General features: G+C 43.4%; 1 protein-coding gene across 4 annotated transcripts; it reads left to right on the top strand.

The window, feature by feature from the left end:
• The first annotated feature begins 13,364 nt into the window (after nucleotides 1-13,364).
• On the top strand, nucleotides 13,365-74,863 carry FAM107B (family with sequence similarity 107 member B). Of its 4 annotated transcripts, none has more exons than XM_063323584.1 (5): nucleotides 13,416-13,547; nucleotides 15,474-15,595; nucleotides 65,122-65,305; nucleotides 69,382-69,535; nucleotides 71,676-74,863. In XM_063323584.1, the coding sequence occupies exons 3-5, from the start codon at nucleotides 65,178-65,180 to the stop codon at nucleotides 71,790-71,792; spliced, it is 399 nt and encodes a 132-aa protein (XP_063179654.1). In that variant the 5' UTR covers nucleotides 13,416-13,547; nucleotides 15,474-15,595; nucleotides 65,122-65,177; the 3' UTR covers nucleotides 71,793-74,863. The 4 variants fall into 4 exon arrangements, with proteins under 4 accessions (XP_063179655.1, XP_063179654.1, XP_063179653.1 ...); XM_063323583.1 differs by lacking the exon at nucleotides 15,474-15,595 and adding an exon at nucleotides 17,195-17,349; XM_063323582.1 differs by lacking the exon at nucleotides 13,416-13,547 and adding an exon at nucleotides 17,195-17,349 and having other exon boundaries at nucleotides 15,501-15,595.
• Nucleotides 74,864-144,179: the final 69,316 nt, after the last annotated feature.

Genomic DNA, 144,179 nt, shown 5'->3' on the forward strand with positions numbered 1-144,179 from the left:
CTCCCACACCTGTGCAAGTTTATACAACTGGGACTTATTTTGTTCACAGGTTAGTTATCCGGCGTGAAAGGATACATCATATCCCTTCTCAGCTGCCTTTTCTCCAAACTGGAGTCACAGCTTTTCCCATCTCTCCTTGTAAGGCAAATGCTCCGTGTCTTTGACTACCGCTGCCTTTCTCTGTCCCTTCTCCAGCTCCGCCAAGTCCTCTGCTGTCTTTGACACATCAAAGCTGCTGAGATGAATTGTGCTGATTTTAAGTCCTGCAGAGCCATCTGACTCCTGTGACAAAGTTACGCTGTGCAGATTACGACAGTCACACAATCCTGGCTGATACAATTTGGAGACCAAGAATTATCTCTAACTCTTAACATATTGTATATCAATTATTCCAATAATGAATAAATGTTTTCTCATTTGTTTGCATGTTTTAATTTTGCAATCTGTTCATGAACAGTTTGTGAACTTAAATGGTACAAAATCCATGGAAGAAATTACACGCTTGGAGATACTTGCTGAGCTCTATGTTTTACGTGAGTTCCCTGCCCTTGCTTTAGTTAAGTTCTTTCTTACATTAATTTCTTCAGCATTCCTTGTTTTTAATCACAACCTTGTGAGATTTCCCTGGAAAGATCTTGTTTGTCGGTTCCTAGCAAAGAGATCAGCTTGCGGCTGGGTTTAAGTAGAGTTGATGAGAAACGCATTTCATTGTTTCAGTCTAACTACCCCCTTCTCCTTGTTTCCTTCCACCGTGAACTCTCTAGTTAGCAGATTATTTCCTACAGCAAAACAGAGCCATCAGGCCTTTGGTAAGGCTCCAGCTCTGCTAGAAATGCCGTTGTGCTGATGGACCGAACACTTCCAACTCCACCCTCTTCCTCTGTCCTTTCTTGCCGTCGCTTCATCACATTCCCATGATCCCAGGGACCCAAGTGGATTTACAGACCTAAGTCCTGTATCCTGTAGTCTGACACAGAGCTGTACCAGGGGATTTCAGTATCCAGTAATTTCTTTAGGTGCTGGTTTATTAAGGAAATCGGCTGGAATGATTGCATCGTATATGAAATATAACAACCTCCTAACGTGTATGTGCAATTTATTAATGATGGTTGAGATGAAAGAAGATAAAGTGACAATATAGATATTCATGCTCTGGAGGTCTGAACCATCTAAAATGTCAGAAGCACTGAAATTTAGTCTGCTTCTCTAAATCTAAATAGCTCAGGATTGTTTTAATTGGGTTACGTATTTAGTTTAAATGAGCATGGTATGGCTCTAAGCAGTCATTGAATAATAAGATTAACAGAGGAGATGGATTGAAACCAGAACCATTTATCTAACCCTTTCCAGTCAGGGACTTTTGATTACGTCCCAGTGGTTCCCACTTTGGATTTTGCAAAGCAAAACTCATCTGGCATATGTTGGCATATGCAAACAGGGCTTCAGACTTTGTACTCGGACTGGTAAAATCATGTTTGTATGCAAGACGTGGCAGGTCCTAGGAGAACTGGTGACACGTGGTAAGCTTCAGCTTTCTCTCTCTGATCCCTTGATCTTAAGGTCTGTGAAATTAAATGTGCCATGGGCCAAGCTTTTGCCAGCTTTTTTCCATTCACTTAATTACTAACAAAATGTGTGTCTGGACTCTGGGTGCTGTGAGAACAGGACAAAGAAGTCAGTCGACAAAACCAAAGGGCCATGACTAACACTACTGAGCTTCCCTCTCCAAAACTCATCCTGTAACACAAACACAAACAAAAAAACCCCAGCCCATTGCTTTTCCATTCTGTCTCTTTCTGGGAAGGGACATATGGAAAAACACCACTCATCGTAGGAGATGAATGAAATATCCCTCCGCTGCCCATTAAATCCAGGGAACAGAGACAATGAGATACATACAGGGGAGGACTTGGTGTTAAAGGCAGTGGATATGCCACTTGTCCAGGGCTCAATGGGTAGGAGGACCCCGTACGCTGCCCACAAGGAAGAACAAACTGAGAATGACCTATGCTACAAGGTCTGCCCAGGGGTGCCAGCAGTCTAACATCTAAAGCTGATGTTAGAAGAATTGGCATCTCCAAAAGAAGCTTATTTTCCAGAAATGGGTTTTTAGACTAAATGGAAATTTTTGTCAAAAGTTTTAAGAGGGCATGTGGGGGGGGTTTTTGGTTAATACCTGAACAAACCCTGAAAAAATGGCTGATTTTAAATGGAAACAAAATAATTTTCAAGTTTTCATTTAAATATTTCGCAAGAAAACCAGAAATTATGTCCAAATAGCTCCTTTTATCAGATCAGAGTTAGTTTGAGTATTGTATGTGCATCAGTAAAGACATAAACTTGCAAGTCAGTAAAGCAGGGCAGAGGAGTTTACATAAACTACTGCCAAAAACCCACCCACCATCCAAGTGGTGCGCTTTCCCCTTGTGATTTCCACGGCACAAGGACATTTAGTCTGAGTAAACATTAAGTGCTTTCTGCTGGGCCGTGATGGTGAGCAAATACACTGGGAAAACTCCACTCCTCTCTTCAGACAAGATGTTTACTATTTCACTCCTAGGATGCTATTTTTGTAAAGGTTCATTTCTGATGTTTTCTAATCACCCTTTATTTCCACAGGATGTTAAAGAGAATTATTTCACTTCTATGCTTCCAGGAAAAGCTAGCAGGAAGCTTTTTGTTTCCTTTTCTTCCTCTTTTGTGCTTATGGGGATTTATTTAATACAGCTGGGAGGCCAGGGCCCCCTGAGGTCTATTTGTACGTAACTCTACAACTGACTTGCATTATAAAAGAATGCAAATGCAACACATATTGACTATATGGGTCATGGTGGCACGTCTAGTTCAGGGAAATATTGAAGTTATCTATAAATACATAAATAAGGGAGTCCTCTTCATTGAAGCGTATTTACAGGGTACCTCTGCCTTCATTAATAGCACAGTAGAAAACAGCTGATCAAAACCAGAATACAACTGGTATAAATTTGAGGGAATTACAAGGAGATCATCCGGATTTAAATCCTTTGATAAAAGGGGCCACAATTTAGCTAGATGAGCACTGCAGCCATGTAAATGAGAACAGAGCTTTTTATTGGACCTGTTTGTTTCCCTAATTGTTTGTAGTGGGGCAGCGCCATTCACCATTCATTAGCATTCATCCTTTCATCTTTCCTTAAGAAACACGCTGTAGCTTTTTTTTGCAGTGAAATCAATGTTTTGATGCATCCTGCTAGAATCCAACGCAGTATTACAAAGCCAGAACTGCATGAAAGGATACTGGCTACTTAAGAGAGGTTAAAACTCACTTTGACTAAGTCGTAATTTTGAATTTTTTTTTTTCTGGTAGCCAGGACTTACCTAAATTGCAGACCTAACTAAAAATCTCTTGCTGATTTTGAGGGGGCTTGGGTTAGACCATATTGCTGAGATCCAGCACCTGTAGAAGTTTGTCTCCATTGATTGTAGGATCATGTTTCCTATAAGAAAAATTGTACTAAGTGATAGTGATTAACATTTACAAAACAGTGGTAGCCCAGTATCCTCTCCCATGAGAAGACTATTGAGCTTTGCAATTTCTTGCCAAAAGATATTGCCAAAATCTTACACGAATTTAAGGGGCGGATGGACAGGTTCAAGGCAAAAAGGTGTACTTCTAGAAATCTTCATCTATTTGTAGAAATTAGTAGAACTCTACATCCAGCTCAGGAAGCTGGGGGTGGCTGGAGGCTGTGTTTGGGGTATCATGCATGTTTTGGCCTTTTCTTGTAGCATTCCCTGGGCATCTGCTTTTGTTCACTGACAGAGATGTGTCTGGACAGATGTGTAATCTGAACACTGTGGCCATTCTTACAGTCTTTTTATGTCTTTGAACTATCACCGATGAGAAGGAAGCTTAAGAAAAGAGGTTTACAAGAGGATCATATGAGGCCTGTCCACAGGACAGACAGCGCTTTCTTTGGCTGGTAACACGGGTTGAGGAAGGATGATCTGTGTGTGGTCCCACCATGTCCTCAGATGGGTTCTCCTCCTTCTATCACCTGACAACCCAATCTCTCTAGCCTTCCTTGGCACAAATTAATGATTGATCTAACGAACAGCACACATAGATGACAGCAGCAATGAGACAGCTTGTTCTTTTCCCATTCTGTACTTGGAGCCCGGTGAGTAATCAACTTCCCTTAGACAAAAAGAAATGCTGTGGAATAAACATAATCTGGGGTTTTAATACACAATTAGAATAACTCATTAACATTACATTAAGTCAAATTGCCATATAGCCTTGGCTTGGGTTCACAGATTCCATTAATTTAGTTGCTAGATGCACACTTGCCCCTGAACGAAATAAATCCTTCTGTTTTTTCCTATTTATCCAGATGAAAATACAAAGCTGTATGCAAAAGTCAGCTATCTACTAGTGCTGAAACATACTTGTTAGATTTGTGGAAAGATAACGTGTAGCTTAACGCTATCTCCAGTGAAAGGTGAGATTCAAAAGATGAGGTTCAAGAAAGGCCAGAGCTCAGGCGGAACCCGCAAAGCTGGACATGGGTGTTATGATGTGTGTGGAAGGTCACAGAAAGTGATGGCCATTGTCTCAATTGCTGGAAATTGCAGCAGGTACTGACCCAACAGAAGCCCGAACAGGCTCCTTTATTCACCCTTTATTCAGTACAGCAGGATACTTCCACATCATGAGATGTTTTTGTTCACAAAGCTATAAACTGGACTAACTCATCTCCATCAGCACTGATGTGTTGAACTCATGCTGCAATCCAGGACATAATTTATCTGCCTAACACTCAAAAATGTTAAGATAAGCTTGTTCCTTTTCCATTTGCTCTCTGACATTCATTGATCTCATAAATTAAATGTCTTTCCTATATCTTGGCATGGAGATGAAGCATCTCCTAAGGCTTTCAGTGGTAGACTGAGAAGCCTGAAGCAAGTGACTTACCCAGTACCTTTCCTAGGGTTGTCACCTGAGTTGTCACACTTGGGGTTCTCGCAGACAGAAATACTTACAAGTAGTTCTACTGACAGGTGTATGGACATCCAATTTTTAACTCAGTTTTGTGGTTAAACAACAGTCAATACTAACAGGAGTGGTGATACATTATTTGGTTGGAAACCACATGGAAATCAGAAGAAGATTGGCCTGGAAATGTTTAGCTTCACTCTTGAGTATTCGTGTTTACCCTAGTTAGGAATAGTTTATCTCATTTCATGTTCACTGGGGAAGCCACTTCTTGAATTGTACTCTCCAATAATTGAAGAGACATGCAGGATTAGATCAGGTTTTATAATGAGGGGAGAGCAGCCCTGAGGCAGATGCTCTTAAGCAGAGCTATAATTTACTGGCAACCTTATCTAAGATATGGTCAGTCAATAAGAAAGCCTCAGAGGACTTCAGGGTAGCCACAGCCTCAATCAACCTGCTGATTTCTTTATAAGGAATGCCAGCTGGTTACTAAACCGCAGGGGGTAGACAATAAAAATGAAGAGTTAGGGACAGAATAATGATTTATTTCAAGTGGGAAACCAGGAAGAAAGTTGAAAACCTATTTCTGTAAATGGCTCGTGTTGCTGTCATTACTCTTTGTTATTATTTGTATTAGAATTGGTGACTAGAGACTCGGCTGAGATCATAAACTGATTAAACTGAAATGGATCTATTGTGCTCACCCTGTGCCTTCGACACCCACTGTTGAAGGCTCTGCTACATGAAAATATGTTCCTTATATTTTCTTTTTTGGTCATACACAATACACTGTCACCTGGCTTTGAAGCCATGGATGGAAGTGCAGGCTATGGCTCTGCTCTCCCCTGGGATGCCAACCCCTTTACTTTGTCTCTTCAGTTTCTTCCCACAGTTTTCCCCATGTGCCTAGAAGACCAAGACAAGCACTCCCATGACAAATGACTCACTGAGAAAGAAACAGAGAGACTTTGAACTTATTTTAGCACAACTTCCCCAGGAAGAATGACCCCAGAAGTCCTTGTAGCACGCAGGGACAGAGATAATGGAGGCAACATTTCACCATGCGACGGTCTAAGATGTGCCTGAGCCAGCCAGAGATGTCACAGGGTGATCACGCACCTGAACCGGTTCTGGGGTGGGTCTCTGTCAACTCCACCACTTCTCTAGGTCATCTGCCATCCTGTGTTGATTTTTTTTTTCTATTCTTCTAGAAATTTATGGAAAACCAGAGCAGCTTGGCTAATATTAAGGGTTTCTAGGTGCTCAGCAACTGTTATTGTACGATAAGCAGGGCTAATCTGCCCATGCAAGAGAACTTTGACACACTTAAAACTATTTGGGCATGCAGTGCATCTACCCACTGGTTTGTCAGAGCTTACACAGAAGGTCTGAGATTTTGAGCTTGCACAAGACGCAGTGCTCTGCACAGTACGACTCATGTTCATAGGAAATCCCACATAGAAACGTAGGGAACTCAACAACCAGAGATTAAACTTTCTGCTTTTAGATGTCAAACGCCAGCGGGTATGATGTGGTGTTGTTTTGGGTTTTTTTCTATTTTCACTCTATTTTCGGTTGTGGTGGTCTCTAAGGCTCCCATTGACTTCAACTAGGGTTGGCAGTTCTTGGAAAATGAGACTCTGTAGGTTTTTGTCTCTAAATTAGACATCCTTACATATTCTGGTGACAGGCATGCTGGAAACGGCACGGCTATCGATTTCTTACAGGTGTTAGGTTTAACCAGCACTTTGAGATCCTGTGATGGGAGATGCTGTAGAGGCTCGATCCATGTGCATGTTCCTTTCCAAGTGTGTATGTGGCCCAACAGAAAGTCTTTGGAGTGTAATCATTACAACATGAAAGACAGAAAAAAGCTACTTGCAATTTCTGTGTATTTTATGGCTCAGACCACGAAGGATATCTGTCTGTCTGTCCTTTCATGGGGGAAAGAGCACTTTATTATTTGCTTTAGTGGGAAACGATACAAGATTGTTTGCTTCAATTGCTGTAAGGCCACCCCAAGCACAGTCTGCTAAAACCCTGTCATCTTTGGTAAATAAACCAGCTTGGAAATGGAAAAATTTGCCCAGCCTGTGCAAGAGTCCAGATGTGTCCTGGCTGGAGGTAGGGACAGACCTCCTCAGAGGCCTTGTCTCACGTTTTTCTGTGTTTCCAGCTATTACTGCTGTATTTTTATACACTTCTCTGTGTCATCCCTGGGAAGACAGCTGGGCATGTCTTTATAGACCCAGTCCAAGCAAAATTCCCTGTGATCTCCATGGGAGCAGGAGCAGTTTCCAAGCCTTCATCAGGCTTTGCTGCTTCATCTCATCTAGGAGGAAGGCAGAAATGAGGGCTCAGTCTAAACTCACTTCAGGGCTGTGGCAATTTCAGCTGTGGCTTTAATTAGCTAAGCATGAGGCTTTCTGTGTCAGACACGACTCTAGAGAAGTCAAATGGGGAGGAATTCTGGTATTTATTATTAATCTCAGCACCTCAAGGCACTAAACCTATAGCAGATGCCAGTGACATGTTGTTTGAGTCTGTTAAAATGTTCTGTGTTACACCTCTGAGCCCACCTATGACCATATGTTTGAAGATCTGATTTCCCCAGAAAAGTGCCGTGGAGTGCTAGGCACTGTCTGTTTGTAATAAAAGGGATGCGTGTGTCCGCAGATCCTGTGTCCTTCAGGATCAAACTGGTACCTAGGCTTGGAAATCTTGATGCCTGCTTCTCTGTGCTGGGGGCAGTGGTACAGTTTATGGTATTAGAATGATGTCAGATTACTACAATGGCATGAGAAAGCAAAACACAATCTATGGCATGTAAGAACTGCAAGATTAGGGGAGAAGGTGGACAGAAAACCATGATCCAAGTGCAGCTATGATTTTCTGACCTAATCTTGTGGGACCTCTAGATTCTAGAGGTCGATGACGCAATTTTGCCTGAAGATGAACCTTGTTTAGTGTCTTCTATCTGCAGATTTCAAACAGTGTCAGCAAGGAAGTCACAGTTACTTTTGCTGTTCTACTTACAGCAGAAACTGAGGTGAAATTAATTATTTCAGGTTGTCCAGACAGCCAGTAGCAGAGACAACACAAGAAGTTGGCTCTTTAGAGTCCTAGTTCAGAAAGCTCAGAACAGCTCTTCAGAGACCAACCTACAGGCAGGGATAAAATCAGTCTCCAAAAGAGTGATCAAATGAAATTTTGCTGTTGGAAGGTAAATTAAATCCCCCCTTTTTTTTTCTGCAGCCTGGGGAATGAGCATGTTTTGGATCCAACTGTGCAACATTAATCACAATATGGAATATTTGAGCCAAAGGTCAGCCACAGGGGGCCAACTATTAACATATGGGATTTATCTGTCTCCTTCTTCCATAAAGATTGCAGCCTGCTGGATAATTAAACCTCTGAGTGCCAGCGTGGAGCGTAGCCTGTTTTTTTTCCACTGCTCTTTGTGATTCGATCCAGAACCATTTCCTTTCACTGTATGCTCAGAAGGGGAGGAAGCAAAGGTGGCATCCTGATCTTCATTATTAATACACAGGAAAACTTGGAGGAAATCCCTTTTATGCCCCTGGCTTTGTGTAAAGAAAACCCTGCAAACTCAAAAGTCATATTGTTCAGCTCCTATATATATTTATACATCTATGTGCACAGCAGATGTTTCTTCAGATACTTAACTGATGTTTCTGCAGAATTACGGTATGGAAAAATCTTCATAGCAACCTGCATTCCAGTTGATTTACTATGATTAAATTAAAAGTCTAGAAAAAAGTATTTTAAGTGGATACTTTGGAACAAAGAAAACCACATTCTCCTATGATATAAGTCAGTGCTTCTCCATGTTATGCAGAACAAAAATACTGGTCTACAGGCAGCACTCATCTCCTGTTTACAAATGGGAGCAGCAAATACAAACAGGTAATACCCATTTTGGGTAAAGGAATTTCTGAGGAAGGCAACTAGCTGAAGCTTGTCAGGCTGCTGCCTTATTTAACCAGCAGAAGCACTTCCAGAAGCAATTAATCCAATTCTAATACAGACACCTAAGGTAGGAGGCATGAATCTCCCTCTGGAGCTACCTCCTCTCCCCCAGCCTACATGACCTGCTTAGACGAGACGTCTGCTTTCAGACAGCTAAAATTAAGCAAGGGGAATCCCACAGCAGCTGACTCCGTACTCCACTTTGTTTCTGCCACAGTAAAATTATTATTATTATTATTTAAAGTTATATTATGGTAACACTTAAAGGCTAGCTATGGTGCGGGCATGGAATAAAATGCAATTCCCTACCCCACAAAGAGGACAACTCAAGTAATTAAAGGATGATTTTGCTTTTAATTCTGCAGTTTGGCTGAAAAGAAATACAAACACCAACAGGCAATTAAAATACATAATAGTTGATTCATAAGATACCAAAATGCCAAACTACATACTACATATGTCCCATGACACTTATACAATAGAATGACTATATACTTTTGGCTAAAATGTTAATAAAAAGGGGATTTATCTTGTTAAGTATTTCCAGTGCATCATTCTGCCTCAGAGTTGTTCTAAAGTGCAGCCAGTTTATTCATGGTTTGGATTCCAATACCCTGCTTTTCATTTAAAATAAAATGGTCATGTCTTACATTTATATCTTTCATCTAGAAAGATCCCTGAGGCCTTCTCGAGTGCTTTCTGGAGTGTCGGTACCCACAGCGCTGGAGGAAGGCGGCTTGTCATGAGTAAGATGCAGCTGTGGCCAAATTTCTGTATTGCATGAACCACGCACTGTAATTTTCATGTGGTCAGGAGGCATGAGGCACGACTGATGTGCCTTAAAGAAGGAAGGGGAACACCAGGAACCGAGGTGGCTCACAGATGGGAGACAATACTGATGCCTCACGTGTCCCCCTTCCTCACTTATGGGCTGGAGCTGAGCTGGACTGACTCTCCCCAACCAAGGGCTTGGGGTACCTTGCAGCTCTGGCACCAAAACCAGGCAACCCAATGACACAGGCTATCCCTTAAATTATTTGTGAGATGTTTGACTCAGAGCTATCATTTGACCACTGTCTTGTATGAAGCAGTGAGTAAGGAAGCACTGTGGCCAGCAGGGTGAGGGAGGTGATTCTGACCCTCTACTCCGCTCTGGTGAAACCCCACCTGGAGTATTGCATCCAGCTTTGGAGCCCTCAGCATAGGAAAGACATGGACCTGTTGGAACAGGTCCAGAGGAGGCCACAAAGATGATCAGAGGGCTGGAGCCCCTCTGCTGTGAGGACAGGCTGAGGGAGTTGGGGTTGTTCGGCCTGGAGAAGAGAAGGCTCTGGAGAAACCTTATTGTGGCCTTGCACTACCTAAAGGGGGCCTACAGGAAAGATGGGGAGGGACTCTTTATCAGGGAGTGGAGCAATAGGATGAGGGGTAATGGTTTTAAACTGAAAGAGGGGAAATTTAGATGAGATATTAGGAAGAAATTCCTTACTGTGAGGGTGGTGAGGCACTGGCACAGGTTACCCAGAGAAGCTGTGGCTGCCCCATCCCTGGAGGTGTTCAAGGCCAGGCTGGATGGGGCTTTGAGCAGCCTGGTCTAGTGGGAGGTGTCCCTGCCCATGGCAGGGGGATGGAACTAGGTGATCTTTAAGGTCCCTTCCAACCCAAACCAGTCCATGATTCTATGAAACAGGACTCTAGGATAACAGGTTGATCTCAAACATTGCTGGTCCTCAGCTGTGTTCTTGGTGAGTCCTTTCAACTTTCAGCCTCTCCCAACTCTTCGTCTTTCTCGCTTATGTCCAGCAATGGTTTTTAAGTCCGGATACAACCATGGTAGCTTAGGGGTTACACAGCATTCCAGTCATTTAATGGAGCACAAGCTGATAGTATGTGTGGGGAGGACTTTGCTAAATGTGCTCCTGGTGTGGCCAAAGATACCACATCACCACACACTTGGACTGAATGTAACACTGGAACAAAGTAGCAATCACCATAAAAACGCCTGTGCTCCTTTGACAAGCCCTGGCAAGATACCCAGAAAATTTTGGTGGCTTCAGCAGTGTTACATTCCATTTAAAGGTGTGGATGTGCAGGATCTGCTGGGGAGACGGCAGATATCGCAGCAAAATAGCTGTCTGAGCTGAGAAAAGGTTGGGAAACACTGATGTAAAGTGTCAGATTTCAGAGCAAGGACATCTGCCTGGGCAGTCTTTAAGGAAAGGGGAGATAAAAACTTGATCAGGAGTACAAAGTGTCTTCAGAATACAAATGGTTAATGCTTACATACAGAAATGATACGGAAAGGTCCGTAAGGTCAAGAATGCAAAAGATAGGGAAATCCAGCATTCCAGCTGGCCTTGCAGTTCACTTTCTTCGCTGTTTGCAAATCCCTGGTCATACACCATTTCCCCCTCCCATGCTTCAGATGGAGGGATGCTCACAGAACAGGGAATTATTCAATATTTATACTCCCTCATCCATCTAGGCACATCATTTTACTGCATTTAATAAAAAAAAACCCCAATTTTTACGAGTTTTTTTCCTCCATACATGGGCTCCACATACAGAACAACTATATCTCACAACACTCCTGTGAAGGAAAAGGCACCTGGGGAATCACAGACTCATAGAATGGTTAGAGTTGGGACCGTAAAGATCATCAAGTTCCAACGCCCCTGCCATGGGCAGGGACACCTCCCACTAGACCAGGTTGCTCCAAGCCCCATCCAGCCTGGCCTTGAACACCTCCAGGGATGGGGCAGCCACAGCTTCTCTGGGCAACCTGTGCCAGTGCCTCACCACCCTCAGAGTAAGGAATTTCTTCCTAATATCTCATCTAAATTTTCCCTCTTTCAGTTTAAAACTGTTACCCCTCATCCTATCACTCCACTCCCTGATAAAGAGTCCTTCCCCATCTTTCCTGTAGCCCCTTTAGGTACTGGAAGGAGCTCTAAGGTCTCCCTGGAGCCTTCTCTTCTCCAGGCTGAACAACCCCAGCTCTCAGCTTGTGCTCACAGCAGAGGTGCTCCAGCCCTCTGAGCATCTTTGTGGCCTTCTCTGAGGCTGCCCATAACCAGAGATGACACTGAATATGGACAACGCAAAGGGGTGTCTGACTTGCCACGCCACAAGTAACCTTTTGAGAAACACGTGCTATTTTAATAACATTTCATTTTTTTCACAGCATAGCTCTGATTGCATATGTTACTGCCCAGTGACAGACTCGAATTGAACCAGAACTGTCAGTGGCCACCCATGCTCTGGATGTCATCCATTTGCTGGGTTTCACCCAGGCTGCCTTGTTTTCCTACTGAAAGAACGGCCGCACACAAAGACCTCAGCAACCTTTTAGTACGTACCTGCACACAGGATTTCAGCCTTGCCCGACACAAAGCATATTTCTCCTTACCCACTCGCTCCCCTTATCATGCTGGGGCAATGGATTATTTAGGACAAATTCGGTGGAAATAGCACCATCTACTGAGCACCCAACATCCTTCCTGCAGGCACCTTTTGGGCTTGGGGGTTTTTGGAGGGGAAGGATCTGTCTCCAAGAGATGTTGAATGCTCAGTTCCTCATGTTTCTGAGCTCCTCAAATCCTTCTGAACTTTCCATCCCTGGGATGACTCAAGCTGGTTCTGTCACCTTGCTGTGATCCAAGTCATCCGCTCTGGAGAAACGCAAAATAATCTTAGTGATAAATATATAAAAGAAATCGATTCAACCCAAGTACGTGTACCAATGTATAAATACATGTTTGGTCCTCAAAGGTCTTTCTTTTTTGGCAGTTCATTCCCAAAGGCCATGTTGTGTTGCAGACCCTCTGTCATGTCTCCATCACTATGAGACAGATTTTGGGCACGCTGAGGCACGTTTTGGTTGTCTGCACCTGACTTCTTGGCCTTTTACTTGGATGGGTCCACTCATTGAGTGGGGACCTTAATTCCTACGGAGGGGTGGGTGGAAATACCCACAGGGGACATGTCTCCAGGCCAGGGATGGGGAGGAGAAACCATGCGGGGAAAGGCACAGCTGGGGGATTCCTCCTCTATAGAGGGAGGGGTGGCTCCTGTGGGTGAGTGGGGACCCTCAGGAGGACCAAAGCCCTCGGGCAGGGGTTTGAAATCCACCCGTGGTTGCCCCACGCGTGTTGTCCTGCCCGGGATGGGCCCCCTGGGCCCGATGGCCGCCCCCCGCCGGCTCCACGGCGCTCACCCCCCGCCTCCCTACACCCCCCCTTCCCTTTTATTCCCGACCCCTTTTCTTTCGGGATTTCCACCCAGCCGGGCTCTCCCACCCCGGATTTTTCCACGCCTGACAACAAAGGAGGCGGCCGGGTGGTGACTCAGCGGCGGGGCCCGCCCCCGGCCCGCCCCGCCGCTCCCCTCAGGCGAGGCCGGGCCGGCTCCGCGCGTGTGGCGGGCGGGCAGTCCCTTAGTCAGTCAGTCAGTCAGTCAGTCAGCCAGCCACCGAGCGGGCGATTGCCGCCGGCCTCCCTCCCTCCTTCCCTCCCTCCTCCTCGGGGTCTCGCTGCCCTCGTCCCCCGCGCTGCCGGGCGGGGAGAGCCGCCCCGGCGAGGTAGGTTTTTTTTGTGTCTCCTCACACAAAGGCGCGGTTGCCGGCGGGGTGGGACGGGAAGAGCTTGGGGGGGGGGCGGGGGGATGGCTGAGGGATGGCGGCTGCCTGTGAGGGTCCGCGGGGTGAGGAGGGGGGTTCCCCTCCCCGGGTTGTAGGGGGCGGCGGCAACCCCGGGCCCTGGGGCGCCGGCGGGAGCGCCTCATCTCTGTCCCTTCGTTCCTGAAGGGAAATTTGGGGAGTTAATCACAGTTTTGCTAAAGAAAAAAAGAGGGGAGCGAGGTAGAAGGGTGCCCGGGGGGGCGCCGCTGACCCCCGCGGCCGAGCCGGTGGCTGCTCGGCGGGTTTCCTCCCGGCTGGCCGGGGCTGTGGAGCCGGTGGGGGTTTCGGCTTGTCGATGGGGCAACTTTTATTCTCTGGTGACTTCTTTTGCCGGGGCCGGGGCACCCCAGCGGCCCGGCGGGGTCCGGGCGTTGGGGGCTGGTGGGGCCGGGGGCGTGTGGTGCGTTGGGTAGGAAGAGGAGGTGGAAAAGGAAAACAGAATAAAAAAAAAAAAAACCCACATATTTTATTTCCCCTATGCCCTGCCCTGTTAAGTGGGAGTTGGGAGCAACTGAACTTCAGATGTGCAAAGTGTGGAGGGTGGCTGTTTCCTTACAGATCTTTAAAAAAAGTAAAAGCTGGGAGAGCTGCAAGCCCTGAGGACTCGCGCTGTCTCCCTGTGCTTCCATCCGACTGTCCGTCCGTCTGTCCATCCATCCCAGTGCGGTTCTGTCACAGTTTCCCTGAAGGGCCCCAAGAGCCCAAATGTCCAGATTTTCCTACGTGTTGGGTTGAACGGCAGAGCAGCTGGCCAGGGGAACGGCGTGGATACGTGTATTTTGGGGGCTTGCAAGGGGAAAGGGTGCAGTGCAGGAGCTCTGTGTAACTTCACTACTTTGCTTCTCCTGTTAGATTTTATTTTTTTTTTCATAGCTTAATGAGTTCTGGCATATATTGATACTGTGCGAATGCCGTGGCTGGCATTGGAGCAGAGTCTGGTCCTGTAAGTTCAAGGCGATGCTTGTAGCAAACTCGAGAGAAGCAGGAACATGTGAACTTTTTGGGATATCGTTGAGAATTTGCAGAGTCAAACAAAATGAGGAAAAGATGCTTCTGTGTGAGCATAATGTGGTCTCTGTGTATAGTTTGTGGTGGGAGTATTGTTGAATAACTCTGGCAGTGGTGCTGTTCTGCGTTGTGGTACGTACATGTATGTGCTAAATGCTGTAGCATCAATGAGGATATTTAACTTCCATTGACTTGGCAGAGAAGTAGGAGCGTAGAAGAACATTATTAAAAATGGGAATAATTGCTTGCGTATCTTGTAGGCAATTTGAGAGGCATTTAAACTGTCTTTAATCTCCCTGTGATATGAACAGGACACTGAGAATCTCATGCTTTATTGATGATCGTTTTCCTAGCACTAGATGGACAGACAGTGCGTACTATGAATGTGATAGCTGCTTGCTTATTGTCAGGGTTATTTGCTTGGGGACAATAAACAATTGTTTGCTGGTCTTTATTAAAAAGGACCACAAATGCCTCATATCTCCTAAAACAAAGCCTTTATTGTCTTAAAGCAACTGTGGACCAATTTCATGCTTGGTATAGTTCCACTGATGTCAGGGGAGTTTTGCCAGGGATGTTTTTGGCAGGTGAAGTGTCACTTGTGTTTTCCAGAGTCCAAAATACTCAAGAGTAATGTCGCTATTTTGCCTCCAGCACTGACGTATTGTTAATTAAAATGGTATGCTGATGCTTCCCAAAAGTAAGGGACGAGAGGTGGGAGAGTCATCTCATCAGGTCCTCAAAATACTTTGCTGCTTACTTCCTCCTTTCTGCTTCAGAGCTTATATCCTTTAATTTACTCTTTTCTTTCTCTTTCAGTCTTGGCATCTTTTTTTTCCTCTCTCCAAAATTAAGAAGTTTCTGTGAACTCCAGCTCACCCTTGAGCATTTTAAAAGTTTTGTGACTACTGAACTGCCCTACACCACCCGTGCACAACAAGGTGAGTGAGGAGCTGTGTGGCAGCTGCCGTTGGGAGATCTTTCTCGCACATGCACAGGCCTTTTCTTTACAAGCTGATTTGTGTGGTGGCTATGGCCAGTGCATTTGCTGAAGTGGCAGATTGTTTGACAGAGTCACACAGTGGAACAGCCAGGCTTGAGAGAGACTGAGTGAGTAGACAGGGGTGGGGGAGTTGCTGGGTTTTTACATAGTGCCGACCTTGTAACATTGATAGAAACAACTAATTTTGAGTATACCCCTTCAAAACATCAGTAAGGACAGGAAAATCGTCTGTAAATTGGAGCAGAAGAAAAACCGGGAAAGATAGAAGCAAAACCTCTTGTTTACTAGCTGTGGGAAGAAGAGTGGAATTGTTTAACCAGTAATTGGCTTTAACAGAACTTTGGCTCCGTCAAAGTTTCAAAAAAGCAGATTTTATTGAATAAAACTATGTTATTTTTGTATGCAATTAACAGTATTAAATACACGTGGCCAGCTCTAAGGTTGTTGTGGCACTGTAGTAGTTTTAAAAAAAAGCAAGTTTCAATGCTCAGCTTCGCAGAGTCTCTGCTGAGCCATTTTTGTATCTGACATCTTTGTGCTGTACAGCTTTGGAGCCATTTGCATCTCATAAATACACAAAAAGAGCATGTCAGACACCACTCACAGCTGATACCGTTCTGACGCTTTTGGAAAAAGTAAGCATCAAAGAGCAAGATCCATGTGCTGTCTAACTTTGGAGGCGAAAAAATGTGCTTAATGCTTCATCAGTGCAGGGACTAGACTAAAGTTTATTCTGGTTTGGCCAGACCTGATGCGTTCTTGAGTATCAGTAGAAGTATGGTTCGCACTCAACATAGATGCTGCAAAGAGCCTGCAACTCTTCTGTATTTTTGGTTTTGATGTTAAAATTAAACATAAGCCAATGGAAGGATTCAGCTGTGGAAAGGGAATTGTTCACATGCTAACCTGAACATAAAGGTACAAATTTGATAGGAAAAACACTTTTTAGGAGGAGGATAAATTACCTGATTAGAACTGCATATCTCAGTGATACTTCCTCTTTCCAAATCTTGCATGTTCTTGTCAGGCTGATTTCTGCACGTGCTTCATTTATATTAATCCTCTCAAAACCACGCTGATGCGGAAAGGTGCTGCATGTTCCCGTGGTGGGGAAGACACCTTCCCTTTGCAGATAGGAAATAAAAGCAGAAGAAAGTAAATGGGTTGTCCATGACGACACAGGAATTGTATAGTGGTGCAAGTGGTGTAGTGGTGCAAGAGCTTGAACTTGTGTCTCCTGAACTATTGGCCTAGCGTTGAAACCAAAGAATTTCCCCCTGCGTGAAGGAGCCGGAGAAGAGAAGAGGCACGGTATGAAAATCAGTTTGGTTACCTGGCTGTGATGCAATTAGTAGTTGACTGCCCTTCTACCAATGTGTATGTTAGTCTTTGTTAGACTATGAAAATCATGAGGGTTTTGTAACAGTAAGTCCTTAAACAAAGACATTCGGCATACATAGGAGAGGGAAAAAACAGTAAGGGGTACTTTCTTCTCCTTTCTACACCTGCCTTTAAATAGTGGGTGCTGTTTTTACAGATGGGTCTCTGGATGGATCTTCTGGGAGGTCCTTCATCTGTGCCGTTGTACAGTTGCATGTGAGCAGGTGCCAGCAGAAGGGAAAAGAAGACTTTGCAGAGCCAGGAGGGTTGTGGCAAGACCAGGACTTGCCTGTCAGTCACCCCAGCAGCTGGGTGAGTTGATGCAAGTGCAGATCCCCACCCTGAGAGACCAGGCTTGTGCTACTTTTTAAAGGTGGTTACTAAAGGGGTGGCTGCTCTTCTGCTGTGCACAGACATCCTCTTCTGCTTCAGGGTGTTGGTGTGAAGGGCTGTGTGCATTGCAGAGCAACAAGGAGCTGCGTGTGGCAATTCTCTTGTGACAGAAATCTTATAGGGGTTGTATGAGCAGGGAGCATGGGCATCTGCAAGAAAAGGAAGGATGTGGTCAAACAGAACCTTTTCTTCCCCTTTCTATATAACTCGAAAACACCAGAGGATACCTTCTACCTCTGTGTTTCATCACACTGGGAAAACTGAAGTTTGAAGTAACACTGCCTTACACCACTGTGTGTGGTGGTTGACTGTTATAATTGCAAGTTCTGTCATAGTTTTAACTTCAGTTTCAAAAAATGTTTCAAGCTGGCAGCCTACTTCTTGCGTTTAGACTGATGCTGTAAGTTTTGTGCAATGAAGGGTGGGAAACTCACAGGTGGGAGAGCACCATTTCCAAGTTGTGTCTATAAAAGAATAAGCCACAAAGATTTTGGAGCAGTTGTGTGCAGCACTCTGTCCACTGGTCTGTATCACATTTAAAAATAACATTTGAAATCGGTAGTTACTCTGATTTTTTTTTTAGCCTGGGTCTAAGCTGAAAGAGCAGGGTTTGTGGTAGCTTGGTGTATTTTGCTTTCTAGTATAGATGTAGCCTGGCATGGAGTTAATTGAATATTCAGCAGGGCATCAGCTTGCTTAGATGGGACAAAGATCCTGGTTTCATGATGACAGCAGGGAGCACAAATGCAATAACCTTTGCCTTATGTAGCTTTATTTATCCTAGAAGCAAAATTCCTAGATTTGCTTACATTTTTTAAATTTTCTGGCATCGTGAAGCCCGAAGATTGCCTTTTTTGCAAATACATGTTCTTCAAAGAGAGGAATAGTGCAGTCCTTTAGGGACAGCAAGACAATTTCCTTTCTTTTAGATGAGATCAATTTCTTTATTTTTACATTTATACTGCAGTTTCAGGCAGTGTAAGTGCCTGTAGGATGAACTGTAAAACCTCTGTTTCTGTCCTTTAGCAAATCGCAGCGTCTTACACTTACTGCCTCTCTGTTAAGAGCTACGTTAGAGTCCTGTAGAGAGCTATCTTTACGATGATGAAGCATGAAACGTGCTCTTGCTATAGTGAGTGCTTTAATGTCCTGGACAGCAAGCAACCTTGCTGCTTGTTGTAGTGGGATGGGTCTTATTTTTTCACCTTGTACTCAGGAATTGCTCACTTTCCTGTAAGCTGAAGAGCTAAAATCCACAAATGCTTCTGAAGGAGAAACTGCTTTTGTGATTGACTGTGGTTGAAGGCATCTCCCTGCTTTACTGTATAGTATACTTTTTTGGGGGGGAACCGAGTCTTGAAGCTGCTATTGTGTAAAAGGAAACCCACATTAAGCTGCTTTTGCTTACTTGAATATTTAGAGTTCTTCTGTGCCTCTTGGAAGGACGTTCAGTTCACCATGCCTGTGCCCACTGGTGCTAGCTAAGTCACCAGGTCCTGTGGCATCTCCTCTGAATGGGAGCCAAACACTGCCAGTCAAAGGTATTTCTATAGTGATGGCATCCAGTGAGTCTTTTGGGCTGGCGAGAGGATGATGATGATGGGAAATAATAGAATGATTCTTTTCCTTCCTTGGCTGTACAGTGAATGGGCATTCATAAGACCTCATGTATATACACAGCCTTTTGTTCTGGTGCTAATAATAAAACAGAGTTTGCAGCTCTGAGTAGTGAAGACGATGTGACGAGAAGTGGGTCAAGACCATTCGTGTGTGCATAACTGCACTCCTAATCTAGGCCAGTGCCTGTGCTGGATGCTTCTAAACAAGATGAAAAAGATTTCAGGGGAGCTGGAGTTCATGCTGTCAGTTGGGTGAAATGCACCTCTAGCTGAGCAGAGCACTTACGGATGGTCTTGAGTCACTTTGTGTGTTAATATAACTGTTAGAGAGGAAAAGCTTTACTGTTTAGTACCTCTGGAGAGCAAGGAGTTTAGTTTGAGCCAGAGGAAATTTTCTCCTTCCTCGCAGGATGAGCTGCTGAGCAGCCCTTCAAATATGTGCACTGCTCTGCTGTTTCAACTGAAATACGTCTCTGCTACCTCAGTTTCCTCTGAAGTGTCATCAGGAAAAGAGGTGACTTGCTGAGTGTCCCACTGCATTGCTGCTATGTCCTTCAGATTTGCTGCTGTAGCTGAGCTCCTCAGTGCCCTTCAAGGAAGAGTGGGTGCCTGGGCTCACCCTGAGATGCAGTTTGGGGCTTGGCTGTTAGTAGAGGAAGAAAGCAAATTTTTATCTGAAGCAGCTGTGATTTGTGTGGTTTCTTTTTGGAGAGAACGGGGAGGAGTTTGATTGGGTTATGATAGCTTTTGCATTATATTATTATTTTTTTTTTTCATCCTAGAGCTTTCCCAAGTAACTTGTCGTTGAAGATGAGCTATGTCATATAATGCAAGCCATTATACATGAGTTTAACTCACGTAATACCTGGTACGTCACTGCTGCCCCCTGGAAAGTCTGGCAGAAATTTGTAGCCAAATTTGAGTGTCTTAAGAGAATGGAGGAAAGGAAGGGGAAAGAGTTGTAGTCGTTTTGGGATTTTCCTTGGATGGAAGGTGCCTTTTTGATATTTCTAAAAGTAAACCAACTTTTTCTTCCAAGAAGTACCGTTAACACTATCCTTCTGAGTAACATGCAGCAGAAAACCAGAGCGCTGTGTACTGTAAACCAACTTTGCAGTTGAGTTGTGCTGGCAGTAGGTTTTGATAGGTGAAGACATGACCTTTCACAGGTGGCTGCCAGGGTAAGGGCAAGCAGTAAGCACAGCTTGCCTTGCCGCTCTCCTGCCTTTCCCCTGTGTCCTTGGTCGTAGGGAGCTGCACAAGGCACCAACTGCTCAGAACTGCTCAGGAGCAGGGAGTCTTGTGTATTCTGGAAGGAAGCCCTGGCTGTGCATGAGGTTGTCCTGTGCGTGCTATTTGTTAACCACAGATAGCAGCTGCGGGGAGCAGGGTGGCTCTCCAAAGACAGTCTAAGCATGCCCATTGCTCTTCATTTACCTGTTTTTCTTTCAAGTACAAAAAAACTGAATGAGGCATAAACTTCTTATGCAAAATATGAGAAAACATATTCTTCCTTTTTCAGAAAATACCTTAAAACCTAGCATTAGAATTCAAGAAATGTAATGTCTCTGAAAAGCAGAAAACATGTGTCTCTTGGGGTGATGCCATATCCCATTGAAAAGATTTATAAAAATATTTTTCTGAAGTTCCAGCAACTAAAGTTGGAGCTTGTTATGAAGGCTGTAGTTTGTGAATGTCCGTGGTAGTCAGTCTCAGGTGGAGGATTTAGTTTAAAAGGCTGAAGGACGTGATGTCATTGTATCAAAACACTCACTCTTTTGGGAAAGCTCAAATCTGAGTTCTTGGGCCTATATTGCCTTCTCTGTAGTTAGAGACTGATGAAACTGAGCAAAAGAGGGAGAGGTGCTTTGTCACTCATGTTTATTGCATTACAGAACAAATTTCAAACCTGTCAGCTGGCCTATAGGGATTTATACACTTTCCAGCTAGTTAAGGTCTACTTTTTCTCTGTAGAAGCACTAAAAAGGCATCTCCTCAACCTTGCTACCTGCTTCCAGGTAACTAATGGGATTAACAGATCCAAGACAACATGTTACTTTAGCTAAATGTGATCCATTTGCCAGCTTCAGCCAAAAATTATTGCAGGGAGGAGAAGCATAGGTCTATATGGGAAGTCGCACAGAAAACAGGACTTCAAAAAGTTACGCCAGTACTTTTTGCTCAAAAACTTCTGCAACTCATGTCACTTTTATTCTGAAATTTTATAGCAGACAACTCTAAAAATGGGTACCAGCTCAAAATGCAGAGTAGCTTTTTAAAGGAGCTGGGTGAAGAACTTCAAAAGAGGGGAAGGTATTTAAATCCTGGGAGACTTGGATGTGGTAGCATGTTGGATACCAAAATAGCTAAATTTTCTGCTCAATTTGTAATTCAGGTATCTTTGTTTTCTTCCTAATCCACTGCCATGATTTCCTATGGGTAAGTAGTTCTTCCTCTCCTCAAAGCTGTCACAGTGTTGCTGGCATGGGATGACTACAGCCAGCCTCTGCCAGGGTAAGGCTCTCATTTCTGTGGTGCTGAGGCTGTGGTTGGCTCAATCTGTGATGCACTTAGATTGCACCCAGAAGGATGCCCAGGTTTTATAATGCTATGCTAATTAAGGTCTTGGTGTCTGCCGTGTACAAAAATTCTCAATTGCTGAAGTATCCCCATATCAGCTTTCAGGAAAACTGTTCTTTGGAGCCTTTTTTTTTTTTTTCTTCCTTAGAATTATGCAAGAAAAAAAGACTAGCTGCTGAAGCACACTGCTGTCACTTGTTTTACTTCTCTGTGTTTCTCTGTGTCGAAGAAAGGCTTTGTTTCAGTGCTTAATTCTTTTGACTGCCATCATCCGTTAGCGTACAGGGGGAGGGCTGCATTTGTAATGCCTGTTTAGTGCACTGAAAAGCAAGAGTTTAATAATGAAATTTAAGGTAGAGGAGTGTGAGATTTCAGGGAGTTTATTCCTTCCAACATTGACTGAAACTGAATTGATGAAGAGCCCTATCAAATTGGGCATAGCATGCATTGATAAAATGGTGCTTCATTAAATGACTGCTCTAAGGGATCATTTTGACCCCTTTCTCCCATTTTAGTATTGGATCTTAATCTCTTTATTACAAGTAACATCAGACTAGTAGAATTAAGTAGTAAAGTTTGAACCAGTGGTGAGTTCATTTATTCTTTTTTTTTATCTTTAATGATGATGAAGCCTCAGCTGATTTTCTGTTCAGGTTTGATGCTTCACAAAGACTTGAGATTCATCTTAATTTTATCTCCAGAATCACACTTTGGCTTAGGGTATTTTTTCTTTCTAATAGGAAGCCGATTAATTGACTGCTAAAAAAGCCACAGTTGTAGTTAATTTAGTTTCTAAGTGCAGATGTTTAGAGTGCTATGAAGTTAGGCAAAGAATGGATTTAGAAAGCACCAGATTACACATACCAGTCAACAACACACTGAATAGCAAAGATAATTCATTACTGTAAAAGCAATGAAATAAGGAGCTCCCATTCCTACTGGCTATTTTCCCCCAGGAAAGGGACTAGAAAAAAAAATTCTGTACTCTAAAATACAACCATTCAGATTCTTAAGATTCAATGTCTCTGTAATTAGTGTACTGTTTGCCTTTTTTTTTTTTTTCTTTTTAAATTGCCATATTTAAGATGCTATGAAGTCAGCTTAGGGTATCACAGTTTGCTAAATGGGAGGCCTAGAACTGTACTGTAGGAAACTCAGGAAAGAAAGGATATGAAAGCTCAACAAGCCATTTATAAAAATTGCAATCATTCCTATTAACGTGGTTAGACTCGGTAATTTCTGCTTGGAAATTTATAGACTCATGTGTTTGAAAACCAAACTGAGTCAGGATAAACAAATCCTTCCAATATCTATTTAAAGTAGATAAATATTTATTATTGTCTTTTTGCAGATTGAGAAACAAAGGCTGAATTGACTTGCCTACAGCCATAACTAATTAGTGTGAGGATAGAATTTGAACTTGGGACTTTAAACCAAAGCAAAACAAACAGGATGAAACATTGCAAATGGAAACATAATGAAAAGATAACATAAACTTTATATTTCAAGCATAAACTCTCAACCCCAATATAGAAAGCATCTTCTCATCTCATAAAGCCCTTTAGGCAAGTAGGCAACCTAAAAAGCTGCTTCTTACTGAAAACAGGATCTGGTTAGACCATGTTCGTTACCTTACTTGCCAATTTCGTGCGTCTTACATTACCCTCGTTAATCTTGTTGCTTCTGAGAAAATTCCTAAAGACAAACTGGAGTTCAAGTTGAATGTTCAAATAATTGAAGCTCAAATGAGGAGCACCAGGAAAATTACAGCTTGAAAAGCTGCAACAAAACCATGCTAGAGATTTATCTCCCAGATAGATTATTGGTGTGAGTCACCCGAAGCACTTGTGCTAAATGTGGAAATGTAGCTGACTCAAAGGCAAGTGATTGGCATCGTTTTATGGGATGTCACTAACTGCGGTTTCATTAAATTGCAGTTTTTCCTCTGTCCTGGTTAAATGTTAAGTTTCATTACAATTTGGGCTGAGCGTAGAATAAACATTTCTTTTGTGCTTTTGGTAAGTCCTCTGGATCACAAGAGCCTGACCTTTGTTTTTTTTAATGTAAAGGATGATGCACCTTAAAGCCCAATGCTCACTTGTGTCTCTAAATTGCACGCAGGAAGGGCAGTAGCACTCGCACGGTTACTTACTGCACCACTTTAGTATTTTTGCGTTTTGGGAGAACAGTGTAGTCCTATAACAGGGTCTGGGATTCCCCCTGCCCTTTCCTGGACATGCATTTGGAAAGAATTTAATTAATTGCAGTACCTCGTGTTTTCAGTCAATGCCTCTGTGTCAGCGATGAAAATTAAGAGATAAGGAGTTTTTAGTAGCGTTTCTGTGTAAGTTTAAGCAATTTCAGACTTTCCTAATGATCACTTTTTGTTTCTAAACATGCTAAGTTAAAAAGCAAAGTAAATGTCTCTTAGTTTTCTTGACTTTTAAATGTCTTCTGCACTGGATGTTGTTTGAATTGGATTCCTTTGCCTTAACTGTCTTGTTTGCTCTGGTGCTTGTGATTCATTTGAATATGAACCAGCCAGCACTTGACTAATGGAAAACCTAAAGTAAATAAGTGATAGTGCATGCTGGAGAATCAAAAGGTCCTACAGTGAGCCGCAGCACTCTTTTAAAACAATTTAAATATCTTTCTGTAAACCAATTGTTGAATGAAGAGCAGATGAATAGAAGTTTAAAGGCTTGAATCATTAAAGTTTGGGATATTGAAAGCTGAGACTACATTTAGGTGTTATTACTCTGAAGTACTTAATGGAAGGGGAGTAGAAAAGCATTTTTAAAAGGACTTGCCTAGGGTTTATAATTCAGTCTGGCACTTGAAGTTTACAGGATTGGTTTGGCATTGGAGCAGAAGCATCAACATACTATTAAAATGTAGGGTGGCCGGCTTAAATGATCAGCTTTTTTTGTTGTCTTCCTCTCAACTCTCAAACAATTTAGTCTGTACGATGATGGCGTGTTTTTTGCTAATAGAAGAGATCTTTGTACTTAAAGGTGGAATAGTTTGGGCTTTTGGGGCTTTTTCTGTTTGTTTTTGGTTTATTACTGTTTCTTAAATGTGGCACAGAAGCCAGAGGTATCCTACAAGACACGTACTTTCCGAAGGAATGCAGGCGGGTAGGTACATTAGAGTTGACCTTTTCATCATCATCGTGTTTGATAAATTTCGACCTGATCTCTGGGTTGGGGAAGAAAATGGGTCAGACTGCAATATTAGACTGGAAAGAAAATGAGATATTGGGTAACTAAAAAAAAAAATAAATTTGTAGTTTATCTGTTTGTACCATATGTATTTCTGCTGCAAACTGAAGCTGTAAACTTTCTAGCTGATCTGCATGAGATAAGCCTGCATGAATCTTTCCCACCAGCATCACTAGCTTGAACTTTTCGTGCTGCATAACTAAAACCCTGTTGTCATGCAGTTCACATGTAGTCAATGTGGGGATCCTCCGGTTTTGTCTTCCATAAGCCTTGGTTTTGTTTTCCTGACACTTCATTTCCTGTTGATCCAAATTCTTAGGGTTGTTTGTTTGTTGTTAATGTGCTTCCAAGGACTGTTACTTGTAACTGTTGTCTGGCAGCACTGGAATGAGAGCTGCCAGAGCCTGGACTCCTGGCTTTCATTACTCAGCCACCACTTTACGTGAAATTTAGGGGAGCATCATATCTTGTAGGCTTCAAACCTTTTAAAAATTTGGCTGCAATCAGCCAAAACTTATGAGGAGGCGTGCGAGCGCACACTTAAATGACTTTCTTAGATTTCTTATGTGATAATTTAGCTTAAATACCTGACCTGGTCCTGTATTGCTTCTTGGTTATGAAGCAGTCTCTCTGGGTATGTTTTTGCAGCTTAGCTTTGCACCAAGGGAACTCCCTGTGGTGGCTCGTGTAGCCCAGCTCTTGCAGTCTGGTTTTGCTAGAGCTCTGCTGATTTAACAAAGATGTGGGCATCAGAATAGTGTCCTAGATTCACTAGTCCTACTCCACGTCTAAATGATTTACAACATGGTTGCTACCTTTTTTAGGAAGCCTGTTGTGCAAGCAAACCACACTGACTTCCTTCAGCTCTATTTAACGGTCATTTGGTGGGTAGCCGAGATGGGGAGTAGTAGATACGCTTTCATTTTTGCTAACTTTCTGACCAACAAACCACATGAAAATTTTGTAAAGCTGAACATAGGAAAAAAACCCCTATGTATTTTTGTCCCCTCATTTGGTTACAACTATAAATGTGTAATGTTAATTTATCACTTCCTTCTAGAAGCTTTCTGTAAATGAATGAGCTGTTCCTGTAACTGAATGACATGTGCATCACAAAGTTTTGAAAATTAGAACGGATAGGAAATTCTTGTTATTTCAAATTGTTATGTATTTGTAAACTGGCTTCAGGCCTTGGAGTTGAAAGACTAACTATTGAATTAAACATACTGCTGGGTTGTATCACAGAAAGATAAAAGCTGGTTTTACATGAAGTGGGAACTTAGACATAGTAGTATGAAACTCATAAGCCCACAGCATATGTGTGTTGGCTGTTGCTTATGTTTTTCATTTTTTTTTTTAAACAGTCAAAGATTATATCGTAAAGCAATTTCTTTGCTTTATGATAGTCTTTTCTATCAGTGGCCTATAACATCATATAGGATCAATCTTTGCTTAAATAAGAAATGCTTATTAAGGACAGCTGCTGCAGACCTGAGCTTGTGTTCTAGCTGTATTATCTCTGCAGGCAAATAACCACATGTTTTATCTGGTATTCTTCCCAGTGCACAAACATGCCTAGCGCGTAACACATGACAAACAAATATAACAAGGGTTGGTACATTTGGCCAACTTGCAGAGTATAAGGATCTCATTATTTTTTTCTACTTCCTGCCTTTGCTTTTTTTATTCCAAACTTAAATTGGTAATACAGCATTTCCCCTTAACAGCCTAGGCAATGTTCTTTCCCATTTCATCTGCATGCAAGTCTTTCTAGGGGATGGCTATGTAGAATGATGAATTTGGTTTTTATTTTATTTATTTATTTTAGCAGTAGCTTTTTATTTGGATCTTTCAGGAAGCTACATAGTTATTTTTCTTTTTTTGTTGCTGTTGTACATAAAAGGAAAGCTAAGGACCATGTCCTACTGAGAGTAAAAAAATGAAGGATGTCAGAAATGTACTACTTACCACTATCAATAAAACTTTAATTAACTAAATGCTCTGTCTGGCCTCTTGCCCATATAATAAAGAAAAATCAGACAGGCTCTCCTAAGGCATCATTACCTGTTATCAAAAATACTTATGGTTCCATTTACATTTGCATTCCGCAGAGAAGCAAAAAAAAAAATAAATTGGCTAGCAGGTCCCTATATGCAAAGAAATCTTGGTTATTCAGGTTCCCTACATTTGCGTGTTTGCATTGGTGTCCTAAACCGTCACCTTTTGGGTCCATATTTAAAATTGCCTTTGTATATACAAAGTATGAAACCCCCAGCAGGACTCTGTTGACTTCGCTTGTAAGGTCTGCCCAGGGTTGTCTGGATTTACCACAATACATGGGATGCCACCTGCAGAGTTCTTGGAGAGGAAAATTCTTGTTCAGCAAAGCATGTGCCGTTTCTCCTCGTCTACCATTAACCCGGTTCCCGTTGGTGCGAGGTCTTTCTGCAAGTGCTGCTCAACCTACTAAGTCAGGATTTAAACCGTCTGAGCGGGTATTGGGCAGCTGGGCTGCCAACACAGATGGTGGCTTGTCTTGCCTTCCCCAGGAGGAATGAACCTCCCTGGTCCAAACCTGTGCCAGGGTTTTGGTAGTTTTCAACTACTTCTGCTGGAGACCAGTAACAGCCTGCCCACCTCTCCAGAAGGGAGTGAACTGGTGTCAGTGCTGCCTGGAAGTGGGTGTCCTTTGGGTGCAGTTACAGCAATGAGTTATGAGGAGGGAAAGAACAACTCTAACTGCCTTGCTTTACTTCTTGTAAAAAAAACCCTCACGTTTATCTCTAATCTTCAGGCTCAGCCAGTGAGGTTTAACTGCGGATCCTAGCACTGAGCTGATTACGTGCAGATCTGCGGGTGAAACGTTAAGCTGTCAGAAGGGAGACTTGGCTGAGATGAAGTGGTGTCTCGTTAGATCCCCATCAGGTAGACCACACCTTACTGTGTATTTCCAGAGCCCAGCTGTCAGAGCCGGAGTCACAGGGGTCTCCAGGCGCCATCCTGTACTGCATGACGGGAGAGCGCAGGGGCAGCATCTGCACCGGGCTTTAAGTGTGGCCCTGACGCTGGCATGAGCTGGGACTCCTGTTGGCTGCAGGTTTGGCGTGACTCTCCCTGGGCCATCCTCCTGATGACCCTTTCTCCAAAGGGTCACCCATACCACCTGCTGCAGGAACCGATGTGACTGTGCTCGGGTTGTCCTTGCACAGTGTGGGTACTGGCAGCCAGGGGTGAACTCCAGGCAGCATTACCCACCACTGAGCCTGGCCTGAGCTTGCTTCGTGGTTGGCCTTTTCCCATAAATTGCAGATGCTGTCAGATTTGTCACAGCTGATAGCAGCCTCTCGTGATAGCCAGCAAAAGATGGGGGAAAAGAATCATCATCCTGAAATCCCACTTCTACAGATAGACAGCCCTGGTGACCGTGAAGTGGGATTCTCTGTTGAGAGCCAGGACTTCCCAGGGCAGCTCCTTGGGCACAGGAAAATCCGTCATTTTCTTCCAGCTCATCTTTTTCGTTTCCTGGTTCACCACTCAAGTTAAATTTCCTTTTAAGTGCTGTTTACGTTTGCAGCTTTAAAAATGTGGGAAAGGCGCTCTCATGGCAGGCTGTAATATAGTGCTAGTAATTATTTCAGAGATTGCCCCTGCATTGCCTCTTGCCCTCTCATCTGTCATCAGCTCCCTCCTGTGTTTTTTGAAGTTTTTGCTTCGCTGCTGACTGTGGCACAGCAAAAAGTGAGCTCATATGGAGCTCAAATTACTGTTGAACCAGTTCAGATCTCTTTAATAGAAACCTTCCTTCTCCAAACCCTTTTGCACTCATTTTAGTTAAGTCATAAACCGTCTTCTGTTTGAACTTTATGAAAACAAACCAAAACCCTCTTCTGTGTCAGTTACAAAACACTTGGGTTTCTTTCCCTGTTTTTGTTCTGTGTTATTTACTTAACTGCTGCTGGAGTAGCATCTTGGGGTAAAAAGACACTGCTTCTTAGCCAGACAATTTAAATTTTTCATAAAGGGAGATATATAACCAAACTCTTTGTGAAATGAGTTAAACATCCATTCCAGCTCAAGCTTTAAATAGGAATTGTGGATCACTTCAAAATCCTGTCCAAAGGAAAATTTGGACATGATAGAGTATGGATGCGATAATACTTTTCAGCAGCTGTGGAAATAAAGGAAAACGTCTGACTGGCTTTGGCAAAAGCTTTCATAAATTTATAACTTAGGGTGTATGCATGTGATCTCATGAGACAGAGTGAATTTTTGCAACTGCATGTAACGCTGGGCGGTATGCGAGCATCAACCCATATTTGCAAAATCCTGTGGTAAGTGTCTTTTCAGTTTTTTTCTTGAGTCAGAGATGTGCCAGGATCTATTGTAGACCGTTTAAAGTAAATTCTGTCTCTCCTTTGGTATTCTGGTTTTGCTTTTTGCCTTTCTGTGCTGCTGGCTAATCTGCTACTGATGCTTAAGTTTGAAGGGACCTCAGTTGCACAGTCATTCATGTGAAGAAAAAAATAATAATTTATATGCTTCTGAGTTTTTTCTCTGAACTCCTTATGTTACCTCTGTTTTTTGAGATGGTGTGGTATTGTTTTAAGTTATTTTGGCAGGTTGTGAAAAGCTTTTTAAAATAGTCAGCCTTGCATTTATGCAGGAAAAGCTTTGGTATCTTCTGCTTCCAGAATTTCAGCGAAATTTCACGATCACTGCAGAATCATTTGAGTGTGGGCTCTCTCCAGTTGCTGTGTTTGACTACTTTTACAAGGAACCATACAGGTTTAAAAAAATTTAATGAGAAATAATATGATATTTTAGCCCCACAGACTCTGTTCTCTATACACATTCAGTAAATGACTCTTACTGAGATCAGTGGTTTCCTGTATTTTACTAGCGTGGCGGTTTCAGCTGGTTCTGTAATCTCACATTTCTTTCTATAACTATTTTATAAGGAGAAGGACCCAATTAAACTGGTTCAGGTTTCTCTGTTACAGTGCTGTTATCCTTGCTCTCATTGCTATACGCCTGTCTTGGCCATCCATCTGCTGTGCTTCACAAGCCTCTGGCATGTCCACCGGCTCTCCTGCATTTGCGCCAAAACCTCCTACAGTCACTTATGCAGCCGTATCTTTTTGACCATCTCTGCCCCCTTTTATTCTGATGTGTACACAAAAGCACACAATCTTTCTAGTTTTTTAGCCAACAGAGGCCGAGATTACAAGGTGGTTCCACGTCTCTGTGCAGGACTGTTCTAGACACAGAAACCTCCCAAGCTTGGAGCTGCGTAACTCTTGCATCCCCTGTGCTATCACTGACTGCTGTGCCAACCCCCCAGAGCAGAGCTGATGTAGGGAGGTGGGAAAAGCAGGTGGCAGCTGCTGCAGGGCAATTAGGAGAGCTTCTGCTATCTGATCTAGTGATCTAGCAGCCAGGTGTCTTCTGTTGTTGCCAGTAAAGGTGAGGATAGAAGGTAGGCAGGAGAGAGCGGCCATCCTATACCTGCAGCAACCATCGCCCAAACGCAGGTAGCTGGGCTGTAGCAGGAAGAAAAGGAAGAATTTAGCTCTTAGGGCAGTTTGCCTCTCGAAGAATTGTTTTCTGATTCTCCAGGGAAGAATAACGCAGGTGAGCAGAACCTTAATACTTTCTACCGAACATAAATCTGACATGAATCTGATCCTGCTCTGGGTGCCTGGTATGTGGTAAAGCAGCACTGCTGAGGTCTTCGCTTCTCTGCTTTTTAACTGGTAGCTCAGTGAGGTATGGAAACATCCACTACACTTCTGCCTTTGTCTTATTGTACAAGCATCCTGCTAGTGTTGTGATACAAGAATGAGTCTTGTTCAGGATGAGGTGAGAGGAGTGTACTTTAGATTCTCTACTGGGGATAAAGAATTAAACACTAACTGTAAATCCAAGATTGGCAAAGACGTGTTTCAAGATGGAATGCCCCACGATTTCAGTTTTACCACTTTGAGATCTTCTTCGAGTATTTTATTGAATGTGGATGTAAGTCTTTAGGATTGTTTAGATCGAAACATTAATTTACACTGTATTAGAAATACATAAAAGTAATGGGGGAAACTTACAAATAAGTTCAAAATAAATGTGTAGTTTAGCCATAATGAAGTATTTAGTCTAACTTAACCTCCCCTGCCTGCCTGATCTAAGTACCTTATGGCTTCCCCCCCGCCCTGAACATTGGCAACCTGTTGAAATTTATTGGTGAAGAGGTTGGAACCAGGTTCTTTTTGAGAAACAAGCAAAGCTGGCAGTAGTCTTTCTTGTCAAATTCAGAGATATTTTCTTGATTTATTTTTTTTTAATTTTATTCAGTGAATTCTATAACTAGTTATTTCAATTCAATAAGTAGTTATTCCAAAGCTGAGAAAGTGATGAAGAGTCAGGAATATGATTTAGATAGAAAAGGATAACTCTACTAGTTCTAAAGTTTGGAATCAGGACCAAAAATAATCAAATTGCTAACTTTAGATAATAATTAATTTTATAAATTTGAATTATAAACAAAATGACTGTTCCACTTTGTGCTCAGCTTGCTTCAGGTGATTTTATCTAAGTAAATAAAATCAGTTTTGCTTTGATGGTTTTGTGAACTTACTCTGCCTTCACTTATGTCTCTCAATGCAACCTTGATAGGAAAAACAGCTGAAAATGTGTTCACTTAGAACATTAGAACTGAGTCATTTTCCATCTGTAATAAAGAATTTGAATAAGTGTGTGTTGTATGTGACTAATTAGTGGTGTAATTTATCAGCCTCTTAGCAAACAAAGTGTTCCTGTTACAGCAACCCTTCTACAGAGAATAACTGAAACACAGAAAATGCTACAGATATTTTTAACAATCAAGATTTCTGCTTAAATAATCTTAGTTTTTAGCATCTTTTCATTTCTAGAGTACAAATCAACACCAGTGTTTTCTCCTCTGATGTGTCTTGACTCCTTTTTAGCCAAAATGAAAAATGGAAGCATGGGATTATTTTGAGCCTGTGTGTACTTTGCTCTTGATGTAAAACATTGAAACCCACAGACTGCAAGCTTTGAATATGTAGAAGTTGCCCCTAGCTATGCAAGAAGATATTTAGATGTGCAGATCATGAAGAACCTTTGTGGTCTTTCAAGGAAGGACTACCTTAGTTAAAAACAAGTTTCAGAATTGAAGCTTGGTATGATTTCTTTCTTAAATCTAGCAGATGCCTGGATAAAGGGAGTTAGTCATAAAAAGGAAGTCTTAAAACTGGTTCGAATTAGATTTCAAAGGTGAGGGTTATGCTGATAACTTAAAATCTTGGATTTCTCACCACCAGTCAATAAATGGCAATCTAACATGAGGTTCTGGCAAGGCACAGTCTGGTCTGTAAAGGGCCTTATGCAAGTTAAAACAGATGTGGTTTGGGATCGTATTTAGCATCTGTGGCTGGTGATGGAGTAGTATATGAGAGGAGATGACTTGTTCTCACTTGCACAGGATGCTTGTAGATTCAGTTGATATGGAGCCATTATTTATGCATGTTTTGGCCAGTCCTTCAACGCTGGCTTGGAGAATGTAGGTCAGCCGCACCAGTGTGGCTCTGGTTTCTGAAAGAAGGTTGCCCATCCTATCCCAGTGACTCTTTGCAGCGCCCTTTGGGCTTTTGGAGTCCCAGTTGGAAGGCTTCATTAACAGCCTGCTTCCTGGCTCCCTGCTGCCCAGAAGACTATTAGTCGTCTGATACTCGTTTGCCCTAGGGCAGCCATGCAAAAGTTAACTAAAGGATGACACCCCTGAGGGGAACAGAAGGGCTGTTTCTTTGAGTCTGTGCTTCCCTGTGTCATCTCCAGCCAGCATCCTGCAGCGCACATATGGATGGATGCATGAGCAGGAGACGGACCTGCACGCTCTCCTCTTTCGGTCACTCTGACCCTCTCACGTGCCTTTTTGGATTGCTGGGGGAAACCAGACCGTTCTTTGCATGTTTGCTCAGTAAATAAAGGAAATAAGTATCAGGTACGTTACATCCTTCCAAAGCTGCAGCAATTCCCCCCCCCCCCCCGCCCTTTCCTATTAATCTGCATATTTGATATCAACAAAATCACAGTAGATTAAATACCGTTTTCAGTTCCAACTGGATGTGATTGCTCTAATTGTTGCCAGGCGGTATCTGAAGACATTTCTATCAAAATACAAAACCTAACTGATGTGAGAGGGAAGAAGACGCTGCTAATAAGATTATGAAGTAAAATTATTGACAAACAACGTTCTCTATTATGGAGACTGGGGAAGGAGGAGAGCAATTTATGCAAAAGGAATAAAAAGAGACCTTGGTTTGTAAAACATAAATATTTAAATGAGAAGCCGGAAGAGGAAGGGAGAGAAGTAGGAAGCAACTGGGCTCGCTCCATCTAAGGCTCTTGAGACTGGGACTTGTGTATCCAACTGAGGGTTTTGTTTTGTGTTTTTTTTCCAGTCACGTTGATTATTGAATATTGATTTTTCTTTTAAAGAAGAAAGAAACCTATGCATGTTTTTCTGGGAATAACAGAAAACAGCAACATATTATTCTGTACATAGTTTAGGTTATCATTCTGCTTCTCATGTCTCACATGTATAAGAAAGTACCATTGTAAATGCAAACCAAAGTTTAATTAAGAAATAGAAACTTCTGATCAAAATCTGATGTTTATTTAATACGGTTGATCAGAGGGGGCAAGCTGGAAATTAAATATAGCAGTATAAAGTGTTTCAAAGGCAAGTGTCTTAGGGTAAATCCAGTGAATCCCTGTGATTTTTCTGGCATGTTAGGTGATTAGAGACACAACAGAGATGTTTATTGTATTAGAGCTATACCCAAAATAGAAAACTTGGGCTGGAAAAAAAGAATTAAAAAAAAAAATATATTACTTTAAGGTGTGGGAGAAGAGGCCTTATTGTGTACTAGAACTTCAAGGACACAGAGGGCTGCTGTCAGGCTACCAGCACAGGTCAGCTGGCTGTCCTGCTGTTGACTGGTCCTTCTATAAACTTTGTAGTGAATGGATAGAAGAGCAAATGGAGCGGAGGAAGAGGGAGAATCACACATTTATGAACAAAGCATCATCTTTTAACTGTCAAAAGTTTTAACGTGCTGTTTTCAATATTGTGTCATGTCAGTGCTATAAGCATCTGGTGGTTTAAGAGTTTATAGAGACCTGTGTTTATCTTGTCTAGCACTACCTGTCCAACTGAACTGTCTCTGTCTTCCTTTGTGGTCGTCGAGAAAGATGTTTTTAGAGTGAAGCCGAGCCAGAGCTGCACCTCCAGAGGGTGGCAGCTCTTCAGCAACTGCAGTGAACTGGGGTGATGGGTCTAGACCAGGCGGGAAGAATCCATGTGTATACCATCTGCTGTTCAGTGAAGTTCACAGAATGGCTTTGGATAAAGCTCTCAATTGCTGTTTCAGGACACAGAATGCATCTTTTTTTTTTCTTTTTTTTCTTTTGAAGCCCTTTGAAAGGTGGTTAGTAATACACATGCCTTCTCTGAGAAGTCGGGCATCGCTGACAGACAAATTAACCAGAGTTACCAAATGAAAATGTATTTTAATTTGCTTTGTAATTTAAAACAATGGAACATTTCAACATCTATAGCACCCACCTTCTATTAAATTGCTTCAACAACAAAGGGATTTTAACTGAGTATAAGTTTTCATTTGTTTCACATGGTCCACACTTCATTTTGGTTCTTGAATACTGCATATGGCTATTTCCTATGATGACATTTTTGTAAAGCAATTGTGCATATTCATGCTGTTTCTCACATATGCCCTTCTATGCAGGCTTTGGGTGGGGGAATGAAGCCATTTAATGCCTTATTAAAGTTTTTTTTTCTGTACTTAAGAATAAATTGGTCTTTATTTTAGGAAACATTTGCACAGTGATGGCACCTATTAAGCATAAAATGCTTTGATGATATCCATTGGAAAGAATATCCATGAATAAAAAATGAGCTACTTGAGTCGATACTATTACTTTTTATTCTCTGCTTTCTTAGTCTTGCCTGTTGCTTTTATTTTCTTTATTAGCTTTCCATGATGGTAGAGTTTTGCTTTCAAAAGAGGCAACATGGTCCTGTTATTCTCCATTGCGTTGTTTCATCTGCAGTGCACAGTAATGTGATAGGGAAGTTGGAAGTTATAATTTCAGAACTGTGCATATGCAGATGATAGTTTGTCTTTAAAACATCTTTTTTCTTTTTTTTTTTTTTCCAGTTCTGTTCCACCCCTCTACCCCCCTTCCTTCTTTGCTACGGCTTGAGTCTTTTGCCACATCAGCTCTTTCCTTTTACCTCCTTTTATTATTTATTTTTATGGTATGGGGTACATAGTCTGTGAACACAAAGTAAATTGATGGCCTCTGAATCAGAGGCTATTACAGCATATTCCTGATTAGATGAGGTCTCCTGGCTCCCACTTATACAAATCTTAAATAATCCAGAGCACTTGAGGTGTAAGTATAGTTTTAATGATAAAATTTACCCTGTGTTAAATTCCTGGAGATCTTTGTTATTGTAACAGCAGTCCTTGTCAGGGTTATTAACCTAGAGTTATTAACTTTCAGATGTTCACTAAGGGCAAGACTTGTTCACGTCTCTTCAGTGTTCTTTTACTGATTTAATAAAATAGTATCATTATATCTATGCCACATCTGGACTTGTCTCTTATGTGCAGAGGATAGTGATGATTTACTGTCTTAATTTCAAAATTTCCAAATTTTAGGCCAAGTACAGTGGCCAGTGTTTATTGCAGCTGATAAACCTTCCCCAGAGGAAGGCTGGTTTGATAACAACAAAGGAATAAAGGTGATAATGAGAGTCCCTGGTTTGGAGAAATGGGTAGGTGTTAATGCTACGCAAAGAATAACTAGTGTACAATGGCCAGGTAGTGAGAGTAACCCGCCAGTGCTGGCTTCTATTCAAACTGATTTTGTTCCCTTTTTCTTTTTGTGATCACAAAACTAGGTTCTAATTTAGTGCAGATTTTTATCTTCCCCCTTCCTTGTTAACCTGGAGATGGTCACAGCTGGTGGTAGTAATGAGCCCACGTACTGTACAAAGTCAGGGGAGACTGCAGTTCATTGCTGCTGTGCCCAGCTCCATTTAATGAAGTTTTTTGAGAGCATGCAGCAGTAGTGCCTGCATTTTATGATGATGATAGAGCCTGTTAGGCTTTAAAAGCAGTTTCTTTCCAGAAGCATGACAGGGTTTTCATGCAGTTTGGTGCTGCGTTTAAGGTTACATCACCGTTTCCAATATAAAACCCCTGTTTCCAGTAATGGTGCTGTGCAGCAGCCCTGTTACAAGTACTTAGTGGAAAAAGGCTTTGTCGAGATTGAGAAAGGAAAGTTTTTCAGCCTTTTCTAATGTTATGTTCACTAAAAATATTGGAAGGGAAGAAAGCCTCCATGTGCGTGATTAAAATGGGCTTAGATGGAGTTCTTGGAACAAGAGGCGTGTCCTTAATACTGTGGGAACGTGCGGAAGGTTAAAGGTAGAGCAGGGTGGTACTTTCCAGTAGGGAAGGACTGTGAAGTTATTGGCATTGATCTACAGTAGTAAATACAAATGTTAGCAAGTCTCCTGCAGTGAGTAGGGGGTACGAGCAACTGTAACATCGTTCTGCTGGAGTTAATTGCCCCAATGGACCGGGAGCTGGGCCAACCGCAGGCTTTGGCTGCAGAGCTGTCTCTCTGTATTGTCATTTCTATTAAATGGGATTGCTGATGAAGACCTCTGGCTCACTTCGTTCGGCTTGGTGCTGGAGTGGTGGCTTCTGTTTTGTTGTTAATTGTCCCTAGCTTGGAAGTGAAACTCTTGGATCTCTACTGGTGGCATATTTGTGACTTGTGGTAGAATTTTCTGTGACCTTGGACCATGTGCTTCACAAAAATGTAAGAGGAAATTAATAAAACATCTGACCTTACTTTTTAAGGGTCACACTTTCATTTTTACTTTCTTGACTAAAGTTTCATGAATTCTAAGTTAATCTGAGTTGCAGTGACTTTTTGACTGGGTGAAGCACTATCTTGCCTTTTTTTTTCTTTTCCCAATTTAAAAAAAAGTTTAATTTCCGGATCTGTGAAATTGTAATTCTAGATGGTGCTTAAGATAGTCATTCCTTGCTCGTACGCTCAGATCTAAACTCAACATACTTGGAGGCAGTTTGTGCTGTTCAATTAGTGGAAAAGGAAGCCTTCAGTTAATCAACTCTTAGTAAATGAAATCTTAATGGTTATATCGACAGACTTCTAGTGCTGGCCTTGTGGACTGTTGTAGCAATTCAGCAGCATGCAGTAATACTCACTTCCAAACCTAAAATCTGTTAAAAAAACAAGTGCTGTCTTTGCATGACTTCAGTTCTAAATAACTTATATTAATTTCTAATTTCCTATTTTTAATGTAAATTAAATGAATAGTTGATTTAGAGCTGATAAAGTAAATGATATGTCAGATTTTCAGAGCGAGAGGGAATCTTCTGGCATTAATGCTAAACGGGCTTATGTCTTATTCAGCCTACAACTTTAGTCTGCCAATCAGACTTTGTTTTTTCACATAGTTTCTTAATAGTTTGAGCATTTGGGGATTGCTTTTTACCAGAGTCACTGTAAAAAAATCAAATAGAGGTGAATCATCAAGATGTGTTCTGATTATTAACAAAGGATCTATGTATGTGTGTTTATATATGTGTATGTACATTTCTATCTGTATGTTTGCGTGTATATTTTAAAACAGCAAGCTTCAGGCTTTATCCACATGCAGAATGTAATCACATTGTTTTTTCTTGGCCACATTTGTGGCCAAAAAATGGACTTGGCCAAGAAATGGACTATTTATTCTCCTTTTAAGTCCACAAATGGACTTAAAAGGAAAATAAATAGATGGAAGCAAGACAGACACTTGGGATTATATGGAAGCCTAATATTCTCTGCCAGGGCTAGAACTGTCTTTTTCAAGTGATGGAAAATTCAAGAGTCTTCTGTTAGAGTTTAAGTAGGCAGGATTTGAAATTACTCCACGTCTGGAAGTGTAATAGATGGTCAAATGCAGAAGGACTGATCTTACAGAGCTCAACTGGGATTTGCATGATCCACCTTTAGTTGCTAGTTCTATCTAAATTCTCATATAGCTTTGGGCAAGTAGCTTGGTTTCTGTTTGTTTTGGTTTTTTAATTTTTTTTTTAATGTTCCCCATCTTGCAAAATAAGGAAGTTTGATCTCAGCTCTACAGAGTGCCCTGAAGGTAAACTGGGAAGTGTTCAGTGTATGAACACAGACCTCTGCTCCTTACTTTAGCCCTGGGCTAACGTGATAACCAGTCAGGGGAGAAACATCTCCAGAAAGTGACTCAGGATGTATGTGCTTCAGAGCATAAATGAGGAAGTGACTGTGAGTAGCCCAGAAGCTGTGGTGTATTCTTTCTTTCTTTTCTACTGTTACGGCCTCTCTCTGTTCTGGGTGCTTCCTTCCAAGCAGTCGGGGAGCTGCTGACCCAGGTTTGCTCCAGCACTTCATCAGAGTGGGTGCAGTGCTCTGCTCTTCAGTCGTTGGCTCTATTTCAGCTGTTTGTTCCTGCAAGTCACTTGCAATACTGATCTTTTGATATGAAGCGCATCTTTTGTATATATATTTCTGTAGTGCTACCTACAGAAATAGGTACAAATATTATATAATAATATATTTGTCTATAATAAATAAAGTATTTTAAATTCCATTTTTGAACCCATGGGGTGTGTATGTAGGTTTGTCAGGAGGAACCACCCTGCAAGCTGACTACCTGCATAAGTGCATGCTGCTAAGTACGCAGTGCAAAGCAATTCAAAAAAGCTCTTAAAACCGGAAAAAATGCTGGTGTCTAATGAGAAATCTTGTGCTGATTTAAACATATATTTCATTTGAATTTATTTAAATACCTATGAGAACATGTGCTACCAAAGCCACTTTTCTCAAGACCTAATTGCTTTTAAGTCTTGAAAAACTCATCTTGTGCATGCATGTCTACAGTTCTAAACATCTGTAAGATAAATGTAGATTAATGAAGTGTCTTGAGAGTGCTTGCCTATACATGCACTTAACCTAAATGGATGATGAACTGAATATATGAATGCTTCATTACAGAGAGACAGAGGTGAGTCTAAAGTTTTTAATTTGAATGAAGAAACCTAGGACTGACTTTCATACGTGTCGAAATTGCGCTCGCATGTCTCCTTGCTAGGAGTCTGCCGTGCATTTGCAGTCTGATCTCATTCCTCTCCAGCGGGAGCAGATGGGGATTCTTGAACTTGGCCCAAATTCCTAGAAAGTCACTGCACTGACATTTTGTAAAGGTGTGAGAGGGAGTGGGAATTTGGATGGCAGAGGGTGCCATAGCAGAGAATGATACAAGGAAGAAGCAGCAACACTTCACTTTACTCAACACTGCGACGACGACGAGGAATATAAAATATTTCAGTGTGGTAGAATAAATCCTTCTCTCTCTTGCCATCTAGGTGCCATATAAAACGGATCCTCTTTGCTTGATTTTAACCGCTCCCCCCAATGTAATTAGCTCAGAATTAAAATTCTTAATGACGCTTTCAAATTGGAACATCCTAATACTTGAGTCTTTCCCTCCTCCCTTCCCAGTTTGGATTTGTATAGGAATTTTGTTTACCTTGTGGATATTTTGAGGCCTATGAAGAAGATGGGTCTGAGAGCCACATGCAGGTATTTCCTGTTCCTCTCCCACCTGGCACACACCTGCCTGTTTTCCTGTGGTCTCAGCGCTGCTGCTTCCCTCTCTGGGGGAACCTGAGAGACTCAAATCCCAAGCAACGTTGAACAAGAATGTGACTTTGGCTCTGCTACCTGTTGTTATCTAATGGAACAAGCAGAGATGAATGTATGTGTATTATTGTAAATGAAATATGGGGGAAAAATCTGAGATGTTGTATTTAGTAATAATAATTTCAGATTTTTCCACATGGAAATGTGGTTCTGCCTTTCTTAACAGGCTATTCTCACTTGGAAACCAGACTGGTGATCCCGTTTGCCCACAGCTTTTCTGATTGCGTTCTTCTTGCTTTGCTTGAGGGTTTGGAGATTTTGTGAGCAATCTTAGAAGCTGTTACCCCTAATTTAAAACAGTGTTTAAGAGAACAGTGTGTGCTTCTGATGGAGTTAACTTCTAAACTCAAAATTCTCTCGCTTGCCTCAAACGTTAAATATTCACACCAGGAAAAGTCTGGTAGCTTTCCTTAAAAATGTGTGGCTTCAGCCTCAGTGCCAGCGAGATTTTGTGTTAGATAGAAATTGCCATATTATATCAGACTACAGTTGTCTCTTAGTTTGTTAGATACCTACTTGAGTGATGGGCTTTTCAAAGGAAAGCTGAGCACATCTTTTGTTCTAATATCTGGAAAACCTGTGTCTCTGTGTGTGTGTAAAATCACACACTAAGCTGAATCATTGCTTTGGAAATTATTTTCAGTTGGTGAACTTCAATTTTTTGCATTCTCATTGTTTGGGGATTTTTTAAGTTTCAATTTATCAGTTATTTTGCTCCCCTGTTGCAGCAAAAAATCAGGTATTATTAATTTATATATTTTAAGTCTCTTGGACCAGAGGAAACTGTAACAGAAGATTGAAGCAGGAAATGGAATTACTGCTGGTCAGTGATTAGATGTATGCTTTTTTTCAGTATCTAGCAAGAAAACTGGCAGATGTGTAGGCTGCAGACCTGGTATCTGTATAATGCAGGCCGTTGGAGTTGTTATCCATAATACCCAGCTCTGACTAGCATGGACTAGTCTGGCGTGCATCTCTACAGTCTGTGAGTCATTTGCTGCTCTCCTGACTGCACGGGTTTCTGTCTCTTGCTGACTGCTTCCTTCTTTGTCTTTCTTTACGACAGAATAGCCACCACTGAAAATGGCTCGTGTACAACCACCCTGCTGATGCGAACGTGCTGAGCTGTGGCCTCAAAAATTACATGGCAGCTTCCAGGCACCTCTGGCATCAGTACAGGGCTGTGGTCTGCCGTTCTCTGTGCCGTATAAACCATGCGCAGTTTTTGCCAGGCACTCGTTCAGCCCGAAGGCACTCCGGTCCCCTATGAAACACGTTGTTGGTTGGCACTGCTGCTGTGTCAGCAGAGCGGTTTAGCAGTACAGCTAAAAGACACACAAGGAATAGTCCGCCTTTCAAGCTAAATATTCCAGCAGCTGCTTTGGAGCAGCAAGCCTGCCAGTTCCTATAAAACCGGTTCTCTGGATACAATGGATATTAGTATCCTTTGCTGTTGAATCTCCTTCCTTGTAAGGAGCAGACCTCAGCTGACATTTCTCATGCTTTTTACCCCTGCTTTCAGGCCTGCACATGTGTTTGTAGTGTGGTCTTCTTTTAAACCGTATGATTCCATTCCTGTAGTGAGTCTTAATTTAATTCTTGTCTGACAAAGGCCCTCTTGTCTGTTTTACACGAAGCATATGCTGACATCCACTCAATTCTTTTCATCAAGTATTTGGCAGCGTAATTATGTATGAAGAGTTGTTCAGAGCATGCTGACTTATACCTGCTGAAAGATCTGGCCCACAGTGTGTATTTCTGTCAGGGTTTTGATCTACTGAGCATTTGGAAGATACATGCAAATATTGGGGGGAGTAGGGAAATAACCATCACTATTCAAAATTTGCAATTGTTTCTTTATTTCACTCCTAACTGTCAGGGTTATATTTACTTTGCTGTATGAAAATAAAAACAGTAATCTGTACTTGCTGATACACAGATTGTGTAAAGGTTTTAGAAAGGTATGAAAAAATCTCATGTGCTAAATGAAACTAGGTTTTTGGCGACTGCAAGGTTAATGGTTTTTGCCACTGAAAGCTTTATAATTACTTTCCCTGTTGGAGAGGCTGGGCCTCAAGGAATCGCTTGAATAAAGGAGACTCCTTGGATCCTGCCTGTCTTGTTACCTTGTTCAATGTCAAGTCAGGACCTAGTAAGAGATTCTGTTACTTTCTTAGCCTTTTGTTGAACACAGATTTCAGTAGCAGCTGGTGAGCTGTTAGACTTTCCTAAGTCTGCCTTGGAAATCCCTGGGATGGCTGGACACAGGCATTTTGTCCAAGATTCAGGTAATGTACAAGCTAGCAGCTGTGCAATTCTTGCACCCCCACTCCTGTATATGCTGTATGGGATTCAACTTATATGTGTTTGTATACGAATGTCCTGGATCCCTCACTGTGTCACTCGCTTTTTGTGAGACACTTTTGCAATAGGCATTACTGTCCGTCTGTCTTGCTGCCTTGTGAGGAAATGAAACTATGCCATCTTTCACAGTGAATACACCCTGAGAGTTTATCTGACCAGTGACCTGGTTTATTGTTGTCTGAGCTTCACACATCTGCAAGACTCGTATTTTTTTCTCCCCGTTAACACAGATGCAGAACAGGCGGATGTTTTTATGAAATGGATGTGACATCTGAGTAGATGGTTGAGAGCTGAGTCTGAATCACCAAAGTTTTGGTACTCTGTGTCCAACTTTGCTCTGATCGCAGTCTGTATTTCACAGCTGGAGGGTGACTGAGTGACAGTCAGCTCTGGGAATTGAAACTGGGGCGGCCCTCTGACTTCTGAGGTGGTAAGCCAACATACTCTGGATGCGATAACAGCCACTTCCAGAGGTAAAGATACAGAAGCCACAGTTACAGAAGAGCTCAGCATTATTCCAGTTTCTACATCCTTTTTTCCCCTGTTTGAACTTTTGAAGAAAGAAGTGGCTGATGCATCAAGTGAACAAACCTGATAAGCAGGGACGAGCTTCCAAGTGAAACTGAAGGCAAGACTTCTTTAACCAACATGAAGAAACGTTGCTGTTTCCCACTTCCATCCGCTGGGGCAGAGCTGGCTCTTGCAGCAACTGGTTGCTCTTTGCCGAAGCGGAGCAGTTGTTTTCATTGCAGCTGCCAATGTGAGACCAGTTGGGTCTTCGGGAGAGCATGAACGGGTGCAAGACGCTTCCTGCTTAACTGGGACAACTGTGCTTGTCGCCTCTTGGAAAATAAGGGTGAGTGTGTTGGAGGAGAGCAGGAAAGTCCCATGAGTGGGGCAGCTGTGAGAATTTGAGCCCCGCGATGGAAAGCTGCCAGCACAGCTCCCTGACCACCAGGGGTACAACATCTCTAACGTGGGCCATGGGGAGACTCACACGTTTGTCACCCGAGAGATGGCCTGCCTGTCACTCATACAGAAAGGAACAGAGCCACTACAGCTCTTGTTCTTGGTTATTATGTGATTTACTGAGGATTTTTAACCCCGAGGACCAAATTGTTCAATTTCAGTTTTTATGTTTTATGGCTTCTAAGACAATGCTTTGCAGGTCTCCGTCTCATTAATGCCTTTATTCAGAGTGATGATCCAAGCAGGAGGACTAATAATAAAATTTAACATTGTAGCTTTTGATTTGAGAACCTCATGAAGAATGGTGTCAAATTAAAATACTTAGTGTTTTGTGTGTTTCTTTGTAGTCTGAACTCCTTTTGTGACAAGCAACATTAATTTTCATACAATTCTGGAAGAAAGAAATCGGGTATCTATTTCTAATTGCTACTGGTTAGGAATATGATACGTATGTAATGCAGGATAGATTGATTAGACTCATTATGACATGAAATGAAAATGTCAGACCACAAAAATAAGCAATAGAGTTGTTGCATTTTTTATTACACTTTTGCCTTGGGTTTTGCATAATTGAAAGAGGATCATACACACAAAAAATAACCTTGCCCTGAAAAACAGAACATCAGAGATGAAAAAAGCCCTCTCAATTACTGGAATAAACTGAGTCTCAGGAGATTGAGGAGTAAGATTTGTCTGAATAATTGCATGCAAAGAAATATATGGGGAAAAAATAGAAGAAATATGTATTCTGGGTTAGAATCTCAATGAGGAGACTGGGTTGCATTTCTTCACAAGCACAAGATTGTTTTCAGGACTGTGGCAGAAGCAATGGAAACATTTCCAAACAGATCCCAGTGATGCCATGCCTGGAAGATGCGTAAGGAAAAACATGTTTTATTGGCGCGTTGTTTTCTTTATATAAGCTGCAGCACCTTGTTACAAGAACTGATGCCTTGCTTTAATAATGTAAAACTTTTCTAAGACTAAAATCTGATGTCCAGACCCTTCTCCCTTTACCTTACCGCAGAAGCACCATCGGTAGCACTGTTAGTTCTGAATCCTGGTGCTGGTAAGAACCATCCAAGTACAATTTTTGCAAAATGGCATATTTAATGACTTTTCCTGCCAGCCTCCGTTTTTGTCCCCCACCAGACTCCATCTCTGGATTTGTGCCCTGGGGAATTTGTGAGGCAGGGGAGCCGGGAGCTCTCTGCTCCGTGGGACTCTCTTCCGAGCCTGTGACTTTCTGGTGGGAAAACAGAAGGGGAGGAGAAGTACATGCTGCTGTGCCATTGCAAGGGGACTTTGTCACAAGCTTGTAAAAGCTGGGGGATGGAAAACAAGGCTTGGTCAGAGCAACGCTGGAGAGAATAGTGGGAACAGAGTTGCCTCTTCTGTATGGCAGCGGGAGGGCACGTACACCCGCTGCCTCTCAGTGCCTGTCAGGGAGAGGATGGCCTCTGTGAGAGCATTGCAGATTTTCTCATGACCTCTGTGGTCTCCTCCAGATGTGCTAAAAATATCTCCTGCAATGGAGATGTGTTGAACAGATTTTTTATTTCTGCTATGTGTGACTCTTGCTCTAAAATAATCATTAATCCTACCTTTTTATATCTTCTGCTATCCCCATGTTAGCAAAGGCTCGGCTCTGTATTCACATAAGAACTAGCCAGCTGGTTTGATGTTCTCTGTATTTATTAGAATTACAGGCCAAAACCTTAAAACAAGATAACAACTGGATTTAAAACACATCTTATTTTGGACTGAGATCAAGAATGAAAGATTTTGGCTCAAAAACTTCTGAGGAAGGAGGAGATGTCAGGGGTGCGTAGGTGTGCTACAGCTCACCCTGCGGCAGGGAAAGGATGAATGGCCTCTTGAAGTTCCTTCCAGCCCAATTTTCTCTGATTCTGCAAAAATGTGATTACAATGGTTGTTAGCTGTGCAAATTGCTGGAGATAAATCGCTTTCAGCAACTTTTGTGTGTTTTATGGCTGTTCTCATCATTTTAGTTGATGCACTCTTTTGTGGGAGAAATGTTACGGGTGCATTCAAGGAGGTCTCCAGCATCACACTACTGCCGATGAAGGTTAACCGAGGCCATTGCCTTTGCCAGCACTTCTGCATAAGCAACTCTGTGGTAAACTGTAATATTAATATTGTGCACATTCCCTGAGTGAGTCAGATAAGCTGTGGAAGATTAATTGATTTTAGTAGACTGGCTCCAGCTCATGCCAGCGGAGAGTTTAACCTGATGCTATTTATAGCAGTATTTCATCTGGTTGTGTAATCTCAGTGTAAAAATTTGAAATTTCTTGAATGCACAGGTCTGATTCTCCAAGTACACCTGTACTTTCTGAGCTTCTCAATTCTTGATACCCAAATGAGCTGCATATAAAGTGGTCTTTATTTAAACCTGCAGATACATAGGGTTTTTTAAAAAAAAACAAAACAAAACAACCCACAATCCCTCCACACCCACAAGAAAACCCAGAAAACAAAAGAAAAAGAAACAACACCAAAACCGCCCCCCACAAATCCAGACTGTAAGAATATCAGAGTATTCTAAAACACTATCTTCAAATTTTCCACCTATTTAATACCGGGAACGATCTGTTCCAATATATTTTTAAACAAGTGCTCTCGGAACACCAGTGAAAATGTTTCAAGTATTTCCACGCAGACCTATTTTGGTAGAATTTATTCTGAAACTCATCTTTGTTGAAAAACATCTCTGGGCCAGATCTATCCCTGGAGTAATTTCCCTTGATTTTTAATAGCATTGCAGGAAGGGTGAATTTGGCTTGTGTTTTAATTTATAACACAGGAGATATGTACAGCTACAGCACATCTTTGCCGAGGGTATGGTACACAAGGGGAAAACATGCATGATTCTATCAGTACATTGTTAATTTAATTATAACAACAGATGCAACATTTAACCTATTTGACTTTGTTATTGAGTTATTAAATCCTATTTGAAGAATATTATTTTCCCCAGCTATAGCACTGAGTGAAAAGCCTCACAGCTTCTTGAAATGTTAAGTAGCTTTACAACTTCCTCTCTCTCTGTATCGATAATCTAATATTTTTGCTGATAGCACTTTGTTTTGAAACTGGGAGATGTAAATCTGTCTTCCTTTCTGCTTGTACCAACACCTATTTCCTCCTGTGTTCGCAGAAAGAAAAATATCACAAAAGAGACTGTCTTCCTCTTCTCTTTTTTTTTTTAAATATATTTTCTTCCCTCCCCTCCTCCCTTTTTAGGTTAGAACATGCTCAAAGTTAATTTAAAAACAGAGCTCTCTTGGAGATGCAGTTTAGGCACATTTATGTTCAGTGGCATTTGGTATGTGTTCAAGAAAGCATTTCCATTAAAGGCATTTCTCAAATTGGAAACCAAAGTAGTAAACTAATAAGTGCTGCTTGTGTTTGGTGGCCTGGAAATAACAGAAATATTTCTATTGGTATTTCCAGTGGTGCAAATTTATATTGCTGTCAAACAGAAATCCGTGCCTCTTGCTTAATCAGGACACGCAGAAATGAGACGTTTCCAGTTGTGCAAGCTGAGCCTGGTGGTGGTACATGGCCACATCTGCGGTTAGGGAGAGCACTAGCTCTGCTCGAGGGCTTCTGTCACTCATGTGGGTGTCCTGGGTCCAGGAGGACTGTCACCGTGGGTGCAGTATCTCTCTCAACATTGGACTGCTTTTGTCGATCAGTACAAGCACCCTCAAAAACATGTTTATCCCATCCTAATACAAACGTGATCATTCATAGAATCACAGAAGGGTTTGAGCTTGAAGGGACCTTTAAAGTTCATCTAGTCCAGCCCCCCTGCAGTGGGCAGGGACATCTTTCACTAGTTAAGGTTGCTCAAAGCTGTGTTCAACATGGTCTTGAACACTTCCAATGATGGGGCATCCACAGCTTCTCTGGGCAACCTGTTCCTGTGTCCCACTACCCTCAGCATAAAAAATTTCTTCCTTATATCCAATCTAAACCTATCCTCTTTCAGTCTAAAACCATTACCCTTTGTGCTGTCCCTACAGACCCTGTTAAAAAGTCTGTCCCCATCTTTCTTATAAGCCCCTTTTATATATTGAAAGGCTGCAATAAGGTATCCTTGGAGCCTTCCCTTCTCCAGGCTGAACAACCCCAACTCTCTCAGCCTTTCTTCATGGAAGAGGTGTTCCAGCCTCTGACCATTTTCATGGTCCTCCTCTGGACCTGCTCTACCAGGTCATTTCCCGGAGGTGTTATTCTCTTTTTTTCTCTACAGGAAAAGTCTAGATTGGCTTAGACCAGAAGGGACTGTCTTAGCCTGGGTACATAGCTTTTAGATGTCACTGGAAGATGAAGTGGATTGTCCCACTTGGTGACTGTGGTTTTGTTCCACCTATGCCTTGCTCCCAGTGTTTAGCTGGCCAGCATTTCTGGCCAAGTTTGGGTACTGGGGGAGAGGCCGGGCGTGTGCATCCCCTTAGCAGTCAGTACTCTGCAGTGAGTTCAGCCATTGGTGGTGTTGCACTGCTCTTTGGGATTCTACATACAGGACTGAAAAAACAGTTTTCACGGTATAGCATTTACTACATAGTAAGTTCATGTAGTGATTGATAAGTTCTGGCTCCTCGTTGGATTTCAGATGAAGACTCAGATGTGTTAGACTTCGTGACCCTTTTCTCCATTCTTTTGAACAGTTGGGCTTCCAGGTGTGAAAGCCCTTTCCTCTCTTCAATTTTCCCGATCATCGGGACTTTCCACAGTTGCATAATGTTTTCTTCACCTTCCTGCGTGGGGAGGAAGGGATTTTTTTCACCTGCAGGTAGGAGGGGTTCTTCTTCAGTTCAGCTTCCCTCATGCCATAGATTGCAGGAGCACATTGCTCTGGTTCTTCAGATGACTACTTCAGACCGACAACATGAATGGCACTTGCAGTCATTTTGTTATCTAGATAATTAATCCACAAGGTATTGCACACAATGCAATGAATAATACAGGAAATGATTAAAACTGAGTAATTTCCATGGGTCTGTGTTGTACAGTATGTGAAGCTGGAAGTAACTGGCATACTGGAGATGCTGTAGAAAGCAGTGTCAGGTTTGATTTGTTCAGTATTACTGTAGTTTATGAAACTTGAGCTGGAATTTCTAACTATTTTGATTTTTTTGAGTGGACATTTCCCACTGCTGTTACAAAGCCGTTTGGGAGTCCCTGGACTTCTCATAACCTCAGTGGAGGAAGGCAAGTGTCTCTGGAAGCTGCTTGGAAGCAATGATATTTGACATGAGTGCTCAGCATAGCTGCTTTGATTTGCCCTCTGGATATCCATGCTAATGCTATAAGGCGCTCGCTTTCCCATTTTAGCTACAGCAGTTAAAGGCCTAAAGGTAGGTGACATGAATGCTCCTATAAATACGTATGTTTTAATCAAGCCATTGTTTATAATTAGATAATAATCATAATTATATAAACAAGGGTTAGAGTGGGATATATAAAAGGTCTTAAGTGAGACAGAGACAAGTGGTTGATCTCCCCAGTTTTTAGCTGAGGTCTTGGGTAAGATTAATAGAAGGTGTTTATGGCTGAGCTACGCTGATTTATCTGATGTAAAGAAGGGGAGACGAGACATGAGAATTTGGATGAAATTCTTGTTGCCTTGGCCTTCAGTGTGTCTGCCTTACTCATGTAACACACTGTCTGCTCCTGCCTCTCAAGTCACTCGAAGTAATGCAGCTGTCCCATGGGAGTTTTTTGGGAAGGGATATTTAAAAGAAACATTCATAGGTTTTCTCTAAAATGGATGTCAGCACCCTCTAGCAATGGAAATAGCCCCCGGAGGAGATTAAAGAGCTCTGACTTTGTGCATAAATCTCTTTTCCCTGATAAAAGCCTGTGCTATAGCCTCTACAGACTTTTCCATTGTGACTCTACTGGAAACAACTAACAAATTTGTTCATCTCCCTCCTGGTGGGACTGGTACTTCTGATGGGGGATAGGCACACTTGCTGGCATGCGCTCTAGTAAGCTCACTGCTGCTGACTTGAAAAGTTCATCCATTGACTTCAAACTTTTAATGGTCTTACTGTCATTTTTTTATCACTGTGTGAATGTAACTAAACATTGTCTTCCTGGAAGCACTGAGTTTTCAATGGTAGCAAATGTTTATGTTGAATAGAAGCCATAGGAAAACACTGAGTACAGTAGGATGCAGATCAAAATTATTGTGCAGACGTATGCTTCCTGAATCAAAATCTGCACCCCTGTAAAACCACAAAGACTTATTGTTTGTTCCACCAGGCCCTGAGGTGTATGTTTAATTAGGTGTGTCTGTGAGAGGCTCTTGGAGGAGGGTGTTTATCTTAAAATGGTGGAATTGTTAGCTTAGCTACGTACCAGATGATGCCATGTTGGTGGACTCTCCTGGAGGTGACTGTCAGCCTGCTCAAAGACACATAATATTGCATCTTGTGCAGTCCGACTTTGCAGCAAATGGGTTAGTGGTGCTGGCAAGGTGAAGTTTGGGGATGAAGGTAGCAACCAACATCTTTTTTATCTGGAAAATCTAAAATAAAGAGTTACCTAAAACGTGAACGGGATGTTACCTTTGTGTGAAAGACAAGCTGAGGGTTGTGTCTCTCTGGAGGGATGCAACATTGAGTGAGGGAAGTCCAAAGTAAAATTTCCAAAAGTTCTCTTATTTTGTAAGCCCCAAAGGCCACTGCCTTCCAAGAAGATACAGGATATAAAATGGAAATAATGATTTGTACTCTGCGTAGACTGCAAGCTTGTGGAGCATAATGACTCTCTCAAGTGTGTGTGGACAGTGAGGTTGCTCTAATTTTGGTTCTAATTGCTGTTGGTAGAATAAATGTATAACACATGTTCTAATGAAACTCAAATAATAATGATTGAACTCTTGTCATTTCAGCCTTTTGTAACTCCTTCCTCATTGCCTGCATGTATCATGAAATATGAAGAATCTGGGACAATGTCCTTAATAGAGATATTTCACTTTTCCACCCGCACTTTTTAGTTTGATCTTAAATGTTACTGCGATTCTGACTTCTTCATAAAAGTTGTACTGCTTTGTCTGTAGGGTTGAAGTGGTACGATTCTCCACTCTAGCTGATTGTGTTTATGCTGGCACAGCTGTTCCCAGTCTGGAATAACTTTGCTTGATACTGATAGAGATATACCCATGTGCTGATTTTCGCTAGTATGTTGCACAGGCAGAAGTTACATGACCCCAGCTGACTCTGTCTGTCTCTTCTGGGGGTTTTGCTTCCTCGCAGGGCCTGTTTGCTCATGTGTGTGCAGCACGAGCTGATCACTGCTACGGAATTTCTCAAATAAGGCTGATTTGGGACTGGCTGGAGCAAGCTGTCATCTGTTGGAAAGATCCTTGAGATGCACATCTGGTTGAGCTAACACCGTGTTCCAACCATGTTCGCCATGTTCAAACATTCGCCAGTTGTAGTTTGGTGCCATTGGTACCTGTGATGTTGCTGCTCTCAGCAGTGCTGGAAAGGTGCAGGTGAGAGAATAAGTATTAATGACATATCTGAACAGGGGAACGCTCCTGGATTACTTCTGATAGTCTTTTTGCTATCTGGAAATGGATCCTGTTGTTGTCTGGCAGTAAAAAGGCTGCCGTTGTTGTGTTTCTGTGCAGCTTTTCCCATCGCTTTTTTGGGATCAGTATTAAAGCAGGTGGGACAGCATCCACTGTGCAAGGCAGGCTGCTGGGTTCAGTGTAGCGGGTAGGAATTGTGTGTTTATAACATCATATATCTCGATGATATGAAAAAAACCATGGCTGACTTGTTAACATTCACATTAAAGGATGACTATTAATATTCTCTTGATGAAACAGGACTTAACTGTAGCAAACGTTTGCTGTAATCTTAAACACTAATGTATATGGTAAACTCACATCGATGTAGTGGCTGAAGATGCAGTATTTACACCCTGCTGAGCGCTGAGACTGCTGAAGAGTACATGCTGTTTTAAAGAGGACAGATTTTGATAAATGGGTCTCTGTCTTATTACTAACATGCTCGAGAAGAACGTGCTGTATTCACCAGTGGGATAGGAAAGCCCTCAGGCTCCCAGCTCTCGTTCCGGCTTTTCAATGTGAATCTTCGTCTTGGAGTGATTTCTGAGAAAGTATTTACTAGTGCAGCTTACAAAAGCATGTGTTTAATGTGTCTTTTTTGTTGTTGTTGAGATGATAAATCCATAGACAAATAACAAAAAAGAAAACACTAAGGACTTTGGTAATAACTTGGGAAGGAAGAAATTCATAAAAAATAGGCTTGGGGTGAAAATGGCATCGGTCCTTCAGGCATAAGACTCGTAAATCCCTGGCATTTCTTTTGCAGCACCAAGAAGTTCACAGCCTCTATGCTATTAACTCTAACATCTTTTCTAAATTTTCTTCTGTGTATCTGTTAATCCATAACTTCTTAGCTTATTTTAAACATCATCAATTTCATTTTCTAAACTTCATTCAGCAAACAACCTATTTGGATTTTGCCTCTTGATTCTAAACCAAGCATTTGTTCAGTCCTAAAAAAAGAGTGCTTAACGTGAAATGGCTCCAAAACTTTTGACAAAACGCTGCCCATAATAGAACAAAGCCTAGCGTTGTCGTAATTTATGATGTTTCTTACTGATCTGCTCATCCAAAAAAGCCTGTGTTGCTCTCTCAGCATTTGGTATCCAACATGTTGTCTTGTGCTGACAACCACAGCCTGTTCCAGATTAATTTAAGCCTCAGCGACTTGTTCAGCGTCACAAATCCAGTTTTTGGTAGAGCTGAGAATAGAGCCTGTCTCCTCTGTCGCGACTCAGTTCCTCGCTGTAATTACGGGGCAGCTTTCCTGCTAAGTGAATGAGCCTCTCTTGTGACCAAGCCCATTATAATGAAGAGGTCCCACTTTATATTTTGATGAATTCCCCTTGCTCAGTAATTTTTTTTTGCAGTTTTAAAACATAATTCCTCAGTGAAACGTGGCAAAACATGATTGTCTAATTTAAAAAAAAAAGAAGCAGATGTTAATTTTCTTCTTTGGCAATCTGGAATTCTCCACTGCTTGTTAAGCAAGCAGGTTGAGAAAGTGATTGTGTTGTAAGATGATGGACAAGCTCTGATGGATGTAAGCACTTGAGCAACTTGGGCTCAAATGTTTGAAAGCGTTGTGGAAGGTTGGTTTGTTTTACTCAGGTTTATGGGACTAGTAACAGGTCAAGTATTTACAGTAAAGGAGCTTCTGCCGTCCTTTATTGATAAAAATAGTGCTTACAATGGGTGACCACCTTTCTTGTAGTGAGGCACAACTCAAGGAATCAAGAATGCATGAGATGCCTACAAAAATACCAATTCCCCTTTCACCCTTGATCACAAAGACAGTTCCTTTCCTTCTAGTAAGTCCATAAAGTCTTTGTAGTTTATGCAGTCATGAAGAAAACTAGTAATTAATTTAGAGATAGGAAACACGAAAGGCAGTGCCGCTGGGATATGACACGGCGCATACTGGAGTTTACTGGAGTGACAAGTATTCACCTGTCACCATTTGTTGGAGTGTCTTCTGATCGCAAAACAGAGTTATGCTTTTTAAAAAGCATGGGGATCCTGTAGACTTGTTGGAATTTTAATTACATTTTTTCTGTATTTGTGTTTGTTTTTGTTTTTTTTTAAATAGCCCATTTAGCTATTGAAGGAGAGCAGGAAGACGACTGTAGGAACACCTCTTGCCATTTCTTCCTTCCTTTGACAAACATCTGAGACCGTAAGGTGGTGTCCTGCTGGGGACAGCATATGGTGACATTTTTCAGGCATCTTTAACATGAGGTTTATTGCCAGCATGTAAAGTTCGTTGGCGTGAAAGTTTCCCTCTTTGGTTGGAGGCCCAGCAGGTGCTAAGAGTCCCCCAAGTTGTCTGTTCCGCAGAGGAACAAAGGACAGGGCTGGCTTCAGGCATGAAGAGGTGCAGCTGGCGATTGGCAGTTACGATTGCGTATCAATAGGTATTCATCATATTAATTAAGCTGCTGTTGTTAAAAACCGGAGCTAGGGAACAGCTTTTCAGCCTGCCTGTTGTAAAGTAAGCTGAGTCACCTGGGAAATGGTGTTAATAAGAGGGCTCCGAGGCTTGTGAGAAGGCTTTTTTCAAACCCTTTTCAGGCTGACAGCACCCTCTTTCAGAGATGCGGCTGTCCGGTTGGCTATATGCGAATGACAAATGGCATTCTCTTCTCTGGAAGCTCTGTACGCTGCTTTCTTGAACCTTGACTAGCAAGAGCCAAGCTGTGACCTAATACTGCTTTTGTTCCTCAGCTGCAGGCATCTAACGACAAAGACTTTCAGCCCCTTTCTTGGCTCTATGTGAGTCTTGTTTTCCAGCCCTTTGGGTTTTGGCTTCTTTAAGTTTTTTTTTTCATTATTGAGCATAAAGAGACAGGAATACACACATTTTATTTTCCTTTATGAGACCACTGTGAACTAGTGTGTGACTTTTTGGGATGCAGGTAGGTTGTTTTAACAGTTTGATGGAGATCTCTGTAGTGCCTCTTAGGGCTACTGAGGGTTTTTTCGCTTGTTCGACTTACATATTTAACAGTTCAAGTTTAAGTTCAATTCAATTACACTTCTGTAGCACATAAAGCAAGGGAGCCGCCCTCTCAGAAGCCGCAGAGGAGGATGTGAGGAGCAGAGCTGAGCAGTCCTACTAACTGCGGTGGCATGGCTGGCCCCCTTCATGAGAGCTGCTGAGGAAGGGCAGTTTGAGACTTTCCTCCAGGTGGTCTGTCAAGCAGAAAGGTAACAATTGTAGGAAATTCCTTTCTTGCCACCAGCTCACAAGCTCAACAAACAATCCCTTTGTGGAGAAACTGGGGTCATCCCTCTAGCTTCTTATTTTTCTTTGTTAACTGCTTGGAATTCATTGAGCAGTTCCTTTCTGGAGGCATTAGTGAGTGGTGGTCTGTTTCTCCCTTCCTGAACCTTTTCAAGCCTTTCTAAGAAAACCAAAAAAAAGAAGATGACATAGAAAACATCGTAGAAACAATCCCATGTCACCATACACAACTTAATTTCTTCTGCCGGAGTATAAGCTAAAATCTCCCCTGTGTACGTGCTGAGGTTGCGTGACTGCTTTTGTTTTAGATGTTGACATTCTGGGGTCTTCATTCCAGGGAGGCTAAAAGGCCAAAGGTAACTCAGTTCTGTGAGCAACACATCGATACACTGTTCAGATGGAGGCCTGTTTCTTTAGAAAACAACGCCCTTCCGTGTGAGGAGCAAGGCAGGCTGTGCTACCCTTTTATGTGCCGCGACTGACTGATACACAGCCCTGCCCTGGTGTCAGAGCTTCCTGATTTATGAGGTTGCAGTAGAAGCTGCTGATTGTAGCTGTTCATAAAGAACATGTAAAAAGTCACCAGCTTTGACAGATGTCACCCAGTGGTTTTTTCAATTTTTGTTTTCTATAAATTCTTGTTTTTCAGAATTCTTGTTTCTTCCATCAAACGGTGAGTAGATGATGTTCCACTAAATGGCCTGTGGCATGTCGTGTTCTTTGCAGGGCTTGTGTTGATCACTGTTGCAGTTTAATAGCTTCATGTATGCCAGGCTTGGCTGTCATAAACCCGTACTGGGTTTATCATATGCCCTGGCTCCTGTAGCATACAGGAGGCTTGTTCTGGCTGACATAGATTCTTGCACCCACTCATTCCTTTCAAATCCATCAGGGCATCACGCCTTTGGTTAAGGTCATGAGTAGGGTGTGGAAGATCCTTCTCTTTAATTTCTTGCTCCAGCTCACTTGTGGAAGATCAGGTCATCAGTTGTACTGGTCTCCTTATTTTTGCCTTTCCCTTCAGGTCGTTCTTCCCTGCCTTTGTAGTGGTATCCTTTTCGACTGAGTTGCAGCAAGGAGCCACATACCTAAAATACATCCCTGCCAGCTGAGAGTGAATAAAACAGGTCCGGGCAAGGAAGGGTGTCTCTTTGTGGACACAACGCAAGCTGGAATGTGGATGTAGTTGCCTGAGCCAAGACTAACTCCTTGAGGTGAAGGTCTTATTTCTTTCCTATGAGTAAGCTGGGAGTGTGTTAGCTTGGAGTAGCAATAGGTTTAAGAAAACTATTTATTTTTGTTTCCTTTCCTCTGTTTTGAAGAAAAAATACTCCTTATGTTTAGAATTTAAAACAGAGGCTGTATGCTTGCTCTAAGCCGTTTGTCACCAAAGAGAGAAGAAAAAAAGCAATCTTTACTAGTGCAGATTTTTTTTTATTTTTTATTTTTCCTTCCTAGGAAAGGGGTTTCTTCCTAGAAAATGAAGGGAACTTGAGTTGTTGAGTTGGCAGGTAATTGATACATATCTTTCTGGTCTGAAGAAGTACTTAAGTTTTGCACGACTACCTATGAATACATTTAGGAAGCTGGCAAGCTGCAGTGACTGTGTGTTTTTCATTATGTCGGTGTTTTTAAATTTGTTGAAAATGGGCTTCTTTTATGGGTGGTAGAATTCCTTTTAAGTTGTCATTCAGAAACAGCCGGAGGGGAGGCGTGACAGCTCAGCAGATTGTGCTGTGCCCTAACTCCAGGCAGGATGCTGGTGTGCCCAAAGGAACAGCACGTGGCACGCAGCAAAATCTGGAGGTTCACCAGCCCCACTATACTCCAATTGGCAAGACCCGGGGATTTACAGCGCTGGCGTAACATCAGCAGCACATGAAGTACTTCGCTCACTCGGTCTCATTTTTGCTGCTGTAGCTACTGAATGCCTAACTACCTGATTAGTGCAGAGATTTTAATCTTCTGACCCCCTTGCAAACACTTATTAATTGCAGTCATAGCTTTATAAATTTGTAAAACTAGAAGGGATAATTATGATTCTGTAATTTGGTCTCTCCATGCAATTGAACACAAATCTTTTACTAAATCTAGCATTTTATTCCCCTTGCTTTAAAAGTATGCGCCTTATTTCAGGAATTTGTTTTCTAGTCCCAATCTCCAGTCATCAAAATTTCTCAAACCATTGTCAGGCTTGTTGCTTATAGGATAATCAGGCTTGTCTTAATCTTCACTTTTTATAAATCCAATGAGCAGAGCTCTTAGAATGGCCTTGATATTGGGAATGTTCTCCGGTTCATAGATGTTCCTCTTCCATTTGCTTTCTAACTTCCTGTTTTCTTTATAAATAAGAAAACTGTGTTTGCTGTGCCAATCATGTTTACATGGGTGCCAAGTAACCTGCCTCTTCTCTTGCTCCAAAACTTTGTCACATCTATCAAAGGTCGTTTTGCCCTTTTTGGCTTATATCTGGCATAGACTTCTGCCCGGTTGAGTATTTACTAGGACCCTCCATCATCGTCATAGCATCCAAAGGGGGTTTCTGTTTCAGGAGTATGACCTACACTCTTTTGTTCCTGGACCTTTCTTGGCCTCACTGGGACACACGTTACTCTCTCATCTTGATCTTGTGAAGGAAATACAGAACAAGTGCAGAAACAACCACCATTGATGTGTTTCTCTCTTCCCTGAAAGAATCTTGCTGCAGTCTTGTGAACAAGATTTTAAGAGCATTCAAGATTCACCAGTCCCCTTTTAAGCATCTCAAGTCAGATGTTTGAAATGCTTCCCCTCTCCCAATTAGTAGGAGGCTGCTGGCTGCTCTGGATTTCCTCTTCTCCCTCAGAAATGCACCCTTTTAGTGTTAAATCTTTTGTATTTGAAGAATCACTGCCCTCTAATGCTAATGTTTTCAGAAATAGAATGACTTAGAAGTAAGACTTTCTGCTAAAATGGTGTGGGATTTAGTCTGTTTGCTCTTTAAGTTTAGCAGTTGTGTATATAACCATGGATTTGGCTCAGTCTTCCCCCTTCTCCCCCTGACTTTTTCTACTCCGTTCCTGTCTGCAGGAAGTTCTTTACCACTGGGTGACACTGTTTGATAGTTCTTCACATTTGCAACAGTGAAGCCCTGGAGAAACTGTCCTCTGACTCTTTGGACTTCTGATTTTGAATGAAAGCTTGATTTTCATACAAAATCCCATATTTTAATGTAATTAAATATGATTCAACCAAATTTGCCCTGATTTTTAATTTAGTGGTCCAAACTGACTGGTCTAGAACATTGATGGTGCGCTGTAGCTGCAGGGAGTATAAACTGATCTTACTTGCTTTTCTCATCTTAAAATCTCTTTAAAAAATGTGTCCTTTCAGAATTACATATGGATCACTGTTGACCCATGTATAAATAAATTGCTAGTTACGTTTTGGGATTAATCTAGTTGCAAACTGTGCTGTGGAGTGCATTTCCTAGGAGGCATAATTTCAGTGATCTTCTGAAAGTCATGTTTACTGTAATAATTACCTGTGTAGTGTATTGGTGAAAACCATATATATATTCAGTTGCATGGCTTTGCTAGTCGTGATTTATTAGATGAGATGGAGGGGCGGGGGAGTGTGCACAACATGCTGTTCTGCGGGAAGAAAGCAATATAGTTGGTAAGAGCCTTTTTGATGAGAGGTGTCCAAAACACTGGGTCTTCTCCTTGCCATCAGAATGGCTTTCCCCATCCCTAACCCTGTCTAGGGATTGCAGTAAACCCGAGCAAAATAAGTGTGGAGAATATAAAGTCCTTAATAAATGTGCAGGATGTTTTGGGAAGAGAAGTGATGCAAGATGCATAGTCTGCTTTATCTGCCATTAGTCACAAATTGGAACCATGGTGGGTTCAACACAGACCAAGATTTAGGGAAGATTGGTGCTGTTCACAGTGTGCTAGTCTTCATCCCGTGTCTTTCTTCTTTTCCTCTGCCTGTATTAAAAATTAGATGCTAGGGAGTTTGTTGCAGGGGAAGTCTATATCTGAGTTTTGCCTGTCTATGACAAAAAAAGGACTTAGTCTCTGCCTGCGATGAAAGTCTCCGTCTCCTTCTTCTCTCCCAGTGCTCTTTGTGTCTTTCCGCATCTTTTCCAAGTACACTAGAGACGAAGAGGGACCAGCCATTCTGTCCTCACCAGCATTGCTCTTTAGCCCTCAGCCTCTGGGGGAATCTGGGCTCTTCCCTTAGCACCCAAGGCTTGACTGAACTTCAAAGCACAGGAACAGAGACTGCCCTGGTGGTGTTTAAATTGAATGAGAGCCATAAGCAGCTCTTTGCAATTGAGAGAACAGTAGCAGTGTGGAGCACTGCCCCAAATCTTGCACTCTGTCTCCCTTTAGGTGTCAATGCCAATGCAAACATCTTTAAAATGACCCTCTTTCTTCTGGTTTCTCATCTAGTGTATCTTTCATCTGTGCTTTGTTGACACTACACTCTCAGCAGTACTTAAGAGAAGAAAATGAGCGCTAACTGGATTTCCTTGAGATTTTGAGTGGTTTAGTTCATTTTAATATGCTCTAAAGTGACAACAGGAACAGCTTCAGTTGGCAGCAAGCCCTGCCTCTTTCAATGTCCTTGGCATCCCTGAGATTGCTTTGGGCTGCCCTGGTCAAGTGAGTGTACCCTTGTTTCTGAGAGAGGACAGACTGAGAGACTTGGGGTTGTTCAGTCTGGAGAAAAGAGAGACCTTATAGTGGCCTACCAGTATCTTAAGGGGGCCTACAAGAAAGCTGGTGAGGGACTTTTTAGGATGTTGGGTAATGGTAGGACTAGAGGGAATGGATTAAAACTAGAGATGGGTCGATTCAGACTGGACGTTAGGAAGAAGTTCTTCACCATGAGGGTGGTGAGACACTGGCCCAGGTTGCCCAGGGAAGCTGTGGCTGCCCCATCCCTGGAAGTTTTTAAGGGCAGGCTGGATGGGGCTCTGAGCAACCTGATCTAGTGGGAGGTGTCCCTGCCCGTGGCAGGGGGGTTGGAACTAGATGATCTTTAAGGTCCCTTCCAACCCTAACAATTCTGTGATTCTATGTGGTCTATCAGTCTTTTGGCAGCCATGCAACTAATGAAGCTGTTAACTGACGATACCCAGTGTCAGGAAGGTGCTGTGAGTTAACCTGTTCCGACATAGTAGGGACAGAAGGTTTTCAGTCTTGCTCCTTCATTTTGTCTGCTGGGATCTGAAGATTTTAGCGTGCACGACAAGGAGCAGTGAGATTGGCCTTGCAAAAGCTTGTGATAGTTTCTAAGAGGCTTTTCTCTTGTATGTGTGTGAGCTGGGGCACACCGGAGTGAAATGACCTGCCTAAGGTCAGTAAGTTAAGGCTGTAGCCAGAAACAAAATCCAGATACCTGCCAAAGGGTTAAAATGTTTGATGGTCTTCATATTGTTTGAAGAATAGTAACAGTTAGTAATCTGGTAATAGGAGGATATTAAATGTGCAATCTGTATGGGACAGTAGGGACATGCTGCCCTAAATGTGTTTGATTTTGAGGCGGGTGAAGACAGTCTTCCTTTTCTGAAGCAGACCTTTGTAGCTAGGAAGTGACAGCCTTTTTGAACAAAGCGTGAGGGGCTGGGAAGAACTGCAGCCGCCAGGACCTCTCCCGTCCTTCCCTCTCCCTCTGCAGGCAGTCTGGCTATGTTTTGCCACGATCCAAACCCTGTCATCTCTTTAAGCTACGAAAGATGATGTGAATAATAGCCAAATTCCTTGGAGCATGGCTGGCCTGAGCATCTTGGGTGGGAAGAGACGAGTATTTTGCATTCTGTTTTCAGGAACTCTGCATTAAAGGCTGAACTGTGGGAAGTTATTAATGATATCTATAACGAAGGATTAATCAAGTAAATCTCTCTAGTCAAGTGCCTCTTACTGCACTGAGAGCGTATAGATAAAAATGATAGCGGTGGTGAGCTTTCATGTGCAAAGAGTGCTGGGATGGTGCCTGGAAAGCACGCTGCATTTAAGTAGCTCTTTTGCTTTCCCCCCGAGCTGGCCGATGCGAGGCGGTGCTGGTCCTGCAACGTCTGAGCAGAGACACGCTGAGGAATTTTTATTCCGATTCCTCTCGACATCAGAAGGGGGAGAGTAAAACCATATTTCTTCTCAAAGAATGCCTTTGGGTTACTTGTAACAAACCGCAAGTCTACGCGGTAGTTTAAAGAGCTAAAAATGTAAGTCTTAAAAAATAGCGTTTGATGGTTTACAGTACAGCTCAGAACAGATGTTGAAGCTTTTTCGAGAATAAAATCTTACTTCGGGAGGTATTCAGTGTTTGAGCTAATGCTTCTGTGGAAGATATTAATTCAAGAATTTATTAAGGCAAAAAGGAAATAATGTGAATTTAGCCTTAATGTAACTTTTGGAACCTGGACTGGTCTATTATTTTGATGTTCATTGGTATTTTTAGGCATTTATTTATATGCTTTTTAAGGGGCCTCAACTCTACCTCTGCTTTCACAGCTGGAAATAATTGTGGGAATCATTTGAAGGGTGAAAACGCCATATATACGTATAATAATATAAATATATGGTGTCTCACAGGAATTTTTATATTCAGATTCCGTATGTAGAGGGTGATTTCTGGTATGAGGAATACCAGATAGAAAATAAATGCAATTCCCTGAATGCCATATAAACACGAGGGTTTTTTTGGCATGAGCTTCCCTCCCCTGCGGAAGCCATGGGAGCCGTGCTGTAGCAAAAGCTCTGGCAGCCGCTGAATCCTTAAGCCGGTCCTGTTAAGATCTACTTTGAATCTGTTAAAAACACTAGTGGCTGGCTGTAGCTCTCTTTGCACACGTGTTTCCAGTGTTACTACCATTAAGGGACTTTTGCTGAAAAAAAACCCTGTAGATAGAATAAAAAATAAATAACATTGGAAGCAAACATGTCTGTTGGATGTGTTCCCCCAGCTGTAACTTATATGCTTCTGGCACACACCGATTCAGTTGTATCTGTTCAGTATGATCATCTTGAAGAGTCTCTTCTCTTGTCCTTGAATTTACTTGTGCTCCAAGGAAAATAAATGAGAGAATTGCAAGTATGTGACCACTTGGTCTTGGCTCTCCGAGACTGAGGTGTCAGTTTGGTTCTTCTTAATTTCTCTAAGAGCATCTTTGTATCTGAAAACATTAAACTTCTGTCTGGGAGGATATTTGAAGTTATTTTTATACAGAGACATTTTCTTTGTCTAGGGGGATATTGCAATTGATTTGCAGTTCTGTTTGAGGAGTTAAAATTCCTCTTCCATGCAGGATCCCTGGTTTATTCTTTCTGTATGAAAAGCCACGGGTGTGTAAGACGTCATGGACAAAGTCCATAAGAGTTACTTGGACAGGACAAGATCGGGTAGATAAATGCTTTTGTGCTGCTTGCGCAGCAACAGCTAATTCAGCAAATGCCCTGGGAAGGCACCTGCCAAATTAGTGGGTGTCTAAACTTGAGCCGAGCTCAGCTAAAACATCCCCTGAATCCAAATCTCTTTCCTTTCTTTTGGAGCGAGGTAACAGGGAAACAAAGAAATGGATTGTGCGTTCTCAATTGATCACGTAACAGTAGATGGTTAAAAGGAGCCTCTCAGATGCTCTTAAGGCAGCATATTCCTGCTAAGTGATGTCTGGATTATTCATGTCCCGCTGTTGCACCTAGTGATGATCTGAAAGCAGCTTTATGGGTTGTGACACTTGTGGTGATGAGCACTAGAGACTCGTGGAATTAATACTTTTTTAATTGTTATTGCTTGAACATTGATTAAACTTTGTTTAAGGACTTCTGAGGGATTCTGTCGTCGAGCTTGACTGGTTTATTGGTGTGAGCCTGAATCTCAGAATGAAACTCTGGGGCTGCACTGCCAGCTGTGTTTCTGTCTGCTGTTGCGCGGTGAGTCCTTTGTGCCTTAGTTTTTATGTGGAACTTGTCTGTGCTTTTGTAAATGTTTGCTTTGAAAGGGTGTGGGTAGAAATCACACTATCTTAATTGTATTGTTTGTGTATAATATTACACAGTGACTCCGCAGGACTGGGCTGGTGGCCTCCAGCCAGACTGAGGTTTGCAAAGGGTGTGAGAGGATTCACTGAGTGGGAACTGGGTGCCCTGTTTTGCTGGCTCCGTGTGGAAATCCTAGCTGAAATAATTTACAGCTTAATCACGCACAGAAAGCATCTTCAGTTCCCAACGGAGTTCTATTCATTCAAGTTTGCTGCTAGTAGAGTTCATGTTACGTTAGGAAACCACAATTCCTGACCTCAGAGTTGAATACATGTTTTTAAAAATAGAGATGGGACAGAAGAGAGAAGAATAAATAGACTTAATTTTTAAGGGCTTGCCAAAAGCAAATCTACATGCTGCAAAACATTACATCAAACTTTCTGAGAAATGATTGAATCAAATTCTTATTCAGGGGCTTGTGTTAGAAAAATAGTACGTTGTTTATGACAGACAGTTATGGGGTGATTCTGCACTTTTCATCTTCGCCTAAGCAAACAGAAGACTTGTCTTGAAGAAGCAGCAGGTTATTTTTGCATGTATTTTAACGGAGAGCTGTCGATGATAAATGCCTTCTAGAAGACTCGCAGCCCCATCAGTGCGACAGAACCGATAGCAGAGTACAAAACCCCAAATATTTACAGAGCAGGTTTGTTTTGGGCGGAGGCTGGATATCTTAACATTGGAGTTGTTTTAGTTGTGATAAGCCTGATGTGAACACTGAGGAAGTATGAATCGTGTCCTTACTCAAAAAAACCCAGAATGTCTATGGTAAAGAGAATAGATTTCCATGCCCTTTTTATTAATGGCATGGTGCTACATGGTATACATTGAGAAGTATGGTGTGGTTTGGGTTTTGGGAGTATTTGGGTTTTTTAATACGGCATGCAATTCAACAGTGAGGGAATTGAGGTATGAGTTCAGTGAAGGGCCACCAAGAGTGGCTGGAGACCAAGGCGCGGGTCCTGTGGTGGAGGCTGAGGGACCTGATCTGGCTCAGCCCGGAGCAGAGGCAGGGCTGGGGGGACCTAACAGCAGCCCCCCCGAGCCTGGGAGGAACTTACCAAGAAGATGGAGCCAGGCTCTTCACCATGGTGCATGGCCGGAGGGTGAGAGGCAACACGCATGAGTTGAAACAAGAGGGTCATAAGGAAAAACTTCACCATGAAGAGAGGCAAGCAGGGTTGCCCTCAGAGGCTGTGCAGCCTTGGAGAACTTCAGGACCTTACTGGGTAACGTCCTGAGCAACCTGGTCTGATCTCAAAGCTGTTCCTGCTCTCAGCTTGAGGTTGGATTAGAAATCTTCCATGTTTCTTCTGACCACAATTTTCGAATGATGCTGTACATTTTGCACATGTGGTGATAGCTGGTTGCTTGATTGAAGCAAGAAGGACTCTGAAGGGGTGATGGGAGAAGTATTTTTATTACACGATCAATGTCAGTAAGAGGTTTATGACATGTACAGCAATAGACTTACATAGTTGTGGACTGTGGGCAATTTTTATATTAATTTCAGAGGTCCCTGTGAGAACTAGCACCCCCACAGAGTTCAGAAACGCTACATATAAACTTGCTTTGAAAAACTAATACAGTGGCCACCCTGAGAGCCGCTCACAGTGGTAAGCTGTTTCTCATTGGATTTGCTCCTTAGAAACTTGGTGTGTTAGATACAGTGTCAATAAAACACGATTCATCCATTCAAACAAAGAAGCTGAAGGTACTATGCCGGATCCGTTGGACACATTCAAATTCGGAGTGGCTTCCTTGCATCTGCTGAAAACTTAGTCCTGTCGTTCTGCTTCTTCATCTGTAAGTGCGTGTGAAGTCCAGGCAGAGTGATGGTGGTACTGAAGTATTAGTACTGAAGTATTAGGGGAAATCTTTCCACTGTATCAACTGGATTTTCAATCAGACCCTCTGAACAACAATATAAGATTCATAATGAAACAAAATATTTTAGGAATTAAACTGAGACTGAACTGAAACAGGTTTTACAGCTCGTGGAGTGAGAGAGGGAGAGAAGGGCTGGGATCTAAATAAAAGCGCATATTCAGCTTTTACTCGAACATACGTGGAAAATCACAGTGATTCTCTGATCTGTCTCATAGCCCCGTACTGTACAGTGCACGGCATTCAGCCATTCTGCCAGTCAGGCTGATGGAGGTCTCTCGCCTTTTCTTTCATGTCCCATTGATTCAGCTCTGTAAACCCACATGCTGTGAGATTATTTTTTGGGGGTCTGTTTGAGAGGCCAATGTTTCATCAAACTGATAATTGCTGTGTGCCAGATTTTGCGTGCGGGTTTCCACGACAGTGAACGGAGGCAGAATTGCTCTGAATGTGCTTTGTTTTGGATGCTGAGCTTTTTGTGGCAGAGGCTTTTTGATGGAAGGGGGTATGAATGGTCATGTGTACATTATTTGAAAACTACAGTTTACATGTCAGCTCTTGATTCAAAGTTTTGTGATTTGGTGTATAGATATGTTTTTCTATAGCAGTATAGGAAAATGCCAGATTTCTAGATGATAGCAATCATCAAGACTTCATTGCCTCCAGATCAGTGTATTTCTGTGGATTTTCACTGAGTGAAATAGGGCCTTTAAGAAAAAACCTCACCCAACTTTTTCTCTTCTACCTTTCCACTCCAAAATCTGTCCCCCATCCCAACAACTGCAGATCTGGCAATTTCCACATGGAAGCGTTTGCTTGGTACAGTACAGTTCAGGGCTTATCCACAGGGGGTGTTTTGCCGGTAGCTGACATGCTACTGATAGCAGAGAATGAGACTGTATGATTTTGGTACACTTTCGTAGTATTTAATATAGTCAGTATTTAAAAGGTCTTTAGGGTCTCAGTATTGCTGACCTAAAAATGCTTTGTCTGAGTAGGCTTATTAAAATCAATAGGACTCTTCGTGTGCTCAACCTAAATTATTTGTCTAGTTCTTAAAACAGGTGGAATCTGTGTCTCCAAGTCAATGGATGAAGGCTGCTGGAGATGACATTGTTGTGAAATTGCCATCTATTTAAAAAGATAACGATGTTTGCTCTGAGAGCCTTTACTTAATAGAAACAAAATTAATCTCGGAAAAGCATAACTGTTACCAATGTAATATGCTGCATTTATGTTTTAGTACATCTTTAAAAGGCCTTTCATGTAGATTTACTGCAGTTTTTCCCCTGTTTTACAGATACTGTGAATAAGGACACTGAACCCAAAGATCCATATCCCATTCCAAGAAAGATTATGGCTGAACCAGACTACATAGACGATGACAATCCTGAACTAATTAGACCTCAGAAATTAATTAATCCTGTGAAGTCATCCCGGAATCATCAAGATCTCCATAGAGAGCTGCTTATGAATCAGAAAAGGTAAGAGTCTAAAAATCACTTGTGCCGCTTTCCCACCCCAAACACACAGCTTGAGTTCTTGTTTCATCAAAATTACGTTTTACCCAAAAACCAGCAGACTCTTCTTGTTGATTCAGATCCACTAGATGAAGAGTCTCTGATTCTTAACTGTGGCATTTATTGCTGTTTGCATTTCAGTTGCTCTGCAAAAGCTTGCTGTAAAAGACTTCTCGCTTTGTTTTTGCAAATACTCACAAAGGGTTGGTTGCCGGAGGAAGGAAATGTCGCATTTCATATTGGTTACCTGGGTGCTGTAATTTGTCTTGAGCTCTTAACTTTACCAAGTACCTGACAAAATTTCTCTATTACCAGCAGGATGGTAAAATCTGTGGGTTTTCACCATTCCCAGCACGCTGAGTTTATGAGGCCACTTTTAAAGAAACCATATAGTTTATTTCAGATGAAACTCTTCTCTACTTACTTGATCTTTCTTGCAATGCGGTGTGATAGTCTGGTCCCTGCTCCGCTGCTGCACAAGTGTTTCTTTGTATGTTATGCAAATGCTGCTTCCTTCATTCTGGGCTGGGGTGCACAGCTGTTGCTCTATATACTGCTTTTAAAGATGTAAATAACTGGAACTTGATTCGTCACCTTCAGAGACACAGGCGCTTAGCCCATAGATAGCTGAAGTTCTGTTATTAAATCTTTTTTGCAGCAGAGGGCTCATTTAGAAAACATATTAAGAAAATAGCCACCAGACCACATGGTGGAGGAGAAGCCACCAAGCCTGTTGAGGCTCCTCCATTTAAACAAAAAGAAACTACCCATGATATAAATTAGCAATTTGGTGCATTGAAGCCACCTAAAATGGACTGTCCAAAGGCAAGGGGATCCACAAACAGAAGTGGAAGAACAGTATTTCAGAGTGCATTTGAGAATCAAGTTGCTGGTAGCAGCCATTCAGGCTTTTTGAGACCCAGCACGTCAATAAAGGAGAGGAGGAAGCTTTGCTTTGGCTTCTCCAGCACAACTGGATTTGTCTGTTGCATTATGAAAATTTCTTTTTTTTTTAGCCCCTCTCGTGGGGTACTATTTTGAGGGGAGAAGGAGTCTTTTTCATGTGTAATAGCAGAATCCTCACAAATGCTAGGCTTAGAAACTTAATTCTAAATGAATTGCATACACAATACAGCATTTCTTTAGTGATGAAGAAGTAGAAATGTTTTACAGAATGCCAACTGAATTGGAAGAAACTGGCCTAAATAGGTGTTTGTCCTATTTTTCGTTACTGGGATTAAACATCAAAGTTAGTTCCTAGCACCAAGAAGTTTATAGCCATTGAAGGAAAGATAGTTGAAATTTCCCAACTTACGGTCTTATTCTAAAGGATGTGGAGGCTGCAATAAATTAAGCCTATTTTTTTTTCTTTTAAGTTTGTGAAAGCATAAAGCACTTTTAAATAGTATGGAGTTCTTTTCTTCTAGGAGAATATCCTATTACACAGAGGAGCTGCGCAGCCCTCAGTACCCACTCTTCTCTTATTGTGATTTTGATTAGCTGCAGCTGTTAATTTTAAATTCTTATTTATTGGTGCTGAAATTAAATACTTTGAGGGTTTTCACCAGCAGAAAAACTGTTATTTTTGAAAAGAGGGTTAGTCTGCTGTGCTTCGTGCCACTGTACTACCTCTGATATGAGGCTTTTCAGTAGCGCAGATATTAAGCTTGTGTTCTGCTTTGTTACTGCAAATTGCCATAGGTGTGGAGGATTTTTGGTGCTCTTACAGAAGTCTGCTTAACATGCACCTTATTTTATTGTGAAGATTCAGTGTAGGCAGCAGCAGCTTCACTTTTTGACCAGTCAGCTCTGAACAGCCATTTCTGGATGCTAGAAGATACTAGCCAGTGCTGGTCCCATCGTTCTCCATGGCTACAGTGAGCACTGTCTGTTGGGTCTCGAACTGATGTAGTTATTTACTTACAGAAATGGTAGTTGTTCTGGACAAACAAACACCCAGATAGTGGTACCTCAAGGCACTGGTCACTTATCTTAAACTATTTTTACTTATTAGGGCTCAACCTCAGCTCTGCAGAGTATTGATTGGGCCTGTCCCTTCCAGAGGTTTTAACCCGATCAGCTCTAACCTGTTTTATAGCGCACTTTGCCTACTCTATACCAAAGCTTTAGTATATTTAACCACAACAATCACCAGGAGGTGATACAAGGGTCTCAGTTAATCCAGTAGCCGCCTGTTTGTTGCTTTTCCTTCTTACATAGGAGCGTGAAAATAGGATTGATGTTACAGTTGTTCTGTTACAGATCTGACTGCCAACCCCACTTGATTAGACTGAGAGATTGTATTTACTTGTCTCTTCTGCGAGTCCCCTGTATTATAGCTACAGTATATCCAAATCACTCTTGTGCCTCTGCTTTGTTACGGTGCAGCCTTACTTAAAAAAAAACAGGAATAAGTAATGTTACTTAGCAGCTTACCTCTGCTTCATGGGTATCTTGATTGCTATTTGACAACACAGAAGTCTCCATTGATTCAGCTCTCACTGACCCAGTAGTAGTAGTAGTAGTAGTAGTAGTAGTAGTAGTAGTAGTAGTAGTAGTAAAAAATCACTCCAGCTTTTCTCTGCCTGACTTAAGTTTTACATGTTAAAATGTAATGAAAATAGCATGAAACATCAAATATTAACACAGTGTTGTAGCTTCTGTTGCATTCAAGCCATGAGATCTATTATGAGAAATAGGGAACCGCATTTGGTGTTGCTAAATATTTGATTTTGCAGTCAGGGTATGTACATGGATAGAGCATTGCATAATATATGGAGTCAATTCATAGATGTCACCATAAAATAGCATTTTTATGTATTATTGGACGTGCTGTCAGATATGCATATTATGGAAGAATTAGGCAACAGCAGATATATAGCAAATAGGGAAGGATAAAAATACACTTTCTGAAAGCTTATTCAGATTACTGAATTTCTTAAAGTTGAAATAAAAACTGGTTGATGTTAAACTTAATGCTGGATGTTTTCATATAATAGTCTTCACAGGGAAGATGACAGTAAAAAAGGCAAATTTCTGATCTTTTTGCTCTGATTTAAAGTGATGCTAATATCTGAATAATGGGGAGAGCTTTGAATCTTATCATAACAAATTTTGAAAGCATCATAGCATAACAGAGATAAAAGAAGTAGCTGAAGTCACAAAAATAAGTAGGAGTGAGTGTGTATCCTTGTGTGCCTGTATAAATAAAGACATGCATCTTCCCAAAGAATAAGCTTTCTCGATTTAGAGTAGTTGGCTTGGAAAGCAATTTGTGCTGAACAGACCTGAAACATTCAGTTGATGTAGTAGCTAAAATCTTGTGAAAAGGAGAATCCTCCAGCCTTTGTCTGGTCTCCAAGGTGACTGCAACTTTTTTTATTCTGGATTTTTGTTGTCTTAGCCTCTTTGTGATTTTGAGTGTAGCCGGTGAGCTCTCCCTGGAAATAGCTTCACAGCCAGGCATGGGTAAGGCTCTCACATTTTCAAGGAGGGACAGAATCCACGATTTCCGGGAGCGGCGTGACAAAAGCCAGGAGGAGACCACGCTTTAGTTCTATCCATGCAAATTTCTATGGGTCTAATACTCTGCATAGGACCGTCTGAACGCAATCTCTCTGAGTTATCAGCCAGTAAGGGAAGTCTTTTTGTCCAAAATTTGTTTCTGGCTCTGCTAGAGTCTTGATTTGTGATGTTTTTTTTTAATACATTCTTCTGGAATTGAGTGAATAGAGGGAAGACTAAAGTTGAAAGTCAAAATAGTGAATTACACAGGAGAGGTACTAGCATGCTTGTTAAAGGGAAATATCCTCAGTAATAATGTGGCTTAAATTCTAGTTTAGGGGTTTGGTTAGAAACCAGGCAAATGTCTGCCTGGTTTTTCCTTTTAACTGATTACTTATATTCCAGTGTATCTAAATGGGCAACTCTTTGATTTTAGAAAACCTGCCTACAATTCTGTGTGAATTTCTGCTAATTAAAACTGATCTCTTTCCTCCTTGTTTCCCCTACCACCAACACTCCTCCCATTTAATTTAAAGGGGTCTTGCACCTCAGAATAAGCCAGAGCTACAGAAGGTGATGGAGAAAAGGAAACGGGATCAAGTTATTAAACAACAAAAAGAAGAGGAAGCACAAAAGAAGAAATCAGACCTGGAAATAGAGCTACTGAAACGGCAGCAGAAACTGGAGCAGGTAAGATGGGGAATAACACTACCTTTACACATCTACATCTAAGCTACTTGCTGGAGGCTCCCTTTGTAGACAGGAGAGAAGTAGCAGCTGATTTTTTGCACTTTTCCTCTGATCAAATGCAGACATGTTTTCTAGGATGAGTCAAATCACCTTCTAAATTACCTATTTGTTGTCATTTCCTGTATAGGAACCACATATGGTGTCTGCCTTTGGTCAAATGAATCCTGCACCAAACAGGAATGTGTATGGAGCACTGACCTTATTTAACCATTTAAACTGTGGTGAATTAGTCAACATTTGTAGTCTAACTATTAAGAGATGATCCACTAAGAATGGCTGTTAGACTGCAGTACATCAAAACTTGATGCTTAATGAATAAAAAAAAATCAATTGATTCCATCTCCTGGGTTATGTAAGAAAGTAGGTGACTTTAAAAAGATCTTTTTAGCCTTAAAACATATGTGCCCATTCGCATTTTCAAATGAAGGAAAAGATCCTCAGACTCTGAGTATGGAGATGATGTGGAGCTGGAGTTCATTGTGGCGAAGCTTACTGTTAGGCACAGGGCCAGCCAAATGTCTCTGTGCCTCTTAAGGTGCTTCGTGTACCTGCAAGGAAATATCTCTACAGTGAAAGACCTCATCAAAGAAGTCACTGTGCACAAAGCATGGCATTTCTTTTTAAATAAATGAATGCTTTAAAACAGTATTTCCTGTTTTTCACAATGGAAATCAGTTAAGCCAAATAATTACTTTATTGAAAATTAGGTGTAATCCAGTCATTATTCAGGTTTTGGGGGTTTTATGACAGATTTCTTTTAATTAGGCTTAGAAATATTTTTTGAGGGAGAAAGCTATTGTATTTTTAAGTGTATCAACCTGTCACTTTTCCTTTCTGCTCTTAAGAGCTCAGCTTCAAATGGTTCAGCTTGTGGCAATATTTGAGGTGAAACTGAGCAGTCTAAGGACATACGTAGAATAGAAGATTCTGTTAGAAGAGGAAAAGCCTGCCCATTGCAAACAGTGTTGTGACTTTGTAAAAATCGTAGGAGTGGCATTAATTGACAAAATGACTCATGGAGGAACGTCGTCATGATTTATTGTAACAAGGCATGTCCCTTGCCAGTGAACCAGAGACAAAGGAGAGAGTACTTAGGTGAGCCGTATGTGGTCCCCATTAATCAGGGAGACCTTGGTCTTTTAAAAAAACAAAAGCTCCTTTCAGGAGCTTTTGTTAGTTTTCTAAAGGTTGTTCCTTCCTTTCTGCCGACTTATCTGCCTTCAGTGAGGATCGCTAAGCAATCTCTATTCTGTAGGATGTGCAAGCCCTGTTTGTATGGGCACTGCACAGCCCTGCCCCGAAGAGCAGAGCTTCTGACCTCACATGGTAATTTTGAGTGTCTGCATGGGCAGAAGCTCCAAGCGGGTTAAAAATGTCAATGAATGGGCTCTCAAAAATCATAGAATCGTTTAGGTTGGAAAAGACCTTTAAGATCATCAAGTCCAACCCTTAACCTAGTACTGCCAAGTCCACCAGTAAACTACTAAACCATGTCCCTAAGCACCACATCTACGCCTCTTTTAAATACCTCCAGGGATGGTGACTCAAAATGAACGACTAAGGGCCAAGGAGGATCTTTATTTTTTGTATTGCTTTTTGTGATAGACAAAACAGATACACCAAAAGCGGCTCAAGTTGGATACAGAATTCCATACCTAGAAACTCCGAAATAAATTCTGCAAGTGTGCTCAGTAGTAGCTGTTCGCATGTGTTCTCCCACAAGGCACATTTGTCCTTGTCCTGTTGTAAAAACCAGAGAAGGGAATTATTGGTGTTTCTTTAATGAAGATGTCCAGGAATTTCTTCAAAAATGGTTCATCTTGTTCTGGGCTTGCAGAGTTTTTGTCCATCTGGCAAAGGTGGACGTCTGGAAGGAGCTAGAGCCAAGGATTTGAAAAGATTTATTGTTTATGAGAACAGATACTCCCAAAGAAATGCGACTTTCATCTTTTCCATGAGAGAAAGAAAGGAAGCAGTTTAGAAAGTGTTGCATGGCCAGTTACTAAAACCTTTAGGTTTTTTGTCTTGTATTTCAATGATGTGTTTTATATACTTTTTTTGCATGTGATTCTCTTTTAAGCTGGAACTGGAGCAACAGAAGATACAGGAAGAGCAGGAAAACGCACCTGAATTTGTCAAAGTCAAGGGCAACTTGAGGAGGACGGTCCAGGAAGTCGCAGAAGCACCAGACTCCTAGAGCCAGCGTCTGCTAAGACTTCCAGCTTTCCTGCAGAGAGAGGCTTTTGCAAGTTGTCTCAAATTTGCCCCTCGAGATGGAAAATAACAGAATCCAGCTGACACTTACTGAAGATGAGATTTTTAATTCCTGGGATGTTTGGATTAAAAAGACAGTACTATAAACAGATTGACTTGCCAAATGCAGTCCTGAGATCAATGGATGGGGAGTCCGTTTGTCAGTTCAGAGTCATGGACCAGTCTGATGCGCTTACTCAGAGATTTTAACCAGGGATACTAGAGAAACTCCTTCAGTGTTGCACTGCTTTATCTCTTGTGATCCTAGTTTAGTGGAGATACACAGATTATATTTTGCTTTAAAACAGGACAGAAATCCTCCTGTGATATTTTATGAAGCTTTGCCGTGCAGATAGATTTTCTCCATCTAGACCTACAGCCTGTGTATTTCCCACAATAATTTGTGTTTAGTTGGAATTTTTATCAAATCTAGGAGGATACGAGGTATGTTGATCACTGCTGCCCATCCCCACTAGGATAGGCAGGTGTGGGCAAGATGAGAATGCTTAAAATTCACCAGCAGTGAAAAGTTAAGCAGCCTTAAAGCCCATTTGTCCCTGTTGGCATGTAGAATTTGGGCTACAAAAGAGCAGACATCTTGATGATCCTCTCACCAGGGAGAATCCAGAAGCTGATTTATCTCTGTCTCCAAACTTACACCGTTGTGTGCAGGCCTGTGCAGTGCTACCTGTGAATTTACCTCTCAATGCAAAATGACCTGTCTTCTACTTTTTGTGTTTTGAAATCCTGCTTCGCTGTTGTGGCCTTTCTTCTCCAAGGACATGCTGATCTGAGGACAGTGTTAACACATTACTTGGTAGTGTTTAAACTCATTTGCTGGAACTGAAATCAGGAATCTGATCTGCCATCAGTTCCTGCTCTTCGCTTGCTGGAACTTGTTGTGGTTCCTACAACAGAGCAGTGTTTAAGCCAGACCAAACTGATCATTGGAATCTACTGAAATGGCAGTTTTTTCCCTAAAGTGAGGCATAAAATGAAATTAATTTTATCCCATCCTTCTTTTAGCCTCAGGATAGGAGGAGGGAAGTGTGTTACCACTGAGTCTTTGGGTTCAATTCTGTCACCTTCTGCCTTTCCACAAGTTGCCCCTGTGACTTGCCATTAAATAAAATACTGCTCAGCTTGTGCAGGGATGGCAGAGTCTGATCCCTCATGCTTATGACTACTAGTTATCCAGGGAAGCCTGGGATGAGGAGGAGGGAACAGATTACTCGTGTAGGATCATAGAATTGGATTCTTACCTGGTATGAATGGGTGCAGATATCTGATCTTCAGAATCTGGGGATAAATCCTCATCTTCCTTGGTCGGCGCAGTCCTAGCTCTCACTGAAGCCGTGTTCATCCGTATTAGTTGAGGATCTAATCCTAGTCTTTGCCTTAGGATGCTAAACAAAATAATTTCTACTTTGTAATTACATTGGACATAACTGTTTGAGAACACTTTTTATTAATATCGACAGTGGCGTGTTTGTATTGTAAAGGTGGTGGGGGAGGGTTTGTTGGTTGGTTTTTTAGTTCCTTTTGCCTTTCCTGTAAGTATTGGATGTTTTAAATACAATTTCAGCATAGCACTTGCTACAAAATGATCACAATTAGAAATGTTTCCTAGATACAGACTTCAATTTGTCAAGATCCAGGCATTTTTTATGAGGACATAATCAGATTGAGAGTAAATTGAATTGTGATAAGGGTATTGCCATTGATTTAGACTTGCAGTGTGACTCACGTCTAGAAGATTAAATGTGAAGATGGTCTGCCAGACTCTTCAGATTATGGACGTACAAAAGACAAAGGCCAAATGTAAGACTCTTCCATGTATTTTCTCAACAAAGGAACACCCCGAGTGCTGCAGGCTCTTCCCTCTCTCCTTCCCTTCCTCTGGAAGGAGAGGATCCTTCCTGGCAGCACATTATTCAAACACTTGCACTGATTGTTTCATGTTGTTGAGACAGCACTATGTACGAGCCTTCCACACCACGCTCATGTTTTATCTTAGCCGCACCCGATCTGCCACCCTTCATTCCTCTCGGTTTCCACTCCACAATTAACCTTCTCCTCAGTATGGAAGTGTCTACAAGTTGGTGAGGAACCCCTCCTCTGGCTTGAGCAGGCCGTTTCTTCTCAGCCATTTCCCCTCGGTGAGCATGGCAATCCTACCATGCCTGCACAGAGAAATGAAGTTGGTGTAATCCAAATGGCACCGGAGTCGTTGGGGGACGAGGACCTCTCTTTGGCTTCAGTGAGTGTGTTGGATTGGGCCCTTCAAGGCTGAAGACATTCTGCTTTCTTTCCATGTTAGCTTGTGATTCAGGGTAGGGTTTCTCTTTCTGAAACACAGGAGGCCAGAAAACTCCCTTGTACATACAGTATGAAGTACGTTTTTTTGTTTTCAGTTGGAATTAACTCTCCGTGTGAGCAGAACATCAATGTATGTGTTAGAACATCTTTTAATTCTGCTGACCCTTTAGTCTAGGAATCCCAGACACCTTCATGTTGATTTGACAGGCAAAAGCTTGTCTTTAAAGTCAGGATTGGGCTAGAATGGGCAACCCTTTAATGGGTGGTCTGCTAGTCACACCACAAGTGTCCTGTGCGGCTACTCAAGTGAGAAACTGCTTGCCAGTGAGCGTAAACAATTCCTGATCTGCCCTTTAGCTATATGGGTTTTGAAGCAATCCGGCATCCGTGATTTGAAAATGGCTCGCTCACCACTTTGTACTTTTTTAAAAACTCTTGCTTTTGATAGTATAGTAGTAAATTTTTTAGCATTTTTGTGGCTTTAACCTTCTGTTAATATCTGCACTTGTTTGAGTGTACATATATAAATATATATAAATATAAAAAGGGAGCCTTAATGGATTTGTTTTCATAATTTAATATTTTTTGTATTTGCTCTTGTATAATTGTTTTTAACTAAAGGTATTACGAGAATGAGGGTGGAATACTTAGAACCAAAGTTATGCTTAATAAAATCTACTACATGCTTGGCGTATACGCTGGTGTCTGTCATGTCCTGCCAAAAACAAAACCTTGGGGACTGTGCTGAGATATCCGGGTTATTTAAAATTCTGCAATGCAGGGGCAAGTGTCAAGGTCATGATGACTTTTTGTTCCTTCAGACTGTATCTGTGTTTGTATGTGCAAAATTATTGACAAACTAGTTGGCAGAAAAAGCTTGTTGTGTCCCTTAGTCCTATTATCTTTTGAACATTTTTGATGTAGAAAATTTTTCAAAGGACTGTGTAGCTGTACAGCATGAGGGAAAACTTCTGATGGGAATCAAATAATTGTGGCAATCATTCCCTGTCCTGCTAACTTCATCAAAGGGCACCAGGCAAAATTCAACCTTGGAATTGTTGGCATTGCAACAGCTCCAGCCTGAAAGAGATTGAGGAAGGATTAATGAGCCTGGTCCTGGGTTCAGTCCTGCGAAGGTCCTTTTTATTTAGCCAACGCTGAAGCCTGTGGTTCTAGTAGGAAAAACTTGGATATGTGAAAGGAAGGGCACGCACAAATGATTTGCTGGGTTAGGGTCAGATGGCTCAGTGCCGTTGCTAAGAGCAAAATCTTGTGTCAACAGCAGACAGAGAAAATTAGCAGGGGGAGGACGAGGGCTGGAACAGGTGTGGGTCATCCATTCTCCACGAAGATCCTCAGCTCTTACTGGTGAGCCCTGGTCAGCTGGGGACAGGTGGTGATGGAGGGGGAGCTGGAGAGGAACGCGGGGTGAAGCAAAGTGGGGGAGGAGGAGAAGAGCAGTGAATTCATAACAGATGTCAGGAAATGCTTTTTCCTTCAGAAACTGCTCAGCATGTGGAATGGGTCCTGGCAGTGCTGCTGATGCAATGGCGCTGGACCCGCTCCAGGAGCTGTCAAATGTGGGGGAGGTAAGAAAGAACAGAGAGTTAATAAGGGGTGGGTTTCTACGGCCTGATGGAGATACTGCCCTGTGCTTTCCTACCTCAAACATATCCAAATGTGTTTTGAGTTATCCTTTGATATTTCACTCCAGCTCCAGAAAGAAAACAGTGAGGACACGTGATCTGCTTTGTAGCGTGTCCAGCAGAAAAGATGATCTTCCTTTTGTCTGCTTTTTTGGGTTCCGTTGAGCTAATCCGTTTTGTCATGTGGCTTTGCAAGCACTGGTCTGCTGGGGGCTTTGCTTGTGCTCCTGTGGCCATATGCTGATGGGTTGTGTCATGCCATAGCTATGTGGAAAGAAGTACCTTGAGGTCCCTTAGCTGCTGTTACAGGGTCCGTGGATGGCATTCATAACCAAAAATGTCTGGTGGCACTTGTGGTGACCAGTTGCACTTAAGAAAACAACTGAGTGAGACAGCTGGAGACAGAACAGCTTCAGTGGTGCGGTGTCCATAGGATCAGAAATGACGTCTTTAGGGTGAAGAACGGGACGGCAAGTTGGGTTCTCAAGACATCGCAATAGGAAGACTACAAACATTTAATGAGATCTGGAGGAGTGGAAATACAAGATATCTTTCCCCCTTCCCCGCCACTTTAAATTGGTTGTGTTCTACTGGAAATTTTTCGTCTGTCAGAGTAAGGGTTTGTGGTGCCCTTGGCAATATTAAGGATGAGCTTCCTCCATGGAGGTGGTGGAAGCCACGGCCAGAGGAAGTGTTCAGTGGTGCTAATAGAGCACAGACATCCTGACTCCCACTCCAAAGCCCGCCTTTTGGTGTTGCTTTAGATGGAGGTAAAGGCTGCATTGGGTCCCCTCCGCTGCCTGCATTGCTACTCCGAGGTTAGATGGGGACTACTTCTTCTTTTTGCTGGACCTCAGGTGCATTTGAGCTAATCATCTGCCTTTCAGATCTATCAGTGCAGAGAAGTCAGCCCTGTGCAGCGCAGTTCCCCACCTTGCTTTGGCCGCAAAGGAGCCTGCAGTGCCTGACTTGGGGGAAACGTCATCTGCGTCGCAAGGACCCTGCAGCCGGGCAATTCAAATGCCACCTCTAAACCACCCGTTCTTTTTCATGGAGCTTTGCCTCCCCAGGAAAGATGAGGCACCTGGATACCTTTAGTAAATTTGGCCCTTAATCTCTGCGTGGTTCATAAACTGGTAAAGGGCCTGTCTCTCCGCTGTGCTTGCCGGCTCTGGTGCTTGGTGCCATGGAGTCCCCAAAGTGGAGATGTGGCCTCTGCAGGGGGCTGGGGAGAAGGGACCTGCCCCCGGCCAAGGGAGGTAGCGTCTCCACAGTGGTGATGAGGGAAGGAAGAGGAGGTAAAGCACCTGAGAGGAGCCTCCGAGAGCCAGAATGGCCCGCTGCAGCTATAGTACTTAATTATCTGCCTAATCATTTTCAGAATTAACTTCTATTATGTACCCAAGTCTGATCTCTCCGGCGGATGGCATGAGCAATTTAACACAGATTGAGGCTGGCACCGGGAAACTTCAGCCTGATTAGGTGGGAAGAAGAAACGTACTTCTTTCCCCCACTTCAGCTGTTCGGAAACAAACCTTTCATAATGCGATGGAAATGCCAAGTCTGCTTCATTGTGCTGGAAAATTAAAGAGCACCCAGCAAGCCCGAGCCCTTAGCGGGGTTCGTTGGAAGTGCGTGTTGCTGGATGTGGAAAGGCAAAGGGAGCTGCCTGCGGGGCGCTGCCGAATCCCACCAGCTCCGGAGTCGGGAGCCTGGCCCGTCTTAAAATGGTCTCTTTGAAAAAGGTGCTGTGGCTGTCTTTGAACTGTCCTTTGGTAAATGAAGCCTCAGAGATTTCGCCGATGAAAAGCTGACTTTGGTTTTCATCACTAGCAGCAGGAAAAGAGAGAGACCCTTTAAACTCAACGTTGTCAAACCGGGAAGTCCCTTCATCGCTGCAGTCGTGGAGCATAATGAGTAATTTTCCCTGACGTACAGTTTCGGCACTTGTCTTCAGCCAGCTTTATTTCTGTGCTCATCGTTCAGGTGAATTACCCTCTGTGCAATTTCGGGGTCCTGCCTTCACGAGCTGAGCTCAGGCGCTGCTGTAAAAAGTGGCTTTTGGGAATTTGCGAAGCACAGGGGTCCCCACTTTTCACAGCGGCTGGTTTGTTAGGGAAATTTTCCTCTCATTTCAAATACAAATGGAATTAACTCATTAAGTACCAAGGAGTAAATTCTCTTCAGAACACAGATTTTTTTGTTATTTTCTTATTGTAAGGGAATATTTTTCTGTTTCGCACCATGAACTCTGTTCCCTGTGTGTAAGGAGATGGTGCCAATAACCAGACCAGGGGTGAACTGAAACCACCTGCAGCTTTGAAGGGCCGCTCTGCGGGCGGCCCCGCTCCATCCTCACGCTGAAGAGCCGGGATCGCTGGCTGGGGAAGGAAACGGAGGTGCTAAAAAGGAGGAATAGACAGTGGTAAGGTGAATCCCTGACTGATGAAGACTTCCACCCCGTACCCTAGGTTAAACAGCGAGTCTGAGGATGATGCAGAGCCTGCGCACGGCAGAGGGTGTTCCTGTGTTCGTGTCTAATGTACCGTATGTCTTTTTTTTTTTCCCCCTGAAGCCTCATTGTGCTTTTGATTTCCTTTCACCCCCAAGCTCTTGCTGCCTCTTCAGGCCTCCCTGCCCTTGGATTATTTCCCAGGGCTGGTTTGTAACGGAAGGTATTTAATTAGTGAGGAATACTGGGGATGGATCCTAAAATGCATGTTTTGAGGCTGACGACTGCACGGCCGTGCGGAGGGAAGGGAAATCCAGCTCAAACCCTCGGTGTGTGGGGAGTGGAAATACTCTGTATGCAGGGGGAAAGAGCAGACAGGAATAAGAATTTGGAGTGGATGTCTGATAGAGCATAAATGAGCAACCGCTATAGTTGTATCAAAGTTTTTATCTCAGAGCCCCACTTAAAAAGAAGGGCCATGATGATAAAAGCCCGATGGGGGTGAAAAGGTGGACGGAAGAATCATAGAGTCATGGAATGGTTTGGGTTGGAAGGGACCTTAAAGATCATCTAGGTCCACCCCCCTGCCATGGGCAGGGACACCTCCCACTAGACCAGGCTGCTCAAAGCCCCATCCAGCCTGGCCTTGAACACCTCCAGGGATGGGGCAGCCACAGCTTCCCTGGGCAACCTGGGCCAGTGTCTCACCACCCTCACAGTGAAAATTTTCTTCCTAAAATCTAATCTAAATCTACCCTCTTCCAGTTTGAAGCCATTACCCCTTGTCCTATCACTATGTGTCCTTGTAAAAAGTCCCTCTCCAGCTTTCTGGTAGGCCCCTTCTGGATACTGGAAAGCTGCTCTAAGGTCTCCCCAGAGCCTTCTCTTCTCCAGGCTGAATGGCCCCAACTCTCTCAGCCTGTCCTCACAGCAGAGGTGCTCCAGCCCTCTGAGTATCTTCATGGCCCTCCTCTGGACTCACTCTAACAGGTCCATGTCCTTCTTGTGCTGAGGGCTCCAGAGCTGGATGCAGTACTCCAGGTGGAGTCTCACCAGAGCAGAGCAGAGGGGGAGAGTCACCTGCTGGCCACGCTGCTGGGGACGCAGCCCAGGATGCGGTTGGCTTTCTGGGCTGTGAGCACACATTGCCGGCTCATGTTGAGCTTCTCATCCACCAACACCCCCAAGTCCTTCTTGGCAGGGCTGCTCTCAATCCATTCTCCCCCCAGCCTGTGTTTGTGCTTGGGATTGTCCTGAGCCGGGTGCAGGACCTTGCGCTTGGCCTCGTTGAACCTCCTGAGGTTGGCACGGGCCCACCTCTACGCCTGTCAAGAACTGCGTTGCGTGATTAGCTGGAAGCCTAAAACCCATCGAAGCAATCCCTAAAACACATAGAAGCTGCTGCCATCTCCTGGGCAGGGGACGGAATTGTCGAAAGGGTCCGGGTTTTGTGATTTATGGCGGTATAACAGTGTACAACTCTTTTGGGTAGTCGCTGGGTGGAGGCAGATTCTGTCTGATTCCTCCTCAAAAAAACACCCCAAATTTGGAAGTCTCTGCTAATGTCCAAATTGAGGAATAAATAATTAATTGACAGAGCAATAAATCACGGGTTTGTAGAAGAGGAAGCCCAAGATTGCCCTAATCAAGAACAGTAGCATGGGTCTGTGGGGGCTGGTATCCTTATGGGAAACTGTGCAAGGGACCAGATGGGTCCCAACCCTTCATTTCCATGAGCAGGTGACCCTCAGTGCTTTGTTGTCAGATCAGATGGGCGCTGCTTAGGGTAGTGAGAAACAAAGAGCCCCAGGCTATGGGAAAACAAGGATGCTCCTAAGAAATTTTGACGGTTTCCTCCAAAAGCTCTTGAAATAGCAGGTGGAAAACCCAGATCCATCGGACATACTAATTTAGATGGGCTCAAAGAAAGAGTGCTGCTTTCTCCAGGGAAAATGGGTGATGCAGGACCGCTGGTATCAAGGTCATCTGCTGCTGAGATTTCTTCCATTTCACTGTCATTAACAGTTCCACTGCACTGAGACATCCTGCTGAAAAGCCTTGAGTGCGTTTCAAGATCTCAGTAATTCAGGACCTGGTTTCACAAAGGGTTTTTTAGTGTCCCATTTTCTGTTAAAATGCTCAGTCTGGTTTGCCATGGCAAGGTCCGTGATGGCTGTTGTGCAGTCTCCAGGGCTGTTTTGCACTGGGAGATCACTGCAGAGGTGGCATTATCGGGATGTTTTGGAGATGTGATAAGCCCAAATGTGCCGGGGTTGTGGCTGGGACAGCCTTCTCCAGCTGCTGGTCCTTTAGCCTGAGTGGCAACAGCAACCGCTCTGTTGCCCTGTGGGGTTGTTGCAGAGGATTTATGCTGCAATTCCAGCACGGAGAACAACGGCTCTGTGCTCCATCCCCTCTGCCCCCTTCCCCCTGGCCACCCCTCCAGCAGTGGTGCTTGTGCTACTGCCACTGTGGAGAGCATTGCTGTGCCCTTTGTGGCCAGGACTGGGACCCCGGCCGGGCCCTCACTCTGCCCTGGGTAAGGGGTGCGACGGGACACCATCTGAATGCAGGTGTGAAAGATCCTCCTTTCCTACCTATCCTGCTTGTCCCTCTGTAGTTTCCATCCTTGTCTCCAGAGTCTCAACTCTTCCCTCTCTTCACCGGTTCAAAATCCCTCCCTTTGCTTTCTAAAAAAAAAAATAATAATTTTCCAGTTCCCCATCCTCTTGCTCCATCCCCTGGGCTGACAGCAGACTCCTCCTGTTGCCATAACAACGAGCAGCAGCCCGGCCAAATCGGCCAGACCCTGCCACTCTTCCCTGCCTGCCTCCAAACCCCCTCCCTGTGTGCGAACACCCTCGCGTCCTCCTCAAGTCTTCGCCATCTGCCTACAAGGGGGAGATGGTACCGTCTGGGGGGGCTGCCAGCCCTCTGCACCCCTCCAAGTGCCTCCTTCCCACTCTATGCATGCTCTGCGACCCCCCCCCAGCAGGGACACACACGATGGGGACCACATTTACTGTGCCACACACCCTCTGGGCCAAAACACTGCTGTTTTGCCCCATAAACCCCATGCAGATTAAATTAGGAATGCATTAAAACGGGAGGATTTCTTGAAAAAGAGGTATCCATGGCTGTATCCTGGTCTGATCTGGAAGCTGGAAAGCATGTCTAGCACAAAAGCGCAGGGAAATAAAATAAAATTATAAAGCAAAGTCACTAGGTGTCCCTGCCCTGTGGTCTGAGCTTCAAGTCCAGCCCATGGAGTATCTGCTGGTGCTGGGAAAAGCCTCTCGGTTACTGCAGGCTGGGTGCAGGGTGCTGCGGGCAGAGCTCGCTGTTCCTGGGGAGAGCGCGAAAACCAGCCCTGCCACCCGTGGGCTCCTGAGGGCTCTGCTAAACCCACCAGCAAGCAGGTATTAGTGATGTCTTTTCCACCCTGGATCATGAGTTCCACTTAAAAGTCCTTTCTCAAAGCCCTTTTGGGGGCTGACAGCAACAGACTGGAAGATGCTGGTGGGAAACAGCAAGTTCCCCTCCGGCAGGGAAAGCATGGAACCGAATTCCTCTTCCCTGCTAAGCTCCAGCCCCGCTGCCCTTCGGCAGGAGACACCCCTGGGGCTCATCACCAGCACTTCTGATTGCCTTGCTGAAGAAGATCTAGGACAACCTCCTGGGCTAACGCCAGACTGGTGGGACATCGGCCACCACACCGTGTCCTCTGCTATCTCATCAGCTCAGGATATCAAAGCGCTCCAGCTGTCATTTTACCTGTGGCGTTTTCCATGGCAGGGTCCAGGTCGGGGGAAATCTGGGGGTTGCACAAAACAAATACTAAATCATGTGTTGTCCTCCGGTGGGCTGGTGAGCCTCGGGAGCTGCTCTCCTCCAGTGCTGTGTTTGAAGAGACTTGCCAAGAGTTTGTTCCCCAAAAGTGTGCATTGTTAAATTCTCCAGCCCCTTGACGTTTGTATCTCATCCTCACTAACTGAAGTGAAATCACTTCAAAACTAGCAAATTAAAAAGCAAGCTAGAATACCTGGACGCTTATGGCAGCTTCTGCTCCTTGCAGCAACGAACTGGTTTTGAGGTCTTTCCTGTAGCTGGAACTGCATATCAGCTACTGATATTTTTGGTGGTTTTGTGGCCTCAACCACAAGATAAATTTACTTCATTATATATGTAGGTTTGGATTGAAGAATTGTTCTTTCAATTCACCTTGGATTGCTGCTTTCAAGGACTCCCTTATTCCAAAGCTAACAATCTTTTCTTTTTTTTAAAACGACTTTTAGGTGCAAAATGCGTTTGGCTTCGTGTGCAGATGGGCTTTTCACACAGCCTGGTTTTGATAATTGGGAAAAGGCTTGAGACAAATTTGAGATGCTACCGCCACTCTTCCATCAGGAGGAAGCGTATGTTCTTCCTGGGACCACAGGGGATGGTGCTCCTTTGTGCTGAGTTTTCTGTCCTCCAAGGAAGAGGTGAGGACACCTTTAATGCAGGTGGAAGTTCTATGGGTTCTCTTGCCAGATAGAGGTTTGCTGCCTCAAGTATAGACCCGCAGCTGCTCTTTTTTGCTGCAGGCTCAGAGGTGCGCTCTGTGCCTCTCAGCAAGCTCAGCTGAAAGCCATGGCAGGACCAGGCTGTGCCATCCTGCAAGCTGGCCTAGATGTTCTTGTCCTTACTTTGGCTGATCGTCCAACCTGCTCCTTCCCAGTTGACTCTACAGCTCTGGTTGTGCTGGCCTGTCTTTTCCAGCGTTGGGACGTTGCCCTCCCAGAGGCAGGGGCAAGAGCAACTTGTGTCCAGCTCTGAAACCCTCAGCACAAGAAGGAAATGGACCTGTTGGAGCGGGTCCAGAGGAGGGCCACGAGGATGATCAAAGGGCTGGAGCACCTCTCCTATGAGGACAGGCTGAGAGAGTTGGGGTTGTTCAGCCTGGAGAAGAGAAGGCTCCGGGGACACCTTATAGCGGCTTTCCAGTACCTGAGGGGGCCTACAGGAAAGCTGGGGAAGGGCTGTTTGCAAGGGCATGTAGAGATAGGACGAGAGGCAATGGTTTTAAACTAGAGCAGGGCAGGTTTAGATTAGACCTTAGGAAGAAGTTCTTTACACTGAGGGTGGTGAGACACTGGCACAGGTTACCCAGAGAGGTGGTGGAGGCCCCATCCCTGGAGACTTTCAAGGCCAGGCTTGATGAGGCTCTGAGCAACCTGATCTACTTGAAGATGTCCCTGCTTACTGCAGGGGGGTTGGACTAGATGACCTTTAAAGGTCCCTTCTAACCCAACACGTTCTATGATTCTATGAACTAGGATGTGTCAAAGAAGCTACCCCAAATCTGGTCATCATCACCTTGAGTTGAATGTGTGTGATCAGGCATTACAGGGAAAGAGAGGGTTCTGTGTTGGCAGTTATTCTCATTCCTAAAGATTTTAACAAAATCTACTGCATTTCATTCTGCATTCCAAGCTGAGATTGTAGTTGGATTTTGTTACCACAATTGTGGCAACTCTATACTTGAGCTGATTTAAAATTGAAGGTAGTTGGAATGTCTAAGCTTCTAAATAAGAGGAAATCATCTAAGAAAATACCGATGTGGTTAAGCAATGCTATTCAATGAAGGCATTCTGTACGTACAAGTCCTACAAAGCAGCTGTCTTCATAAAGGCCAGCATTCAGCCAAGGAAGTTTCAAAAATCGCTCATTGTCTTGAGAACATCATAGTTATCCCAAACGTAGCAAGAGCACGACTAGAAGACATGTATGATCCTCCTTCCAGCCATGACTGACTGATGATTGCGTGTTACCTCTTGTGAGGCAGGGGTTAGCTCATGGGAAGAGCACTGAATTCAGGTCAGAAACGTCTCAGCTGATATTTAGGTTTAGAAATATTTGCATCGTGGGCAGCACGAACGTCACTGTTTTTCAGAAGTTGCTAGGAGCGGTGCTGGAGATGTTTGCGGATGGTGCCCAGCGCACGTGTAGCTCCAGCTCTCTCCGTTGTGTTGGGATGTGGCTTGAGTCGACAGTAGGACAAACAGGGCTCGTGCAGCGTGAGGTTTGTGTGTGTGCCAGGGGAACGCTGCCTCCAGATAATTCATTTGGGAAAACAAAGTAGAGGCCGCTGTTTGTATCATCTCGTATTTGTAGTTTTTTCTCTTCCTTTGTGATGAAAAAAATGCTTTAATGAGTGGCTTTGTGTCATGAATGGCCACTCTAGCAGTTTCTTCTGTTAAAAATTCAATGTTCCTTTGTATGTATTTTAACATTTCTGGTTTGGAAGGAGGGCTGAGGAAGCACGGCGTTGAGCCTCACACATAGTTGTTAATACTCCTGCAAATCTACAAATGTCACATTCCCAGTTCATCGTTTTAATCGCATATTGCTGTACCAAATAATAATGCGACCTACGTATGTTGTTATTTTTAGATCTTATCTTTCAACCCAGTTCTTCATGCAGCTCTGTTTCATTTTCTCTCAGTTAACTGTGTTCAGACCTGGTTACATCCCTCTCTGCAAAGTTTTTGCTCTGTGTGTTACCTGGAGCATCAGTGACTGTGAACGCAAAGATGCACAGACCACCTCCAAATACCAAATGCAGCCATTATTGCTCTTAACATGGAATCACTGGAGAGAGGAAGCCTGATCCCGTGGCCTGAATGGGGAACAAAGAGCCAAGAAGCTCCTGGTTTTTATTCTCGGCGCTCTTTCTAGCTCGCTGTGTGGTCCTGGTCTCCTCCTCGAGGCTCCGATTCAGCCAGCCATTGCGGCTCTTTGCTCCTGTTGAGACTCTGAGCAGCCCGCGGCATTCGGTGGGAAGCCAAGAGGCTAACTGCTTTTGTGTTTGGGTCTTAGTCTTCTGGTGTCAAGCGTTCTGGTGTCAATATGTTGCATATCATGTACCCAGGATGAAAAAATTATGAATGTGCATGAAAAATGGAGGTGAATATACTTGCGTCTGGGTTTCTCATTGCCATTTGTAGTAGTTTAGAAGGCAAAAATGAATGAGGTGTAATTAAAACAAAAATGCAGCGTGAGAATGCGAGTCCGGAACACCGATTAAGCTGATGTCTTGTCTGCAGCAACGAGAAGATAGATGCCATTTTTGGCTGATGTTTTGTTTATACAGACGCGGACCTGCAGAGTTAACATCCGTTCTTCCACCCTGCGTTCAAAACCCAAAGAGCCTCTCATGTGGTGGGCAGTGGGTCCTTCAGGGAGTGGGTGGCAAAAACCAGGTTATCACACAGGTCCCACAGGTCCCATCTGCTCCTGGGGTCCTTCCTGTGCAAAGGAAGGGGGTTCCTCAAGGAAGAAAGCTTCGGACTTGTTCCTGCACCTGGAGCTTTTCCCTCTGCCTCGCTCTTTGCCTGGCCAGAAAAATGAGCCGCCCTCAGGTATGATTTAAAGCCGGTCATGGTGATTTAGGGATGGAAATCCCCTTACTTTTTAAACGCGATTTTTCTGCCTCTAAGTGCCGATTTGAAAGTATATTCCCTGGTGATTAAAATTGATGAGGTAGACTAGAGGAAGGAAAACGGTGTTCAATATTCTCTACTTTCTGAGTTTTGGAAAGTTGCCTGGAAATATTTCTAAATTTCAGAAGCTTACTGAGAAAAAATACGCAAAATTGAGAAGCAAGAGGAGAGTTCAAGTGATGTGGGTTATTTCTGTGCCTAGCTAATGAAAATCAAATAAATACTTGTTCTTAAGCTGTGCTTTCTCTCTGGAAAATCAAATCATAACATGACGCTAGGTGAGATGCATATGATTCCCTCCCCATCTTCTGGAGGGGCCAGAGCAACACCTATAGTCAACAACCCCGACCAGTCCCACAATCCTTCCTGTGGGCCTCATCTTGACTTGTCCCACTCCTGGGTACATCAGACAACCTTAGCCAGTTGCTGTTGTCTGCTTAGCTTCTCACTGGGCTACGTTTGCATTTCTGTTGCTGGTCCCTGCCCCTTGCTCACACAAGGTTGTGTGATCGGCTCACACAACCCTCCTCTGCCCTTCCTGGGGTCTTGTTTCAGCTCCTCTGTGGCAGGATGGCTTTCTGACTGTCAGCTTGGCCATTGATCATAGGTTTGTAGAATAATTCAGGATGGAAGGGACCTCAGGGTGCCTCTGATGCACCCCCTACTCCAGCAGGGCCAGTTTAGGAGAGGTCACTCATGGCCTCATCCAGCTGAGTTTTTAATATCTCCAAGGGTGGAGATTTTACAGCCTCTTGGAGCAGCCTGTGCCAGTGCCTTGTCACATTCCTTGCCCTTCAGTTTGGTACCTCTCTTGCTTTTCTCTGATTCCCCTTTGGGCTTGTTTAGGTAAGGGCATTGGCGGATTTGAGTTGCCTAAATGTTGGTATTTAGGCCCATTTCAAGTGCCAGTGGGGATCCCATCTAGCCTCCAGGAGGCCATTTTAGTGGCCAACATGTGGAGTGGCAGATGTGACACAGGACCTGTAGGAAATTTGCACCCTTGACTGATAGCTAGAGGCTGGTGGTTTGCAGGAGAGCACTGAAAGAGTATGAGCCAGCAATGTGAAGACACCTGAACCCCATTCATTGACTCCTGCCCCATAGCCTGCACCCTGACAGAGCATCCCTGATGATTCCAAGCTTGGCAAAGTAATTCTATGGACATGGCTTTGAAAAATCTTTCTGGGAATGGTTTTGGAAAGAGGGGACAGGGGAAGGGTGAGGCCCTCTCAGGGATGCTGTGGCAGCTGGGCACCTCAGGCACATGGGTGAGGCTGCTGAGGTACCGAGGGTCTGTCACCTGAAGTAAAACCCATCCACGGGATCTCATGGGGGTGGAGATAACTGGAGGTTATATGGCAGCCCAGGCCAAGAAAATGTTCATGGTGGAACTCCATGCTGTGGGGCAGTGTGCTCAGGACTGCTGCCGTCCTTGCAGTGCCATCCTTCTGCAATGCTGCTCCTCTGGCAGGGCACCTTGGGCTCACCGGCAGAGGTATGGCCATGGGGCTTTCTCTGGGGCACAGCCTGAGAAGCAACAGCAGCAGGAGGTGGCATGGTCTTCAAAGGAGAAAGCAACTCAAAAGTGTTTGCAGTGCATGCTGATGTCCTGGCACTGCATAGGTGCTTAAGGCATGCGATGGTAAAGCGTGGACACCCTCTCCAGTGGACAGCTGTGGAGTCTCACTGCTCTGGTGAGACCTACCTGGAGTACTGCATCCAGCTCTGGAGCCCTCAGCACAGGAAGGACATGAACCTGTTGGAGTGGGTCCAGAGGAGGCCATGAAGATGCTCAGAGGGCTGGAGCCCCTCTGCTGTGAGGACAGGCTGAGAGAGTTGGGGTTGTTCAGCCTGGAGAAGAGAAGGCTCCGGGGAGACCTTATAGACCCTTCCAGTACCTAAAGGGGCTCCAGGAGAGATGGGGAGGGACTCTTTATCAGGGAGTGGAGTGATAGAACAAGGGGTAATGGTTTCAAACTGGAAGAGGGTAGATTTAGATGAGATATTAGGAAGAAATTCTTTACTGTGAGGGTGGTGAGGCACTGGCACAGTTTGCCCAGAGAAGCTGTGGCTGCCCCATCCCTGGAGGTGTTCAAGGCCAGGCTGGATGGGGCTTTGAGCGGCCTGGTCTAGTGGGAGGTGTCCCTGCCCATGGCAGGGGGGTGGAACTGGATGATCTTTAAGGTCCCTTCCAACCCAAACCATTCTGTGATTCTGTGATTCTATGATACACTATCATCTTCTGTGTCTGCAGCCAGCCAAAGGATCCATGGCCTCGCAGCTTCCCAGCCCCTCCGCGCCCAGCAAGGACCAAACCTCCTCCCCCTGGCTGATGGTCTGCGCTGCCTCAGCATAATGCTGAGTTGGGCTCAGTTCCTGGAGAGCTGGGGTAAGAGCTGCCAGTGCGGCTGGTACGGGATGAAGGGGAGGAAGATGCTGCCAGTCCACCACGCTGTCAGTCGGCAGAGCTGCGGTAGTGACATTACATTGATTTTGGTTTTTTAACCACTTGAAGCTCTGTTCCGTTATGACAGGAATATTGTGTAATTACTGGAGCCACAATCTGAGCAGGACTTGACATGTCTTTGCAAGGAGTTCTAGAGATTTAATACATGTAAAATAGCTTATGTCAGTATTATAATAATACAGATATTTAATGTATAATGTTAAATTTATAACATGACCAAAGGTTCATCCTCTGATAGGTGACATCCTCAGCTGTACGGAGGGCTGACGGAGTGGAGCGTGATGAATAGTCAAATGAGCTGCAGGGGACAACCGCAGCCAGGCACGCCATAAATTTAAGCTCTTTATTCTTTGCTGAGACCAACCTACAATCATTATATAAAAATGTGATACAGGTGCATACTCTACGTGAAAAGGAGGGGTAGAAAACACTAAGATTTCCCTGCACAGAGCCTCTGTTTTTCCAGCCGGAGGTGCATTGCAACAGACACAAACATCAGCATTTTCTGCTTCACAGGGCAACTGCTGGATGGGGAATTTTTCACCCAATAGCGTGGAAATAAAAAAAACCCAACATTTGACAGAGGCAGAGTCTGAATGGCATGTATCAATAATCAAAGGCACCAGCCTGCGTCTGGGGTTTACAAAATGCTGTCGCACACCGAAGATTTTCTAAACAACCGCCTTGAAGTTTGAATTCTTGAGCTTCCAGACTTATCAAGGCCCAAAGGCACTAAAGACAAAAAAAGAAGGAAAAGATGTACAAACAGAATTTTAAACAAAGCTCTCTCCAGAGAGGAAACTAAAAAAGAATAAGACTTTGCTCCTGTAAGGGAGAAAAAGAGCTGAACACACAGGTACTTTGTTGCATTAGACCCTTGAACTCAGCTAGACGGTGCTATCGTTTCCCGTGGTTTGGACTTGGGGTGGCTAACAGCAACGCGCAACTTCATCAGCCAGCTTTATTTTGAGGGAGGCTTCCAGAAACTCGAAATCCTGCCTGAACTGTAGCAGTTTTATTTTCCTGAAGCAACAAACCCAAGCCTGGAGGAAGGACTCCCTGTGGAGTTAGTCAATGGAGCGGCTCCTTCCACCCTAGCACAGCCCGCGTGGTTGGCACTGGGCAGAAGACCCAACCCAAGGAGCTGGCAGCCCGTCTGAATTCAGAAACAATTAGAGAATTTGAAAGGCTCTGTGTGTTGGACACCAAAGGTCTTGCTTAGTTATGTAAATCTCAGTCCTGATTGTTGGTGACCTGGGTCTGGGCCTTTAATTCCTATCGAAATCACTGGAATGTGAGTATGCATCTAACATCGCTATTTAGAAGGACACTTAACCTTGGGAATGATGACCCTAATCTGTCTTCAGAGAGATACAATCAAGTAAGGATCTTCAGTTGGGTTTGACCCCTGGGAATTTTCCAAGACACGTTTCTCTTCTGTTGACTACACAATGGGTTTGGATACTTCATGAGGATTTTTCATGAGCAGTGAATACGTAATACCTAATTTCATGGATCTGGCACCTACTGCTCGTTTCTGGATGGAGACTTAAAGGACACGCTTATGGTCAAGCGACTTCAGCAGAAACATAGCAGACATCCAAGGATAATCCTGCACCACTGAACCTAGGTGGGATGGAGCTTCAAGAGATGCTCTTGACTACATGCAAACTTTGAGTAGGAAAAATAGAAGTCCAAGGAGTCTATAAAGGAAAAATTGTCCACAACAGGAAGTTACAGGTTATCAGCTGGTGCCTAAGTGAATTTTGCAGAGAAACTGGCTTGTTTCAGCACAGTAAGACATTGCAAAAACCATCTTAAGATTTTTTTTCTGAGTGTCTGGCTCAGTGGAGGTCTTATGAATGGGTAAAAAGAATGAGAAAAAATGAAGGGAAGAGAAAAAAAACGCTGCTGCCAGTTCAAAGTCCTCTAGGTTTAGTAGCTCCTTATGCATCGTCAGATAGGCATTTTGATCCCTGACAAATAAAAGAGCACATACCCTTGGGAAAAATGTAAGGAATTGTTTTGCAGGAAAACCCTTTTAGGGATGATTTGCATGCGAGAGGGAGGAAGTAATCTCAGCTGTGCAATTCCTATGGTATTTCAAAAATGACTCGAGATGTACCTGCGCTCTAATGACTCCCAGGACTATAAAGCAGAGTGAAAGGAATAAGGGATGAGCCTGAGAACGTTCCTCTGGGAAATTCGTTGTCCTGTGATGAGCAAGAAGCCTTTAACCCCTGGCAAATGCCTGCTACCAACTGCAGGTGTGAAAAATATTCCCTGAACGTGAGAGCTAACAATAAATGGGACCATGTTGCACCCCACATTGTTACAGAAGGCTGGTCTAATTGCTACTGAATACAATTTCCTTCTGGTCTGGGATTAAAAATTACTTAAACCTGAGCAGAGGATCCCACTGGGGATTCCCCAGCATTGGTGGGGGGATGCCAGTAATATTTTATACCTCTTTTCCTGCATCTCACACCCAGGGGAGAAGGGAAGAACCGGCCACTGCCTTTCAGCTGCCCTTGCCTGGGACCTGGTCCTGCCGGGCTGTCACAGGCTGCCTTGGGGTACAACAGGCACCAGCAACCAGCGCTTCTTAATTCTCCTGCCAGAAACAGCAAAATCACAGACCTAAAGTCATTGGTACCAAACATTCAAAAAAATCGGATGAGAATTACAAAACTCATGAAACAAGCCTTAAAAAAACAGCTTGAAAAACACTCAGTGGGATCGTTGTTTTTTCTACTGACAACTTGTCAACAGCTTTGGGGGCCAGAAGTATGTTTTGAAGTGATAGATAAGCTGTCCATGCAGTCATGTAAGGTCAGGAGGCAGAAATATTAACAAATAAGCCAAATTTTTCTAAATACCAAAGTATTTACCAGTCATTTACCTACAGCCCTCAATTTTGTAGTGCGGTAGGTGAAAAACAAGGAGAAGCATCTCCGGAGAGCTTTTCTCCATAGCGCTGCTTTTCCAGGGAGCTCCTGATATTTCATTCCTTTCTGCTTCAGCGTGGTGGTATCTGAACAACTTCTCGTTGAGCCTAAAGCACATGAGTAAGATCTGTCAAAACTGATTACAGCTTTACTGCTGCTGAGACTCTGTAATGTCAATTCTTCTTACATTTAGCTTCTCAATAGCCCCACTCTGAATTCAGATGTTTGCTGTAATTTAATAAAATACTCTAACAAATATATTTGTGTCAAACAGAAGTGTCCTCAGTGGTAAGTAATAAAACACTTAATCCAGCTGCAGAAGCATGAAGTGTAATATTTCCTGTAATCATTTCCTTTTCTGTGTAGCAAGATGACCTTAAAATCTCACGGAACGCATCGAGCTCCAGTGCTGCAACAGTTCTGATTTACTCTTCCTCACCTAATGAGCATTTTTTTTTTCTTCAGTGGTCTCTAGTCTGAAAGGAGAAGATATCAAAGAAGAAGTACCGTGTCTATCGCAGCACTGAATGATCTCAGCTACACATTGCTCAGTTTTGTTTTAAGTAATTCAACACTTTCTTTTTCCTTGTTTTGATTATTTTAGATGCCAAAAAATCTGGAAAGACAATTTAAAAAAAAAAATTGCTCTCATTTAAAGAGAATATATTTTGCTTTGATTTTTAATCCAGTCAGGAAACAAATGCAATCTTATGGAATAGAGCAAGAATCTCTTTCCTCCTACTGCTTTTTTTCCTGCTTCTTTTGCGTTTGTCCCAAATTATTGCAGAATATCTGTTAACTACTGGGACTCCGGATCCTGGAAGACCACTTTATGTTTCGCCCTACAGCTTGTTGGAAAGACTGGAAGGGGTTTGGGTGGCTTCCCCCTGAACTTCGGGTTGGTAGCAAGTAGGAGAGATTTCCTTTCTTGACATTTCCTCCCTGGGGCTTTTGAGCATGAGAAAAATTTCCATTAGGAGCTACAAATAGTAAGTACACCAGGGTGCAGCGAAATGCACCAAGGAAAGCTGTGAACATCCGAACACCGCTGCTCCAGCTTGGTATTGTTGACTGCTACCGAGAGAGGGGACCGTACAACATACTCTCATGGTTTATTTCTTTGTCTGGTCCATGGAAACTTATTTTCTTTCTGTGCTGTGGCAGACCCTCTCCCAGGTCCCCATTTATTTACGCAACCATTTAAAAACCATATATTTAAAAAGCAAAAACTGAACATAAGGAAAAAAAACACCCAGAGGGACACATTGGCTAGCTAAACTTCAAAAGCCAGTCCTCCCCTCCTGCCTTCTGGGTCTACATATCTCCCAGTTATGAAACGCTGGTGTTTCATTTAACTTGCTGCCGGTAGCACAGCATGACCTTCCTGTGTTTATTCTGGATGGAAAGAAGAAACTGTGTCTCAAGGGAGCGCAACAGGCACCGCGGCTGCCTAGGAGAGGTGGCTGAGGAGTCAAAGCTTGGCCAAGGGTTTGCAGTTCACGCTCCTGTCCCAGGCAATGCCCGGCACTTGGCTTTTCTCAGACACCCTGCTCGCCTCTTCCAAGCACCGAGGTTCACCATCCACCATGGATGGGACTCACCAGGAGGCAGCAGAGACTTGGGAAGTCCACGTCAAGGGGCAGGGCTTGACACGAGGAAGGTATCAGTCATTTCTCAGTGGGTCCCTTCTCTTGCCACTGAGACGTCTGAGCTGTCAAGATGAAGTGAAGCTGATCAGAGGATTTCAGGCAAGACGGAAAGCTGTTTTTATGGCTATCGCACTTTGGATACTAAGCAGCAAGCATTGGTAAAGGGTGAAGGAGACAGCAGAGCCCTTGGTTTCTGTAACAGCTGCATCTCCTGTGTGTTTGATATCCCCTGACTTTCTGGATTTGGCTCCTAGGGGCCAGAATTTGATGAGGATCAGCACTTGGACAAGTGAGATTGAGGGAACTCCTTGAGCTGATAAAGCAGAGACTGGCAAGAAATGAAGGGTTTGTGACTTGTGCATCTGTGAGGCCTCTCATAACGGCATCATGGCCTTGGAAAGCAGGAATCTGTCTCTGAAACAGACATTTGAAGTCTCCAGAGAACCAGTAACACCTCTGCTGGGTAACAGATTTATTTACCCAAGCAGAATTTCACATGCCTGAAAACTGGGACAGTAAATCCTGAGGCTGTTTTGCCCAAACAAATATTAGCTGAGTCATCGTGTTTCAGGCACACGACTGATATACGAGATAAAGGAGAGGGTCAGATTCCCTCCCCTGACTTATTGTTTGTTGCCAGATCTACAGCACCATTTAAGCACCTAATTCACATTTCCAGTGACTGGGTCTGGGATTTAGATTTGGTAAGAGGAAAAGGCACTGGGCACAGCCAGATTTTTGAGTCATATAGAGGACTAATAGCCAGCAATTAGATCATTCTCTCAAGTGTGAAAGAACCAGGTGCTGGTCCCTCCTCTGCTTCACTTGAAATTTGCATTGAACTCGAGGCTCCTGCCTCCCCAGGGACTTCCCTATCTCCTGGGCATTTAGAGATGTCATAGGCTGTGTCTGGCTTTGCTGGCATTTATCCACTTTCTATGATAATTGAGATGATGGAAGAAGAGAAAATAAATGAGAAAGCTTGGGAGGGGGCAACAAATAGAAGGCATTATAGAATTATTATGAGTATTTTAAAAGATGTAAACTATCTAAAGGCCCAATACTTAAAATTCGAGCTAATAATATGCCCTCATTTATTCTTAAAGAAAATTCGGAGCTAGATTTTCAACTGATACAGTCTATCTCATTGCCAAATTTAAAAAAAATAATTACATAGATTATCACTTTGTGAAGAGTGTGTTGGCAGCTTTAAGGCTGAGCTTATTATTCAAGCCACTGTCTTCTGACAGCTGTAGAGATTTAGGCTAAAACCTGATTTTGTGGCACTTTCTTTGGGTTCCTCATGGCTGGGTAGAGTGGGTGTCAAGAACAACAACTGGTTTACCTCGATATAACTTCAAAGATTTCAGCTTAATTGTATCGTGGTGTATCAGCAGAGGATCTCAGCTGTAGTTTTCAGTTTTTCTTCTCTCATTTTCACCTGCTCCAATGAGATTTGGAGAGGTGTCAGTCCCCTGCAGGTAGGGCACTTTTTCTTAAAATATTAGAATAATTCCCCAAGATTCAACAGAGTCCAGCATAATTTCAATCACAGGATCCAAGTGGAATTTGATCTACACAGACTCTGTGGATCTGTTTAATTCTCTGCCCTGATTAAACAGACATGTCAGTGCGTCTCTGTTCCCAGTCGCAGACTCCTTGGAGTCCATTCTTCAGCAGCGTTAATTACTCCAGTGCTCAATTCTTGGAAGCCCCTTTTTCATGTCCTCCAGATTGTGCTTCCTCTTCGTGGTGCCCATGAAGGGTTGGAAAACCAGCACGTCTCTGCATGGGTGCTAGAGCAGAGGTGTGGGGAGGAACAACACAACAACCTGGAGCACGTCCGGGTGCTGGAGCCCCTCTGCTGTGAGGACAGGCTGAGAGAGTTGGGGTTGTTCAGCCTGGAGAAGAGAAGGCTCCGGGGAGACCTTAGAGCCCCTTCCAGTACCTAAAGGGGCTCCAGGAGAGATGGGGAAGGACTCTTTATCAGGGAGTGGAGTGATAGGATGAGGGGTAACGCTTTTAAACTGAAAGAGGGGAGATTTATATTAGATATGAGGAAGAAATCCTTTACTGTGAGGGCGGTGAGCCCCTGGCCCAGGTTGCCCAGAGAAGCTGTGGCTGCCCCATCCCTGGAGGTGTTCAAGGCCAGGCTGGATGGGGCTTTGAGCAGCCTGGTCTAGTGGGAGGTGTCCCTGCCCATGGCAGGGGGTTGGACCTGGATGATCTTTAAGGTCCCTTCCAACCCAAACCATTCTGTGATTCTATGAGCCTGTGTTGTTCTGCTGGTGCGTTGCCCTTGCTGCTTCTGGTGAGGAGCAGATGGGGGGGAAATCATGTACACAGACAAGGAGACAGCCAGAAACATGCCCTTCTCTCTTTTTACAGCTACCTGCAATGTATTATATGAAAATGAAATACACCTTTAATTGGTGTTGAGGCTTGTGAAATAATTTGTCTTCCTTGAATCTGACCACATTTTTTTCTCAGCCAGGCTGATGCGCAACTATCTCCAGATATCTGATGCTGACAGCTACTTGGATAAACCTATTTAGTCATGCAAAGGTGAGTATTATATGAAATACAATAGTACTTGGTCATTTCAGCATTTTTTCATGTGAAAAATTGGTGAATTATAAAAGGCATGTGTGCTGTCTCCTTTCCTGCATACGCAGCGGTGCACAGCCACCCATCCTCATGTCCCCACTCTGTAAAAAAAACCATTTAGCCAGCAGTAAAATTCAAGCAGTTTTCTTTTTATATAACATACAAAGCAATCTTTTAAGCCTAATTTGGACTCCACCGTATTTGGTTAAAAGAGGAGAGCTTTAGCTACAGTACCTGTAAGATAGCCCAATTCTCTGCAAAATTAGTATCCTTCCATTCGGACAGTTGTGGAGGGTTTGGACCCTGTTGGATCCATAACTGCAAACCCCCAGGTATAAGGCACGTACTCTGGAAGGGTCCTTGAGCAACCGCTCTCTGGCCGCGCACATCCATCCTAAGTCACAAAATATCAGATACTTTCAGCAGATTTCTGAATACCAGATCAAAATGCACAAGCAGAGGGCAAGAGGAAGGAAGAATTTTGTTGGTTTTCTGCAGTTAGATTTATAACTGGGATTCTTTGGGGGGTATACTGATGTTTAAGAGGCCCTTTTTGAACTTTGTTTTGCAGTTGCCAAGAAAAATGAAAAATAGGAAAGCTTTTTTTCACATTACCTTTCCAATAAAAAAAAAAAACCAAAACAGGAAAAAAAGATGGTGCTAAGCAAAGGTGAATTTGAAGTACTTTTCAAAGTTAATAGCTTTTATGGGACAAAAATGTCTTCAAATCCACTCCATGGAAAAAATTCTCCGTGTTTTCCAGTTGTAACAGCATGTGCAGACCGGCGACTGAGCTGGTGGCCACAGCAGAGACTGCTGCAGCCAACACAGAGTCACCGCCTCCAGCCCGAGTTCTCCAGCCCGAGGTCCCCAGCCCCGAATTCCCCTTTGAAACGAGCTGCTGTTTGTGATGGGAGATGAAAGCAATGGGCTTTTGTCCTGCTCAGCAACGGGATGAGCTATTCAAATTATTTGGCAGAATTTAAAACGTAGCCCTCACCTTCCTCACCGACTCTTGAGCTGTTGAGTTTGACATTTTCCCCCTAGCAGAGACGTGCATGGAAAGAAGCCGATGATTTTTTAAAAGGCTTGAGAAATATGGATAATAGCAAGAAATACGATTTCTACCTGGCTTGTCTTTATGAGCCGCTGGGTGGATGGTTGCTACATCCAGGCTGAAATATGGCAGGCCATAATATATGAATTATTCCCCCAGCTCTGGCCGGGAGGTTTGCCTGCTGCCTGCAGCCTCATGGCCCCGGTGTCAAGAGCTGGGGCCAGGGCTAGAGAAAAGGTGCAGGGTCAAATCTAGGGGAGGCAAGAAGTCATCCTGTGCAGACGTTGCTCTCCCAAAAGAGACGCTACTTATTTTAAGCCCCTCTATGACCACGCAGCAGAAGGGGGCTTTGCTGTAGCTAGGAGTAATCCCCCATTAAGTGCACCGCTGGGAATGAACTTCATGGCTGGAAGTGGAAGTAGGAAAAAGCCTTGCCCTTCCTTTAAATATGTCAGCAGGTAGCATCCAGGCTGTTCTGCAGACAAGAAGAGAAAATAAGACCTCAACTTCCACGTGCCCAGAGGTGTCACCTCTCTCTGGCAGAAATAGTCCTCCCTCTCCTGTCAAAGCAACTGTAGGATTTTCCAGCGGGATCCCGTGATCCTGTACAAAGCGTCCTCTGCACATTGTCCTGGTGCCGGGTACGCCAGGGCCACCCTTGTGATCAGCCATTCAGACACTCACACTCTGCTGGGTGAAAGGAGACACGCTGGGGCAGAAGGAAGAAGAAAAAAAAAAAAAAAAAAGCCCTAATTGACAGGAGTGGAAAAACCCAATTACAGAGATGAAAGAGGCAGGCCAGGCATATGTTTCTCGGCTTTGGATCATCAGACCTGCCAGTTCTCATTATTTTCTAGCAAGCCTCACTGTCTCCCCAGAGCAGGGGCTCTGGGGGTATATGGCCTTTTGGAGAAGCGTGGTGCCTGCCTGGCTCACCTCAGCCCGCGTTAGCAAAGTACCTGGTGGCAGGAGCAGCTACGTAGGTGCATCGTTACTGCAAGACAAAAATATGGATTAAAGGTAGATCAGAGAAAGGAGAAGGAAATGAGCAGACGAGGGGGGAGAAAAATGCATGTCCTAGGAGAATAAACTAATCAAAACCATAGCATTAAATAAAACAAAGCATCTCCCATTAATAATTGAGGAAGCACGCCAGCGCGCTGCGTGTGCCGTGGGTATCTCATTTGTCTGTAGAATGGAAGGAGCAAAAGGGAGCGGAGCAGGTATGAAAGGCATCATTTCCCTGTGTCTCTAATGAGCGCTGCTGCTTTCTTTTTTCCCCAACACCTCCTCCCCCATCGCGCTCCCTTTTTCCCTCTCCTATTTGTCATCCGCAAACATCTTACTCTTCAGAGGACGCTGGCGTGGTGGTGTCAGGTCTGAAGGAGGCAGCGGAGCCGCTTTGTCCTTGAGCGCTATTCAGGACTCGTCCCTTGACTAGGAGATTTCTCTGAAAGGAGAGGAGGGCTGGGTGTGCCGCAGCTTTGTGATCCCGGACAGTGGTCCAGGCGCCTGGTACGCATGGAGACTGTATTTTCTTTAGGTGGAGAATCACAGGAGTGGGTATGTAAATGCCTCGCTCCTGCACACCGCCTATAAAATACAGCTTTGAAACATTAATTGGGAGAAATAAGGCATTTTAAATGAGGGGAGGGCAGGGTCAACGTTATAACCCAATCTGATGCCCATCGTGCACTGATCTAATGCATTCTTGTGTGATTGACGAACATTTTCATGCAGAGCAATGGGTGAGGCTGGGCTGGTAGCTCATGGCACCCTGCCTTGCTTGCTGCAGCTGCAAAGATGGCAAATGGGGTTTAATCCTGCGACTAAAGGGGCCAAATGCAGCCCTTCAGAGCTGCCTCCCACGTCTCTCTAGGATGGCTCCCCACATGAAGGGTTTCCTGATGGATGGTGGCACACATGTCCCTCGTTCCTGGGATGCCCTCTTAGGAAACTGCTCCCCGCAGCTCTATTTCATCTGTCTTTGATACATCTGTGTTTTATTAGTCAACCGCCAGAGCTCACATGAAAAAAAGGTTAATTTTGTTAGAGCCTGGCCTTTCAGCGCTGTCCTTTTCTTCGGCACATCCCCAAATATCAGCAGCAGGCAGGGGCATGCCGAGTCAGCAGTGGGACGCCGGTGTGGGAACACCATCCCTCTGGATGAGATCACCTCTGCCAGAGGGGCAACCACGGGCTCTCCTCCCTGGGAGGAAAGCGGAGGACTAGACAGGATTCACCCAGGTCACCAAATATTTCCTCACAGCAACAAGCTCATCTTTTAGCTATACATTAGTATGTTTTTGGGAAAACAGCCTTTTCATTACTGGGAATAAGTGCCACACAGAGCAATCCTTTCTTTGGCCAAAGCAAGCTGGCCCCAAGAGACATGCCTAAAGCTATCTTCTCCATCAATATAGCAACAAATGGTCTGTGCTTCTGAACCAAGCCTGAATTTGAACGGCCTGATAATCTGTTGTTGTTTTCTGAATGTCCCCATGGTGCTGCACGATAGAATCATAGAATCATAGAATCATAGGGTTGGAAGGGACCTCTGGAGATCATCTAGTCCAACCCCCTGCCAGAGCAGGGTCACCCAGAGCAGGTTGCACAGGAACGCGTCCAGGCAGGGTTTGAATGTCTCCAGAGACGGAGACTCCACCACCTCTCTGGGCAGCCTGTGCCAGGGCTCTGCCACCCTCAGGGTAAAGAAGTTCCAAGCTGTGAATGGATTTTAACTGAGCTTATTCCTTGAAGTCAGTGAAGAGGCTCCTTGTCCTCCTTCTTCAGCGGGGTTTTCACCAGACTCAGTACTCCCAAACCATCCTTCCACCGAGGCAGATCAGGAATACCTCAGAGGAAACAGCTGAGCGTGTACAGGTTTGGAGGAGCGGTTGGAGGACCAGCATCACTTGCTAGCTCAGTCACACTGCTGATCTGCCCTGTGACAGGGCTCTGGGGGAATTTATCCCTGCCTCACTCCATGTGCTCTCTGCTTGGGTCCATCTAGAAAGCCTAACCAAGAAGGGGAACTCAGCACTGTCTATAATTGTCCCCATCTGAAGGGATGAAAAAGAGACAAAAAAACCCCATCTGCCTTCCTGTTCCTGTTTGGGTTTCCAGAGTCTGAAAGCCTCCTGCCTGGTCAACAGAGAGGAATAGGAAACTCCTGACATCTCCCACCCAGGAGGACTCAGTCTGCTCCGTGGGGCGAGCCCACCTCTTCTTCCACAGCGCAGGAAACACAGGGCCACCCAAGATGCCTACAGCTGGCTGCAGAAACACAGACGGTGGTGAAGAACAAAGCTGAGAAGGGGGCGAGGGCTTCTGACTCCTCCTAGTGCTGCTGACCATGCTGTGCTGCTGCTCGGGGAGGCAGGACTGTGTCCTGTTTTCTCTCCAGCTTCCTTTCTAAAGCCATTTAGCAAGGCAGACACCATCGCCAACTAACAAAGGAGCAGCCACACACCAGGACCAACTTTCAGACAGGGAGGACATGGGTAGATACAGGAAGCCTGTGGAACCCATCCTGCTCTGGGCAAGGTAAAGAAGCCGTTGTGCAATAACATGTTGTGGGAATTTTGGGAATGTTTCTACAAGCAGCTTAGAAATCCCCCCAACTTCCAGCCACCCAGCTGGGGATCCGATGATAGCCCTTTTTGGGCCCTGGAAATGGAGCTATTCCTATTTCAGTTTACATAAGTAGAAGCAAAACTAGATCTGTACATTGCTTACAAAGGACAGAGTGACACTTCCAAGATGGCAATCTTTACCAAAGTAGCATGCAGAGACCACAACAAGGGTTTTGACCTTGCTTTGGCAAGATGCAGACTCTTCTTCAAAAACCTTGTAGTCTAAACCTGCATCCACGTGAACCATTTTCTCCAGAGCCTTGGTAGGATTTTGAAGTGAACCCTCCAGCAGTAGTCCCTGTGCAGGATTTGGCTTGGTTTTCAGATAGGGTTTGGTGGGTGTGGATTGGATTCCTTCTGGAGGAACTAGATGATCTTTAAGGTCCCTTCCAACTCTAACCATTCTATGATTCTATGACTCACAGGCTCTGAGACCACCTCTAATGCTATCCATCTTCTCACGGGGACATACAGATATCCTGAAACCACCTGCATGGTGGGGACATTCAGTGCAGGGCACCGGACTAAACTAAATCCCCCTGAACTGCCCATAGTAGAGTTGAAGGAGTTTCATCACCAACCATTTCCGTTTCCTGATACCCCACCACACCGAATTACTTGACAATGAAGATGAAGCCTTCAGTGAAAAAGGATAGTAATTAGGACCTAAATGCCTGAATTGCTTCTGATAAGGGAATACAAGTGTTTTCTGATTACACCCTTCTGCACTGATCAGCAGCTGCCTAGGACCGGTGCTTAACACGAGGGAAAAGAGCCCATATTCTTCAGTGAGTCCCAGATTCTTGGTTTCCAGTCCTTCTGAAGGGTATGTGGATGGAAGTGAGCCAAAGGAGGTTTTCAGTTTAAAGGAACTCCGACAGGAAATCGCTAAACTACCTGCAGTGGTGTGTAACCTATCACTGGAATCAATTGCACTTGCAGAGAAATTCTGTTAAAAATCAGTTCTGCATTGAAAAGGACTCTGGGGAGTCCAGGGAACTATTACTCGGGCTGAAATAGTTATTTACTGCACCAGTGCAAGTATGTCTGTTTACTAGTGTATGCGATGAGTGTATTTGACTTCCACACAAGGAAAATCAGCTGAAACTTTAATATAAAATAATCAGTGGACACATGAATAAATATTTAGGGGACTAGGCATGACTTGTAGAGAGAAATCACGCATCACAGATGTGCCAGAGCTCTTCAGGGATCTTAGAAAGGACGTGTTTAGGGTACAGAATAACTGAGCAGTGTTAGCTGGAAAAGCAGTGTCTGGGGTGACCAGGGGGCTGAGCACCTTGGTGGAAAGCAGAAGGTGCCTGAGGCCCAGCTGCTTTCTCATTCACTATCAAGAATTGCATGAAACCAGACCTGCAGGTGCCAGGCTTTTGAGAAGAAGCTAAAGGACATACAAACCGCCATACAGTCAGAGTGCACAGCAGCAAGGGTGTACTGTGGGGACTAAACTGTTTTTTCACACAACATAGACTTCAATTACGGGGCTCCTCACCACAAGATGATCTGGAAAATTTACAAGGGTTCAAAGAGAAATGAGACAAAGCTGATGGAATAAAATATCTTACAGACTGTTAAATACAAAGAAACTGAGTCTGAGTCAGGAAGCCATTAAGCTGCAGATTTCTGGGTCTGGCAAAAGTGTTGGGGGATGGCTCACAGCCCTCTCAGTGTCCTACCCTTGTCCCCTTCCATGGAAAACTCTTGGTCACTGTCAGAGACAGCACTGGCCTGGTTCTTCCTTTGGTTTTCACCTATGTATCCATCCTCATGCTTTTATTGCGCAGTGCTTGGGAGGCATCTTCAAAATGACCGAGCCGTACATTTTAAATGAGCAATGGAAATATGGATTCTCAAACCACCAGCGAAACTTCAGCAGTCGTTGTAGCAAGTTATCAGGGAATCCAAAGTTAAAATGGGTTTGAAGAGAGGCTGGAAGGATTCCTGGCAAAAACATCCATCCTGGACTATTAAACATGATGGCCCAGAAGCAGCATGTGACTTGGAAGTGCCGGCACTGCTGGTGGTTAGGCAAGCACCAAGGTGCCAAGGGTAAGAAACACCCAGTTTCTTACCTCCTCTCTTAATATCCAATATTAGCTGTTGTCAAAAGCTGCTTCAGCTCCACTTTGGTCCATACTGTTTGGACTATTCAAAAGTCTTATGTCCGTTTCAACAGACTACATTAGGGAAAGTGAACTTAACCCTCATTGCTGCATGAGCCCGTGAAGGTAGTTGCTGTGATGGCCATCCTGTGAAACACTACTTTTATCAACTCCAAGCTTTTGTCACACAGGGGGATGACTCCAGCCAAAATATGCAGGTTGGGGAACGATACATTGACGTAGGTCCAGCTATGCTAGTGATTATTGACTCCCTGAACATGGTAATCCCAACAAAAGCAGAAGCCTGAGCCTTCAGATTAAGCTGAACTACTAAACTACCAGCTCTCCAGCTGACACAGGGCAGCCTCCTCCAGCCAGCTCACCTCCGAAGAACTCACTTAGTACACAGCCTTCCCTAGGAAGGAAGGACCACACCACAAAGGAAATTTTGCTCAAACTGAGCCTCAGACACTGAGAACAATTTTTCCCTTAGCAAACCATAGGCATTTCTGCAAGCTGCACAAAAATCCGTAATCGCTCACCTGCAAGATCGAAACCAGATCTCGTTGCAAAGGAAGCCTGTTTTAAAAATGCCTTGGCATTATGAAGACACTACTGCATTATAAAGCCAGAATATTCATAATTTCTCTAAAGACATTTCTCCCCAGGCAATCACCTTTAACTCCAGCTTCCATCCCTTCATCGCCAGCTTCCGTAATCTATGAGGGGGTATTAATAAGGTATAGGTTTTTCAGCAGGAAATCTTTGATCCGCTGAGTTGTAAAACAAAGTCATAGAATCATAGAATTGTTAGGGTTGGAAGGGACCTTAAAGACCATCTAGTTCCAACCCCCCTGCCATGGGCAGGGACACCTCCCACCAGACCAGGCTGCTCAAAGCCCCATCCAGCCTGGTCTTAAAAACTTTCAGGCATGGGGCTTCCACCACCTCTCTGGGCAACCTGTTCCAGTGTCTCACCACCCTCATGGTGAAGAACTTCTTCCTGATGTCCAGTCTGAATCATCCAATCTCTAGTTTTAATCCATTCCCTCTAGTCCTACCATTACCTGATGTCCTAAAAAGTCCCTCACCAGCTTTCTTGTAGGCCCCCTTAAGATACTGGTAGGCCACTATAAGGTCTCCTGAGAATCTTCTTTTCTCCAGACTGAACAACCCCAACACTCTCATTCTGTCCTCATAGGAGAGGTGCTCTAGCCCTCTGGTCATCCTCATGGCCCTTCTCTGGACACGTTCCAGCACGTCCATATCTTTCTTGTAGTAGAGGCTCCAGAATTGTATGCAGTACTCCAGGTGGGGTCTCACAAGAGTGGAGTAGAGGGGGAGAATCACCTCCCTTGACCTGCTGGCCACCCTTCTCCTGATGCAGCCCAGGATATGATTAACCTTCTGGGCTGCTCGTGCACACTGATGGCTCATGTTGAGCCTCTCATCCACCAGCACCTCCAAGTCCTTTTCTTCAGGGCTGCTCCCAAGCCAGTCACTGCCCGGCCTATATCGGTGCTTGGGATTGGCCCGACCCAGATGGAGGACCTTGCACTTGGTCTTGTTGAACTTCATGAGGTTGGCATGGGCCCACCTCTCCAGCCTGTCAAGATCCCTCTGGATGGCATCCCTTCCCTCCAGCATGTCAGCCTCCCCACACAGCTTGGTGTCGTCAGCAAACTTGCTGAGGGTGCACTCTATGCCACTGTCCATGTCGCTGACGAAGATGTTAAACAAGACTGGTCCCAGTATGGATCCTTGAGGGACTCCACTTGTCGCTGGCCTCCACTTAGGCATGGACCCATTGACAGCCACTCTTTGGGTGTGGCCGTCAAGCCAGTTCTTTATCCACTGAATTGTCAGTCCATCAAACCCATATTTTATCAGCTTGGAGACCAGGATGTCATGCAGGACCGTGTCAAAGTCTTTGCTCAGGTCCAGGTAAATGACGTCAGTTTCTCTCCCCTTGTCTACTGATGTTGTGACATTCTCATAGAAGGCCACCAGGTTTGTCAGGCACAATTTGCCCTTGGTGAAGCCGTGTTGATTGTACCCAATCACCTCTTCATTATTCTTCTGCCAAGAAGTCCTTTTATTTCCGTGAGAAGCAGGTAGCAAATTTGCTTTAAAACCTTTATTTCCATAGAAAAATGGATAGAGGGAAAGTCCATGGTCTGCCTGGAGGTCAGCTCTGTAGAAAGCAGTGGTATGGAAATGGAATTGAATGGAAAAAGAATATTTTATTGTTTTCATATTTGCAGCACTGCAAACCTCATTGTTATAGTAAAACAATACATTTTTCTAATCAAAAGGAGCATTATATGAGCTCCTGGAATTGAGAGGAAATTAAATGTATGTTTAAGTGTTATTTATAATATTTAAAAGGCTTGCTAGGAAATGTAAGGGGTTCTCTTTTCTTATGACTGACATTTCTAAAAATTGTGCCAGGATTCCTGTGAGAGTAAAATACCTTCAGTCTATATAGCAAGTGTCAGAAGTGTATGTGTCAGTCCTGATATATTTTTGATTTCCCACCATGTATGCATAATATGTCAGACATGCTAAGAAGTTGCTGAAGAATGTGTTGACGGAAGAAATATGGGTTGAACTCCTGTAGAACCCCTCCAGAATACCAATGAGTAGACGGATCCATCAGAAATATCCACAAAGACCCGATTTATTAAAAAAAACCCCTGTTGCTGCAAGTTGTAGGATTAACATAGCTGTCAGATTCTTGTCTTTATCTTTCTGCTTTTCTGAAATCATAGTTTAAAACATAGATTTTCACAGTCATCTGCCCCCAAAAGGCAATCCAATAATATTATGCACTCCAGAAGTAGTTTCAGTCGGAGGAGCTCAAAGCACCTTACAAATAATCCCCAGGCATTGGATGCAATCAATAGACCTACTCTGAAGTGGATGAGAACGACTGAGGAATGAAGTCCAAAGACACTCAGTGATATCACCGCAAAGCTGTTGACTGCTGGGCCCTTGTCGTCTCCTTCCTTCCCTGTTAACGGGGGAGCCATAGGAAAAGATTAACATCAGCAAAGCAGACAAGACGTGATGCAGTTGTCACCTACGGCTCAGCAGTGACAGTCTGCAGTGGTTAAAGGTAATTCACAAAGGAAGAAAGCAACCGGGATTTTCCCCCGTGGTTTGCTTCTCTCCAGGCGTAAAAAGAAATTTGGAAGTTCTTTTGTCTTGCTTGTGCTCAAAAAGATGCCCTTTTTATTTGGCATCTTAATACATTAAGAAAGTACTTTGGTTTTAGAGAGTGACTCAGCAATCTTTGATGCATACTATAAACTTTTTTCAACTTTTATTAAAAAAGTAGGGACAGATTGCCATTCTATCAAAGGCTTTTTTTGAGCTATTTTTCCCCCAGGTGTATGAAAGAATTAATGGAATCAAGCAGAAAAATAAGGCAGAAATCCTGAGCCTGGTGGCAATATTTGTGTTCAGTATATTGGATTTCAGTAGTGTTTTAAAAAGCTAAAAATCATCTCTCCTCTTAGGCATTTCATTTGCTTGTTCTTTGATGTCAATTTTCCAGTCTTTTAAAGACTTTTTAATAAAATGCAAGTCTATGATTTCTAGCTAAAAAGACAAGACTTTGTTCTAAACTCTTCAGTTGTGGTTGGAAAAGGGCTCCTTGGCCTCCTTTTAATTAATTCTCATGGGAATGTCTGTGGACTTCCCTGGTTTCAGCACTGATGAGGAACATCCAACGCGCCGTTGTTTCTGTGCAGTCTCCAACTCTACACAAGCCATGACAAATCCCAGTTTTTTTAAAGTTCTTTTTGATTCCCAAACCAAGAATCTTAGCTTCCATGCTGTCAGATCTATGCCCTTACCAAATCATCAGAGGCCCAAGAATTAAGAGGATTTTAAAAAATAATTCATAAATAAGAAGGCAAGGTGTTTTTACTATATCTCCTGGATTTTACTTCTTTCTGTACGGTAACTCGCTTCTCCGAGCTTTCCTCTTTGATCTGGAGAACTATGGAAACTTTTCCTTCTTTCTTTAAGTCAGCTGAAGTTCTCTCTCAGGGCAAACTGTCTTAAACCTCATTGAAAAAAATAATGCACATTCCCAGGACTCCAACTTATTCGTTCAAAGTAAACCGTTGTAACAAGAAGCGATGGTTTTTATCAGCACTTCTGGTCAATATTATCTCACTTCTTATTTGTGGAGCAGGAAGATTCTTGTCCAGGTAAAGTCGTGATGCCAAGACAGATACCAGCCATCATGAACTGTTCCTGGGTGGATGCTCAGTGTTGACCCAAATTTAAGATCCTAGCCATGATGCTTCTGTCAGCATGAAGTCTTCCTTTGGTGAGTTGGGTATGAGGAGCTCCACAAAAAACTGTGCTTTACGTTAAGGTCTGAATTCAGCTGATACAGATCTTGTACTCCAGCAATGGGAAGACATCCCATCCATACAAGGCATGATAAGATAGAAAGAGAGAAACGAGGGATTAAGGCAAACTAAAACAGACATTAGGAAACGTCCTCCTGTTGTATATGTTTGACTGCTTGTGTCTTACCTGTAATTGGGTCATAAACTCTTTGGTATGGAGACTGTATGTGTTGACAACAGAACAAATAGGTCCCATTTTTTTACAACGAAACCTTAAACTGCTGCAACCTCTGGAGATGTTGAAATATAACCAATAATATTAAAAGAAAGATTAACGTGAGGGAATTTGAACAGTAATGGAGGTAAGAAAAAGCTGTGCAGAGTTTCAAAGGTGAAGTCTGAAAGCTGAGATGGAAATTAATCATTATTACTGTTGTTATTATTCACTTATATTGGGCCATAAGTGCATGTGTCAAATCTGTGAAGCGGAAGTCAGAAGGATCAATATTTTCTTATTGCATTTATGTATTTTTGTCAAAGCTTCATAAATTGCTGCCGTTTTTGGAATCAGATTTCGAACTTCATGCCAAATCCAGCTGTTGTGCATTTCTAATAGAAAGCATCACTGCCATTTATTGTTAGGCATAAAATTGAGAAACTAACCATAAAAGGATGCTCAGCACTGTAACTCTGACAAATCCATCTCAATGAAGGCCGTTATCTAGGGACATATAAATATTGAATGGGGAGATGCTTGTTTTCTTTCAGCACATTCTCCCAGATAATCCATTTGGCATCACAATATCAAAAGCGTTGTTTTATATATTAAATAGATTTGTGTCCTTGGTCCCTACTCAGTCTGCCTGTGGTTTGCCTTCCCATTAAACTAGTTGTGTTTCAATTGCAGGCGCCGTGGGTAGGAGAGATAGTTATTAAAATACACCAGACTGTGCAGATCTCTCCCAGCCTGCCACTTGCTTGTACGAGCTGCCGCTATATAAAACCTCTTTTCTAATTACTGCTGGGCTCCTCATACGAGGAGACAGGACAGTTAGCCACCGAGGCGCTCAGAGGACGTCCAGTGATTGCAATGGGTGGGACCCATGTGAGGAGAATGAGTGTCAGGAGGAAAATCATTGTAGGAAAATCATTAACTCAGATTTTCCTACTCATGTGGGAAAATCATTAACTCAGATATCTGGACCACCAGCAGATGATATACATCCGAGCAACCACCTGCATTGGAAGCCCTCCTCTGTATGGAAAAGCATGCATTTGGATTAAATATGTTAGACTTTCTCAGGGGATGAAGAGATTATGTGAAGATGGGATGGGGGGACTACTGTGCTATAAATAGCAGTCTCCTTGAATATGTCAAGGGATAACGAAGCGATTTGTCATGTAGATAGGCGTAGGAGAAAGCTGCTCAGAGTCCCTTTATTCATACCCAGCGATCCTGTACGAAGCTCTGGCCTAGGCAGTCTTCTTTCTTCCACCTAAGTTGGTTGCCAAATACAGATCTGATAAAGGAAGAGGGAGAAAAATTTCAAACTTCTGAATGAGATTATATGACACCATTGCCCATGAGAACAACGTCTATCTTCAGCTGATAAGTCAAGGGGTCCCTGCCGTCCTGTGTTCCTACAAGTAGTGCCGAACACCCATTTGATGGCTTTTGGTGCTAATATTTGCTGCTGAATTCTCAAATCCCTTTCATCCTCACAGTCTGCTTTGCTGAGAGAAAAGTTTCATTTTGGGAACAGGGAACTACTGGAGCGAGTCCAGCGAAGGGCAACCAAGATGATTATGGGACTGGAGCACCTCCTTTATGAGGAAAGGCTGAAAGAGCTGGGACTCCTTAGCCTGGAGAAGAGAAGGTTGAGGGGGGACCTGATTAATGTTTACAAGTACCTAAAGGGTGGGTTTAAGGAGGACGGAGCCAGGCTCTTTTCAATGGTTCCCAGTGACAGGACAAGGGGCAATGGGCACAAGCTAGAACATAGGAAGTTCCGTTCAAATACACGGAAAAACTTCTTTACAGTGAGGGTGACAGAGCACTGGAACAGGCTGCCCAGGGAGGTTGTGGAGTCCCCTTCTCTGGAGATTTTCAAGACCCGCCTGGATGCAGCCCTGAGGGATGTGCTCTGGACAATCCTGCTCTAGCAGGGGACTTGGACTAGATGATCTCTAGAGGTCCCTTCCAACTCTGAAGATTCTGTGATTCTGTGATTCTGTGATTTTGAAGGTCAGCAATATTGCCTTTATTTATGTGTATAAAATTAACCCAAGAACGTGCTTTCCCTATCCACTATACATGAATTTAGCATTATGGTATTCAGCATCAGCCCTTGCACTAGGAAGGAAACCACAGCACAAACATACATAATGGAGAGAGAAAAAATAAGGGGTTTAATGGTTTAAGCCAGAGATGGACACTTCATGTTTCATAATTCTTACAAAAGCTGAAGACTTCAGAGGACTTACATAAGTGTCATTTAACAGATGTCCCAATAAAACCTAGAAGGTGGGCAAACTGAAAAGAGGAGGCATATAGAAGAGTGATCAGCAAGTCTGAAGACTTGAGTCTTATTTCTGGCTCTTCAGTTGACAATTTCTGTGAGCAAGATATTCCATTTCCCTCTTCTGTGTCTCTCCTTCCTCTCCTGCAATTTTTGTAGCATAGTTTGCAAACTCCTTGGGCTGAGCTCTTTGAGACAACTTGATTTCCTCCAACAGGGAAGTGCAGCACCCAGAAAACATCACCCCATGACTGTGTGGTGCCTTTGGGAACTATTATAAATTAGGAATATTAGCAATAGGCTGCATATGCTGTAAGTTTTAAGGAGACACTATTTTGCAAATGTTTAAACAGATGTATTAGGATTTTTTTATACTTTTACTGTCTGACCATCTGTAAAGCCAGGTGTCCAAATTACGTGACTTAAGAAGATTAAAAAGGAGACATATATAGCTAATAAATTTGGAAGCTGATGAACTCACTTAAACTACCTCTCAAGCACACAAAGCAGTTCCGAAGTGTGATGTCTTGGATGGGTCTAGAAACCTTGCATTTCTACACCAAGGTAAGCATTTATTAGTAAACTGGAGAGAGCCAAATAGAGGGTTTGACAGCAGCTTTCTGATACTTCGAGGGGCTTATACAGAAGACGAAGCCAGACTCCTCTCAGAGGTGCAAGGGTCACATGCTGGTTGGAAGAAAGTTCTCGGAGACTTTCGAAACTCAACTGGTCGCAGCCCTGAGCAGCGTGATCTAATTAGGAAGTTCCCCCCCACCCCTTTCTACCGGAGACCTAGAGACCTCCCAAGGGCCCTTCAACCTAAATTGTCCCGTAGGTCTGTGATTTTGTGATATGAAGCTCCTCTTTCTATTTCTGAAGGGGTATGCATGATGCTTATTTCTTGCACACAGGTGATTCTGGTTGCCAGAATAACCAAGTACCTTAAAATGCTTATTATGCCTCACAGCTCCTGATGGGATGTGGCAGTGTTATTATTTCATTAGAAAAATGAGGAAGTCATGTCAACCTCTTTTCGAAAGGGGAATTAATTTCAACCACATTTAGCCTTTAGTTAGGAGTCTGATTGAATTGCGGCTTCAGCAGTGACTCCATGCAAGCCTTCCCTACACAAAATCACACCTTCAACCAGGACCGAGAGTAGAAGGTCCTCTTAGGTCTGAGAGAGGTACCTGAGACATCTTTGCATCCCTTTGATGCTGTACAAAAATTTCTGAATGGGGAATAATGGACTTATTAATGGACTTGTCTCATTAACCACTACCAGTTATCAGAAGATGGCTGGGGCTACTCTCTCTGTCCTGTAGCCTTGGGAAGCCTCCTTACATTAACGATGTATTTCTGAAAGGATCTTTCAAGTTCATACCAAATTCTGCACGTTGTCCCACTCTGTAAAATTCTTGTGGGATTAAAACATGAGTATCTGGGGGGAATTATCCGTCCTCCAGAGCTCCTATGTGCTGAACCTGGTGTCCCCAGTTTGTGAGTGGGGTGTTAGTGGAGGGGGTTTTGGTTGTTTTTTTCTATCTATCTGGCAGAAGCATCAAGAAATGGTTACTTCCAGGCACATGTTTTGAGAGCTGGCTTTTTAAATTTGGCAGACCTAAATTGCTGCAGCCCTAGATCTACCTCAGTGTAATTAACTCTGGTTTTGCTGTGTCTGTCCTTCTTCATTCTGGGAACCAGCTGTACTCCGCTACTGTCAGGTAACTTGTTATTGTGTGAGAATGAGAAAATGGTTAGCCATCCTACTTGTGTGTCTTGGTAAAGCATTTTAATCTGTCATGTGAAACTATGAAAACATTTGTGGATTTTCCTTTTTTTCACCAGTGGCATTAAGAAGATCCCCTGGGAAGCTCTGACTTACAATGAGATGTGGACTGATGTGGGGTCACTCCTTACATACGGCCCTAAGCAAGTCATGTAGAGATGACTTTCAAAGGCATTTTATATATATTTATATGAATCAGACCATTCTCAGGAAGTTCTGAGATGAGAGCAACAGAAAGAAAAGTAAAAAGAAAAGAGCAACAACAGAGAGTGACTCAGGTGAGTGGAGACCCCAAATTTCCTCCTTCCACAGCAAGACCTTGCTGTCCCGTCTGTCCATCCAACAACCACGGAAATTGCGCAGGCTACACGATGCTCTGTGGCTTGTGCTGTATTTGTGGCCCATCACTGTGAGGTCAGCACTCGGCAACCTCACGTGAGAGCTCCCTTCAGCCTCATGCATGCATTCTGTGTGTTTTTCTTTCATTCCAATTCTTTCAGCCTGCACTTCCTGACAATAATGGGGATAATAATTCCACCAGGGAATTTTACTGAACTGAGAGAGATACATGACTAGATTAAGATGGAATTTTATAGGAGATCTGTTAGAACAAAATAAAGCAGGAAAAAAAAGACTGATGGAAAAATTACATTTTAATCTATGCTAGTGCCATTAAAATCCTAGATATCTTAATTTCCATTTCTCTTTGCATGCCCCAGTGTGCCAATATGTGTATTTCTGTGGTAATTAAGTCTGTGGGCTGACACGGGGGTGATAGAGTCAAGTACCTTCAGAGCAAAAGAGCTGAGCTCTTTGAACTTGCATGAAGGTTTCAGGATTAACAAACCATCCATTTGGCCAAAATATGAAGCTGCTGTGTGGTCCTACACCTCTGCTCAGAAAAAGGCACTTCATGTACTCTCACAGAGTTTGGATGTCAGAGGAATGGCCCACAGCAAAGTCTGGTTGCCCGGTGGAGTGGTGGTGTTTGCATTCAGCTGATGTTACTCTGAAGAATTGTCCCTTTCTTGGGCAAACTTGGAAAATTTAGCTTCTGTTGTCCAACAAATCAGATGAGGTTGGAGTAAATCCATCACCTAGGGCTATTTTCCCTTTCTGCTGTGCCCTCATCACTCTCCTCTAATCTCGGTGGTGGGCTGAGAGGGTGATTCAGCCAGCTGTAGAGGAAGGAAGGACAGCCAGCTGGTCAGAGATACATCGTCCCTTCTGATCAGATATCAGGTGAAACCCATCTGGAAGGCTTTGCAACAGAAGGCAATTGGGCTTTTGCTGGAGTAACTTAATGGGAGATTCCCAACTGCCCGTGCCTTGTGTTGTCTAGGGAGATAAGTCTATGCTGGGGCATTTAGGCAATGCCTCAGGGTATGGGAAAAGGGTCACTTTGGCCTCCATCGGCATTTTAGACAAGTTCCTTTGTGGTTCAGAGAGCTTGGAGGGGTGAGATTTGCACTACTCTCAGGCAAAATCCAGCTTTCAATTAACAGTTGTGCTACAGAATTGGAGAAGACATATAGGATAAATGCCTGGGGTAGGAATTTGGCCAAGTGACTTAATGACCTCATTTAAACCAGCCTATTCTTTTTCCTGCACAGTGGAGCTGTTTGGCAGTGAGTCCGTTCAGTCGCAGAGCAAGTCTCGCTGTCAGCAAAGAGCCCTTTAGCTGGAGCAGCGATTTGTACATCACAACCAATTGTGTACACCATGTGGTGATGTTCTGACAATACCCTTGGAAACAGCCTCCCCGCTCCCGGCTGAAGGACACTTTGCTGTCACACACACAAGCAAAAGGACAAGCACAGAGTGAGTCTGTGCTCAGGCTCACCCAAACCTCCCAAGTGTACCTAATATAAAAAAAAAAATAATCAAATCCCAAACCAGATTTTGCAGGAGCCAGCTCCAAAAGCAGGCTCCTGGAGGTGCCCACAGCTTTGGCGTAAAACTTCGCTCCCAATCTGCTGATCCTTCCAAAATTGTGATGTGCCGCACAGTCTGAATTGACATCTGCACGCCGATCTATAGATGCTCTTAGAAAAAGGAAGCGCGGTTCCGCTCTGCAGATATAGGGCATGACTCATTCGCTAATTAGAAAGGACACCGGGAGTGTGCGAAATTTTATTGCGCCGCATACTTCCATTTGTGGGTCAGGCATGATCAGCAGACCATGAGACTTAACAGCTTGGGAACATGTTACAATTAATAATGAAATACAGCTGCATTCATTTGTAATTTGTAATCTCTTATTATCTAGTAGGGGCAGAGGTTTTGTAAACACATGATAGGAATTTAATACAAAAGGTATTTTTGGCAATATGGACTTTAAACTGCTTGCAGTATTTTGCTTATGAATGTTTTTCAGGGATGAACTCTTCTTGAGGGGAAGAATCATCCTGGAGATGTGAATCCTGTTCTTAATCTAAAAGCTTTGCTTCTGTTTCTCCATCTTCTCCAGTAGATGGATTCTATGAACTGTGCATAAAAGATCTTACGAGAACAGCAATGTTTCTGTGGTTGTGCAGGGAGGGTAACAGCTGAAAGGCAAGGGAAAATCACGCGGTTCAGTGTTTAAATTCCATGACTGGAAATTAATATCCAAATAACAAAATTCCTTCCCCCTCTCTTTCCTTTTCTCTTCTCTTTGTCCCTTCCTCTCCCTCTTTCCCTTCCCGTTCCTCATTTCCTTCCTGTATTTGTTTAACTGAGTCCCATTAAAATTGATAGGAGTTGCACATAAATAAAGAGACAATAAACTGTGTTTCTTATTAATATTCCTGGTGAAAGTCTTCCCCTTACCAGGGCAGAAAAGCTTAACACTGAGCTCAGGAGTTAATAAATGACAAAATGATGATAACTTGGTTAATCCTAACTCTGCCCTGTTTCACACATGCACTCTCACTATCTTTTAAAAAATGTGCTCTTAGTGTGCAGTTTTCCATTTCTTCACAGCTTTTCTATTCAGTGTATGAAATTCAGTGTATTTATGCCTCGACTGCAAATAAAATCAACACTGAAAATAGAAATCTTTCCATACAACCTTTGTGGAGCTTCTCAGTATGATACTTGAACATCTCACAAATATTACTTCTTCTATCCTAAAACAATCCTCTGAGTTTGAGAAATATAATTCCTACTATACTAGCAGGGGATTGAGGCATGGAAAGCATAACGAAGACTTGATGGAAGTCACACAATAAATGTGTTGGACAGATAAGAATTAAGCGTGCTTTGCCTTCCTCATGAATCTGGCTTCAGGCGTTAGACATTGTACGACAGAGCCCAGACCACTCATCACACAGCTTGGTCCTGTTGGCCTAAGAAAGAGCCTGCACGGGATAGGAATCCTAAAAAAGAAGGGAGGCAGAGATCAAAGAGCCAAACAGGATTTTATTTTACATGTTTTCCCTTCACCAACTGTTATGTGGACTCTTAATTTAGAAGAATGGCTTCACTGGCACCCAAAATCCAGATGCAATGTAGATGTCTGCATTAGATAACATGTATTCCACCCTTTGCTGTCAAGAGATAGATTGAAAACTCCTGCTCTGAGTCTCTATTTTTACCCCGTGGTCCATGTTTGACTTTGAGGAAAGTGGCTCAGAATCATCTCACTTGATTAATGACATTTACTTAACACCCGTGAGGTCTGCTGCCTCTTGAGACAGTTCCAAGAGAAAATTAATCTTGCCTTAGATCTGGATTGCCCTCTGGATGTGTCTCTCCATCCAGTGACTACAAACTGAGCAAAGCTGCTGATTGAAGATCATGGTGGGGCTCTCATCTCTGCTAAGAAAAGTTCTAAAAACTACCAGGGTAGATATAACATGCACAATGTCTATGCAACATGGGTTCAAACACCTTGCCATCTTCCTGCATTGCAATCCCACTCTGGCTGGAATGGTTTTGCTCCCCAAAACCATGTGCCAGACAGAAAGATCGCTTATGAGCTCCTTGTAATAAGGGGCTGCCCGCTACCACACACATTTTGTGTGTGAGTCGCCTTTCGTTACCCCATGCACGACGTTACTCCAAGCACAGAGCAGCCTGCTGCAGAAATGGAGTTTGGTCACACCTTTACGCAATGCCAAGGACATTGTGCCTCTTCTTGGCCACCACATCCGAGCCTGTGTCGTGGACTTGACGACAGCGCTTCGGCACTTCATTGCTCCTATTTTGACTGGTGTGACTTTGGTGGTGGTGTAACAGTCTAAAACGGGGACAAGGTGATGGAAAACAGCGGGCTGCAATTTCAAAGGGCGTCCATGAGCCAATTAATTAGTTGTCTTACAAAAGTTGTGCTAAGAAAATAGGTCAGTGGCTTCCCTCATTTATACCATTGTAGGCTTTTGACTCCAATGGACCAGAATTGATTTTTCAGCAGCAGAGTCTCAGGACTGCCGGCTGACTGAAGTGCTGCTCCCACCCTCAGTGTGAAGTCTGCCTTTGCAACGGTTTACATCCCTTGAAATGATTTGGAAAAGGCTGTGTGAAGTCAATAAAGAACAGACCATTTTTCCTCTGCACATTTCCCATTTTAGTACCAAAAGAAAAAAAAATTACTCTGCAGACAATAGGAACATATACGGCCATTGAAAAGATAAAGTCTTGCCTTAAAGGAGGTATTATTGTTTCTTTCAGGGTAATGAGACCTCTCTGTGAGCACTAATAAAATCTACAATACGGGAACCTAACTCTTTTTGTACCTGTAACAAAACCCATGTATATCTTAAAAGGTTATGTGAGTATAAAAAAAACCCTAGTATAAGCCACATGAAAGTCAAGGTAACCCCATGAGAAATGTAACATAAAGTAGCAAGCAGAGGGCAACATTCCGTGATGGAATATATAGATCATATGGAGCACATAATGAAACACATAGATTTTACGGTGAAATTGCATTCTTTACTGATACATGTGTTATGTGTATGGGGTATTAAAGAAAATGGATGCGCTTTCCCAGCAATCGAACACAACACTCCACGGCACGTAGAGTTGAAAAACATGCCATCAGTGAGCTAAAGCTACAGGGTCATGTAACGGGGAGAAAGAACAATTTCAGCTTGTATGGTGGATGCTGGATAACTACAGCTTCCCTGAGCCGGTTCCCCTGCCTCTTCCACAGGGTAGTAACCTGGAGTACTGCGTGCAGCTCTGGAGTCCTCAGCACAGGAAGGACATGGACCTGTTGGAGCAGGTCCAGAGGAGGCCATGAAGATGCTCAGAGGGCTGGAGAGCCTCCGCTGTGAGGACAGGCTGAGAGAGTTGGGCTTGTTCAGCCTGGAGAAGAGAAGGCTCCAGGGAGACCTTAGAGCCCCTTCCAGTACCTAAAGGAGCTCCAGGAGAGATGGGGAGGGACTCTTTATCAGGAAGTGGAGTGATAGGACAAGGGGTAATGGTTTCAAACTGGAAGAGGGGAGATTTAGATGAGATATTAGGAAGAAATTCTTTACTGTGAGGGTGGTGAGACACTGGCCCAGGTTGCCCAGAGAAGCTGTGGCTGCCCCATCCCTGGAGGTGTTCAAGGCCAGGCTGGATGGGGCTTTGAGCAGCCTGGTCTAGTGGGAGGTGTCCCTGCCCAGGGCACAGGGTTGGAAATAGATGATCTTTAAGGTCCGCTCTAACCCAAACTATTCTATGATTATATGATTTTAACCTCTCACATTTCTGTTGCAAAAGACATAGCTGGGAAACCTGAGACAAAATTACAGGTGGAAGCCTGGGGAATGGTTTGACCTGGGGTAATTGGAGGCACAGGCAGGACTTGGCAATTACGCCTGGTGTTCTGGACTCACGTTTCAACAGCTGATCCCCACTGTTGGGTTAACATATGTGCATTAGCACTGTTTAACGTTAATATGTTTTACACTCTCGTAAGACCCCCTGGTGAATTCGGGCCAGGATGTGGGTCTGAGGTAGGACTTCTCTTCCAGCAGAAGGTGTGAGGTCAGGGCACACTTTCTAGGGTAATTTAGTGTCTCACGTGATGCTGAAAAACTAGGTCAATTAGTCCATGCTGAGCACCGTGCTGCCGTTTAAACAGTGACTAACACCCTCAGCCTTTTCATTTACTAACCTTTGTAACAGCCCCATCTTTTCTCTCTTTTATTGACTAGAAATGCAATGTAGTTCCAACTTTTGCATAAGGGATAAGTCAGATCCTCTAAATTGAGGAGTAATCAAAAGATAGGTTTGGGGACTAAACTGGGCTCAGTTGTGCCTAACCCATATGACCTCTAATTATTTTATTATCACTATGACCTGCTTTAAATGAGAGTCAGCAATGAGCAGCACAGTGTAATTCCTTGTTTATGTCTGGATTGAGTGCTGTTGTGTATTCACATCTTGGAATGAATTATCATGCACAGAAAAGGTTTGCACTGAGATATTTACATCACTTCCTAGGAGAATGGGGGTGAGTCCTCATCAGGTTTTTCTGAAGTCTGTAGGATCTAATCTGCCCAAAGGAACACGGTCATTTCCTAAGGGAGGGCAACCACAAGCTTGGAGTGGGAAGTGCTGGACCTACTTGCTGAATAGGTTAAGGACCAAGAAGAAAAATTCTGAACTGAAACCCTAGGAGACTCCAGGAAAATGACTGAATATGAAGATCTACTGCCAACAAATGATTCCTTGCTTGTAATTGCATCCTGATATACTGCATGGATAGAGGCTGGGGTACCGTACACTATCGGAGTTAGATCTTCTTCTTCCCAGATGGACATAGAGAAGGAATTAATTAATTTAATCTTTGAATGAGTTTGGTTTATTTGTTTATTTTGAGTTTTAGATTTATAATTAAGCTATATATATAAGATCTATCCAAAGTTTAGGGTGATTTTAACAGACTAGGCTAATATCAAATGTTCCGTAATTCTGAATGTGTTAATATTGGTAGCCCAGTTTCTGAACCACCCATGGAGCCATAGCCTCAGTGAATAATACAGATTGAACTGACCTCAGGAAGTCCATAGTACAATCTCTTGCACAAAGCAGGTCTAACTTCTGAATTGGGTCAGATTGCTCAGGGCTTTTTGTCCAACTGAATTCTGAAAATTCCCCAGGGATGGAGTTTACAGAGCCTCTTTGGGCATCCTCCTTCAGTGTTTAACCACTCTTATGGAGAAGAATTTTTTTCTGGTGACAAATTAGACCTTTTTTTGTTCCAGCTTTTGTTCAGTAACATTTGTCCACCTTTCATTGCGCAATCCTGAGAACACACTGACTCTGTCTCACCTATATCCTCACCATTAGAAAGAACGCTCAGCCCCAACCTTCCAACACCTTCCTCAAAGCATCTATGGAGGAATGGGATACAATCCCTCATGCAGGTAGTTTGGGAGCTACCAACAAGGCGGTCTGAGACAAAGGACTGTCTTCACTGGCCCAGTGTTAGCCACACAGCCCTAAGGGATCCTGCAGCAGATGTGCTCTCCTGGAGACTATGTCAATGAAAGATTTCCAGCTATTTATGACCTGCAGGGAATAGGGAGCAGATTTTCAAGGGAGACCTACCCAAGCGCTCAGTCCACTCTCTCTCTCAAGCCTCTGCATATAGCAGCCACTCAGTGGGCTTTAAAAATAGAGCTTTTTCCTCCCATTGTCTTCCTGGCATTGCATGTCTGCTCCTAATGAGATGTTGGACATCACATTGTATATGGCTTTCATATGCATCTGGAGTAGTACCAAAGCAAATTAACAAAAATACTGCATGGATCTGGTCATGGAAAGATTTTAATTCTCCTCCCATCCTTCTCTACTAAAAGCTTTGATGGTCAAAGTCCTCTGCTTAGTTAAACTGTGGAAGTGAATTGGGTTCGTCATCTGAAGTCCTTCCTAATGTCAGGGTAATCATACTTAGTGGCAGAGGGACATGGGAAGGGGGAAAGGTGAAGCAGGACCACTCTCTGCAAAGCAGCGATGAGAAGTGGAATTAGGTCTCTGTCCATAAGTCAGGCGCTAAACCCCCATTAGTGAAATGATGACAACCTATTAGGGCCATTCAGATGTGTCCCTTTGGAGCCATAGAGAGCTGTTTAGAAAAGATTAAAGCTTGCTACAAAGGTTGTAAATGAGAATTATCTGCACTTGACGACTCCAGTCCTACTCCCCTGTCTGCGGCACTTCATGAAGCCACAGGCTGCACTGCGAAGCAGGTTACCTGCTCCGAAAACCCCAAACCCTGATGGCTCATATTTCCTATCTCTGACAAGTGTGTGGTCGTCCAAGGGCAGGACAGGCTATGGGACATGCACACGTCTGCGGAGAACCACTGCAGGCCTGAGACTTGTCAGGGCTGTGAGAGCAGATAAAAGGGATCACGGTTCCCACCTCGTGACGGCAGGGAGGCTGCGAGGAGCAGTCACCGTGTCCTTTATTACTGCTGGCTTTGCTAATGCCGTATCCACTGCTGTAGGCACCAGCAAGCAAAAGGCCAGCAATGGTACATCCACTTGGTTTTGTGGGTTCGGTTTGGGTGTGTATGTGCTGGTTATCTACGGATTGTGTGATACCAGCCCGAAATTGCAAGGTAGTAGACTGAAAGAATGGAAGAAGAATTTTTTGCATCTAAAGTACCTACCAAAGAAGCCCAGAAAACTATGCAGAGCTAGGACTTTTCTGCTCAGTGGTTTTCCAAAGTGTCTTCCTTCATTTGAGGCAGCAAAACTGACAGTAATTCCTGGAGAGATGGAGCAAAGCAGAGGAGCAACACCACATGCTCAGCAAGGCACTTGATTGTTTTTACTGCTTTCATCCAACCATGCAACTCCATTTCTCACTGTGACTCAAATATCATTCTGTCGATCTACTAGGGCTGGAAAATTCATAATGCACTGTGGTTCAGGGGAAATTTCTTCCTTTGAAAAACAAACCGCTTCCACCTGATGAAGTTTTGTGGGTTTTTCCCTGACATGGCTGGTGACGGATTACTGGAGGAAGGTACCAAAGTGTAAAAGCAGCACGGAACTTTATTATAGTATCTGTAACATTTGTAAGAAAAGCATACTGAGTGAAGTAAGGGAAGTCCCTTGCAAACCTTATGGCCCCGGCTGACTTTGGTATCTATAGATCTGCTTATGAGTAAAAATACTCATCTGTATGAGACTTGGTGGGAGTAGAATACTGCCATGACTTACAATTATGAGCGGTACAAATATGAATTAATGAACTTTGGACGTTCTGCATCTACTTAGACCCCCAGTGCAGCAGAGTTTCAGGTAGCCTTAAACTACTTTGAGATGCCCAGCTTGTGTGCTGGAAACAGCCCCGTCGCAGCAGCACTTTCTTCTAAACAGCACTCAAGAGCCGCACTGCAAAGCCTCACATATTAAATGAAAACAGAAATGAAAACACACGGGCTGAATCTTTCAAACTCATGAAAACCGTGCATCTCCTACAATTTGCTTGATATAAATGGTAATAGAGGGAGAGTTTCCTTCCATCCATCTAAATGTCTTGACTACAGGAGGGGACCTGCTGATTCACCAGCAGGTCAGAGGAGCTGGGCTGGGGTTTGGGAACGAAAAGCCCTTGGTGAGCGAACTGGTGCTACCCCACCTGCTTTTCCATATGCCCCCTCTTGCCAGGCGTGAGGCTGGTGCTCTCCTGGGTGACAGTCCTGAGGACGGCTTATTGAAGAGTGACACAGAGAGGACCATAATAACAGGGAGCAGTTTCCACCTACTGACTGCCAAAGAAAGGGTGAAGACCTGAAAAGAAGGGGATCAGACTCACAGATCATGTGGACCTGGGTCTCTTCGTAGATATTTTGAAGCAGAGCTCAAATGGACAGATAGGGTAAGTTGTGGAGCACTTCTCACTGTGCTTATTCTAGCTCTGATTAATATGCCGTCTTGATCAAAAAAGATCCTGTAGGTCACTTCCCAGATGCCTATCTCAACATTTTGATTATGACTCTGAAGTTTCTCAAAGGTCACCGCTGATTTTTAGCATTTACCCACATTTTGGATGGCTGCATCCCAACCAACTCAAAGAAGCACAAACAGCTCGAGGCTGTCAGGTGACGATGTGCAGACATACCTATCATATTGCAAAAACAAGCCATGTCCGCATTAATTTCCTTTTTCAGCGTGATCAATAGCTACGAGGTTTATTGACTTCACACAGCACCCAGCTTGACAATAAAGTATATATCACCGTGTACAGACCAGTCGTCACATCTATCCTTATCTTCGTAGTCAGACAGCCCCGGTCTGAAACACCCTAGCAATAGGGTTAGAAATTAAAGAACAGGGTTGTGAAGTAAGAAACAATAACGTTTTTGTTTTTTTTTTTTTTTTTTTTTTTTTTATTTCAGTTGCAAACAAGCTTTTATTTAACCCTTCTTTTCTCTGAGTACAAAATGTTGGGCAAGGGACTCATTTCCTTTCGCCTGCAATTGAACTCCTGAAATCTTATCTTTGGGCTGGGAACAGGATTTCACGCTCAGCGTCACCTCGACCACAGCCTTGCTGAAGTTCATCAGCTGAGATCCGAATGAAAGTAACCCAGCGACTCTGTTTGCTTAGGCTCTGAAAAAGCAACGTAACAAAGCGTGTTCATAAAAATTGAGCTTGGCAGTTAGCGTACCTGTCTGAAAAAGGAAAGTTCTGGGATGACTGTAAGTGCTCACCACCTTTTATACATTTTACATGAAACAAACCCCGGGAATACCCCTGGCTTGTCAGTCCCAGGTCAGTACCCTGCTGTGGGGTACTTTCTTATACCTTGTTGGCTTTAAGTGCTTCTCTCTGCCCCTGAGACCGGGATCCTTTGCTTGCACTGACTCTGCAGGAGGATGGAACACACATTGCTCTGCCCCTATCTTTGGGGTCATTTCATAAAAGACATGGGTTTGCCTTGGCACACACGTTGACTGGAAGACTCCTACAGCCCAGGCGGGCTGGGGAGTGAAAGACAGGAGGATGGGCTACATCACAAGATATGTTTTAAAAAGAGAAAATTGACATGTGTTCAGCTCTTGCAAGAAATAGAGACCTCCTCGGCTCAAGAAATTATGCTAATCCAAGTCCAAAAATGAAGATTTCTGTGTCCAGGCCTGGAAGCACCCCCGTTTTGCATTATCTACACATTGGGAGCTTTCTGCTCCAAATGCCATCTCCTTTTGAAATTCATCTTCTGAGGAGCCTGACCCAGCACACTGCAGAGGGAACAGCAGCGCCCAACAACTGTATTTGCAATGCAGCCTCTACAGTGTCTAACTCTGGGCTCAGAAGCCAAAATAGCCCAAATTTAATATTCTCCTAACAAATTCATTACTTGCATCTGTTTATTTTAGGAATTTCTAGAGAACCAAAGATCACAAGAACGAAGAGGCCGGGTCATTTCTGAACCAACATAAATGAGGAACAGGTCTGCATTCGGTCTCTGGAGAGCCGCAGTGTGACAAGGCTAAAGAGGACCATGCTGAAGGATGGCCAAACCCAAGAGAAGCTTCATTTAGAGCTTGGTTTTGTAAAGCATTGAGCCATCTGGCCTCTTTCCAGCAAAGCACTTTAGCGCATGTTTAACATTAAGCAGGCAAGTAACGCTATTGACTGCAATGGGCATTTGGCACAACGAGCCTCCTTTGATAGAGGTCCCTTTATTGCCTCCCTTCAGGTGTTTCCTGACCACATTTCCAGGGGTGTGACAAAAGCTCAGCAGTCTTTCTGAAGGGCACAGACAAAGGTGACCACTGAATACACCTCCTAAAATGCAGTCAATAATGCCTTTGCCATGCTCAAAGGACTGAGATGCTTCCATATGAGACACAGCTCTTTCCTCTGCTCACAGTCCCTGCAATATTCTTGTTTTCCTACTGCTTCTGAGGCCAAGGTCTAAGTTCAGCTAATGTGCATAAACTGGTTTGAAATCCACCGACTGCCCCCTTTTCCGTGAGATTTTCCATTCCACTCCATCAAACACCTTCTCCCTGTATAGGAGAACCTAAATGAGGAAACTTAATTTTAACAAGGATAATTTTAGAAAGACTTCTCTCTTCTCATTAGCAAAACACGGGAGAGAGATGCATCTTCTGGTGCAGATTGTAGAGGAGTTTAATTGGCTTCAGCTGAGTTACATCAATGCGTATCCCAGCACAGAAGCTCCAGCCTTCGTTTGGTAGCCGTATACCTCAGTGCATGCTTGTAGACCTAAAGTTCCTTGAGAGGCTCATGTGCCCCTTTGTTCATCCCTTTTTTGTGTCACAGTAGCAGACATGTGCGGTCACAATTACACCGATATAATGAGAATAGTGAAAAATTACCACTGACTTATAAATGTTTTATTGACATTGGTCATTTTACAGATGATCATTTTTTGGGGGGATATTTCATAGATCCTCCTCATTCAGCCATTACTCCCAATACTGTTAAGAAACCTTATAAAATTACTTTAGGTATTTCCATGTGAAGATTAAATTTGTCAATGCAGCTAAGTAATTAAAGTTCATCAAAATATGTGTTACTTATCTGAATGAGGTTGTCCTTCTGCCTTGTTATATTCTAGAAATTTGCAACACAATGTTAAAATGTAAGCCATGAAAAAGGTTTTGTTTGGTTTGCAAAAATCAATTTGTTTGGGCTTTTTGATTTACAAAAAATTGTATTCGCAGAAGCTGTGGTTCCCTATACGTGTGCATACATCTTGAGCAAGCCACCTCACTTCTGAATTGCCAGGATGCCCAGATCAAAATCTCTCTGTTCAATTTTAGTTGATTTAGGAAAAACAACCGAACGAGGCTATGGGTTGTGAATGGGTAATTCCCCCCATTGATCTCTGCAAATAATTACTGATTCAAATTACCATGGAGAAGTGTATTTTCAGTTCCTCACCTCCTGCTTAGAAGAAAGGAAACCTAATCATATTCAATTATTGTATAGCATTGCTGCATGTTACAAAGACTTGACTCTATTTTAGAGGCAGGAATAATTACATTAGCAATATTGTTACCATGGTGTCACCACTGCTTTGGAAATTTATTATATTGTAGTAAATAAAATTCAGGCTCCACAATGGCTTCCACAGACAAGTTTAATAAAAATTCCACCTCGTTATGAATATATGTATAAAACATCTGTAACTCTCGTGGCTTCGAGGAAAATGCCATGTGCTATTAGCACAGGAGGAGCAGAGACAGGTATGAGTGAAAAAGGGTAAGGAAAAAGCAGTGATTTTCCACGGTCCAAATCTTCCGCTCTTCCTTTTGAGACTGCATCATTTTTTGTTCTTTCCTGGGCATCTCCCTTCATCTGCTGTGGAAATCTGGTCCAGCAGCATTAGGAGGCTTTCTCTATATCCCTTTGTCATCTTTAATTGTAAGTCTCAACCTTTGTCTCAAATCCTCAGCCCTTCCAGGAGCTAAGGCTGCATGAGGCACAGGATTTTAATAACGGACCTGTGACTTCGTGGGTGAAGAAGGCTTAAGCTTCTTTCTGCAGAAAAAATTTCTGCAGTGGTCTCTTCGTGATGCGAAGTTGCATAACTGTTCATATTTTTTCAGTTTATTCCCATTAGAACAGTCGTTTCATATCAGTAAAATAGCACCTGTTACAAATTACTTTGTGCTTTTGAAATAATTTAGCTGGTTTTTTCTGCCCTTCAGTAAACAAGGAAACTGTTACGATAGAAAGGTTTTCTATCTTCTAAAAATGTGAGCATAAATCAATGCCAAGATGCAGCCACTGCAGGATTATTGCTGAAATGGGACCCTGCAGGCCATCTAGGTAATGGTATTGTGTTATGCAACAAAGAAGAGCGACGCTATTAAAAAAAAAATAAAAACAGGCAGTGAACTTTGTGAAAATGATGGTTTTGAACAGGGGGATTTGCCTTCTACAACAGGTCTGTGAGCAGATTCACACCCCTGACCGCAACCCTGTTAACTGCCGTGTGTGTTAACGCTGTGAACAGATTTCTGAAGAAATGGAAATAGTTATATTGATATAAATTATTTTGGTAATGGAAGTGGTTCCTTTAGACTCAGGTTCAGAAGTAATTAGCATTCGTGGTACAAAGACTTCTTGAGTAAGAGTCAAGGCGGGAAGAACTTCCCCGGTGTTTTTTTCATTTGAAGCCTTAAAATGAGCTTTAAAAAATGGAGGTTGGAGTTTTCATTTCCAGTGTTTCTGCTACGCTCTCTGCATCTTTGTGGATACATTTTCAAATATCTTGCTTATAAGCCGATATTATAAGCTGATAACCAGGAAAGATGTCAGAGAAAGTTAGGTCAGAATAAGTTAATACTCCTAATAAATAAGCAAACTTAAAGAAAACAAGACCAAACTCCTCAATTCCCAAATGCCAAAGATATTTAATTAATGTGGGCCATGCTTGCGTGCTGATAACCACTAATGAATATGAATGACTCTGAGCAATCCAGGAAAGGATTTCTGAGAATTTTGTTTGCACCTAAGGCATTGTTCGAGGGAGCCCGGCACGGCAGCAGTGAGCTGAGATATGACACACAGGGCTGCTGAGAAGGGGCTGATTTTGATTTCACCCCTTTGGCCACGTAAGGCGAGGGTCCCTTGCAGGAGCTCCACGTCCCACCAGACCCTCCATGCTGCCAGTGGGTCCCTCCGGGTCGTGTCACAGCTCATCCCATGGGATGAAGCTGTGACAGCCTGGAGGAACTGGTCCCCAGGGGTGCTCTGCCAGAATGAGTGAGAAACAGCTTCGCAAACGTAAAGTAATGATACAGCTGGGAGTGGGGTGGTTGGGTGTCCCCCCTCGGTTTCTAGAGGAATAGGACTCCGTTCTAAGCGTGCTTTGGCACAATGAGTGGGACCACTCACTGCCTTCTCTTAAACATCCACTCCCCTGGTGGGAGGGCTTGGGGAATGAGAGAGGATGAAAACAAGCTTCAAGTGGGGCTTGCGTTGTTTGACATTTGAGTACAGATGGGCACTTGTGTTGAGTTTCCTCTTTCCCACATTCTATCATATTTTGGTTTTATAGTCTCAGCAGGGAAACTTCCAAACCCGGACTGTGGACCCTGATTAAACCTCCAAAGGTTATGAATTTCATCCTTCAGTACCTGTGGGAATAAATGTCTATTTCTTCTAGAGACGGGTATCTTCACACACTTGGTATAACGTGCAGGGTCTGACCCCAACAACGCTCATGTATGCCTCTCCTCTACTTTCTGTGGGCATTTAGTCAAGGGCAATATCCCAACGTTCCCTTGCAACCCCCAAATGGGTGCTTTGATTAGTTCTGCTTTCATTAAGATAACTCCTTTTATACTCCCCTAGAATTGCAAGGGTGTCCAATCAATAAGAATTTTATTCTACAAATCTCCACCAGTTACCAGAGAACACATTTTCAGTAGAAGATTTTCAATATCCTCTACCAGAGGATAGATTTTCAGTAGAATTTTTTTAATCAGTTTGCAGCCTTTTAGCGATTGTGACTATTTCTCAAAGGACATGCAAGATGTCAAGCTGTTATGGGAGGACATGCAGTATTTGAAGCTACCAGCAGTTACAAGAATAACTTGTTGCTGTTTATTTTCTCCTCCTCCTGGAACAGATGAGCACAGCACAGATCCAACATTTAACTTGGACTGTTCGGGCACTCACGTACCTGTCTGCGGGGGTTTGCTTTGTGCCCGCAGTTCCTGAGCAATTCAGTACCTCTATATGCTGCCATGGAAGGTATGTAAATACCTGTGTCAGTTGTCACAGCTGCCAGCCTGACTGTGAAAGCTGGTCCTTGCATGCTCCCCACTCCAGCCCATGGCTCTCAGCTCGTGGCAAACTTCAGTCTTCATCATGTCTTTTATCTCCTGCTTTTCAGCTCATACTCAGGGCCCTGACTATTTCGCATATTCTTCACACAACATTTCCTTTTTGAGGTGTCTTCTCGCCCAAAAGCATAACTTACGTGGGGGGATTCCTGTTGCCTGACTTCAGATGTCTGCAGAATAGATGACTAAACCCGAGCCAGCTGGCTAGGCTGTCGGTAGTCATTTCTATCACAGTCCTCCCTTCCCACCGCTGTTTGGCAACCTGGAAAAATGCGGAGTGATTCAGCTCATAAGACCTACTTATTGGCTGAGTAGTTCATTTCATTCAGAAAGAATGCATGAATTGTTCCTTTCAAATTCCTGTAACTCTCCATTGACTATAAAGGAGACCAACTCATAGACAGATGACTACATTTTTGGATTAAGAGGCACAAAACCCACCTTAAATGCCTATCAATGGGCTGGAAACATGCTCCAGCACTGGGAGTCAATAGAGGTACGTAGCTGTGTACGAAAGTGTAGTTGCATGGGGGACACTGCTGCAAAATGAACATCTCTGGGATAAAAAGTGGTGGAAAGGAAAACGCAGAAAGGAGGAAAATACATGGGGTGCCATGACCCTGCAGCAGCCAGAGTCCTGTCAGAGAAACCACAGTGACAGGGGAAGAAGGTGACACAACTTGAGACTGTCGAACCCAAAGCTTGTAACGAAATTTCCTTCCCTCTGAAAGGAATACACTCCACTTTTAGAAGTAAAATCTGTCTTTATTAATGTTATTGCTTCTCCTATCAGCTTCAGTGTGTCTCATCAACTCAACTATTCTGGGTTTTTTCTTGGTTGTCAGATGGTAGCAGAAGGGAAGGAGATTTTTGCAAACAGACCATGGACCAAGGGCTAAGGGCGAGCAGGGACTGCCTCGTCCAGAGTTTGCCCACCGTAAGGAGCCCTCGGCAGCTTTTTTTAACTCATACATTGTTAGAATGGAAAGTAAACAGTCGTGTTTGTCCACACCGATAGCAGGCATTTGCCCAGAGCAAACGCATCTATATGCAAAGGGCTTTTTTGGTGGATGTGTTCGGTGTAAGTCCGCATAATGAGATGCATATTGCTTCATTGGCAATTCTCCACCAGGCAGCAGTTTAAATCTTTGCCCCCCATTTGTGTGCTGTATTTGGTCCATAATGTACTTATTTTCAAGTGTCACTTTTAATTTAATGCATGAGAGAATTTATTACCCCTGGCAGAGTTAAATAGTTAAACTAGGATCTGTTGGTTCCTCCCGAACTGTTGACAAGTGGGATAATATTGCACTACGATTAGTTTATATGAAGACTTGTGGCCTAGTTGAAGCCCTGGGAGTCATGCACTGACTTCTGCTCTGCATGCATCAGACGAAATAGGCATCTGGGTGTTTTCATTGTAACCTGCGATGGCAGAGAGAGATAACTTGGACTTTGACAGGTTTGGGCCCATCAACTTCCCAAAGTTTGAGGCTGCTTAGTTATCGAGTTTTGCAATGTTTGTAAGGTGTTGCCATGTGCAAAACTTAACACCAACCTTAACCACAGCATTTAAGCATCCCTGACGATGGTAGGTATGGATCTGGGTGCCAATAATGCTGTTTAAAGACACTTCCATAGAGACTGTTACAACTTCAAGAGGTTTCTTGTTTGTGTCTTTCATGATCTGTGACCCGAGACCCTGGGAAAGAATTTTTTGGGGATCTCTCCATCTCCTTGCCTGTCATCCTTGAGGGGTGTTGTGTGCTGCACCTTCTTTTCCTGGGAGACAGCTGGCGAGTTGGAGGCAGCTGCCAGTTTTTCTCAGCTGCTGAGAGCTGTGACACACGCTGTCCTGCCTGGTAGAGATTCCTCGCTGGCTTTTATTTTGTTCTTCCTATGAGGAAATGAAAGGTCAATGTGGCTGAAATAGCTGGTAGGTCACTATTGTATATGAGAAAACGTAACACTTAACTGCTGCCGTGAAGAATGCTTAAGCAGGAAATTAATGAGGAGGAAAACCACATTCCTCAAAAAGCCCCCAGTGCTTTGGGTCATTCTGAGGAAAAGCTGTTGTGAATTGCTTTCACACAGACCCACACTCAGTGAACGAGATCGTATTTTCTTTATTGTGAAGGATATTTGAAAAAAGTATCACAGCTTGTGTTTGGGTAGGGAAAAAATAACAAGAGCACCAGTTCTTATATAAGATTTTTTTCACCAGTAGATCTTACATCAAATCACTACCATTGGCCCCATTTCACAGGAGGAGAAACTGAGGCACAGATCAGGGAAACAACCTGTTACAGGTCACTCAGAGACCAGTGGCTCTTCCAGAAATAGAGCCCAGGTCTTCCGAAGTCTGATTCACCTCAGCCTAACAGCTAAGACTTCTGAGCTCTGTATATACTCCAACTTACTGTTTTCATTGGGTTTTTTTGTTTGTTTGAAGTGACCAAATGTTTATTTCCCAAGAGTGAAGCTCTTTTTCTTCCCACATAGCAATTGTGATGGCAGATAATCCTACCACACTGCCACCTGAGAGCATTAGCTTTGTCTTGACGTGATTTTCCAGTCTCCTGGTTTGCCCCATCCTTGGCAGATTTACTGGCTTTGCCGTCATGGTTAACTGCAGTGGTTGTTCCCGGAATGGAGATGTGGAGATGTGGAGCAGTTGGAAATGACCAAGTCCTTCAGGCATGTCCTGGAAGAAGTCAGCTCTTCAGCCCTCTTTCACCTCGACTCATGGCAAAGGTCCCATTGTCCCTCCTGGGAAAGGGGCCTTGAGCAGAGGGCTTCTAAGTAGGGGGTGTCTCTGCGTAGTGGGCAGATGGGACCGTGTAAGCCCTTCCTTCTAGCCACGCAGGATGGGGATGTAGCACTGCGCGCCCATCGATACCACGCCTGGCAGGCTGTTTGTATTCAGTCATCTCACAAAACCTCTGTGATGAGCAGCATCAGGGCCTGTTGTGGAGGGACCCAGGGAGCAGGCAAACAAGGATTCTCCATGAACACCACCGGGCTTAAGTACCTCTGCAGGCAAGGACCTTGCTTCGGTGGCTTCACTCTGCTCGGCAGTGAACCCATAGCTATAAAGAACAAAATGATATGGGTAATAGCCTTACATTTCTGAGAATGGCTTTCCAACAGGCAGCCTGCCAACTTTGTGAGGAAGAATTCCCACGTCAGGTGAGACTCTTGTTGGGTTCTTATTACTTCGGTGCAATATTTTTAGTAGGAGACTGGTTTGCAAAGAGGAATTACTTTGAGATTTCCTGGTTTATTTCTACAAATTTTAAATCATGCAAGGTCTCTGTAATAGAAAGTGTGACACAGAAAGCGTCACTGCATAGTGAAAGCAGTAATTGATGATGGTTGAAACTGTCAGATTTGCTAGGAGCACTGATCATCTAGTCAAGGGAAGCAAAATAAATTTCATCGAGATGATCAGGTTTCATTGGATGTGACTGGAGTGAGCAAGCTTGCAGCAACGCGGCCACCATGGGCTGGCACAGGAGGCCCCGAGCTGCATTACAGTGTGCTGCAGAGACAGATGAACGTTCTTCCACCCACATCTGTATAATTTCAGGCTGAGAGTGTGGAGATGCAGTTGCATGGAGCAATATTTCAGCCTCCCTCCTCGGATGGGTTTCTTGCCTGCTGTTTACGCTCTGCTCGCAATGCCAGGCGATCACCTTCCTCTAGGGATGAGATCAGAGCCTGGCTCCTTCTGGAGTAAGTCTCTCATGTTGCAAATACGGCATCTGTTGAACCCCATGACATTTGCTTGCCTTGCCAGACAGAGTCAAACCCCCCTCCTAATTTCCACTTTCCATGTTTTAATGCAGGGATTTTTGACCACTCCCACAGTCCTAGAAGCATGTTTGTAGTCAATCACCTTTGTCACCACATTTAAATGTTGATTCTATTGTGCAGATGACTATAAAAAATAAGGTTCAGGCTGTGGGTACACTTCATACTGAGAGGAGGGAGGGGAAATTTTCCCCCTCAGCGAGTCAAAGACTGTTAAGGATGTGACATCTGCACTAGCAAGGCTGTGCTTGCATCTCCAAGGGAGTGGAACAACGCTTGCTGTTATTAAAGCCACATCAGTTGGTTGGTTGTTTTTTTTTTTTCTAAAGATGTTAGAAAGAAATATCTTTCAACAGGAAAGATTAAATCTAGCCAGACACTCCTGAGGGCTCAAAAAGGAAATTATCTATAAAATCTAGTGCCATCTACCATGAACAGGTTGTCTGAAGGATGCAACCCAGACTGGACCCCTGACAAAGGATGCGTCAGGATGGTGTGTGCAGCACGTCGTCGGGATGCTGTGTGAGAGAGAGATACAGAGAGACTAGGCAGAATTAACCTCCCTATAACCAGATTGTTCAAGAACGTTCTTTCGTTTCTTCAAGCTATGTATTTTCTGAACATTGGTAACTACAACGTTGGTGGGTTTTTTAGGTATGTAAATAAAGGCATTTATTTTCACTCTACCTAAATGTAAGTAAAAGAAGATTTCTGGTTGCATGGGAGGTGGTAAGACTTCCCTCAGACATGATTCCATCAGGGTCAGGAAGAGGAAGGAGTGTCTTCTGATAAGTAGGGCTGTCCAGAAGAGCCCTTGAGGTGGGGAAGGAGCCTGGACCCAGAATGTCCCCAGGGTGACTGCTGTAACAGAATAGTGTGTTGGTCTGTATTTTTACAAACAAATCAGCAGGTAAGCCTGCTGGTAGAATCTCAGCAGGAATTGTGGAATGCTGTCGCTCAAAGACATTACATCTGAGGATGCTGTTGAACGTGTTTCGAGCTGAAGATGTGACCCCAGGTCCCTTCTGTCACACATGTGTCAAGAGTCCACATCTCGCAGCCCTCAGCCCTGTGCCAGCAGTCACCGAAATCTGAGTCTGTGTTGTGGTTGATGAATCCTCTACGTGCAGAGAAATGGGTGAAATGAATGGCAATCCCAGGGATGTTCCTGCTTTCCTCACTGACCTCTGTGGCAGGCGCAGTGTTTCCAGGTGCCCCAAGTAGTGGCCAGGTGGTGGTGCCTTCACTGCCCACCTGCAGGAAAAGGGTGTTTTAGTCTCAGCAGGAGGGAAGGAAGAGAGTGCATCAATGTCCTCTTCAAGAGCTGCTTTGTTCTCCTTTTGTACTGCATTTTGCTTATAACCAATGCTGCTGAGTGTCCCCGTGGAGCAAATAAGAGATTCAGCTCGTAGATACTACATATTTGATGTACAAGACTGATTTATAGGATTGGAAGTTAATTAGATTGCAACGACAGGGTGTAAGTGCTGTGTCACTCTTAATAATTGGGTGATTAATGTCAGTTAAAAATAAAGCTACCATGATAAAATACAGTGGAGCTGAAGAAGGTTGCTTCTCATTAGCTATCAAGGGTAGGAATCTGATTTTGCAGAAGAGGATGTTTAGTCACACCATAGAAAACTGCGGGGATGACCCAGGGGAGAAGATGCGTCCTGGACGACGTGTGCCCATCCCAGTTGAACTTGCAGGGCCATTGCGCTCTTCATACAGCACCCAGGAGGCGGACATAAGTGGCAAAAGCTGTGCTCATTAGCTTCTCCTGTGCAGGAGTTTGGCATTAGACATATTTCTTCACAGAGGCCATTTCATCAGCCTGAACAGTTCATTTCCCATGATTAAGGGGTTGCAAGGTTGATGAATTCAACTACACACTAGTTAACAGACTTTGGAACATCCCTAGACATCCATACCAGCTGGATCAGGCTGCTTTTCACCCTTCATTTGTCCTAAAAGAAGTAAAGTATGACTATTAGGAGTACCTATACCAAACTACTGATGATGTGTGGCTTCTTTCTGGTCATGGGATGCAGCCATGGGATAAAGCCACTGCACGTTCTGGTCCTTCTCCATACCCCATCCATAAGCACGCATGGTTTATACGTAAACTCAGATCTATACTTCACGTTATTTCCATTTCTGTTTGTTGGATGAGGAGCCCTGCCCCAAACATAAAGACACATTTGGCCCTGTGCTGTTGCGTAAATGTCAGCCTGTTAGAGAGGAGCCAGGATGGCGTCAGGGACACGTAAGAAGCAAGTGAAGCTGGAGAAATGTGAACCTGTTGTTTTTGAAGCCTGGTGAGTAGGAGTCTGATCCTCTGACTCCGATATTGGTTAATGGGATCTGAATGCTCAACTCCCACACACAGCTTTGAAAATTTACTCCATCTGCTCTGTTTCTTGTTATCTTGCCTTTTTTTCCCCTAGCAGAGAAGATGGAGCCCTCTTTTTTCCCGAGATAGGCTTTGAGAACTGTAACAGTTTGAGTACGAATGTTAATTTTTTCAAAGCCAGTTTTAATACCAATCAGGAATTCGGTTTCTTCTCTAGCGGCACTATATCTACATTTAAAAATAGATCTGTGTGGCAAATGGATGCGCAAGTTCACAGGTGCAAGGTGGCAGTAATGGCCAGATTAAAACCTTATGCTGTACTGATTTTATCACCTAAATCTGAAAAATGGATAGGGATAGTCTACAAGGTCAAAGGGTTAGGTTTTATTGATCTCCTAGAGTTCATTTTATTTTTCTTCATGTCCCTCATTACATCTCTGGCACACACAAACACATAAGTTGTTACAGTTCTTTCAACACATGCTGACTAGTATCAGTAAGTCCAGAGTGACTTACTGATGCTGCTGATTTAAAAGGAAGCTTGTGGATGAAACAATGGCCCAAATCTATATTTTTTTTGCTAAAATCTCTTTTCATCCTTTGTTCTTTCAATGTCTTTTTTCACCCTTTTGAAAAAGCGCTGTCAAACTTTTCCTTTATCTTTTTTTTTTATCTGATTTTTCTGTGTCTTTTCCCTTTTGGTTTTTTGGTTTTCTTTTGCTCTTGTGTGGTTTTTTTTCTGTTGGCCTTATTAAATGGCTCTAGTAGCAATAGGAATGACATGACTCCCCATTTCACTGTTAGCATTTCACAGTCTCTGATAAAACAGAGCAGAAAATTTTAGCCCTGCTATTGATTTCCACAGAGTATCCTAGAAATGCTGTAGAAATTATATTCCTCTCTTTACAACTCAATAAGGGAAACTCAGGCACTCTTGTGCTAAGGAAATACACGACATCACACGCTAAATTAGAGCCCTGAACTAAACTTTGTATTAATTAGCAAGCAATAAAGACATTCTGGCTCATTATTTGTTAAAAGGCACACAGCACTTACACTTGTGCAGCAATCACTCAGCCATTGGTAATATCCAGGCTACAAATTGCTTTCTAGATGTATTCCCAGAACACAAAACAAATACATCACATTTTTGTTTAACAAACATTACTACCTAATACGAGCTATACAGGCTTCTATTTATGCCATTTGGGGTAAACATAGCATTAAATATGCTTCTGGATAAGAACTTGCCTAAGAACACTTGAGTCATAACGCAAGCTGGGAGCACTAAATTGATTTTAAGTTAATCTGACATTTTAAAGGAAATTGTCATTATCTAATTCAAAAGGAGCTATTCCGAATGACTGTAAAGAAAAGTGTTTTCATTTTGCTTAGATCAGTCCCTGTAAAAGGTCACACGCTTCTAAGCAGACCTCCTCAAATTATAAAATATACTTGGAAGTATTTGCATTAGTAGAATTAGGGTATTTAACTGTATTTTAATTAAAACAGTCAGTGTTCTTTGTCTCTGAAGAAAGGGAGGATGGAAAGATAAATCCGAGAGGCTGAAGTTCAATTACCTGTTTCTGTGTGTCTGTCATTCACAAGGCTTAGCATATAATTGACTTTTTTGATTTTCTGTTTGTTTGATTGAATTCAGAAGTAAAAGGAACATTTTAGGTCAACCTAAACCAAAAGCAATCTTTTTCTTTTTTTTTTTTTTTTTATCAAGTTAAACATTTCGTTTTTCCCAAATGAAACACGTCTTCATTATGGGGCTCTAATATTGGCTACTTTTCTAAATACAGCGTATATATCATTATAAAGTATAGAAACTACTGAAATAAACAATTTTGTTCCAATTTTATTTTCTTCTCATGAGTTTTCCCCTGGACACTGTGTGCCAAATGTGACTACAGCTTGTGAATAGCTTCAGCCAGTCTGGTTCTGTGGGTTTTTTTTGGCGTCTTTAGTTGGTGTGGCTGCATTCTTCAATACATTAATTGGAACCCCTCTAGATACTTTCAAACCTCTCCCTTGTTTTAAGCTCACCAGCTACAGAACAAGGCTATGGGAATTTTCTTTCCTCAAAAAAAATGTTCAGTGACTAAATGCATTCATTATCAGACATAACAGTAAGGTTTCCATTGTGTCCTTGGCCTTGGAAATAGCTTGCCTTTTTCTTTTTTTTTTTTTTTTTTAGTATAATGTTGCAATTTTATGTTTGCATAGAATATATAATGCCCTGAAACAAGAACTTGAATGGCTTGCAGAATATTAACATTTCCCTGGCCAGGAGAGAGGAGATGTAGGTTTCATGGCTGACCTTCAGCTGCTTGATTCCCAATTTCCAGATGCTGGGTTTGGCTCTTCCTTCCCAAGGACACCCAGTTTGTCTCAGGCAGGTAAAACTCACTGGCACAGGAAAGAGTGGTTGAGCCAACTGAACTTGGTATGTGGGGTTTTGGTCATTTATTTGTTTGCTTTTTTAACAAGTTATTAAAAGCTGTCTGCTATACCTAAGTGGGTCTCCTGTGATGTCTTGTCTCTGTGGTGGCTCCCGCATGGAACTATAAGGAGTTCAAATAGGGGAAGACCAAACGTAGCCATAGACAACTTTTGCACTTGTCTGATCAGATTAATAAGCAATAGAATCATAGAATCATCTAGGTTGGAAGGGACCTTTTAGATCATCAGGTCCAACCATTAACCTAACATTGCCAAAAACCGCCACTGAACCATGTCCCTAAGAACCACATCTACACATCTTTTAAATACCTCCACGGATGGTGATTCAACCACCTCCCTGGGCAGCCTGTTCCAATGCTTGATAACACTTTCTGTAAAGAAATTTTTCATAATACCCACCTTAAACCTTCCCTGGCTCAGCTTGAGGCCACTTACTCTTGTCTTATCACTTGTTACATGGGAGAAGAGGCCAACCTCACTACAACCTCCTCTCAGATAGTTGTAGGGAGTGATAGGGTCTCCCTTCAGCCTCCTTTTCTCCATACTAAACACTCCCACTTCACTCAGACGCTCCTCATAAGACTTGTGCTCCAGAAGAGCCAAGAAGTGGCTCTCTGGGCAAGAAGTGACTCTGTCACTAAATCCAAGTGGGGTAATCAAGGTGCATCTACCTTGAGGGGTTGGAGACATGCTCTGCTCAGGAGACTGTTGGGTGAATTGGGCTGTTGCCCATCACCCTAGCTCTGCACTGATGGTGTCTTGCATTAGATGCACCACGAGGGGAGTGGGGCCCTCGGGGCCATGTTGAGCATGAGGACAGCAATTGTAGACATCCACCGAGGAGGGAAAGCACTTCCACCTCTGAACATGGAGTCTGGTTAGGATCTCCTGAGCCATGTGCTGAGGTCCTAGTAGAGACTGCATTGAAGCACTGCTTCTTAGTATCTCAAGGAAATGCAATGACAAATATTCCTGTTCTCTTCTACAAATCTCATGTATTAGTCATGCAAATGGAGTGTCATTCCCTGGTGACACAGACTCAAGCTAACACCATATTTTTTTTACGCTTTGACTGTGTATTTTGTTAATGGCCACTCTAAAGGCGCTGCACTCCTACCTGTGCCACTTCATGTTCTGCTGAGGACATTGGGGAAATGAGGGCTGTCAAGTTGTGATAATTGTGCAAAATTCACGGTCTGAATATTGCATCTCAGTGTGGCCTTGGCATATCTGAGCACTCAGGCATTGTAGCACTGGGACTGTGCAATGTCATGGAGATAACACTGCCCTCAGCTCAAGCATGTACTTCCCCGAGTGACAACATCTGACAGAAATTAACAGGCGTTTGCTTATCCAAGGGAAGGCACTCCAAGTAAAATGCACATCTCTGAGCTACCAGCTGTTTGTGTGTGTGTAGAAGAGCTGAGATATATTTTCTCAGTGAAAAGTTGATCTAAATCCTCTTTAGTTTCAGTAGGAAATTCTATTGAGCTCAGCACACTCTAATTTAGACACCCAGCATAGCTGAAAATGCAGAGTAAAATATTATTTTACGTTTATTTGCTTTGGAAGGAATGAAGCATGGTTTTTCAGCTGTCTGGGTAAGCAAAATGGCATGCTTAAACTACTGGTGCAAGGTTTACAATAGTTTGCAAATCAAACAGTTGTGTCTGAGGGAGGGAGAAATTGTATTAATACCGTGATTGAATGTGGAAAATTAAGGAAACAAAAATGCAACAGAACAGCATTACAAAGCATCAAGGTTAAATGTGTGTGTGGAGCCAGGTGATGTGCCATCAGCATCCCTTGAGGTGTGTGGTTTGCCGTACTTGCTTTTGGAGGGTGAGTTGCAGCTCTCCTGTCTCCACCCTGGTGCTGCTGTTAAACGTTTGAGAGAAACTCAGTGGGAGATACCATCCTAAAGATAACTATAACAATGTACAAGAAGATGTCTCCTAAAGGAGGCATGATGCCTTTGTAGTACCCCAGAGACAAGACGTTTGGTTTGAGGTTCTTCTCTGGAGTGATAAAGACTGGAGATAAACTCCTTGTTGCTCTGCAGCTGTTGAAATCTGGAGGAGTCCCTTCGAACTGCGTCTTCAAGATGAAGAACCCACGCTTCGCAAGGCAGCATGACACAACATTTCCAGGTAGCTGTGCCTGAACTTCCTTGGTCCGCTGTGGGCACCAGGCCATGCTGTACCACACTCTTTGGGGATGTCCCAGCCTCTTGGTGCTTGACTCAGGCAATTGCCCTTTGAGTATCTTTCATCGGTACCTTCTTGCGCTTTTGGGGTTTCTGAAAGAGCAGCCAGGGAGCCTGAGCCCAGTGGGGGCTTTTGGATTGCAGGCTCCTCTGATGCCATATCAGCTTGGTTGGATGCCAAAATCTCTGAGGACAAAGAGAGGGAAGAGCTTTCCATTTCCTCACTGAAATTATGAAGCAGGGCATACCTGCCCTCAACTTGGCAGTCCCAGGCTCTTGGGAGAGAGCTTAAACACATGCTGATGTTCCTTCTGTTTATGCAACTTGAGATGTCAAATCCTTGATAAGCTGCTTTAATGGCAAGGCCCAACATAGAGACGGGAAAAAGTCAGTATTTCTCCTGCCATATGCTACAGCTGCAGGAGGGCTGGTAAATGTCCTTACCAGTTGCAGGCTGACACCAGTAACGCTTTCTCCAAAGGTTTAAACTTGATCTATTTGACTGTATCCTAAAATGGAGATTATTTTCTTCAGATGTGTGTGTCAGGTACCACACTCATGACCTACAATTGAGAAGTGATGAGGAACAGCTTTATATGCAGCCCTGCATCACAGCAGCAGACACCTGCAGCAGATCTGAAGGGGTGGTCACTCTGTGGACCTAGTTGTTAATTGCTGTGGTCTAGAAAGGCATTTAAATACTTTTAACTCTTCATTTCGCCAAAATGTGAAAGCTACTGTGAGTAATGTGCACTGTGGTCACCCCTGATTTCTTGATATAGACCATCCCAGCCAGAGCTATTATCTGTTTACCTCACTTGTCAGAGACACCAGATGTCCAGAAATCCCTGGCTAATGTGGTAACTTCTCAATATCCCAACAGTTTATGTTCCTGGCAAGGAAAAAAAAAAAACAAAACAAAACACAATTGGGGAAAACTGAACATACAATGTCCCTGCACGGGCCTGGAGCCAGAGGTGGTGCAGGGAGGACCTGATTAGATAAAGTGGAGACCAGAAGTATCTTTCAAAATTGAGTTATACGGGCAACCATAAAAATGTAACGACTGGACTTAGGATTCATAAAAACAATATTCATTATGAAGCTGCTTTACTGTGAAATCACTGTTGGCTCTTTAATACAGTTAAGCATAAAATACAGTAATTGTTTTGCAAACTAATTGCCGAGAAAGCAGAGGCAATCTATTTTAGCATTTGTTTATATGCAATGAGGTTTTATAATCTAATTTGCAGATAACCAGCCATGATATTTAGGGCAATTAATGGACTGAGCTGAATTGCTCACTCCCTTATGTGAGGTTTTCACAGAACATATTTCTGGACTGAGGAAGGGTACTTAAAATTCTGCACTCACTTCTATTTATTAATGGCCATACTCTTCCAGAGCTGTAGATGTTACCTAGTGAACACAGTTCTGCTTTTATTACTATTTCTATAAATTAGTTACTTGTAACTGTAATTCATAAGTGAATAAAATTAATTTTCCTTTTTATTTTAAAATTGACTTCTGTTAAATATGACACTGTTGCTCTGACTACATTATGAAACAGCAACTGAATGATAAATGCTTTCATAGCTTGCTCTGGCAAGTATCAATATATACAGATTGTTGTAAATATTCTAAATGCAGAAAGCCTTTGCATCTTACTGCTGTGAGCAAGCAAATTTTTTTTCCCCCTTTCTTAAACCACTGTTATCTCTGAAAATCTCACTGTGGATTGTCAACCCTTCAGCGTGAGCAATGCATCTTACTTAGGTCGTGGCACAGCAATCACTGCTGAAACAGCCGTGATAGTTTGAGAGGTTACAGTGCTGTGCTGGAAGCCAGGTGAAAGTATTCATCACTTTCCTCTTCTTTAAGCCCAGACTTTGCTCTGAAGCAGATGGGCGCTCATGATTTGATCTGATGTGGGAATGGTAACAAGCAGTTGATAATAACCCCGCTGGTCTGGTAAGGTATATGTACAGTGCCTAACACCGCTGGGTCGTCTAATTCTCTGGTGGATATTCAAAATACAGCTGTGGTACAAACGAACAATTTTGTCAAAGAGATCAAAAGTGGATGTTCACACTGACTTTCACATGTGATCCTGTGCTATTTTTCTTCCACAGCCCAAAGCAGGTGACCTATCTCTTTGGGTCCTCCATCCTTGCCACAGCTCTTGATATGTTTTTCTTGTTCGTCTATGGGAACCTTACTAAGAATTACTTTTGTCTCTTTCTGGGCTTACCTTAAGTTGTGTCAGAAGGAAAGGGTAAATCTAAGGAAGGGCAGGTGACTTCTGGAAGATGAGACTGATGCTGGGAGCATCCTGAGTACTCGGCAGCCTCTAGGACCTGGGACTCACCCTGAGCCTGTGGTTTGCATGCATCTTCAGATGCTCACCCAGCACTGGAGTGATGCTTCCTGGCTGAGGCTGGAGGGCCTGGGCTGAGATGCTCGCAGAACGCGCAACCAGCAACACTGGTAGTTGAGGGTAGCTCCTGAGGCTGATACTCAAGCTGAGACTTGCTGACAACGTTGAAGTAGTCATTTAAGATTCTGTAGTAGCCAGCAGAGAGAGTTCAGGATCTCCAGTGAGCACTCATCCCATTTGAAGACTAATGGGTGTGCAACCTACCCCCTGGAGTTGCACGTGTTAGTTATGTGAAGGAGCCTTTATTGGCTATTTCTGGCTAGACATCTTACTCATAAATTGCTTTTCCCAGGTTAGATGACACCTGGTCTAAGGACAGAAGCCGAGAATAGACAGCTCTCAGTAACACTTACATTCAGGTAGGTATTACGTGCTTTAACTTGTCTGACTTTCTGCCCTAAGGCATTATGTAGGAGAAGTTACTTTACTTAATAACCAGCCAAACAAAATCTGTATGAAGTCCACACTGTGCAGAGGCTGTTCTGAGGCTGAAAGGCAGGAGCTCTGTGAGGAGAAGAAAGGGGTTTCACAGGGGGAGCATAGGTGGGACTGAAGAAAGAGACCTCCAGTCCCTGGTTACATTATAGACTCTCTCTGAGAATATAGGCAAATTTTATAGTACTGCCCTAAAAAGACACACGGGTCTTGATTTCAAAGTGCAGAGCCTTCAAACCGCCACTTTCCTGGCACTGAGAACTGGTCTACTTGATGTGCTGAGGTTTGTGTTAGAGAAGTTTTGTAAGGTCAAATACACCTTTCAGACCCAAGGACAGTGCATGGGGCAAAGACTGGAAGTTCCAGCCCCTCCATAACCCCTAGCCACTTGAATGTAGTCTTGTACTTATGTACTCACCCCTGTTTGTGTTGTGAATTTTTTATGGGACTGGGGTGGGCCTAAAGACGGGTGCAATGCATTAACCTGAACATTTTTAAGAGGTGAATGAGCACATAATGAGATGCACTGAGAAGAAAAGGATTCAAACATTCAAGCCTTGCCCAGAGGAAAAGGCAATTGCATGATACGAACAAATATGTGGCATAGTGTAATGAAGGTGTCAGGCGTCATCTGAAATGACATAGATGGTGTTGGTTAGTGCTGTTCAGGGAAGATGAAACCTATTTGGCTTGGGAGGCAAAGGGTTTCTAATGGAAAGAGACAGTCTTTTCCTCATCAGACTGCTAGAAAACCCATAGAGGGCAAAACAAAAGCTCCAAAGAAATTTGGTTATCTCAAATACATCTAGAGATAAATCCTTAGGAGTTAGAGCTACTTCAGCTGAAATATAGTGTCAGCACAAAGATTAAGAACCGGTTATGAATAAATGTGTATTGGAAGTTAAAAATGCAGAGTAAACCAAAACCTGATAAGTTTTTCAGCGCAACTATGCAGAGGTTGACTGTGGAAGAGGAGCTAGCCTTGCTGATGAGAGATCACTCTCCCCCCTCCCAGCTCTTTTAAATGAATACTATAGGGGAAGAAAAAATATTAAAAAATTGAAAATGCAATCAGTTGAAAAGTGCTGTTTTATTTCACTAAGATTGCACTTGCACAGGTGTAAATTAGGTCAATTAGTACATGTATAGCCTGATAGATCACGCAACAGCACTAGGGAATGCATTTTCCAAAAGCAAATATAACTGCAGAAGTGATGCACATTTGCAGACTTCACACCCTGTATTGGTCCTCTAAATTCAGCTGGTCTCATGATATGTGAGTCTGCTGAGGCCACCATCTCATAAATGTCAAATTAATATTAAACAATCATAATGTGAAACCCAGGGCTTTCAAACTGAGGAAGATGGTTATTGAATGTTAATTACTGTGCCACTATTAAGTCGTACTTTGAGTTATGACATGTTTATTTTCTAGTTATTAACCTTTTTTTTGTTTTTGTTTTTTTTTTTTTTTTTTTTTTTAATTAGTATTGTCCCAGTGCACTCTGTTAAGTTCTTACATGCTAAATTAAATAGAATGTAAACTGGAAAGACACTGGAGGTCAACTTTAGGAATACCTTAATCTTAGGTTTTTCTTTTAATCTACATCTTTTCTTGCAATAGGTTTAAATGCCCCAGGCAGTTTCATGAAGTAGAGGAAGTTCAGAGTTCTGCTGGGAACAGGGCTCTTCTCCCGGCTTGCCCAGTCTGGGTTGTGATGGCTGGGCGGGGGTATACTGGGGAGTGGGAGCTCAGACAAAAGTCACAGATAGGTCTGAGATGTATGAGTGCCTAGCAGTTAGAGAGGTCAGCCCAGCTGTGGGCTGAGACAGGAGTTTCTTGATGAAGGGAGGTGCTATGACTGGTTAAACCTGCTCCGTTCAGGACTGAATTCATGTCCGAGTCTGCCCAGCCGGGTCCTGCTGAGTTTGGAACAGGAGGGTGGTACTGGTGGCTGGGAGGTGCAGGAGGTGCTGCTGGGTTTCAGCTCCCACTGACTGGAGCTCAGCAGGAGATGCTTTTCTTCCTCCCAGATATCAGGTGTAGACTACCAGTATTCCCGAAATCTTGCACAGCGCAGGCTGAAGGGGGACCTGGAAGACAGGAGTCTTTCTTACATTGAGAGGCAGAAAAAAAGTAGACCAACCTCATCTCGAAATTGAGAGAGGCAGTAGCACCTGAGGCAGCTGGCCTTGTCCAAGAGCAGTAGGTTAGCTCGTATGTCAGAGCCCATTCACCGGTTCTGATGGGAAGCCACCTCACTTCCAACAAATATTTCTTATGTGTGACTATGGTGTGCTTCTGTAAGCCTGTTACTTTGGGCTCTTACTACTGGTGTAGCTCTCCCTGGACACTCTAGTTCTCATACTTACATACAAGATCTTTTTCTGGCCTGCTTAGGTCTCTTGAAAGTGGTCTAAGGCTGGGCATTGCCTTGTGGTTGGCACAGAGGCCACAAGAAGCCTCAGTTCTCTTCCTGGCCGAGGCAGCTGTCTGCTAGGGGACTCTGGACTAGTCTTCTTGCTTTGCCAGGTCTCACCCTCACATTTGTAGAAGAAGTGTGCTGTTCTTGCAAGCGTCGTTGTTCTCCAGTGATCGTCACCATCACGAAGAAGTGTCTTCAGAGGGTCCAGTAAATATCCCTGCCTCTGGCTATGGCGGTATATCAGGGAAGTTCTGTGCTATCTCACCCTTGTCCTTACAATAAGAAGATATTTCTAGGACTCTTATTATTCCAAAGCAGTGCCTATCAAAGCTAATTAGGGTTCAGACATAAGTCATCTTGGGAATGGGACTGCTTAGCAATGAGCAGCCTGTGGATTGCTTGCACAGCTCTAAAGACAAATGATCCAGAGAGGTTCGCTCAGGGAAGCAATCGGCACTGGGATGGAGGCAGAGCCTCTGGTTTGTACCACTCATGAACAGCACTGTTTTCTTAGCGAACAGCTGCCAAAAATAGCAAGGCAAGGGAAAAGTGCCAATCAACAGCTAAATTGGAAATTAGAGACGAGTTTGAGATTAATCCTTCTCTTAGCCTATGTCATAATCTAGGTGTCCACCTAACCTGGATAGATTTCCAGCAATAATTTCTGTAATACCTTCTCATTGAGGAAGGCAAGGAAATATTTTCCCAAACACTCAGTAGGGAACTCTTCACTAACTCCCCCTCTAGAGAGGCTAGCGGTGGAGGAAGAGGCTAACCAGAGACCCTTCCCCTCATATATCCACACTTCATTTGACATTCTGTTGGCTCCAGGAATGACGTTTCTCTTCCTGTGTAGTTTCTTTGGCAGCTTGGAGAATCATCCTTATCACTGCAATTATAATTATCAAAAACTTCTAAGAGAGTTTTCAAAAGAAACAGTCCCAGCCCTGCTGGGATGTGTTTGTGGGGCATGACAAATGAGTTTTAGAGCAATTGGGTTGACGGAAGGGAGCATAGATGGTAAGGAGAAGAGCTAATGCAATAAGTTCCTTCCAGATCTTTTTTAAAGCTGAGTGAATAATTCAGAATGAATAATTTACTTGTTGGCATCAGGCTTTTATCTTCTTCAGGGATATGCTACAAGCAAAATGTAGGTCCTCAAATTTGTCTGTTTGAATTATGTGAATATTTCTTTGTGTAACTCCCTATAGCTTGGTTAGGCATCTTAGACATCCCAGCTGTGTTGCTTTGTTGCAGTTTGTTGTACGACGTGGTTCCTCTTTTGTGGATTAAAGCAGAAGTACTTCTGCTATGGCCATTCATAATGCAGATTTGATTTCTGTGACTGTCACGTACTTGAAACTAAT

The sequence above is a fragment of the Chroicocephalus ridibundus genome, chromosome 1, assembly GCF_963924245.1.
Source record: "Chroicocephalus ridibundus chromosome 1, bChrRid1.1, whole genome shotgun sequence".
Classification (NCBI taxonomy): domain Eukaryota; kingdom Metazoa; phylum Chordata; class Aves; order Charadriiformes; family Laridae; genus Chroicocephalus; species Chroicocephalus ridibundus.

Excerpts from the sequence above, each read along its gene's own strand:
- FAM107B (XM_063323585.1), top strand. The coding sequence starts at position 65,178 with ATGGCTGAACCAGACTACATAGACGATGACAATCCTGAACTAATTAGA. Across the intron at positions 65,306-69,381 it reads CTGCTTATGAATCAGAAAAG|GGGTCTTGCACCTCAGAATA; the intron begins GTAAGAGTCTAA and ends TTTAATTTAAAG. Across the intron at positions 69,536-71,675 it reads GGCAGCAGAAACTGGAGCAG|CTGGAACTGGAGCAACAGAA; the intron begins GTAAGATGGGGA and ends TTCTCTTTTAAG.